Genomic DNA, 144,179 nt, shown 5'->3' with positions numbered 1-144,179 from the left:
CGCTACAATGAAATATTTTCCAGCATTATTACAAGATACATAGACCTAACAATTCAAAACGATCTTTCATAGGTTTTAGATCAACTAGATACGCTCGCTACAATGAAATATTTTCCAGCATTATTACAAGATACATAGACCTAACAATTCAAAACGATCTTTCATCGGTTTTAGATCAACTAGATACGCTCGCTACAATGAAATATTTTCCAGCATTATTACAAGATACATAGACCTAACAATTCAAAACGATCTTTCATCGGTTTTAGATCAACTAGATACGCTCGCTACAATGAAATATTTTCCAGCATTATTACAAGATACATAGACCTAACAATTCAAAACGATCTTTCATCGGTTTTAGATCAACTAGATACGCTCGCTACAATGAAATATTTTCCAGCATTATTACAAGATACATAGACCTAACAATTCAAAACGATCTTTCATCGGTTTTAGATCAACTAGATACGCTCGCTACAATGAAATATTTTCCAGCATTATTACAAGATACATAGACCTAACAATTCAAAACGATCTTTCATCGGTTTTAGATCAACTAGATACGCTCGCTACAATGAAACATTTTTCAGCATTACATCAGAAAATTATCTGTTTTTTTAATGTACCCATATCCTGGAAACGCTTGATTTTTCAAACTAGGACAGATAGTGGTTTTTTACGTGTTTCAAGCGGATGTGTCATACTAAGTCCTGACGAGAATCGCCCTATCTGTTTCATATTATTTTTAAATGCCCATTGCTTAATTTGCATAGAGATGTCGTGGTAAAATCGTGTATTTTCCGAAATCCCAACACCAGACAAAACCTAATTTTTAAAATTTCGCACCTCTCTGAATATCAAATTGAAAAACTGTTTTACTTTTTTAATGATATCGTGACTATTCCTGAATGTTTTAAATTGAAGTGTATGTGTGTGTATGTGTTCTATGTCCTACGACTGGTATTCTAATGATTTGTAATTTATTACTTGTATATTTTATTACCTGTATATTTTATTACTTGTATGCCATCCTTGCATGGGTCTGGCCCCATAAGCAAATAAATTATTATTATTACGGTAGTTTGCACAATCGCTGTACTGCCCATTTTACTGAATTCTTCCCAAACAATCTTTTCGATTACTTTTATTAGTATCTTTATTTATTTTTTCATTCAGCCACTTAATCTTTGAAATATGAAGCTTTTGCAATTGCTTATGAGATAACTTCCACTGCGAATATTTCTCTCAGATCCCTTTCAGCTGAATCACGTACGTTAACTTTTATTGGGTTGATTGAAAGCCAACTCGAGACAGATAATTTCAATTACCATCTGAACTTTCTAATATTTTTTAATCACCTTTTTGTTTGCATTTCAATACAACTGCAACATAAAAACACGGGAAGCAAAAAAACTCCTAATATAAAATGTTTGTTTCAAGTTATTATTATTTTGAATGCTAATATATCAAAAGACAATAACTACTTACCAACTATTTCTTAGATTTTATCCATTTCTTTGCACTTTCTTTTCTTTTTCTTCTCTTTCCACTTTTTATCCCTGCTCAAACTTTTAATTCTGCAAAAATTCCTTATCGTAGAATCAATGTAGATAGCTTGTCGGCATATATCAGGGAACTCTTTCGTGAGTCTCTTTCAGCTCTTTAATAACACCTTTTCTGCAGTTGAATGTCTCGCGCTTACCATGAAGAGATTTAAAAACTCTTTCGAAGCTATCAACCGTTCTTCATGTCTCTGACGGCAGTGTTAATCCACAAAAGGATAAAGTATTTAACCAAGAGAAATTTTTCCGAGAATTGTTCTTGCATGTTGCAATCGCACAACAACTCACATTTGTTTGTCACTTATTTACACAAGAATATCACAAAAAATATTGTGAACTCCGCCCGCGCATATCAGTGACATTAAAACAACACCGTGAACGATATAGATGCCTCACTGAAAAACAAAAAAATAAGCTACTAAAGTTTTAAATAATTCCACTTACAAAATGTACTGTATTGAAGAGATGTCGTCCGCGAGAAAAAAGTAGCAGGCCCGTGATGTCACACACGCCCACGATTAGACCACGCCCACTAATCCAAGTGCGTAAGTGCGACATCAAAGAGATGAAATCGCCCTTACTGTATAGCCCTGCTACAGTGCACGCCGCTTAATATGATTGAATTTGACTCGGTTCCCCGACACATGCTCTAAGATAAAGCCAACAATAAAACCATCTTGTCTGTGGGCTCGTTATTGCCGAAATGAGATGGTTTTAAGGACGCGAGATTTTTCATTCGCGCATCAAGTTAGACGAGATTTTTCGTCATTGCCGCTGTAAGGGTTAAATATTGTGGCCACCTCGCTGGTTTATAGGGAAAGTTATAATTTTTTATATGTACATATTTAACCTCTTTACGCATAATAATACGTACAAATTCTAGTGGAATAAATTCACACAAGTTCTCTGTGTTTTCTTTCCTCTCTCTCCCCCATCGCGAAGCTACTATATAGTAACCTTATTATCGATCAAAAGAGAACACATTGGGTGAGGGTGGAAAGAGGGCTCTAAAAACTTTCTTATCAGCCTTATCTATTATACTCGTTTTCCTTCCCCCCCCCCTTTCTTTTCCTAACGTGCGATTAGGTTAAGCCAAGGTTACCATATTTATCGCCGATTCGTTACGGCATACAGATAATCCAAATTTTTTGCCAAACACTTGTACGTCAAGTGGTTAAAGAAAGTGTAGGGATTATGGAATAGTCAGGTAATATTGAACACGTACTTGAGTTTTCTTCACCTTCAGGTATGGCCGTCAAATGGAACAGTGATAAACAACTTAGAAATGTCCCCTGGATGCTATAGAGTCAGCGTCCTGGGGCTGGATTCTTCCCTTGTCCTTAAGAAACGCTCGTCCATTCCTTGTCCTTCACGGAGGAGCTGCTCTGTGGATGGTGTGGAGGACAAATTCCGAAGTGGCATTCTCCCCTTGTCCTTAACCGTTGTCTTTACGATCACGTGACGAGTCGCGAAGCTAAAAACCTGTCTGTCGAGAGTAGCGAAAAGCTACGATGAGCTACACATAGTTTGACCAATGAACGTGCTGCAAAACGTTGACAACAACTACTATGAATAAAAAAATTGATATTTCTTTTAAGTGGCAACACTAGCGTTTCTTTGCACGTGCAAATTTTTTTTTCTCATTCCTGCTAGTGGTGTTTATTTCAGCTTGCGCTAAAATTTGTTAAATTTCTTTTTGTTACAATTTCTTTTACTTTAGTTTTTTTTTTATACTTGTTGACTATTATTTTTTAAGATTCTTTTATATTTATTACATTCTACATATTTTTATCGCGATTACTTTCTACGATGGAAAAGAAAAGATCAAGTAAAACAAAACAAGCGCAATATGAGGTAATGGTGGATTTCTTGACGAAAAATCGAGAAAAGATCGATGGGAAATTTTCCAATTCCCTTACGATCATCGAAAAACGTGCCACGTGGGAGCGGTTGGCCCTCCGATTACATGCGTTTGGCCCCAAGAGATCGGCGAATGACTGGAAAAAAGTGAGTATTTCGTAAATTTTTACATTTCCATGAACCCGTTTGAACACCGTGACTTCAGTGAACTCATTGTTGTTATTTTTGTGCAGGCATGGACGTACTACAAAAGTGATGTGAAGCGGAAGGCTGCTGATCGGCGGAAGGAAGCAATGAAGACCGAGGGTGGCCCATCACTGGCAGTTCCCTTAACTCGTCTGGAGGAGAAGGTGATAGCTTTGATGGGCGACACAGCTGTGTACGGTTATGGCATTGTGCAGGAGCATGTGATACGTAGGCAGCAGGTTAGTATGGTCATCTTTGTTTTGCGATTGTCCACCACCTTTCTGCTCGTAACATCAACTGAGGGAAAATATATTGCTTAAGTACACGCAGGACCTGTTTCGTGCATGCCAATAACTGTCTGCCTTTAGTTATAGAAGAACCTCTGTTTCATAAAACACTGTTAAGGGCCCCGAAAAAAATCATATTTGACCCCCCGAACTATGGAGAAGCAGACCCTGCGTGTACATCTCAACCTGTAATGCTGTGTCTAAATGTTTCATAACCATTTTTCGCTTCATGTCCAGGTAGACAACATATTGCACTCTATTACTTTTTAACTCAATTTTTAACATTGCTGTAATGAAACAGTACGAGTAAACGAATGAGTGCTTAACGAGACCTTGCAGTGATAGACCAGTGTTACCAATGTATTCAAAGGGTTAGACCATAGTCTCCCAAACTTTTTGTTCTGTGGCCCCCTTCATCAGAAATTTTTTCCTCTCATCGCCCCCCAACTCAAGTAAACCCATAGGATCCAATGTTAAATCAGTAGGTTCTATGGCCCCCTTGGACCATTCCATCGCCCACTTTGGGAAACACTGGGTTAGACCATGCAGGAGAGAGATTTTGTTGGGCACTGATGCTTTCAGTGCAGCAAATGATAATTTTAGAATTCTTTTTCCCTATATCCCAGGCATACTTTAATGGTCATTTTGAACTTGTCAAACTAGGATATACAGTTTTGTGTTCAGTACCACTGTTACTGTTTCATATTGCTCCTATGATGTTGTTAGAATTTTTTCCCTTTAATTATTTTAACTGGCAAATCAGTGATCAGAGTATATACAGTCACCAATTGTTTCGATAATCGATGCTGTACTGCATTAACAAATTTGTCGGAAATACCTTGGACTTGAAAGAGGGATTGCTGATAAAATAACCTTAAAACTGCTGAGGCTTAATGGGTGAGGATAAACAGTGTTAAATTACTTTAAATAACATTCTGTTGGTTTGCAGGCCTGCGGTTTCAATACATAATGATGCATTACATTACAAGAGTAATTGAAATTGCTGCAAGGTTAATAGACCCAATATTAGTGCAAGCTTATGACTGCAGTAAAAAAACCCTGTGTCCTTTGCTAGAACTTTTCTGGTAATCTGAGTTGCTTATTTCCAGCTTCCTCCGCCGTCAGCACCAACCACCGCTGCAGGCTTGCCACCAGGTCCAAGCTGTCTGCCTTCCGCATCGACAGCGGGAAATTCTTTACCAGCTACTCCGCAGCCAAGCTGGCAATGCAGTCAGACGAGTACAGCAGGAGCTGTCATAACTACATTTGTTGCTGACACTCAGGCTGAAGGCGCGTCAACACCACAGCGAAGCTGTCGACCTTCGTCATCTGCAGTGATGGGAGCATTTGTTCCTAGCTCCGCCTCAGCAGCAGACGTCCTTAGCAGCCTAAATGTGTTCGAGACCGTCCTGGATTTGTCAACCACACTGACAGCAAATGATTTTGGTAAGAGAACTTTGTCTTCTGATGCTCTGAGCATGCCACATGATAGAACTTCAGAAATTTCAGGGGGAACTAAAAAAGCGAAATTGTCTCGGAACCAATACCCATTGTTTTTTTCTTTTCTTTCAGATGATATTCGTTCCTATTCAGATGAATCTGACATACAGGAAGAGGAACATATTCTTCCCACACAGCCTGACGGTCCCCCCATGCAGTGTGACAGCACCCCCACGCAACAGCGAGAGGACAGAAAAGCCGGCCTCCTACTAAAAAAGAAGCCATTTCCTACTTAATTTGAGGTGCTGAATATGAATGACAAAAAAAAGGCTGAATTGGCAAGTTTTTGTTTTCCAAAATGTGTACACATTGGTGAGAAAAAGTAGGTATGTAAGTATTATACTGCTGTACAGAAAAATTTAAGTGACTGTGCATTATAGATAAAGATAGTAAATCGTTGGGAAATATATTAAACCCCCAAGAAACTGAAGAAAAAAAAAAGCTGCTCAAACCTATATTTTGACCTTTCCTCGAATCCATGACCAGATTGCAAAAATTGTTTTAAGTATAACTAGTCACATAACATGAGAAGTTGGAAAAAAGGCTATTAATTTCACGTGTCTTCGTATTTGATATAAATTCACCATAAATTCATTCACGCACTCAAAATACTTTATGGATATGATTACTTTCATTGATAACGCAGCTTACATGAGCTGTGTATAATACCACCACTGAAATTTTCAATTTCATCTCAAAAAATTAGATCAAATCTGAGATTCTCGTGACATTCATATTCATATTAGGCTGCTTTGGTTTTTGAAGCTTTTTGCCTGCAATTATAGCCTAGAAACAGTAATTTATTCATTCGTGTACTGAATAGTGTCGGCTTGCACATGAACATGTCCAAAAAGTCTAGAAACTTCGGCATGAATTTCACTGCTAGAAAACCAGATTAACTTTAAACTGAGCTTTGTCCCACTTTCCTGGGTTCCAGAAAGCAATTTCTCATACCATCATATGAATAAGTAGTAATTAGTCTAGTAACCAGAACGAATGATATGTCACTTGTGTACATTTTTTTTTATTACGAAAAGCACTTATTGGTACAGAAAAATTTTCAAGACAAACAATTACAGACATTGCAGAAACATTACCTGCACATACACGCGGTGGCACATTTACAAAGGGAAATTAATTACAAGGAGCATATATACAGTCCAATCCTGTTGTAACGAACTCCAAGAGACCGGAGAAATCACTTCGCTGTAATGAAATTTCGTTATAAAGGAATTCAAGATTTATGCATTGTTAAGTATGTAAGCTACTATGTAAGCTTATCTGGGGGATCGCAAAAGTGTTTGTTAAAACGAGAGTTTCGCTACATTGGAATTCGTTAAAATGGGATTAGACTGTATATATATTGCTAAAAATAAACCTGCAAGACATACACGCTCATGGAAATTGCAGAAACATCCACTTGTACATATGCTCAATTGCTCATTACACTAGCATAATGTGGGAATTTTTAGGAACTACCACCAAAGGATGATTAAATCAGTATTGTTGGACTTTCAACTTTCTGTTTTAAAATCTTGAGTTTCAGAATTTTTTTTCCAAATCTCATTTAATTTATGGAAGAATAACAATGTGTTAACAATTAAGCTACATCATGCAACAAGGAAACACATTCACCACTCGTCCAAGAAACAATCTTGTCGATGGAATTTGTTTCATTTAGTGGATGCTGAATGGCCCTTTCAGCACTCTCATTGTAATGGGGGACCTCATTAATAACAGCACTTCCCTTCACAAGAATGAACCCATATTAACTTCACGAGTTAGCAATCTGATCTATCATATTTCAAAAACACAGATTTCAGGTTTCCACTTTTTTTGATTGTGGTTCGTTTGCAGTTAATTCATTATTGCTTAATTGAATTTTAGCTATTAGGAGGAAAAATCAGTAAGGTGATATGGAAATATTAATTCTTAAATTGATTACCAAGATTTGTTTTAATCAATAAGCAGGCGGTTAATGTTAAGCAAAACGAAAACCTATGTAAATCAAAGAAATCTGATTTAAAGGAAAAATGTTGATTTCTTCGTACTGGAAATTGTATAAATCTGCCTCAGACTAGTAGGGTCTGTCGAGCAAAAAGTTGGGTTTGTTTTCCGGAATGTTCAGAAAATTCCACATCGGAGAAGCAGAGCATCGACGAAATGGAAAATAATGTTAACACAGATTCAGCATTTTAATTTTTTTGTCGTAGATTAAATGGATTATTTCGTGCCCTACAAAATTACTCTTCTTTAACAAAGTTAATTTCCATTTCCACATACACGTGCCCATTTACAAAAACTCCGGTCAGACCTCTGCGCTCCGTATGTACTTCCCAGCGGCTCAATAAGCAAAAGGTATCTGGCTTTCGATTAAAAAAAAAAAACAGTTACGTAGAGCATGTACACAAGTGTGAATGATGGAACGTAACTCAGTCAAGTTTCAAGGTGTATAACCACTACCCCAGAGGTTGCGAATGCATACGCTGTAGGGAAATCATTCGGTCATTAATATAAGAACTTGTAAATGTGATGTAAGGAGTGATTTCAGTGACAAAGAAACCTGTTTTAATGAAAAAACAGTGACGTGAAGCACAATGGAACGATCAAAAACCAGCATTGAAACAACAGTCACTATGTCTATTTTTAGGATTTCTTGGAATTTAATTCTTTTGAGTCGGTATCCAAAACGAGTGAAAATTACTTCAAAAATATGTGATTCCTTCAGTAGATTCACTGATGTCTAGGACATTGGTCTGCCTTTCATTCGTACCATGGTTTACCTAATTGGAAATTCTAATTAACTGTGTGGTCCGTCTACAGTTTGTGGACCTAGTGACTTTTGTTTGAACAGTGGTGATACGCAAATGACAAAAGCAGTATGAAATAGTAGGCAAGGAAATTAGACTAGAATGAGATAAGGCCAGCAAAATTTGTGTTGCCCACAGGCAGCAAAACTATAAATGTGTCTCTGCATATGCTTGGTGTGGCATGACCTTGCGTAAAAAATGTCGAGGCTTCACAAAAACATCGCAAACTTCGGATCATTCTCGATTGAGAAGAGTGCTTCTGGAAAATCTGCATTGGAATAAACCATAATCAGATGCATTAAATATAATATAATAGCTGTGCAGGGCACAAAATGCAAAGAATTCTTAACACAAACCCACGTTTCAAGTATGAAATTGGCGTATATAGACCACAACGTAATTGAGCAAGATATACCATGATATATACGTAATTATTAAAAAATGAAAAACTTACTGCTCCTGGCTAACTGAAGGCCTCGCTGATTAGTTTTTCCCTGATCTTTTCAGCGTTTCTCCTCTGTGGCCGAGAACAGCTTTTTCCACTCTTCCACATGGTGCAATCAGGCCATCAAATTCGTATTCTGGATCCCTCAGCATGTGTGAATTTTCTTCAATGCACATGTTGTGCAAAACAACACATGCATTTGTGATTTTTGAGGCGATCGAGGGCTTGTACTTCAGTGTCCTGAACCTTGACTTCAGGACACCGTTACATCTTTCTACAACAGATCTTGCTGAGGAGAAGGCAGTGTTATATGCCTTCTCCGCAGCAGTCTGTGGTTTCAGTACCGGTGTCATTAGCCAAGGTTCAAGTGGATAACCACTGTCACCTAAAAAAGCAAAGTAGCTTATTAGAATATTTTTAATGTCTGAAAAACTTGCTATTTTGACTTCTGCCAAACTACTTGTGGTAAAAACTATGAAATGGGCATACACCTACCAATAAGCCACCCAGATGGACCCGAGCCAGAGTATTCGTCTTCCAGACAAGTCCTGACGTTGTTACTCTTCCATATGAAGGAGTCATGCGTCCTTCCAGGGTACCGGCTGTTGACATTCATTATTCGCAAATCTGAGTCCCATATCTGGAAAAACATGTACAAAACTCTATGGTTAGTTTGATTTAATTTGCAGATTTGTCAATGTGAGGATACTCATTGTGAAAGGTAAACCATTTTACTCACCAACTGCGTGTTTATAGAATGGTACATCTTCCTGTTGACATAGTAGGCCTCTGGGTAAGTAGGGTCAAATTTAGAGGGTGCCTCAATAGCGATATGTGTGAAGTCAACAGCACTGATAACCCCTGGAAGCTTGTAGCGTTCATAGAACTTAGTCTGAAGACGTAAATACTCTGACTCCTCAGGAAACACCACATACTTGTCGAGAAGAAGGTCATTTATAGCCTCTGTTACGTCGACGACACAACGACTCACTGTGGCCTGGCTCACAGCTAAATACAGGTCTCGGCCTATGCTTCTCTAATATGCACCGCTAGCATAAAACCGCAGTGCACACAGAACCTGGAGGAAAGGAAATATGCTAATGAGATAACAGATATTTAACCGCACGCTGCTGCAGAGAACCATTAATTAGGGAAGAAATGTGCAGTGTCATTATCTCAGGTGAACTAGTAGGGAACGACTATCACTTCAAAATCTCATGCTTGAGGAATTTGTAACAGAACGCACACACATTGCCAAAGTGTTCTCTAACATTGGTAACATTTAGCATCAATCATTGGCAGCAATAGAATTATGACCTCACGAAACCGACAAAATTTCTCAGGCTCAAGGGGTTTCACACCCTTTGAATTCTCATACATTATAATTTTCTTATTACCCTGTACAAAACATAGACCTTTTCCACATGACCTAATGAAAACCGCATACTAAACTTCAACCCAAAACGCTGGTTATGGTCGTGAGAGGCCACTTATTGTGCGAAATGGTTCATTATCATGTGTATTTAATGTATCGCTTGCGGGGAACTGAGAATTTTGACATTTTTTTGCCGATAACTGCTATGTAGCGATGTGAACCGGGTATCCCCCACTTTGACGGCGAACTCCGATCTCAGTCCTACCTCGTCTGATTTGGAATTTAAAACTCTTTCTTCAGCTGCTTGAATTCAACGCATGGATTAATGTGGGCTATGGCTTTCACCTTTCGTGTAGTTTCTCAAAACTGCAATTTTCAACCATGCAGGCATGACAGCGCAAAGAAATAATGCATGAAAAACAGCTCTGTACATAATGATTGGCTACTGAAAAATAAAATCCTTTTTTTTAAATTTTAAATTAAATATCGAGTAATGCAATTACAATCGTTCAATTCATTTCATGAAATGAATTGTCATTTTAATTTTAATATTGCACAGTTACATTGAAGTCATCTCATCATTATCGTGAGCTGTTTCGGATGTAGTATTTTGAAATTTTTCAAAGAATTTGGTCTTGAAAATATGTGAAAATTTACAGTGGCATATTTAATCGAAAACATGTATGTGTCAAATCATTAAAATAAATCAATAGTTAACCCATGTTTGGCTGATCTTGCTGATGAAAAAAATTCAAAAACTTTCAATTCACATTTTTTCATGAGATTAACATTTGTTGGAAGTAAAAGGTCCGACGAGTGTCGTGGTATTTTTTAAATGAAACTTTACAATGAAATTTCACTTCTCACGATTTTTCAAAAATGAAAATTTCAATTATCTATCTACAATTTTTTTTTCCTGCCCATGCAAATAAATACATTTTTTACAAATACATGTAATACATTTTTTACAAATACATGTAATACATTTTTTACAAATACATGTAATACATTTTTTACAAATACATGTAATACATTTTTTACAAATACATGTAATACATTTTTTACAAATACATGTAATACATTTTTTACAAATACATGTAATGCATTTTTTACAAATACATGTAATACATTTTTTACAAATACATGTAATACATTTTTTACAAATACATGTAATACATTTTTTACAAATACATGTAATACATTTTTTACAAATACATGTAATACATTTTTTACAAATACATGTAATACATTTTTTACAAATACATGTAATACATTTTTTACAAATACATGTAAGTAAGGTGGTAGGGTTTCCAAAATTATAATTATTAATCATTTTGATTTAACTGAGACAGATAAATCAGATTTATTAGAAAGTTAAGTAATTGGAAATTCATATCAATTACCGAGAACGTATCCTACGCTAAATTGATGTTAAATTTTTTGAAACTGTTATTTAGGTACTCAGTCAGCATACACAAAAAAAATGTGCGATTTCATCACGAATTTTCACAGCATCAAAAATGAGTTGAATAACATTTTCAATGGTATTCTGACAATATAACAACAAAATTTTTTTTACTAAATCTTCACTAACCTTCCGCTCAACAGTGAGTGCTGTCTTCACCTCGGACTTGGGTTGCAACACTGGCCGCAATTCTTCGCATAACAGCTTGGCCGTTTTCTTCGTTAACCTAAATAAGTTCACGAATTCTTTTTCGGTTATTTCAAATGGATCGGTGGTACATATATGGCGTGGAATATCCCGAGAATAATCTTTTATTCTGAAGACATCTTCAATCAAGTACATCATGGACGCCGCCATTACGGAAAATGCGGTTGTTCTCGAGCTCAAGGAGTGGGTCTCCTTACTCCTTCACTAGCGCCACCTTTGTCCTTAACTAAGGAAGTAAAGTTTTCCTTATTAGGAAAAGCGAGCGGAGAATACGGAATTTTTTCCCCTTTCCTTTATTAAGGACAAACAGCAGGCTTAAGGAGAAAAACCTCGCTAAGGACAAGGGGAGAATCCAGCCCCAGCTGTTGTTACCGTCACCATGGCTACTATGGGAGAAACAAGATTTGTTTCAACATCAAGAAATTTACTCATGCAAGTTTTCAAAATTGTTTATTAATTACTGGAAATGTGCCTAATAATCTGAAGCTACGCGCAATGTATCACAAGTGTTGTATTTTATTGCGCTACGTTTTTTCACATAAATGGTGAGATAGAATACAGTGCGAGACATGATTGTAAGACACTAATTTTAGTGACAGTACAAAAAGGAGACACAAAAGTTTTACGATGGTGCAAAATAACTTTATACGAAATATTGTGGACTTAAAAAAGAAATTCAGATTATTTTGTGGAAAAACGGCCCGGCACTGACTGAAGGCAGAACGTTTCTGAGAGCACTTGAGCATATAATCAAAAGAATCATTTTACCCGAAACTATAGAAAATATCCACAACGTCATATGGACAAATAACAAGTTATTATAAAAATGACTTGTATGAAATATATTATAAGAAAATATGAAGTTGTGGATATATTCTATACTTGGGCATATAGCCTATCGAATCACAAGGAGTGAAGTAAAAAATATCAAAAATTTCAAGCTGTTTTATGACGGTGCAAAATAACTTTACAACAAAAATATTGGGAATTTAAAAGAAGATTTTCACATTATTTTATAAAAACATAAAATATAGTATACAGACAAAATTATAAGACACCTGATTTTTGAGGGAAAAGTGAAATGAAATTCAAACAAATTACATATAAATTTGCCGAAATACAAAATTATCATTTTGTACAATCGCCTCTGTTGCTAATAAAAGCAAAAATGCGATTTGGCATGGATTCAACCAAATCAATCAGAGTTTCACTAGAGGCATCATTCCAAGCCAGTGATATGGAGGCTTTTAGATGTTCGATATAAGAAAAAATTGTCTCCTACCTGCGTATGCTGATCTGCAAAGGGTGTCCCACAACTTTTCCATGGGGAACGAGTCGGCCACTTTTTTAATAGGGTTGGTAATAAATGGAATAGCTTACCCCCCCCCCCCAGGTAGCAAATTCTAACACAATTGACATGTTTAAAACGAAATACGATAAAGATATTGCAGTAAATCGAGAAGCTATCCATTCTTAGAGAGATAAGACAATCATAAATATTATTTATCGCCATTGTATAATATTTTATCATGTATGTATAGTTCTTAGTTTTTATGGTTGCATTTTTAATTGGGTTGCTGTATTTTAGAAATATATGGCATCCATATTTGTTAAGGGCATCTTTTTCTCAGCCACCTCGTTGGGCATTATTCCCGTTGCGGCCTTGTATTTGTATTGTAAAAAAACATTGATGTTTTCTTGCTTGAACCACTGCTTTGTGTCACCTGATACGTGAATTGATGAATTATCTTGTTGGAATATGCAATTTTCGCCATACTTCTTTATACATAGCAAGTTGCTCCTGCAAAAGTTCTGCATATCTTTTGAGTTCATCCTTCAGAATAGAAAAACTAAATCAGTCTTTCCTTGAGCAGAAAAGCTCCCCAAACCATCACTGAGCCACCACCTGTTTGAAGGCTCATTAATTGCTGCGTTGCAGTCCTCAAACCATGCTCATATAAATGGAACCATCTGGACTATATCAAGATTTTTTTTTTTATCAGAGAATGTAACAGAATATCACTTATGAGTTCACAACGTATGGTACGTTTTGTGAAATTCAGACGATCCTGTTTGCATTTCAAAGTTAAATGTGGTTTTTTTTTTCTTTATTTTCATGAATGTGAAGTTACTTGAAGAACTTAAGTCTTGAAATTGTTTGCAGTGGTTTTCAACCAGGAGCCATATGGTTCCCTTGTGGTCCTGGGATATTCCAAGAGGGCCATGGGAAAAAATTAGATGAAAGCAGGGGAGTCGGAGCCGGGGCTGCTGTGGGTACTCGAGCACCCACGGAAGTTTGTAAAACAGGTTCGAGCATCCACGGAATTGATTCAGAAATCGAAATTTCCTACATGGAACTCAAGACGAGCACCCACAGGTTCGAAACACTTCCGACGCCCCTGGATGAAAGGGGGATGTTCCAGTTACACTCAGGCAGTCGAGAGATGTGCCTTACTTGTTACTGAGGCCTCAACTAAAGTATATGGACATGAAGCTAGAGAGATAGCCACATCAGATCTACGCTGTCATCAAAATTAGTCATGCCTCGAAATCAGTCGTGGCTGCTCTCTCCCAAAAGTCAGACTTCAAACGTGTATACTTGGAAAAGAAACAGTAGAAGAAACTGAATCTGCTAGTCAATTGCGGCAACTATTTGGAAATATAAAATATAATGTAAATTACTCACACACACACACCTACTTTGAATGGTTTATTGGGCAGGGTGTGAGTGGAACTCGACGTGCAGCTACTTCCTTGTGATGTATTCTGGATCGTTTTGTTCTGACAAAACGGGTGAAGAACTGCACTCGTCCACTCATTCACCCGCGCACGGACTTGGTAGCTCGCTCGCCCGCCCACTCGCACGTTCAGTCACTCGCCCACCAACTCGTCCGTTAACTCACTCGCCCACCAACTCGTCCGTTAACTCACTCGCCCACCAACTCGTCCGTTAACTCACTCGTCCACTCATTCGCTCCCGAACGGCGGACTCAGTAGTTCGCTCGCCCGCCTACTCGCACGTTCAATCACTCGCCCACTCATTCGCTCGCCCGCCTACTCGCACGTTCAATCACTCGCCCACTCATTCGCTCGCCCGCCTACTCGCACGTTCAATCACTCGCCCACTCAGTAACTCACTCGCTCGCCCAGTCAGCCATTCGCTCACGTGCTCAGTAGCTCACTCGCCCACATATTCGTCCATTAACTCACTCGCTCACTCACTCGTCCACTCACTCACCCGCGCACGGATTCAGTAGCTCGCTCGCCCGCCCACTCGCCCGTTCACTCACTCGCTGACTTACCCACTCGCCCGTTCACTCACTCGCTGACTTACCCACTCGCTTCCTCACTCGACCGTTCGCGGACTCAATAGCTCACTCACTTACTATTTCACTCGCTCACGAACTCGTAGCTTCGTGTCGAACTGTCGGTGAATTGTTGGCGATGAATTTCTCGGACACGGTTTTCTTTCCCCTCTTATGTACATGTATACATTACAACATATTTAGCCTTAGAATAGAAAATTTTCCTCCTCATCAAGAAGATGAAAAGAACTACTTTTTTAAAGGTTTGCGACAAAGTTTTGTGATGATGAGGAGAGAGGAAAGAAAACAGATAGACTTGTTTGAATTTGTTCCACTGTCGTTTGGACGCAATATTACGTCCTTGATCGTAAAGTGGTTAAATCCAGATATTCCAACAGTTTTTACTGTCACTTCCACAATCCTTTTGGGACCTGGTCATTTTAACACGTAAAAAGTCCAAAAATGAATAATTTAGATCATCAATATATTTTGCCAATTTTGTTTTTCAAATGTTACGAGATAAATTTATTTTGCTATGACAGAAGCGTGCAATTTGCTAGCAATTGATATTTTCCGGATTTAGGGGGGAGCGTATACAGTTTTTAGTTCTTATATTCCCCCCAATTATCATTTAACTGGAGTGAAAGTGTAACAACTCAATTTTCTTATGTGTGTGTTTTTACATTTTTTTTTCATACTTTAATTTGAAATGCAAGGATATAAATCATATGGGAGAGAACAGCATAAAGGAGGGATTGTATTTTTCAGTTTATGTCCTGTCCCAACTTTTCCCCGTTTTTGAATTCAAATACCTGAGCGAATACGGCACTTAGAAAGATGTACGTTTTTCTGTTGGTCTCAGAAAGACAGGGCAACAACTCTTTAGTTGGAAGTTAGATGACAGGAAGTTAGTATAAAAATATACAATCCTTTGTGACACACTATATTTTAAATATCAAAATTGGTACAGGGTGATTTTTCAATAAATTTTGAGTATTTTTTTTTAAATTAAAAGCATCAACCGTACCTCTACGAGGAACGGTCGATGAGATAAAACCCGACTTACAGGTTTCCTTGCTTAGAATAATAATACTGCATAAAATAACATCATAAAATACAAACACTTAAGGCTGCTTAAATATGCAAAGCATACATGGCCAGCGTAAAATGCACCCCTGCCCCTTCTAATAAAAACTCGGCATTGGCCTTATACATTCTTTTAGATTTCCGCATTAGTAAATTTTGATTTAGAATTTATTTTGTAACCAATTTCTCATTTTCCAATGAGTTATGCTTGCGATAAGTCTGCTTTCATTTAGCATTTATATAACAATAAACTTTCGGAATTTCGGCTTCTTTTGTTGATTTAATGTTATATAACAAGAGAATTGCAACAACAAAAAACAAAGAGAAATAAGTAAATACGTTAATACGTCTCCATGGGAAACCCAATGTATTGGCTAAAAAAGGGAGGTTGATTGTTGGTTTCGACAAACGGTTATTTCAGTGAATCAGGCGGTGATCATGCATAACCACTGATTTACCACTTTTCCCGTAACATTTACGGGTAAAAAATAGTTTGGAGTGAAATATTCCAAAAAAACATTCGACAGAGAGAGTCTAGTGATAAAAAAAATGCTTAACAATATGATGTGAACACAGCTGCGATATAACTTCTATCTACTTAAAGAATGGGAATAAAAGAAAGTAGGGTGGAAAGAAAACACAAAAGAAATTTTTAAGAAGAGGCTTAGTTGTGCGTAAATGTCCCCAAATTACACTTGTGCGGATCTGTCACCAAACCCTCCCTACATAGGGAATGTAACCTTCGATTCTAAAAAACGAATGAATTCATGATAGCGATCCGAGACATGTCAACTGTATTACCACACAAGTGCATACCAAAGTATCAAGATCTACAACATCGATCCATACGAAGTGCCGACGCTGTGTAGCATGGCAGATTCAATGCATCACAGGGGATGCAAAGTGATCACAGAAAGGAATTGCACAACAATTCAGCTAAGATAATACACCGAGAGTTATTGAGGATACACGAGAGCAATAGGAGCTATTACGCGTTCCTACAAGTGCCAGTCGCCAGTTAAACTGAATTCTGAATTCAATCAACGCCGAAGATATATTGTGATCGAATGGTCTGTACAGATATAATGTGAAACAACAAGTTGGCTTTACCGTCATCAAATGTGCGTACTTGATAGATATAGTATGAGAGCAACCAGCCTTAAAATTACATATAGCTAAATAAAAGTATGCAGATCGATGACATAAAATTATGTGTACTTAAAAAAAAGAAACAAACAAACAAATAAAAAAATAAAGAGATGTAAATAAAAAAAAACACACCACATGTAGAAAATCATAATAGTTCTCGTGGTCAGAAAGAAAAGTGTCTCGTATTGAAATTACATTTTTTCCTCTCTGAATCAGCCTTAAAAGTGTTCATCCCAACTACCGTATAGGTGAAAAAATACCTATGTGCTCTTCGTAAATATGAAATGTTATTTTTTTCATTTATTTACTCTATGCTACGAAAATTTATATGTAAAAAAAGATTTTATTCATCATAAATTGCAGAATGCATAAAGTCAGTTCATTTCTCGATGAGCTTAACGCTTAAAAAAAAAAGTCCATCGAGGTGTTTGATAAGTACCTTTTTGGTGAAACTCAGAAAAAATTTGAATTCATCAAATCATATATATAGCTGAAAGGGTCTACACACAGAAGAAAAGTTATTGCTGCGCATTTTACTGAGCTTTTGTCGAATTTTCTCACCGCTGCTTCTAGATTTTTGAATGATATCTTATTTGCATGAAGTCAAAAAAAAAACAATCCGAGATGAATTCCCTTTTCATAAAGAACTTACTCTTCTATCAAAGGAAAAAAATTTTTTTAAATTGGATTCAAATTTAGGGAGCCGCAGAAGAAAGTACGGTCAGCACGTTTCCGAATATATTAGCATAATGCGAAGAATTTCTTTCTTTCATCGAGTTTTTGATACGAGTCACAAATTTAGAAAATATGGCAGTGATTGCCTAAAAGAATGGAATAAAATCTAAAAGAGCAAATATAAAAAAGTAGACAAAAAAACCAGGAAAAAATTTCCTTAAAATGAAGTGTAAAAGAAAAAGATGTTTCGAATAAAAGTTGCAGCGTTTCGAAGCGCAACGTGAAATTCCCATAGGTATTTAAAGACATTTTCACAGCGTTACACATTTCTCAAAAAAACGGGTAAGAAATTACAAAAGCGACGACAAAGCTTTCGTCTTAATAACAGTCTTGAAACCCCCTACAGCGAAAAACAGAATTCCCGCCGAAAAACAGGTAGTCCCCGGAGTAATCAATTTAATTTTAAATTATTTTTCGCTCAAGCCGAGCGAAACTTATAAATCAGTTAGCGAAAGTAATGAAATCGCTGAAAAGATTTAAATTTTGAACTGGCTGTTTGGCAAGGTTAGGTGGCAAGGGAAAGGCGAAAAGATGGGAGGAAGCAATGATGCTTGGCTGCGAAGAACGACAACGAAGAGCAAGAAAATAAGAAGCAAGTGCAAACTCAAAGCCAAAAAAGTAAAGCAGTCAACGTCGTTGTAAAATTATCCACAAGAGAAAGATAAAAGGAGAAAAGAGAAACGCAGAGCAAAATGCGGCAAGAGCAAATTTTCTTCTGTATAAAATGTTATTTACGCCATTACTTAACATCAAGCCGTTCCCTGAGGCCGGTGTCTGTTGGGAGTCCTTCACGAGGCTCTCTTCAGTAATGCAATACAATGCCCGAGCCCGTAAATTTCATGTTAATGGATTTTTTATTGTGAACTAGTAAAAGAAGTGCGAAATGCATTGCAACTCAGTAATTTAAGTTTTCTATACAATAATTATTTGGACTGAAGCGTGCTTTTTCTAATAAATCTATTATTACTTTTGTGTATTCGCAAGAGGCATTTCACCCCAGAGCTCTCTTTGCTTACCTTCCCACCATCTTTATAAGGTAAATTCTTATTTTATTTCGTATTATCTCTCTTACTTTCTTTTTCTCTCTCTCAGGCATTTCACCCAATTTTTTCGCAGCGATCAACCTTTTTCTTCAGCAACGCGTATAAATTAGTCAAACGCGTATATTAAGTAATATTTTGTCGAGAGCGATTTCACTGTGTATGTTATCGTATTCAAATATTCTCGTTTCCAGTCCAATAATGTATTCATAGGATTTAATTCATCTGAGCTCCCATATCGAATTTGTAAAAGAAATGTCAGTTTGCTTACACTACGCCATCATGCGTTTTCACTTATTTTATGTTTAACTTGATTCTCGATCAATATTTTTATGTGTTGGAAATTTAACACTTTGGAGCAGTAGGTTGCCCTCGCCTTTAAACACAACTATAATATTTTTCTACTTCATTTGACACACACATTCGCCATAATTTCTCACATTCGCTTATTCAATGTAACAAAGAAAAACAACATAAAAAAATTCGAGCTCTCTTTATCTTTAGTCAGTTTTCTGGAGCACAATTGAAAAATCACACACACACATAGACAAATGCAGTATGCAGGATGAAAATTGAGTCCGTTTCAGCTCAAATAATCGTTGGCCATAGAAACATGCTTTCTGTTAGACAAAGTATTTAAATACGTGCGTATTTTAGATATGTTATTCACACATTTTTCCAAAGACCGTTTCTGTACCGAGATACAGAATTTATTTTTTTTATACCACCCCCAACAAAAAAAAATACTCTCTCTTGAGCCCAACAAAAAAAATTCCATTTTCAAAAGCAAAATATTAGCTGAGATATTTGAATTCAAAAATTGTTTAAAATGAGGGGAAGAACAGTATATAAACAGAATAGAACAAGCTTCCCCTTTATAACTTACATGTTGGCATTCCCTTCATTTTAAACTCAAATATCTCAGCTAATATTGCACTTGGAACCATAGAATTTTCTGTAGGGCACAGGAGAGACAAGGCAACAACTTTCTAATTGAAAGTAAGAAGGACCGTATAAAAAATAATTTTTGTACCTCCGTAGATTGACACCGAGGCTACTTGGCATAACGAGCAAGTTGACATACAGCTTCTCTTTTCTTCCGTAGTAAGCACTGAGTGCTAGTATTGCCACTGTCAAACCGCCTGAAGGTGTTACATCATCTATTGTAGCTTTAGTGTGATGGGAGCTTCCAGAAAGAAAGAATAGCAAGTTTCCTGATTTCCTGCCAGGAAAGTATTATTTTTTCACTCAAAAGTTGTTTTTATTCTGCGTAGCCCATGAATATGTTGAGACGTTTTCAACACTTGAGATGGGTAGAGTGGTCAATAACGTTTTGTATTTAAGTGATGGAATGCTTCACGGAACTTTTGCGAAACTTCGAGGCAGCCCTCTTGTGTAAAGAGTCATGTTGGGGAAAGTTGGCATCCCAGATGAGGGGATGCTGACATGGAACACGTGTCAAATGCTAACTTACCGATTTGTTGTAACCGCAGCAAAATTGAGCGAAAATTACAACCACCAGTTCAAGTGAGCGCTCGATCTGCCTTGTAGGTGCACATGAAGCTCTGAATGATGACTTCTTCGTTCTTTTTTTGGTTTTATGTAACTTGTCTCTTTACATTCGTTTTCTTCTTCAAAACCTTTGTGACTGCGTAATAATAATTTTTTCTGAAATTTTGTATTGAAATTGAAGTTTTGTAGTTACTAACTTACGTTTATTCCTCCGATCGTATTAACAATCATGCTATGCCAATTTACCCCAGAGGTTGTGCCAACTTGTCGCACATTTGTGGTAAGTTCGCATGGTTTCTTTAACAATTTTTTAATCACATTTGACGAAATGCACATAAAATTTTAAGGAATATTTTCATTATTAATTTGTAGCCAAGGAGTGCCGCTATCCTCAGCATCGGTCACATTTGCTATAAGTATTATGGGAAAAAATAGAAAAATGAAAAAGTAAAATCTATACCAACTAACCCCGCTCCCCCATACATATACGGTCCTTACTAAAACAAATGATAATATTATCTCTTCATTTGTTTTACGTTACATCGCAATTTATTTTTCCTCTTAACTGTAGAATGTTTCGGAAAAAAACATAAAAAACGGAATTCTTTTTTCCCTGTTTAATGTCGTGCATTATATCAAAAAAAAAGATAGACGAACTCAATTTGGTCTTCAAGGTGAAAGACACACCAAATTTTCTCTTGAAAAAAATAAAAAGAAACACGTCATTCACAATCACAAACATTGTACTTTTCAGTTGTCCGAACCCAGTTCGACTGACACAGGTAAGGGCTTAATGGTAAGCGAAACGGTATACTTGGCAGTTCTGAAAGCCAGGGGGATAACACCTTCAACATATTTAGTGCGCGTCGTCCTCTTTCTTCCATTCACACCGCCATCAAATTACGCATAAAAGTATTTTCACGATTGGCTGTCAAAAGACATATGCATATTTAATTTTAGTCACACTTCTTGAATATTTGGAATAAAAAAAATACACACCGTATCGTTATTTGGATACAGTGTGGAAGCTTTACAAACACATTTTCATTAATGACCGACAGTTATTCAAGTAGGCATCACGTTTGTTTGTACCAATCATTAAATATATTGTCTTCTCAATTGTGACGTCTGACCTGAAAATATCATAGTTTTCGTCCATTTTAATCAGAGGTACTTATAACCCAAAATCACAACACAACGTAGCGACCCATTGGTATGAATTAGTGGAACCAATCCATGGAGCCATAACAAGTGGGCCAACAGGGCCTGATTGCAAAGATTCAATCAAACAGGGAGCCTCAAATTATTGAAAGTTTCTAATTGTGAAATTATTTCTCTCATAAATTCTGAATTTTCATTCATTCTGGAATTATTTCTTTTATCAATTCTGGAGTTATTTTTTCCATAAATTCTAAATTTTATATTAGTTCTGAAATTAACTTTTTTCCATTGGTTATAGAAATATTTTTCACTAATTTTGAAATTATGCTTTTCTTCCATTAATTTCAGTCTCATCACATCTTAATTTTAATCATTGTAAAACGGTCTACCAGCATTTAATGCTGTTTTTTTTCTCAACATTCCTGCATTTTTCAAATTCGAATATCTCAGTGAATCGCACTTAGAAACGCGGAATATTATTTGTTGGCATCAAGAGAGACGGGGAAACAATTTTTCGATCACCCTCAAGTTATCAGTTATTGGTGTATGGAGGAAGTAAGTGTAAGGTGTAGGGAGAGGAAAACTGTGTTGCCGATTAAGATTTTTTTAAGATTAATTAATGCATTTTGAAAATCGTTAGTATTATGAGTGACATATATTTCTGATCAGAGCTAGTTGAGAATATATCACACCAGTAACTGATAAATTCAGGATGACCACCAAATAAAGACATTCTTCACTACCACAGAACTAAGCCTACACACATGGTACACATAGTGCGAGACACAATTATAAGACACCATGAATATTCACGAAAAAAACGGAAAGAATATTTCCACAATAATGAAACTCGAATATATGTATGAATCATGTCGAATACGATATCAATAATACAGTAGCATATAATACAATAATCAATACAATTGCGAGTGAAATTAAAAGGACATTCGAGTAAAAGTTTTCGATATTTTGCTATTTTTGCGAATTCCAGTAAGAAATTAGAAGGACAGAAATAAAGGTCTCTACCATTTCTCCACCATTTTACAGTAGTGTGTACACTGCATTACTTTATGCAAATCATTTTTTTTATCTCATAGGATAACAAAACAATAAAAATTTTCCTTCTTTACAACTACCCCTCATCAGTATAAAAAATGCCACGGGGTACAGAGCTGCATAAAAGTGAAATTCGCAAAATTTGGCTATTGCATTGCGCCGGCGTTTCTAAAACTTATATAGCAAATAAAATTGAAGTTCTCGATGTGCCGTTACAAATTTTTTAAACCGTGGAATACGTGGCTTCGTAAAAAAAAACAATCTCTGAGTGCACCCTATGCTTGTCTGCCCGATCATAGCGCAATGTTTGTGCTCTAGCAGTAAGGAGGAAAATGACATCCAGAAATATAAAATCTGCCTTACAACATCAGTGCTCACAGCGAACAATTTCAAGAAATTTATGTTTTACAAGTAGCATCAAATTCATGAAAATGAAGAAAACACCACATTTAACTTTGAAAAACAAACAGGATCGTTTGACTTTCACAAAACGTGCCATGCCTTGGACTCATTAGTGATATTCTGTTACGTTCTCTGATGAAATAAAAATAATCTTGATGGTCCGAATGGTTTCACTTCCGTGCCTACCCTGGGCTTTGGCTGAGTTCTGCGAGCTTCCTTCTTGGGGAGGGGGGAATTTATTCATGGACGTCTCAATATCATGAGTCCCTGGGCAAAGTAACGTTTTGGGGTCCCATTCTTAGCTGGAAGCTTACAAAATAACATCCGAAAATCATAGTACCAGATCTCATCACGTTGCCTTCCCTTCCTTGCGCATATGAGGCCCAGGGACATGTTCACGTGCACTCGTGAGTTAAGATGTCCCTAATTCTAGAGATAGCTCTGCTGGATTCTGAGAGTATTAGTATTTTCTTCCACCTTATTTCACAACTGCAATGCTCACAGCGAACAATTTGAAGAGTTTCAATTTCTTCAAGTAACCATTTAACTTCGAAACAGGATCGTTTGACTCTCGCACTGCGTCAATTCACATGTCAGGTGACACAAAGCAGTGGTTCAAGCAAGAAATCATCAATGTTCTTTCATGGAAAGCTCGTTCCCCTGATCTCAACCCTATGGAAAATTTGTGGGGGCATCTGCAACTTTGCAGATCCGTATACGCAAGTAGCTTATCTATCAGATTGCAGGTAGGCGATTTTCTTCCATCGAGCATTTAAAACCGCCATATCACAGGCTTCGGATGATTGTGACGCTCTCATTGATTTGGTTGAATCCATGCCAAATTGCATTTTTGCTTTTATTAGCGACAGAGGCGATTGTACAAAATGATGATTTTGATTTTGGCAAATTTATATGTAATTTATTTGAATTTTATTTCACTTTTCCCTCAAAAATCAGTAGGTGTCTTATAATTTTGTCTATACTATATTTTATGTTTTTCCATAAAATAATATGTGAAAATCTTTTTTAAATTCCTAATATTTTTGATGTAAAGTTATTTTGTACCGTCATAAATAAAACAGCTTGAAATTTTTGATATTTTTTACTTCACTCCTTGTGATTTCACTAAAATTTAAGAGTGTCTTATAATTATGCCTCGCATGTACTTTCACCTTCTGTATCTACATTATTAGTATTTTATATTATGACTGTATATTTTGCTCGTATTATTTCTGGACAACATTTCTATGGCTTTAAATATTCTATATTCATTTGAATTCCTATGATTATGGACTTTCATGGTACAATAGTAGAACGTCGGGTTTTGAGTGCTTCGATAGGCTATATGCCCAAGTATAGAATATATCCACAACTTCATATTTTCTTATAATATATTTCATACAAGTCATTATTATAATAACTTGTTATTTGTCCATATCACGTTGTGGATATTTTCTATAGTTTCGGGCAAAATGATTCTTTTGATTATATGCTCAAGTGCTCTCAGAAACGTTCTGCCTTCAGCCAGTGTCGGCCATTTCCCCCCGATGAGAACCTAGACATTGGCTTTGATAATTTTCAATTTTCATATTCTGCAAAAATTTCATTGCTTCACTGTTTTGCATTCAAATTCTATATCTTTTCATCATTAATTTTGCTATCATTTTTTTCTTAAATTCATATTATGACATCATTAATTTTGTTATCAACTTCATTCAAATTCACAAATTTATTTCAGATTTCAACACAAAACAAATACACAAATTGCAATAAATATAAATAAATAACAATTTATGTATACGAAGGTTTTTTAACAGCTTTCTGATGCGAAGATGTATTTAGGAAAGAAAAAAAGTTCAACTGCCCCCTTGCGGGGAATCCAACACACGCCTTCTTACTCTGAGTTAGGTCCGACCGTCCATGTACGTTCCCGTTCAGAGCACACGAACTCCGAGGAAATAGAGGCATGCGTGGACTTTGTCTTTTCTTTGACTTGTGTACGTCAGTGATACCTATCGGCTGCTTTTTGAGTTTTTTTCCCAGTGTTAAAAAATTCCTGTGACCCAGCGATGCTAACCCTGCAAACCGTTTTTTATTTCGGTTATTTTTCCGGTTTTTATGAATTTTTAAGGTTTCTGCGCACTTTTTGCCCACCCTGTATATTATTAGTACACGTATAGAGTAACGAGCGAATGATTTTCTAATGGGTGTGGGGAGGGGGGGGGTTCAACTTTTATTTTCTTCCCAGCTGGGGGGGGTCAAAAATTCATTTTTTACTGCAAAGTCAGAGTCCCCCATCGAGGGGTTAGCGCACCAATCTCTCGATGAGTATAAAAAATAAGCCTGGCGTTCGGAATCGTCGATAAATTGCAGGTCCGGTCTAATTAGCCCTGGTGTGCAGAAAATGAACCAGGTGCGACAAAAATGATAAAATCCCCCCCCCCCCTTTGTGCACGTCAATGTACATACATAATTTGATATTGAATTTATTATTGTGTACGTATGTGTGTACGTGGAGAGTCCACGATTCTCAAGGGATATTATGTATTAGCTTCATAAGCTTTCTATCAGAAATCGCAGCTGCTTCTCCAGATGGTCTACAATTAGGCGTGGAATACACATGTGCTACTAAATAGCACGAAAGCATGCCACTTTCGAGCACATGCAGCCAATGAGCTTATTGGTAAAGTTTTCCCGAATGCAACCATTACATTTGCTCGAAATGGGCGTGCTTTCATGCTACTTAGTATTCCAGGAATTAATGAGAATCGTCAACTTTTAACAACTGAATTTGCAAATAATGAAACAGCAAAGGTCTTCCTAACTTCTTAATCGTTTTGACCGCTGAATGAGCTCCTTCTGTCGGAAAAAAGATAAGACGTAGATGCATTCAGGATAGTTCTCATAACCTGACCGGTTCCAGAAACAAATGATTCATTGGTTTTTTTAAATGCAAACATATACCAAATATTTTTTTTTCAGTAGCTATTTTACTTTTTGAACATATTTTGTACAATATGCATATGCTTTCGTACTAATTGAAAGACGATCTGCGGGCACTACGTTTTTTCGACAAGGTGAAGCGGTCGTTAAGACATCCACATAATATACGTTTCCGGTAAATCTATCGACATTCATTCATTCATTCATTCATTCAAACCGAGCACAACTCCGGTCTATCGCCATAGGTAATTTACTACCGATTGAGTTGTGCCGGAAGTATGAGTGTCTGTCCCCCCAAATCCCCCGGGAAATCCATGGACAGAAAATTCAGCAACAGTTCACTGTGACGCGCATGCGTATCTTTTTCTACACGATAATTATCATAATTCTCCTTGGAAAATTCATGGGCTTCTATAGTTTCAAGAGTACGTATAGGCTAATTCAAAGCTGCGGCAGTAACATGTTTTTCTCCTTGAATTTTCCCCCATTGTTTTATATCGGCGAACTGTTACAAGGCCAGAAGAATATTAACAGTTGGCAGATATAACGCTCATAGCCACGCTTTGCTCTCACGGTTCCGTTTTTGAAGCTCGGTATTTTGTCGGATATGTGTCAGTAACTAGGAATAGTCGAGAGAAACCGTTCTAAAATTTTAAATAACACGATGGAGTACCGAAAATTTATCTCCGTGAGTTTGTTACGAGTTTTAAATATTCTATTTAATATGGTGGGAGCTATTTTGTTTAGTCGAGAAGACATTGCCATTTGCTATAATTATTTGTACTTTTGAAAGACCTTCCCCCCCCCCAATATTTTTTATGTATAATAAATATAGTATATAATAATACACACTGTGAAAATCCTATATTTCAGTGAGTTTCAATCGCTGGGCCCTCCTTGACACCGGTCACACCGGGTCGTGAGTGATTCGAAGCGTTATTTAAAATTTAAATTTCCGTTAATTCTGTGGAATGATTGCTAATACGCTTCCAGATGTGTTATTCGCGCATCAAAATTGAATTTTACTCCTCCAAATTTCATTCAGGAGTGAAAATACTCCTTCAAATTTTAGGTTTTAAGTTTAAGTTTTTTCAACATAGTTATTTCTCTGTACTAAATAAAAATACCCCTTGAAATTTTGGAGAGGAATGGCTGTAGCTGTACCTAAGGACAGTTGTTTCTACGGACATTTCATTTTGAAATTCGAAAATGGGGGGGGGGGGAGGGTGGAATGTAGGGAGGCTGTTCCTAGCGGATGTAAACTAAGGATAGGCAGTTGCTCAGATAAAACTAGCTCGTGAAAGACCCAAGGTAAGTAAATATGATATTTTACTCTTTTTTGAAGGTGAAAGTAAAAAAAATCAATCTCTCAACTTTATTTTCTTTCTCTCCCTCTAATTTTTTTATGATTATTTGTCATAGTCATAGTTTATTATCAAGGTTTTGTTGACTTGAAGCCATCGAAATCTTACGTACCTGTTGCTATCTCCCTTTAGGGAACAAAACAGCTCAAGTTGTACTTTTGCACTCTCTAAGTTGATGTACCTTCGGACAAAATCGTTTTTGTTCGCAGGTGCATCGGCCATTTTTCGATAATTTGTTTGTTAAATTAATAAATCATTATATTTGGTTTGTCTTTGAATTTCTCTACAAAATAATGCTTTATTTTTGTTTTTTGTAAAAACTACAGTCAACTCTGGGGTGACTGCCCAGTTTTGAAAAAAATGTTTTTGGCGATGCAAAACACTTATTTGGTTGATCGTTTGTGGTGCTGCAGCCGTCAAGACATTCACTTTACGTGCAAATGAGATGACCTGAAGTTTGGGAGCGTTTCTTGATTAGTGATATTGCCAATAAACCGGTTTTTCGACGAGATTCAGTATCAAGGAAAATTTGAAGACCTCATTCATTTTTACAGCCTCTTTATAAAAGGTGAGTCCCATCACTTGTTATTACCATTAGTAGATGTAATGAATATTGTAAAGCAATTGAAGTTTTTGGTTTCGCACCGTACTTGAAGATTTATATTTTAGTGGGTAATGTCACCCCAGGTTCTTTCTCTCTCTCCGTAGGAGATTGGGGTCACTTTGCTCACTTTCTAATTGTCATTTTGGTGAACATCATTTGTTCATCTCATGAAATTTCTATCGGAGCCATTTAACCTGTAGCTTTTACTGCGTGCGTGCGTGCATGTGTGAAGTCGTACCGTAAAATGGGATGAGTAGAAACAGTGGGGTGAATAGAAACAAAGCTTCATAAGCATATACAGCTGTGAATGCATATGAAATTACTGGGAAATAATTTCAACTATTATTTTTTTCTATGTTGGCAACACTTCATACCAATAGGAAAATAATGTTTTGTTCCGGTGGCAACATTGTCTGTTGGTGTTTCCTTCACTGAATTCTTCACGAGTTTTGTCCAAATTTTTCACCTACTATGAGAAAATCTGTCTGGTAAGTAAAACTCTATACTATATATAAAAGTAAATGACAATGTAAAGACTATCTTTAACATCAATATGAAAGTTTAAGGACTGATTATGGTTTAAATTTCAATACAAAGCTATGGGAATTTAAAATTTTTTAATATTATGTTTTCATAATGTGTGGGGGAATAGAAACGCAACATTTCAGGTGGTTCTATACACCCCACAACCCAATTTTTTTTTTGTCTTTGTGTGCCATACCGGTGTACTCTGATACTATATAAAAACCTATTTCTGATTTATTTATTTTATAACTAACAAAGCTGTGTTTTTTCAGGGTTGCTCATAGGCGGAATAGACTTGGAAGTCTGGGGGGGGGGCATGGTCATTATTGCTAGGAGGCACGATGTTGATGATGTTAGTTTATATATACATTAGATCAGTCGACTCCACCTTTGACGTTGGGGGGGGGGGACAATGCCCCCCACGCCCCCCGTATCTCCACCCATGGGGTTGCTGTTAATATATCAAGGAAATACAACCCTGTTGTTGGAGGATATAAAAACATAGTCCATTGATAATAGTTTCACAGAGCTCCTTCAGAGTCAAAGACAAGACAAAACAGGACTAAAGTTAACGTTATCCCCGGCCAAAGTGTATGTGGTGAGGACTTCGGGGCTGAAGATACGGATCCCCAAACGTCAGATCCCAATGACCCAAACCCTTGTGGCTCCAAACAACCCAAGCCTTGGACAAAGAAAAATCCAAGAAAAATAAAAAAACCAATTGATTCGTCATCAGAGAATGGTGGTGCCTATTCAGTGCAGGACAGAGATGAATTAATTTTGTCCTCTTCAGAGGAGAACATGTTTATTGATAAAGAAGTTGAAAAAAAATCCTTCAGATACAAATACGTCCATCATCCCGGGTGGCTATATGGTATTCAAAGCATATGGAAAAATAAAACTTTTTTAGTAAGTTACCTTGAGGACGATGGTTTTGTTGGAACATTTTTAAAAAAATTCGCACTGACCAAAGAAGATTCTTTTGGCTCCAGAGAAGAAGTCATCAAAAAAACTGTCCTCGCCAATTTTGAGTACAAGTTCAGGTTTCAAACATATGCTACTTTTTAAAGAGAATGTAACTGATATTGTAGTTTATTAATGATGCCAAGATTATGGTAAAGAGTTGTATTATATAGCCTGCATTATAGCTAGTACTGAGACATTTTTGTTTATTTTTCGTACTTTTTATGTTATTTAAACCATTTTCTTCAGAGAAATCACTGTTTACTATTACATTTCTTATAGAACCACATATATTTTCATGTTTCTACTTTATTTCCACTGGTTTGAAAAGAAACAACGATGTATTTAAATGTCTGTTTATTATTATTATTATTGTTATTGTTATTATTATTATTGTTATTATTATTATTATTATTGTTATTATTATTATTGAATTGAAATAAAAATACCGCGCAAAAATATCATAAATTGGTAAGGACAATACAGACCTAGGTTTTGGGTAAGAATTTGTAATTTTTTTATTTGAGTTGAGTAGGGAAATTTGCAATCCAACTTTAAAAAGTGTTTCTAATCACCCCATTTTACGGTATGCTTTCTTTCGATAATATTTCGATTTTTTTTCCAACTCTTTCAATATTACTGTAGATATAACGTATTTTCTAAAAATAATACGTGCTTGGAGCTTTGAACAACTTTAAGTTGTTTTCTGTGTATATCGTTAACCCAAAAATAATAAAAAAAATCGGCCGAATCATTGGCAATATGCGGGGTGATTATAAAAAAACTATCCCGACATATGGGCCCCTAACTATCATACCATTCACAGAAACTGAATGAAATTTTGGCATAAGGTATTTTGAGGTATGCGCTCAAGAATGATATGGAAAACAACAGTGTCACTGTAACAGTTACGGTTACAGTGAGAAAATTTCGAAAATATCAAATGGCAACACCAAGTTTTTTTGTATTGAATGCGATCTCCATACTGAAAAACACTAAATAGCGTTGGAATGGCACCTGTAGCACGAAAATCACCGGAGCTAGGCAAGGAAAAAGTAAAAAGGACTTTGCCGTGCACCAGAGCATTAATGTTCGTTTCATTCGTCACACCGTTTGTTCGGCTGAGATCCCAGCCTGATTAGTCCTCCACAAGGAAAATTTGTGAAACACAATAAAATGCTTTATTCTATGCTGCTTCTCTGTCCTTATTGGTTGTCCTCACTTTTAGCCTATCTACCGCCGGTGATTTTCGTGCTACAGGTGCCATTCCAACGCTATTTAGTGTTTTTCAGTATGGAGATCGCATTCAATACAAAAAAACTTGGTGTTGCCATTTGATATTTTCGAAATTTTCTCACTGTAACCGTAACTGTTAGAGTGACACTGTTGTTTTCCATATCATTCTTGAGCGCATACATCAAAATACCTTATGCCAAAATTTCATTCAGTTTCTGTGAATGGTATGATAGTTAGGGGCCCATATGTCGGGATAGTTTTTTTATAATCACCCTGTATGTTGATATACACAGAAAACAACTTAAAGTAGTTCAATGGCGATAGACCGGACTTGTACTCGGTTTGAAAGAAAGAAAATATATAACATTAAATAAATACGCATTTGTGCAACAGAAATCATAAATATTCACTGGCACGGTTCGAATATTCTATCATTAGTTCTCATGACTTACACATTTGCGTGAAAATCACATTTTAAATTAATGAAGTCTGAAAATTTGAATGCAAACTAATTATCTGTGTATACGAAATAAGTATATCCCTCATGTATACGACATTTTCCAAATATAATTTGCAGTTGATGATCATTCTCTTTAATAATGACCGAATGTATGTTTTTTTTTATTATTAACATACCCGAACGGTCCTGTCAACCTACGTATATATAAACTTGAATAAATTCATAAAACAGTCATTTCAAAGACTTTTGTCTGTACCAGATCATTAACTTTTAACAAACTATCAAATAGTTCAGGACAAGAATCATTTGATCATTTTTGTCGCACCACGGTCATTTTCTGCTACAATTTATTGCCGATTCCGAACGGCAGGCTTGTTTTTCATACTCATCGAGAGGTTGGTGCGCTAACACCTCGATGGGGGACTCCCTGCGGTAGCAATTTTTGCTGCGGTCAAGTCGCCTTTTTTTGTTGTACCCCTGTGTCAGGAAAGTTTTCTGACAAGGACGAACTGGGTATCGAACTCGCGACACCTCTAAACATCCTTTGGTACTTTAGGCGAGCATCTTATCGCCCGGGCTACCGCGCCCCATTACTTCAAAATGAGTGAGTGGGTGAGTCAGGGATTTGCACATTGTAGCACACGTTCATGAGTGCGTAATGTTTAGACGATTTCTTTAACAAAATTGATGTCTTAAAGACACCAAAAGCATGTACGTCGGACACCGAAATTTCAAATACAGTACAATATTTGAATTGTATTTTTATCAGCAAGCACCACAATGGAAAAGAACTTTTTTTTACTTTATTTTTTCTTTCACATATAATTAAAATTAAATGGTGCGTGTTTTCATATAGCTCTCGACATTCACTCAGCAATTTACTCTCCATTTTTCCATCGACTAGTTAAAAACATCTATATATTATCATTAAGTTCAGAAAATATTTGAATTAAAATTCAATTCAATGAAGCGTTATTCAAGTGAAAAATTGTATTTGTAGTTGTTGGATTTTAACTTTTTTTTCCCAATTCTTTTTTAAATATTTTATTTTATACGAAAACTAACGTTTTTATCGCATCAGCTACAAGCTTCAAAGTAATGTTTCGGAAAACATAAGCGTTTATTCCGAGAAAAATTATAATGCACGATGTCAGACCTGAAGTAACGTATGACCTTAACTCATTTATTAAAGTAGAAAATCAAAAAAGACAACTAAAATTATAACAATTGTGAAAAAAACAATAAAGAATTATGGCTACTTTTTTTTTAATAAGTGAAAATATTTCTATTCAGGAAAGAATGGCTAAATTTATACTTACAGTTAGGAAAATTCTCGTCAGGACTTAGTATGACACATCCGCTAGGAACACGTAAAAACCCGCTATCCGTCTTAATTTGAAAAATCAAGCGTTTCCAGGATATGGGTATATTAAAAAACAAATAACTTTCTGATGTAATACTGAAAAATATTTCATTATAGCGAGCGTATCTAGTTGATCTCAAAATCGATGAAATATCGTTTTGAGTTGTTAGGTCTATGTATCTTGTAATAATGCTGGAAAATATATATTTCTTGAGCACCGCCGGTGCGACCTGCAGATCTCAAACGAACGGGAGTCCAATTGTATATACCAAATTCAAAATATCAAAATCCCAGTTGCGGCCATTATGCAGTGAGGAGCGTTTTAAAAGGGCATTGTAACAGATCTTGGGGAGTCGTTTATCTGGGAGCATCAAAATTTTATACCATAAAAAGAGGGTATTTTTTAGAAGAAAAATTGATATTGTGTGTGTGGACGCAGGGCCGGACTTAGGGGGGTGCGAAAGGTGCGGTCGCATCGGGCCGCAAAATTTCAAGGGCCGCAATTCTTCCAAAAGAAACCCTTTTTTTTCTCAGCAGTTGTTTTGGAAATTTTTGATTAAAACTTAATTTTTTTTCCCCTCAAACTATTATTGATTGTGAAAGGAGGCTTTCAGTTAGAAGCCCTCCTGTAATATTATTTTTTGTGTTATTAGGTATATATACTAGCTTATTTCAAACAGGAAAAGAGTGTCTGCAGGTGGTCACATTTTTCGAAATTTCTTAACACCACCATCTGAGAATCATTCTCTCATACATTCCGGAAGGCGGATATACAATGTATTAATTGAATTTTTGAATTTCAAGTTTGAATATTCAAATATTGAGATTACAATCTTGGATATTATTTGTGGCTTTTTCAAAAACTCGTCATAAAAAACGTTGTAGGCAGGAAAATGCTCTAAACGGGAAATTTTATGTGTTAGTAAAAGGTAGAATTACGAAAATAAAAGTCGTACTTACAGCGAGAACTTTCCAAGTGGGAACATTAAACGGAATACACTTTATTTCTGTGAATACCAGTGAATCCCAGTACTCTTTATTCCTTTACTACTATTATATACATTGTATACTATTATATACTGTAGTTCAGCAAAAACAACAATAAAAGATTCGAAAAATGATCAAAGTTATCGAATTGTAACATATCTTTGCTAAAGATGATGCAACGCTTTAAAAGTATGTCAGAAATGTATGTCTGTTCAATATGATTCGAGCCACGAAGAAGTGTAAGCAAGTGGACCACGCCAATTATTATTAGTCATTTATAAATTTCGTCAAATTAATTAAAACGCGATTTACATTCAATATATTGTGTTTGATTACGATCTCAACTATCAATGCGTTCCTGAAATAATTAAAAAATAAGTGTAATAAAATGAGTTCTTTTCTTGAACAATTTTTTCCCCTTCAAGATTTATGTTCGTAAGTCTAAAAATTTACAAGTTGGAGAGTGACTGATAAACTTTTTTTTTGGAGGGGCCGCAAAATTTTTTTTTTGCACAGGGCTGCAAAATTCCTAAGCCCGGCCCTGTGTGGACGTCTGGTTGATTCAAGTCTGAGAATATAGCCTGGGCAATATCTGGACGTTGCGAATAATTTACGGAGAAACAAATGTTACACTTTTTCAATGTGTAACCAGCAGGGTTGGCAGATTTTTGACACATGGCAGTTGTTGACGGTTTAAACTGTCACGTCAAAAACCTCAAATATTGCTTTCCAATATAAAAATTCCCATTGGAAATTCCATTAATTCCCATTAATTGCATGTAATGTTTAAAGTGACTATGTTATACAAAGAATAAATATTTAATATGATTGAAAAATAATTTTCTACCCTCTACAGAATTATTTTGCACAAAAAATATATGGTTTTTCTTATAAAATATACAATTTGAATAAAGCATAGCATAAACACTGAAGGGGAAACTATGGAATGATTTGACATTCTCTGATTCAAATTGAACACAGTTAAGATAAGATTAGATTAATGAGCCATAAAATTATATTTTATATGTTCTAGAGTCTAGACTCTTATGTTGAAAAATTCAAAATTGCAAATTATAATTAACATTTTGTTTTAATTATTGTAATAAATTAATGTTTGAAAATAAAACATTGTAATATGCTAAAAAGTAAGTTTTTCATCATGTCATATATCTATTGTGTTCAAAACATTATCAAAAGGCATTCATTTAGGTTTTTGACGGTTTAAAACAATTTTTTGCATGTCAAAAACCCAACCCTTGGTAACCAGTGATACAGTGACCAGATATCAGAGTATCTGAATAACTCCACCCGCAGCCACCTTAGCTTTGGCCACGACACAATTAGTATTTCTCCGGAAAGAACCCGAGCATGAAAAAATAACACCTAAATAGTTATACTCGTTCACGATTTCTAAATTTTCGCCTTCCCACTTAAAATAGTCTCCACGAGCCAGTTTGCTACCCTTTTTGAAAATTATTATTTTAGTTTTGTTCAAATTCGCTCGTAACTTTAGTTTCCCAAAGTACGGAGCAAGTAAGTCAATTTTTTTCCTGAAGAGATGCGGCATTTTTTTTCCAATAACACAATATCATCCGCGTAAAGTAGGCTGTGTAGTTCATTTCAAATGAAATTTTATGGAAAGACCTGAAACTTCGGAACTAAAGATATTATGAAGGTCTGCAATGAACAAGGCAAAAATGAGTGGAGAGCACGGATCCCCCTGAAAAACACCATTAGTTATGTCTACAAGCTCAAAATTACTTAATAATTATGAAAAATGTATTGAATGTTATCGCTTACTATGATAATTTTCTCTTTGTTGCAACTAATGTTTGTATGAAACGTGAAGGATTACGAAAATTATTTCATTCATAAATTTGTAACTTTCTTTTGGATGGTCTTAAAAATTGCACAAAATCTTTAATTTGATTTACAGAATCAAAGATGCGATTTTCGAGCTTCCCCATCCTTATTTTTGCGTAGTTTTTGTAAGTGCTGGAATAGGAAACTCTGTTGCTTTCTTAGATTAGCTCTAGACCTCTTAGTCAGAAAATTCAATGTGACTTAATTCTCTACTTTTTTTTACCAATTTTCACCAAACTGGTAGCAAAATAATCATTGCTTCTAAGAACCAAAACAAAAAAGTTAAGATTTTTTGTATTGTAATTGTTTTTAATGTTCAAATATATATATAGAGAAGCTACGTGTGTGTGTGTGTGTGTGTGTGTGTGTGTGTGTGTGTGTGTGTTATATTCTGCAAAAAAAATCCGTAAACCCCTGAATAAAGGAAAGGATGACTGAAATTAAATTCTAATTATTTAATGAGTAGGGGGAAATCGAATTAAACATGTAAATTCACCATTATAATAAATGGGAAACTCAAGAGGAATTCCCAACAATCAAGTTATCTGAAAATTCAAATTAACCAAGTTCGAATTAGCTAAGTTCCCTGTACATCAGAGCCGCCCGCCTTACGGTAATAGAAGTGGAAAAATTTACATATATTTTTGTAGTAAACAAGGTGTCTGAGCTTCAACCAGAACGGTCTCCCTTTGTAAATATATCTTAATCCTTGCGCAAACAAAAGAATGATTAGTATCACTTTTCAAATTTTATCGTCTGTAAACAAAGCTGCAAATAATTAGCTGCTGAAAACAGAATCAGATGAGGTACCCAGTTCTATATAATAAATACTGGACAAATAATATTTACGAATTCCGAAGTTATTTGGATTTTCATAAACATTTTTACAGTTGACTAGCAGTAATATTATTACAAAAAATTAGCTTTTTTTGTAACATTTGTATCACAGAATCGGGGCTCCTACAGAGCGTGCGGTCACATATGTCGCACACCCCCCCCCCCCCCCAAGCGAGGTTATGGTTGAATATTTTGTTATGTTATCAACATTTTTAAGGATAAAAAAACTGCTTCAAAAGAAACCTTTCTACATTTGAGATACGCAATATACACTTTTTTTCTCTTTTTATTTCCATTCTTTATCACTCATTTAATGTTAATGGTATGTGATACGTGATTATATTTGTTCATAACTGGCATAATTGGAGCAGCATTTTCTATACAAATAACATACACGATTTTTATGGGACTGAACACAACGTATAAAATACCGAGAAAAACACGATAACGATGACACAGAAACTCTATTACCCCCAAAGAACTCTAAAAGTCCTTCCATTGAGCCAATATGAATTTTAATTGAAGCGTTAGTTGGATTAAGCAACAGCCTTGTTTATGAACTGATTGGTTAATATTTTATAAAACCATATAGATATATACATATATATTTTAATTTTCTAACTGAACAAAGAAAACATACAAAAATATATTTAAATGCAATCATAAAATTACACTGTTGGCATACGGAGAATTCAAGTACAATAATATTATTTTCTCATGTATTTTTCATTTGATTATTAACAGGGGAATGGATATATTTTTGAAATTTTCTGAATGCATTGTTGTATTTGTGTTGTTGATTTATATTATTGTTGTATGATCTATGTTGTTTGTATGATCTATTATTGTTGAAATGCGGATTTTATACTAGTGTTTACTGAGAATATAAATATAATTATGATTGGAGACCTTCTGTTATTATGTGTATAATTAATTGCATGAATAGATTCATTATTTTTGGGATGGTATATCTATAACTCTTATGGAATAACGTTTTATTTGTTTACGGCACTTGATACAAGTTATTAAATCTAGATGAGGTTCGATTTTGTTTCGTTTCTAACCATTTATTGTTTGAAAATGAAAAGTTTTACTAGCTAGTTAGTTTGGACATGCTGTTGTATTATTGTTTGCTGTGGTGTTTATTATTCGCGGGATCTTATTTTGTTATACATGTTAAGATACATAATATTAGCCGTTTAAGAAATCCCGAATTTTCATCTTCCGTATCTTTTATAATTATATAATATATATTTCATTTTCAGTCCGCGGTCGTGAGCGGTTCTACCTATCTATATTTCATTTAATATTATATTTATGTATTATATTTTTGCTATATTCGTTTCTTTCAGGTATATATTGTTGTATAGTGTCATCTGCCGGAGAGTAGGTGAACTAAATACGTGATGTGGACGTTAAACAACTGCTGCCATCTAGTGCATATCAAATATCTTACATTTCGTGATGTACTAACATACTTGCCAACTAGTTTTATAAGGATCTCTACCATAAAATACGAAACTACGGCGAATCGTGAAAAACCACGGAAATCTGGTTTCTTTCTAGAAACTTCTGTTGGTCAAAGATTTCTTTTAATTCCATTATCCTACCGAGTACAAAATGAGGTCACGCAAAGACCGCATCTCCAAAGAATAAACATCAAGCCAAGAATAAATGTCAAAGTAATAACAAATCAACCAACTATAAGGTGCACACAGGTGCGGTTTGCACTAACATTACGTATCATTGCCTAGAATTATTTTCGGTGAATAAAAGAAAGTTCAAATTCCACTGACAGCCGGCATCGTAAAACGAAAAAAAACCTGGTAATCTATGTAGGCCTATATGTTACGGTAAAAGCCGGAAGACTCGTAAAACCTAGGTTTTACCAAGGCGAGTTGGTAAAAGCTCGAAATACCCTTATAAAAGTGTTCATTTCGGACTTATATCAAGTCAAAGCCCGTTTTTAACGAAGCGATTAATCATTACGACCTTGTTATAAATGTTTTGAGAAGGAGTAAATTAGTTGTTATCAATAGTTGCTTAATTGGTGTCAGAAACTAATAAATTCATGGCAATTAATGAATTTGTTAATTATAATTACTAAACAATTACACTTAATAATTTAATAATTAATGGCAACAAGTTCATAATGGTTAATTTACTCATTAAAAATGGACTTAGACTTGGTAAAAGTCTGAAATGAAAACATATTTCGGGCTTTTATCATCTCGCCTTGGTGTTTTACCATTTTTCGTGCTCGTACCGTAACGTATATGAAATTGATTTTCTGTGTGTATGTTCGCTATGCAACTCTGCAATTTCATACCAATCTTTGCCAAATTTTGTATGTGTACCAAACAGGCCCCAACTTAAACGATAGGCAACTTTATAAGTTCGTCAGTGCTTGGCAAATGCCTAATTGGGTCTAAAAACTGTCCAGCAACAATGACTTTCGGAATATCTATTTTTGTTATCGTGGTTCCCAAACATTGGTTTGCCACTTTTTTAATGCTCCCAGTATATGAAGAAAATCCGGGGGGTGCCAGGTATTACTGCTAGCTCGATATAGAATGTCAGATTCACAATTTTTTTCTAAAGTTGAAGAAAATTGATTTTTTTATTTAAAGAAAAGTCATAAAAAAAAAACAAATTTCAAAAATTTTTCCCACCTTCGGAGATGAGCATTGCCACTACGGAGAAGCTTAGTTCCAAGGTTGGCATGTATTCGTTCTAACGTAACAAGATTTATATAAATATGTAAGGGTCGGCTTAAGCAAGGGTGCACCCAGGCGGCAGATTGTAAGGGAAGGCAGTGTAGACTTTCTAGTTAAAACTCCAAAAATTTTAAAAATTTGACACAGTAAAAATTCAAATGACATCACGCTTTTGAACCATTACTCGACAACGGAAATGTTGAGAAAACTTGAGGGAATAGACAGGGCTTGGGACTGTAATACCAGAAATAAGAATGTAAGCTATCAGAGGCTGCTCGAAACAAAATTTTTATCCGTGTGGGACTTACTTTTTGCGCCTCTTGCCTATTTCCTTCCCCCCATAGCCCGACATCCTACGTCAGGGCCCTAGGATGGAATCTTTCACGGACCACTAAGCCAGATTTTTCAGAGGGGCCCCTTCTACAGTTAATTTATAGTGTGAAAAAAAAGAAAAAATAATAAGGATAGAGCCCGGGCTGGAACCCTGGCAACCCTATCCTTGTGGGTCATGCCCCACCCTCACAACTTATCCTAACAACATCTACTAAAAAAAAAAAAAATTTCGCCCTTTCATTTTGGATTTGGCGCCCTTCCAGAGTGGACAAAAATCATATTCTTTGATTTTTTAAGTCAATGAAATTTTTCATCCATTCAACTCGGATTTAGCATCCCTCTTGAGCGGTGCTCTGTGCTTCCTCAATGGGTCACGTGGATCAAGAACAGCCCCTGTATTCTATCACGAGGGGCAAGTGTGCATTTTGGTTCCCTCACCTAGTATTTTTTTTTTCCAGAACGGTCAAACGAAAGCAAAGGAAAAATTCTTTTCACTTTTGTCCGGTCCCTGGAGTACTAGAAACAACTCTGAAACAAATTTCTTAATAGAAATAACCTCGTTATATACATCATATTTACAGTATAAAGTGATGATGGCTCACCAAAATAAGTGCTGTTTTAAAGAGAGAGAGAGAGAGAGAGAGAGAGAGAGATTAATTTATCTCGCATAATTAAGAACGTTAAAATAATTGTGAACCAAAAAGCAAAAAATCTGCTCCAAAAGTGGGGTGTCTGGTCACGAGCACTTTGCACGGTAAACGATGGTTTGCAGGTTTCTTCTGAAAAATATCAGGTTTATCTCGAGATCCCCTTGACTGAAGCCCTGTCAATCTCTCGCCAGGGTCGTCTTTAGGGGCGGCTATGAAGCTTCGCACCCGGGTGACAGATAAGCTCGAGCCACCCCTGTAGTTATATCGGAAGTGAAAAATTACAAACTATTATAATAGTTTAAATCTAAAATTATAAACTGTTGTTTAGTAGTTCGTAATATTTGTTACGCATCAAAATTTTAGAAAGGATAGTTTTACATTTTAATGTTATATTTGATTTTAGATTTTGTTCCAAGCTGGTTGATGTGTCACCATAAGTATACAAAAATATAACATATCCTAAACCCTATTGGTTATAAATTTGTTAATCGTAGGTATACGCAAGGATGGGGCGAACCCAGGAAGAAAAAGAAAGGTGACACACCCCCGAGAAAATTCTGCTCGCTAATGTTGGTGACAATTACCGATGGATGGTAGTTGTGGAAACAATAAATTAAAAATAAATTTTTATTGCTTCAATATATACAGTCAAACCTCGTTAGTGCGTCACCCGGTTAACACGTCACTCCGCTTACAGGTCATTTTTTGGAAGCCCCAATTATCCTCAGGCAGGAATTGGCACAGCTATGTCTTACTCCGCTTAACGAGTCACTCCGCTTGCTAAGTCATATTTTTACGCTCCCAAGAGTGACTCATTAACGAGGTTTGACTGTATATATATATATATATATGAAACTATACTAAAATAGTCACTCTCTCTTCTTATAATTTTCAAAATTTCCCGATAACACAAAATGATAATTTGGTGAAAATAGAAATTGTGTGTGCATCAGGTTTTAACCCTTTCAGGGGCGCTTTTTATTTTCTACAATTTTTCATGAAATTACTCGATCAATGTAATGTCCGGGCCTTATGAATGTGAAATATGATGAAACATTTTTGTTTCACCACCACCCCTGTATAACAAAGGATACTTATTTTTTATTTATTTATTTTTTTTAGATGAAATGAGAAAAATCAATTTTTTTTTTATCTTCCTATAGCTAAAGTTTGTTCGCACATATATAGGGTTACCACATTCGAAAACTAAGAAAGGAAGACGCCTGCCCGCACCCCAAATGACGTCACGTATTTCATTTTTCACAATAGATGGCGCCACTATTTGGATCAATAAAACCGGCCTCAACAAAAATTTTTCCCAACTTTAAAACAGGAACTGCTAACAAAAGCAGAGAGAGAAAAAATTCTGGGAATTTCAATGGCTATTCGTGAATGTGTGTGGGGGAAAAAACAAAAACACTCATATCAATGAAGAAATATGTGTTTCAAAGTGGGAAAAAAAATAATTTCGGAAACCTGAAAAAGAGGACAAATGAGCGAATTTTCCGAAACGTAGGAGGAAGCTTGAAATGACATCAAAAAGGAGGACGGTTGGTAACCCTACCATATCAGTCGATATGAATAGCGATTATTTTATGCTGCCATCTAATAGCTTTACTGAATGTTAGAAAACATATTTTTCCAAATCGAATCAACCCAAACCACTTCCCGGCTGAGGAAAAAGTTTGTGAACAGGTGGTTTCGCTATTTTTTTTTTTTTTTCGACTCTCGAGTTACCCACGAGAGGAGACGGTCGCACATTTCGTGCTCCCAATGACCAGTTAATTGGGCCATAATAGCATGATACGTACTCAGTCGTATCGTAAAAACTCCAAATAACATCACAACATGGCGATAACAATAAGAAGATTTAAAGCATGCTACTTTCATGGCACGGCTATGAAGGATCCCAACTGGAAAACCATTAGCCAGATACTACGGCGAGATGAACTTAACCCCCGAGTTCAACTTGAAATGGTTCGAGACTACCTCGAAATGATCTCAACAGAGATGAGGATCTTCATAGCTTGCCACCCACGCAACAGCGGACGTATTCGAAGCAATATATTCTGCGAGGACGACATCACTCTTGAAAACATCTTCGAAAAATGGTCTAAGTTGCCCACGCAGAGGAAAGCCACAGACCCAACGATGACCGAATTTGAATGCATGGCTGACATCCGTACGCTTGCGACCACCTCGCACGCCTGCACATTCAGCACGAGTAACTACCGCTCGACAGCTGACGCCTTCCAATCATCACTCAACGAGATGATATACCAAAAAACGAAACGGATGAAATCAATACCAGCAGAATTGCGGGACGGTTGGGCAAGGCACAACATTATTGCCAAGAAATACTCCCTCCAGTTGCCAGTGGCTAAGTCGCCGCCTGACCCAGCTCCGGAACCCCTGGTTAAGGACCCACAGGAAAACAGGACACTACCTGCTCAGCTGTCCAGTGCACCGAGAACAGCAAAAAAGCGCAGCTGTATTTAACGGTAGACGAACTATCCGCTACCAACTCGGACGACGAATTTTCTGACTGTCCTGACAACATGCAGGGTGAAATCCGCGGCGAAAGCCGGGAAATCTTCGGAGGAACAGCGGAAAAGTTGGGCCAAGGAAAAGGCTTAACTCCAGTTCCGAACCCTGGCACCGAGCCAGAATCTGGAAGTAAGACCGCCCACGGAAGCGGCAACGGGCCAATCGGAACGTAACCCAGTGAAAGTGACACCGCCCACAGCTTTGAGTGACAGCTGCGTGCCTCCGCCGAGTGCTCCAACTACGTATGCCGTGGAAATAGCAGCCTTTGGCGGCTGGTTCGACCTGGCCTACTCCATCCAGGAGAAGTGCACGAACGGACTGAAAGCCAAGCTGATAGACGAAAAATACATTATTTCATTTGAAGACGCAAACGACCACAAAACTGTGATTGAGATTCTTAAACGCGAAAACATCGAAATAACAAAAATCACGCCTCAGACCGAACCCACCACAACTATAGTTCTACGCGGCCTGGACGCGGAGACGCCGACGGCCCAAATACGGGACGAACTCTCGAAATTAGGATTTCAGATTTTTCGCATCACGCAAATTTCATCCAAGAGGCGGCGCTCTAGACGCAAGAAACTCCCTTTGTGGAGGGTCAGCCTGCCGAAAAATGACTTTTCCGACAAAATCTAGGAATTGAAACATCTAAGGTTTATGGCAATTAAAACAGAATTTCCGACGACATGTCAACAGAAAAATTCTCCTAAGATGTCAAAGATGGTCTCATAACACTGAGGACTGTATATTCGAAGAACGGTGCGTCAAATGTCTTGAAAAACATACGGGCCAACCGTGCAAAAAAGTATACGGGACGGACGTCCCACGTCCCGGAATGTGTGAACTGGGGCGAAAAAGGCCACCCGGCGAGCTACAGGAACTGTAAAATCTACCAACAAGAGTTCCAAAAAATAACAATGGACAAACGGAACTGCCAGAAACAAGCCACCCAAAAAATCAGACGGTGATAAAATCAACGGTGACTCGAGGTCACGTAAAAATTACGGCAACACAAGCGTGTGGGCGAAGTTCAAGGAAAATGCTGACAAATCTCGCACTCCCCGAGAAAATATAGGCCCAGAAACAGAAAAACTGGGCAAAGAATTGCCTCAGTGCAACAGCACATGTCCCGGAACCGCCCAGGCGACGATCAAGAACACCGCAAGTCCCCGACCTGGCCTGCCGCAGCGAAAATCAACGGGCATGGCGAAAAGCTTGGATAATTCTCCGATCTCTTATGAGGAAAGTCCCAACCCTACGGACTTTAGCAACCCCACGTCTACCGACTTTACGGGGAACTTAGAAAAAATCCAAGCTAGCACTCCAAAAAAATACAAGTCCACGATCTACGGACTTGGTGCGACCATCTTCTACCGACTTCATGAAAAACGCCACAAGTCCTAACTCTACGGACTTCATGGAAGCTAAATATACTGACTTCACGGGAAACTTGAAAAAATCGTGTCAGAGCATGAAGCCCGCGTCAGACGACCAGAGTCAAGAAAAGACCCCAAGCCCAGTGCAAGGTTCCCAAAAAGTGACGCGCAGTGCAAAAAAAGGGTAAACAAGCCCAACATTACTGCATCTCGAGATATCGGACATTGAACGGTCGCTTTCAGTCTCGCCGAAGAACGTAACAGATAGTGCCGCTAATGCCAGCTCAACAACCGAGCCGAGCACAAGTTCATCGGACGGCGATTCCGTAGCCAGTTCAAACTCAACTTACGAGATGTTCGAATTCGCCAAAAGCTGTCTCACAGACGTGATGAACCTTAACTCAAAAAAAGATAAGAAAGCGATCTTAGAAAAATTTCTGCTAGAAGCTGGGAACATCCTAGTCAAATAAATTCTAGAAAGCTTCAACCTTTTTGAGGAAACCAAATGGTAAACTCTATCTTTTTCTCCTTTCGCTACCCATCTTTCCTGAAAGAATTCTCAAAAAAGCAAAATAAAAAATACAAAAAAGAGATTATTCCTGGGTGCAGACTCAGAAATAATCTCGTAAAAACCAAATAAAAAACTTTAAAATATTCTTCTCTCTATTTTTTTCCCCTACTTTTAAAACGACTAACATCTTTCTCTTTCCTTTGGAGGATTCTTATTTTTATTATTATTATTGTATATGTGCATGTTCTCTCTCATTTCAGCCAATGTCGTTCGACTCCACTCACCAGCCAATACGGTGAGACTATGGCGAATCTCTGACGTCACCAGCAGACTTCACTTTTCCTGCCGATATTAAAACGACTAACAATCTCGTCCAGACATGTTTAGTTATAATTTCATAGTTAATTTTTATAAATTAACTTAATGGGCTCCCGAATCTGACGAAATTCCAGATTCTGACCAACATACAAGCACCTACACTTTAACACAAAATTAGCTCCCTTGCCTTACCTCTTCACATTGGCCCCCCGCGGGCCTGTTTAGAGGGCAGCCAATACTCGCAAACGAGTAGGTACTGCCAGAAATTGTGGTTCAAGTTCAAACCAGAAGATTTTCTGAACTTCGTCGGCTAAGACACGTCATCGTAACTGTGTTGCCCTTCAAAAAAAGGCCCAGCCTTACTGAGCCCAAAAGGTGCATCAAGTGTCAACGATGGACGCATTCAGTGAAAGAATGCAATTTCCCCCAACGGTGTATAAAGTGCGTAAAATCCCACCCAGACGAGACGTGCGGAAATGTGGCTGGCAAAGATCTGCCAGCGTGTGTAAATTGCGGCAAAAATCATCCGGCCTCCTTTAGGAACTGTGTCGTCTTCAAGGAAGCGGTTAAAGAATTAAGAGCCGATGCCAATAATTCGGCTCTAAAGCGCAAAAAACAAGTGCCCAAGGATTTAGTTCCAAATCGACAAAAAATTATGGCGACACGACGTTTCTCCCCCGCGCGGTTTGGGATGAATTTAACAACTCGCCGCGTACCCCGAGCACCAGTAACAAAAAAGCAGAGTCCAAAAGAAAAATTCCGTCGGAAAAGACTGTGGAACGAGTCGACATCGAGAAAAACTGCGATTGAAATCGCCCGAAAACAGCGGCGAAAAATACCAAGTCCAACTCTACGGACCTCAGCTTTCCGCTATCTACCGACTTGGTGGAAAAAGAAGCGGTCTACTCAACCAGAAAATTTAAAGTCCAACCCTACGGACCCTAGCGCAAAGCCTACCGACTTGCAGCAAAACTCTGACGAAAATCGAGAGCAACGACCCGGGAAATCTTCAAAGTCCCACCCTACGGACTTGCGAACGTCTACGGACTTCTGCTAAAACTTAGCAAATTCTCCGGTCCCAACAGCTTCGAGCAGCCCGTTGCCCGTGAACGCTTCCAAGCAAAACGCCGAGACAACCACGGCCTCTTCCGCAGACAGCAGCGCGGATACATCGGACACGGACTCGTTACATAGTAACAACTCGACATTTGAGATGTTCGAATTTGCTAAAACTTGCTTCGAGGACATTATGAAAATGAATTCTCAAAAAGATAGGAGAGCCATCATTGATAAATTCCTAGTTGAAGCGGGGAATATCTTGGTGAAAGATTAACATCATGTGCTCTCATAATTATTTTATTTCAGGAATTTTCTCAACTTTTCTTCTTTTCTTTTCACCCATCTTTTTCTATAAAAAATTCAAAAAAACCCCTTCTTCAAAAAAACTTAAAAACTTGTGAGAAAAAAAAAAAACTGTAATTTTTGTATTTTTGACTTCTCCTACTATCTTCCGAACTTTGAAAAATAACATACTAATTCTATTTCTGAAATTTCTCTTCTTGTTACTAATCTATATCGATTACAGGTCCAGCCAACCAGGGATCGAGATCGTGCGAGCCAATCCCGTGCGAGCAGAGGCAAAGATACCTTGTCGCTTCCGAGCAAAGCTGCATTAAGAGTGGCGGCTTTCAAGCGGCTTTGCTTCCGAGCTTTCTTCACAGCGAAGCATAATCGTAATAGAACTAACACAAGAAGGTTGCTGCTGGCATTTTGCCTGCAAAAACGTGTTTAAACTTAAATTTAAACTGTACCAGAGACCATTTTTAAATCCCAAATTTGACAACTTTCTAAATACACATGCACTTTTAACATACACATACTCTCTTGTCTTTCCCTTCATACGTGGCCACAATTTGTAAGCCCGCAGATGGTTCGAAAGAGCCAGGCCCGGGAAAATAAATTTCATTCTGGTAGGTGGTTTCGCTGCTTCCATCGAAAAGCAGCAGCAACGCTGGTTTTACCACATCGCATTGTCGCAATTACCATCGCCAAAAAATTGAACGTCTCTTCTTCACAGCTTGAAACTTCGCTATCTCACTCGTCATTTTAACACTAACATCTGAGATTGTGCCGTCACTTTACCTGCAAAAATGTGTGAAAACCTAGAACCATAAGCTCATCGAAAATTTTACTTGCTGGACTTGACAAAAAATATGAAAATATTTAAAAAAAAAAAAGAACCCCTTTCTCGTCACACACATACACTTCACTGCTACACATACATTACACATTTGTCTTTCTCTTCATCAGGGGGACGCGACGGGCCCCCAGCCCTTATGGGGATAGATGGCCCGCACAAGGGCCAGTTAATCTCCGAAAAATTTCTATTCTGGTTCTGGTTTCGCTGCAAAACCACCGCCCCACTCGAAGGGTTAAAATTGGAAATTTTCAGTTATTCTGAGGATGAAATAGATAGGTTGCGCTTGCGTTATCTTCAGAAAAATGCATTAATATATTATTCAAATAACGTTTTAAACCTAAAAACAATTAACGGAAAACTGATTTCGAATAAAAAATACGTCTTAATTAATTCTCGTTGTATGAAGAATCCTTGTATTGACATTTCAAGCTGATCTCAATTGATTTCGATAGACTTTAGAGATGTTTCATTTATACAATGCGACATATTTGTGGACTTGAATCTCAACTTTTTTTGTCTAAACGATGCTCATCTCGATATTTCATTGCAAGAAATAGTGTTGTCAGTATTTTAGGCAAGCCCTTTTTAAATTACAGTTAAAACTTCTGCAATCACTAACAATTATTTTTTTCAAATCGACTCCCAATTATAAAATCACTTTTGATCCCTCTCCTAAGGTGTTAGATTTCAAGTATGAGTTATATAAATTTACCTAAAGCTGAAATAAACGTGTTTTTTTGTGTGTGTGGGGGGGGGGGGAGGATAGAGTATTCGGTAATTTGTGTGGCACGCGTTATCTGAGAGTCCACATTAAGTAACTGAAAATTTCTCGTTTTCAAGGAAGGGAATGAAGGTCAGATATATGAGAGATAAATCTATATTTTATTTTTTTCACAACGTATCAAACCACGTGACGACTATTTCATTGCTGCAATCAATAAATCGAATGGAAACAAACGACGCCAAATCGGGTCAACTGTTAGCTTTTTGATAAGCTCCTCAATACAGCGGAGTTGAACACTGTTATCAATTCAAAGTAAGTGTAAAGTTTTTATTAACATTGAAGTTCACAAGGACTGGATTAAACTAAAATTTTATAATTCCTTTGTAATATTACGATGTATGTATCCTACGAGATGCAATGTATTCAATAATTTGTCCACGGAGGGATATAGCATTATGTGTATAAATAAATGATACATAATAAGTTTTTGTGAACAAAAAATGTTTCCCTCCAATTGAGAAAGAATTGGAAATTAAATTATATTCAGGATCACGCAAAAGAAGCCAATGAAAATCGATACTATCTCACGGCACGTTTACAGCACAAAAGACTTAAACTTTTACTACATTGTGTGCTGTGTTTGATTCATATTTTCTAATGAGAATAAAAAAATGTAATTATTTTTTTAAATTTCTTTCGTTTTTCTATTCTACATGCCAATAATATTTCCCGAATTTTCGGCGATTTTCGAGTTGTTGGTGTTTTAGACAGACGAAGATTCCCTAATAATTTACAAAGACTGAATTTTGTTTATCAGCTAATCACTTGAAATTTTTTGTGGCGAATTACTACTCAAAAACAGCATTATTTTGTGGTATTAACAACACCAACTTGGAAAAGATGCAAAAAGTAGCACATATTTGATGGCACGTGATAATAATGTTGCCTTTCGATATAACGATAATCCCTCTACGATATTTTTTCGTAGTCCAGTATCGTTAAGAATATCGAGGTTTCCCTGTACTTTATGCAGAACTTGAAATACCAGATCATCCGATCAATCCCTTAATTTGTATTATCAGAGATCTATCTGTTCATCCCTTAAAGCAGGTACTCTGCACGTGTATTTCTCCACATTTCATTTATATCGCATTTCTTTTCTCAACTCCCTCAATGCTGTTTTACTCAATCTCTGCGTGCTAAAAGTTGAAGAAAGTACCCACAAATAGTGCCGTCTTAACGCATGGGCCCAAGAGAATGCGGGCCTCACAAAAATGAGAACCAGTTAAAATTTTCTAGAATTTGCCAGGTAGGGTCTCAGAAAAATCACTTGGCCCGAGGGCCCATGATGCTGTAAAGACGGCCCTGTCCACAAAAGCCAGAATCTTCACTTCCTTTACCTATTCGGTAAAGATCATGGGTTATTTGTCTTGTTTTCCCTGCCAACCGGGGTGAAAATTTTTAAACTGTCTTATGAGCTGCTGTAGGAAACTGCGTACAGCATTTTGTCTTTCTCTCATACTATTTACAAACGTTTTCAACCTGATGGTGTAACTCCTGAACACAAAAACCGATCGATCCGAAAAGGTATCGATGCTGAGGTATAAAGATTATAAGGTCATATAAGAGCTTTCTGAACTTTGATCACCCACCAAGGCTGTAGCGAGGGGGGGACTTGGGGGGGGGGTCTGGTTCCCCCCTGAAATGTGAGAAAATGACCGAAAAAAGGGGAAAAGATGGCTAAATCTATTGTTCTATCACTTTGGTCCTCCCCCGAAATGAAAGCGGTCCCCCTCCGAACGAAATTTCTGGTTTCGTTCGGAGGGTTTACGACGGGCCTGTCACCCACTTTTTTTTTTTTCAAAATTTAGCAATTGCGCTCTGTTACTTTTCCTAATTTGACGAAAGGGATCTTTTGGCGCAAAAAAAAAAATTTCTAAGTCATTTCATTGATCTTTTAGGAAAACTTCTACCTAGAACTACCGAGTGGTCATTTTCACTGTGTTCGAAATTTCGAACTTTACTCTCAGCATTTGCATAGTTGTTACAGTTTTGTGGATACAATGTATGGTTTTTTTCAAAACTTTAATATATAAGTTTACTGAAAATATACAATAGAATCGTGTTCAATCTTGCCCCTTTTTAAAATCAAGGAAACATAAGTTTTCAGATGGTTCGGCGCATCGCTATATTTCGTAAGCATTCTCACCAAGTTTTTGAAGCTAAGGACCCCCTCGTCTCAAAAGAATATAAATGGGGAAAGGGGATAAAATTCATTTATAATTTATACTTGAGGGGACTTCCTTCAATATTGTCATCCATAGGCCGGGAAACGTCTATGCTACTATTACAGCTTACGATTATATACATTCATTTATACGTCAAAAAAGCGTGTGTTTACATGTCATCGTGAGACAGTATTTTTTGTATTCTGTATGCGTTTTCAGTATGTGCAGAAGAACGTTCAGCTGGAGAGACCACGTGGAAGGTGTCTTTCTGTGCACAATGAAATTGTATAAAAAGTAATAAAGTGGTAGAGGTGGCTAAAGCGAAGGTGCAAGGGGTGCGGTGCACTCAGGTGGCATGTTGTAAGGGGCGGTAGCCTAAGCTTTTGTTTAGAAATATGTTTTTATATTTTGGAATAACAAAAAGTCACGACACCACACGCTATCACTCTTTTGAGCCATACTAGACTACGAAAATGTTGAGAAAACTACAGAGAACAGGCAGGGCATGGGGTCCTAATACAAGAAATAAGAATGGATTCTATCACATATAGGACATTTTTGACATTTTGTTTCCCCCACCCAAAGGCGGATTTACGATTTTGCCCCCTGTGGACTATACGACTTTTGCTGCCCTTGTAGTCTAATGAGAAAACAATTGTCTAATTTCTTTTGTCCACTCATTCATCCAATTAGATGCTCTGCTCACCCCACCCCTGTAAATACTCCTATGTCTCTAAGTTAGTCTTTTTGTCACTCCCATTGTCACTGACTCTCTAGTTCTCCCTTTTTTCTCTCACTGACCAAGTCCCCTCACCCTCTACAGAGGCGGGTTTGTAGTTTTACAACCTGTGGACTGTACAAATTTTGCCGCCCTTCTCTCATTCTACTAATTTTCTAACCACTCATTCCTCAAATTTGCCATCCTGGCCAATTTAGGCTGATAAGACCCCCATGCAAATATACTCCCTGCCCCCACTCAGTAATTTTGCGGGAGCGGTCAAATAAAGACAAAGAAAGAATTTGGGTTCTCACTTGCCCAGAACCTGCACCCTTCGCACTCCACTAGTTCCCACCCTGGGAACATTGGAATAGGTATTTTGGTGCTAGGAAGGTTCAATTCTATTAAAAAATTTAATTAATTAAAAGATTTAATCCTAAAAGAAACTAAAAGAAAGGGAAATGTGATGGCTCATCAATAAGAATTGTGATATAAAGAAGTGGGCGCGGTAGCCCAGGTCGGTAAGATACTCGCCTAAAGTACCAAAGGATGTTTAGAGGTGTCGCGAGTTCGATACCCGGTTCGTCCTTGTCAGAAAACTTTCCTGACACAGGGGTACAACAAAAAAACGGCGACTTGACCGCAGAAAAAAATTTGCTACCGCAGGGAGTAAAAGTGTACCCCCTATAATACCCCCCATCGAGTGGTTAGCGCACCAACTTCTCGACGAGTATAAAAAACAAGCCTGCCGTTCGGAATCGGCAATAAATTGTAGGTCCCGGTCTAATTAGCCCTCGTGTGCAGAAAATGACCGTGGTGCGACGAAAATGACAAAATGATATAAAAAAGTTATCTGGCATAATTAAGAACGGTGAAATAATTCTAGACTGAAAACGGACAGTTTCTTTGAAAGCGGGATTTTAGGCTGAGAAATGGTGCGTGGTTTCGGATGGGTAAAAACTCTGATTCCCCTTGGCTAGATTTCACCAGAGTCGTCTTTAGGGGCGGCAATTGTAGTAGAGTCGCCCCTGAAAGTGGTTGCCGATGGTTCAACAGTTCTTCCACGCTAATCACTGTGTTTTGACATGGGACACCACGTCTCTTCGTTTTCTCAACTTGTTTACAATGCAAACATTTTTCTGAGCCTCAATCTTGGTGTGAAAAGCGAGTTGTGAATTTCCGGAGAAATCGAATGCCAACAAATCCTTGAAATTCTTAATAAATATATAGGAAGACGTCTCTGATGTAGGAAGATACAGAAGAGCAAAATGCAGAAAACAGCGAAGATGAATTCATTATACAAGATCAAGGCGACTCTTCTTCCGACAAACTCGTAGCCACTAGAGGGCGTTTCACTTTGAATACCTATTGTAAACATGTAAATAAATTTATATGACGTCACGCACAACAGCTGTTATAAAACCTAGAAACATTCGCGGGGATCTTGTTTCTCAATGTGTTTGCTGCTCACAATGACGACAAATTTACAAGAGCGGCTGCTCCATGGTTTAACTGATTAGTTGCTGGTTAATTTTCGGACTTAGAAAAGTTTTCATTTTTTTTGTTTATTTCGTGGACTTAACGCGGAATATAACTACAGCAGTAGTTATACTGTACAATTGCATCATATATTTGAATATTACACAGCTATGCAGTACTGCATAGGTGTACGCAGAATTTCTTCGGGGGGTTTGCAGATTTTTTTTCCTTCGGAGGGGGGTGTTTTTACTTTTTTCCCTGCAAAATAACACTATAATCTTGGCTCGGGGGAGGGGGGGGGGGTGTTGGAACCCCAAACCCTCCCCCCTTTGCATACGCCAATGCAGTACTGTATATATTTCGTATAACTGCAAAATGTGTACAACTATAAAAATTATGCATTTCTGAATATTTAATATGAATATGCATTTTTTTGGCATTTCGAATATTTTATATATATTGTCCCCCCCCCACCCCCCCTTCAAAGTCTTGCTCTAAAATTTGGCTAGTTCAGCTCCTCAACGTAAAATTGAAATGGTGCTTCTCGAATACATCAATCCGTTGGTAGTTTACCAATTTTAATAATATAATGCCCAGATGAAAATGTATGTCCATTTTCTCGTTTCCCAGATTTTTTTTCAGCACACAAATCTCAGATACGAGGCAGTATGATTTAAAATATATATATAACTGGAATGTTTGGGCTGTTTAACTTTGCCTCCTGCAAATAATGAAAACATAAGACATGTTGTTTGTAGGGTAAAAACACTGTACTCTGAAAAGAATATTTAAAAATCAAAATTGTCACTTTTTTCCAGCAATTTTGAAGAAATCAGTCTATCAAATTTTCAAAACTAAAATTGATATTTATTGTACTCATAAGAATAACATAGGATAAGCAAAAGCGCAATTTTTCATAAGCAATTCTCGTTAGATGATTATAACCCTTGCTGATTCATTTAAGTTGCTTCTGTTGAAGGTGGAAAGCACCCATTTCCTCAAGAGTGGTGACTGTAGAATGCTTGCTTCACAGGTTTAATTGATTTGATCAAATTCTGTAATGAGGTACAGTATCAAGAAATTAATGCGTGTCAAGGAAACTTTTCATAGATAAATTACATTTCATGCTCCTCAGAAATTTTACTTTACATATGAAACAATGAACGTGAAAAAAATAATATAAATCATAATTGTTACAGCCTACTTCAAATTCAAAACCAATAAAGATGCCAATAAGAAATAATCTAATACCCATAAAGTAACTACACGAAGGAAAATTTAGTCACCAATAACAATTTTATAGACGAAATGATGACCTGGCGCCTGGGATTTGTGTTTGGGATGCTGATTGAGTTGATTTAATAACGCATATCTGACTCCACTCTGATTATAAGACGATTTGTCAACAATCACAACATTAATTTATTTACAAAAATTCACACTCACGAAAAGACATCAACATGTTATATATATACACTGACTCTCGCGCACGCGTACAACTGTATATTTTTTTTCTTCTTCCGGTCGCTTGGCGCGCTTAATCTGCGGAGTCACTTTTAATGCCAAGCGTTGGTGAAACTCCGCTGCACAACTCCCCGCCAGTCTTAGGCCGAACACATACTGGGGATGTGAGCGGAGAGGTACGAAATAGCGGCGAAAACAAATGTACTGTTTTGTTCTGCGCCTCACATACTCGGGCAGCGAGACGAGGAGGAGAAAGAGGCGGCTCAAGAGGTACGCGATTCTTTCAAGCCGGTTTGTTTTCATCGCGAGGTAAAATCAGACGCTATTTGGGGATTGGCCAGTTTTCTCCCCCTTTTTTTTTCCTCACTCTCTTGGAAAAAAAAGAGAACTTCTGAGGGGGGATCATCATCATCATCACACCATTTGGTTTGGGGGGAGTGCTTCGGATTTTTTTTCACTTTTGGCGCTCTCTCTTCTTTTCGATTCCCATTTTTTGTGCTTAATTTAAATCCTAATTAATTTTGTCCTTAATTTTGATCCTTAATTTTGTATCCTAATTTAAAAGTTTGACGATTGTTGTGGTAGCATTTTACAGATTAATTCCCCCCGTCATTTTTTTAGACGTGAATATTTTTCAAAATTTTACTGGGACTAACGAGATAGATATTTCTCAAATTTCCGCCCATCCCATTGCGCTTTTTGCATGGAAAACTACACTATGTGCAAGAGAACTAACTTCCTTCTGATGAACGGACAGTGCTGCAACTAGGGGGTGGGGTTGGTCTGGTTTCCTGGGCGTAGTATCAGGAGGGGCGCAAATTCCATCCTTCAAATTTCATCTTTTCAATTGTCTCTGAATAGCTTTTAATAAGACCCGGGTGGGTCATGCCCACATAGACCCAAGGGTTAAGATGCCCCTGGTTCTATGGACGGATCTGATGAATTCTGAAAGTAGTAATATTTTTCAACCATGTTTCACTTTTAAAGCGTTTCTCTTCACAGCTCTCTTCCCTTCACCACCTGTCGTGGATCACCTTTCTTCTGATTTTTTCTCGTGGCCCCTAGAATATCCCAGGACCGCAAGGGGCCCATATGGCCCCAGGTTAAGAACCACTGCTCTACACCAAACAGTTATGTTTTTGTTTTGATTAGACCAAAAATAATGGCTATTGATTAATTGCTTAGTGGCCTTGATGCCAGCATGATATAAGCCATGCACCTGTTCGAAAACTTCTTTTCTTAATGTTTGAGGGGCATAAAATCTATTTACCCCAGTAGAATTATCACAATAGAGGTGAATATCGGAATCAGGCATCCTCAGTTTTGTTAATTCTACACTACATTCAATATTACCCTCCAGGATATTTTTCATTTCCTCATCTCTAGATTGCATTTTACCCCATAACTGCATGTCTGCCAATGAGGAAAATTGGATTTCACAAATGCGGGATAAACTATCCGCTACAATATTACTTTTACCTGGTAAATACTGAATATATGTGGTAAACTTTGAAATGAAGCCAAGCTGCCTAAGCCTACGGGGTGAACATTTATCCTGTTTTTGCTGAAACGCAAATATGAGAGGTCTATGGTTCACAAATAAAGTGAAGGGCCTAGCCTCTAACACAGACAGACAGACATGATCGCTGACCGCCCAAAGAGATCATCTTGGGATGGTTTGCAGACTCTAACACAGCTGTTCTCAACCTTTTCTGACTCGCGGAGCCCTTTTCAGTGTATAATTTCTATAGCGGAGCCCTGTTTAACTCGAGGAGCCCTTTTTAGTACATTATTTATATGGCGGTACAATTTGGGCCTCTTTTTTTTGTTTGCTTATCAAATTTATTAAACAAAAAACTTGTCATATTTTTAATGTTTTGGAGATGTTTGCTAATGATTTCCAAATCAAATAAATTTTACACTACACGAAACTCCGGTATGTTATACATAGTATAAAACGTAAGGTTTAAAAAAATTCCATTTAGCTGCCTCCTTAGTGGGGGGAAAGACCTTCAGCTGGATGATTGAAGATAATACATGGCGCTCTAATATAATTTAGCGCAGAACCACTTCATAGTCTCTTCACTATTTTCATGATTAATACCCAAATAACTATCTCTCTCGTGTTGAACTTTCATACGGTGTAAAATATTTTTACAGAACGTGTTTTTTTCACATAAACAAACGAGCAGCTGAAGGAACCCACCCTCAGAATACCGGCTGAATACCTAAAAACATAAAATCATCCAAATAAGATGTAAATAAATTTTCAGCCGGTGTGTAAAATATTTCAGAACTTTTTCTACATGTTCTGAATGCCCTATTCCTACACACACCGCTGTCACGCCAGCTGAATTTGATTTTTGACATTACATCCCTCCGCCAGGTAGCTGGTATTTCGTTCACAGTAATTTTATTCGAGTTTTTCGCCCGCTCTCGTAGTTAGATAGCTGTCCTATAGTTCTTCCATGTAATATATTTAGATTTTAGAGTATATACTGTTTTTTTTCTTCTTCTCTTAGTTTAGATACTTAGTTTTATTTATTTTTTATTTTTCTGAAATGGCATTTTTTGATCTAATCACATGCATGTGCCGACCCCACATCGTTCTCAGATTTAATTAAACTATCCATAATTCATTTTTAGTGCGAGGTTGTATTTAGTTACAAAAGGGACTACTGACATGTCTTTCTCTCCGAGACTAACACTTGACGACCAAGACAGCCCGACGGCCAATTCCTTGGATGATGTCTCTACAGCGGGAAACGACACCACCTTCCCCCACACGCTCGGCACAACAACGAATGAATCTAACAAAACAATGAAATAATTGGTAGACGAAATTAGGGAGATCTGCTCTGGCAACAACAACTCGGGAAGAAGCCACCTGACCAATATTTCTATTGAGGTTCACAAACTGTTAGACAGACTAGAGCAGGGTTTTCCAACTGGTGTTCCGCGGAACTCTAGGGTTCCGTGAGAGCTTTTTTGGGGTTCCGCGGAATCATAAGTGACGGAACCCCAAAAATCCCGGAACCATGATTTTTTCTGAAATTTTTCTTGTTACTGTTTCACCTGAAACAATTTTTTATAAGACCTCCTGGAAATTGGTATTCCCGAAACTCAAGACCTACATGCGGATTTTATGAGGGTCTTTCTGAAAAGACGCGGTACTTTTAAATTGTTTCTTTGCATTCTGTGGCCCCCTGCCTCTTTTCTTTCGGATGTCCAATTGAGCTTCATGATGTCAGATTCTTATCGCTATCTGAATAGCAAATCCTAAATAGCAATCATGAAACAGAAGAAAGGAAAAGCTTCACTTTCTAACTTGCCTAAGGTCTTTTTTTCATTCTACAGATACTTTACTATAAAAGGAACCCCGTTTATGTACGAAAATCAAGAGGCCACGTCAGAACGTTGTATATGAGTGAAAATCGTACAACACTGGAACTTCGCTGAAAATGATCCCTGCCCACCTTATAGACCTCAAAGAAAATATTACAAAAATTCAATTATTTTAATTGCATTTTGTTTGTTATATAATAATCATTCTTTAGAATAATTACTCCCAACATTAAATTTTTCAAAATCATATTATAAATTACTTAAATAACTGTAATTCGCATTACACCACCGTTGCTTAAATCTTCAGTATTCTTACATTGATCTTCTGAATATTTGAAAGATAAAAAACGTAATTTTTTACTTTTTCAAGAAAGATTTTTTTTTGGTTTTGTTTTCCATATCTAAAAGCAATGCAGATAATGAATCGAATCTAGCTCTTTAAAAGTTGAATAAAATAAAAAAACCGAAATATCCTGGACATTAGAGTGTTTCTCAAACCATGCGTCACTTGTGTCGATGCCCCTATCTATCAGGGGCATCGAAAACCTTTGTCAAACACGTCGCAGCTAACTGTCGGCATTGCTGATTGCCTGTTTTTTTAAAAAAAATACCCCTTTAAAGCACTAGAGACTAGACTATTCTGGGCAAGGATGCAACTGGGGGAAGGACTTAGGGGTTCTAACTAGGGGGAGTCTGGTGTCCCGAGCGCCGGACTAGAGGGAGTACGAATTTCACCCTTTAGCCTCTCCTTCAACGTTAAAAGGTATGCCAAAATGAATGCTTGCCCCGGCTGACTAAGTATCGAGTAGCGGCCTTGATACCGTATTTCTGTCAACGATCTGTCAATTAGTCAATCATCAAAGTTTAAGGCTTTTGAGTTGAGGACACGCAATGCAAAACTATTATAACGGCGCATTTTTGTAAATCACAATAATTACATGCATTCAATGTATAGAAATGGTAATTTTCCAAGCATTTAAAGTTCGAGTCGAAATGAAAACGTCGAGTAATTGAAATTTTTTCCACTCATAAATTTCCTGGTGTCTCCTTTTTTGCTCCCCGTCCTCGTCTGTGGGGGACTCGGGTCATTTGAACCACATGAGAATAGCTTCAGAAAGGCATTCACATTGAACTGCATTTTTTTTCCTTCCAATTATTCTTTTGTTGAATGTTGAATAAAAAGCGTAAGGGAAATTTCCCACCTGTGACCATCATTGTATGTGGGTGAATTCACCGAAAATTTCAAGATTCCGCATCCCAGTAACACACATGGCTCGCAATGTTCAATCAGTGCTGGTCATGTAATATCACGTGACAAGTAAACTAGAAACTGACTGTCACTTCATGTTTCATGTTTTTGCTCAAGTTGGATTTTTTCACTCGTCTGAGACCATGATTTAAGTCGGTGTGCTGAAATCTGAATAATTTAATCTTCATATTTACTATAAATGGCGTTGGTTATTGGCGCAATGAAGAGTGGGGAGAGGATTCCCCTTTTCCCTTCCTTTAACCTCTCGTTCTATATTTCGGGTGAGAACGATGTATTCAAAAATTCACACTGAACCGGATGACCAAGTGCAGTGCGTAGTAATTTTTTTCCTTTGTTCTGTATTTTGTTATTAATATCATTTATTTATCATTAAAGACTATTTCATGACAAAATCAACATTTTTACTGAAACGATGAAATAGCCAAATATTGTTATGAAAAATAATTCTGTCCGTTAAAATATGTGTCATATGGTTACACTATGCGTAACACAAATATGTATATGAATTTTTTGACACTTTTTTATCTACTACAAGTTTCGATTCTTATCCCGTAAAGCGAATGCGGACTTTTGGGACACCCTGTATATTGAAGAAATATTCAAAATTTGTTAAGGGTTCCGTGGAATAGGCTCGTAATCATCAAGAATTCCGCGTGAGCTTTCACGTTGGAAAACCCTGGCCTAGAGTCCAGGATCATCAAGCTCGAGCCGACCACAACCGTAACCCTCGCCACAACAACACAAGTGAGAAATACAATGGACAAGGACATCCAGACAGACTCTTTCCTCCATGTCTTCGCCTCTACCAAAACCCCACCCTTCCTCACATCAATCATTGATGATGTTCCAATCTATTCAAACACTTAGTTCATTCAAACACATTTTCATCCGGTACTGATCTTTATTATTGACAATAATTTAAAAAACAGAGTATTGTTATATCAGGGCTATATAATATTTATAGCTCCTGCGAATCCTCCTGTTTTCTTCACATTTTTGGCCTCTCTACTTACAATCGCGAAATATCATGTCATTGTGATGCGAAAGGGAAAGTAAAATTATAATCCAAGAAATCACGAAAAGCAGTAATCTGCCATGTTCTTTCTAAAACGCAATGCTTCTTTTCAGATCTTATCTCGTGTTCATCTGTGATTCCAAAATAGGGTCATAAAATGGAAGAAGAATGGAAAAGAGGGACTTTTTTTTGGCTTTAGGTTCTTTGTATAGTTCTCTCAATATTAGGATTTTATAGTAGCACATGGTTACTTTTAGTTTTTAGAACTAGAAACTGGAAGCCTCCCATGTATATTTCTGTCCTCTATTTTTCTTTTCAAACAATGCTAGAGAGAAGTAATTAGTTTTTCAAAGAATATTTCCCATTATGTTTTGAATTTTTTTTTATATTCCATTGCAAGTATTACTGTGTTGCAACAATATTTTTCCCGGATTCTCGGGAATTTTTCTTGGGATTTCGGGAACACAAAATCGTAAAAAATTCCCGAGAACGGGCTTGCGGGAATTCCTGCCCGGAAAACCTAGGTGAGATGGTCTTCTTCATTGACGTCATGATCTTCGTGCGAGGCTTTTTTCTATAGGTAGTGTTGGTTCAACTCGACATAAAATCCAGAAAATATCTGTTTCTTTGATATATATATATTGAGATGAGAAAAGCCGTCTATCTCTATCTCAATTCCGGCCTTGACTTCTAAAAACTTTCAATCGAATTCACGAAGTCGCATCTCCCTTTCAGACCCAGATAGTGCCAACAGGGGAGGGGGGAGGTTTTCCTCGCTGTAGGTATTCTTTTTAGCCTTAGTGAGTTCAGGCAATATGAGTTAGGCTGCCTGGGCAATAAGAATTTCTCTTTTTATGCCGGGATTACACTATAAAAGTTTGATAAAAGATCTTTCACGAAACTTGAAAAACAACCAATAAGCCTATTGGTTGCATTCGCTAGAATGTAACCGATACACTTATTTGTTACATTTTTCAAGTTTTATAAAAGAATTTTTCGAAAACGTTTATAGTGTAACCCCGGCCTTATACAGAAAAGTCGCTTCTGAAATGACTCACCAGGGAATCCGAGAAGCTTGTTTGTTGAATTCATGGAGCGCGGATAAAATTTTTACATTGGAGTACGCAGGGTGGGGAGGGGGATGTTCTTGCATGGGAGAAATTGATAGTTTGAATTATTTGACTAAAAATATTTTCGTGAACTTATAAATTTCATTATGGAAACATAATACAATGTCATCTCAAGTTTAAAAAATGCATATTTTTTTTATAATCCAGGGGCCGCTGACATACATAAAAACTCTCAGCATGAAAGAAACAACGATAATTATTTTTGCACTTTGTTGCTGCCAATCATATGGTAAATCACTTTCTATATTGATATATTTTTGATAACCATATTCAATTTGAGTTACTTCATACTTTTCTTACAAACTACAAAGATGTACAGTTTTTATAACATATACAGGGTGATTCAGAAAAGGTGGGGAAAACTTTAAGAGGTGGTAGTACACACAAAAACAAACAAAAAAAATAATAATAAATAAATAAATAATAATAATAATAATTTTGTGTGCGTGTGTGTGTGGGTACTATACCTCCTTTTCTGAATCACCCTGTATATTGAAAAATATTATTTATTTGCGCATTAAAAATATTGAAAAAAAAATCCTTGAAAAACAATCGTGAATTCAGCAGCCTAATAGTGTTCTTGGTATATTAAAAATATAAGTAAAATAGGCCTCTCTTTTCTATTCAGTTCCACATTGGACGCAAATTAATGTTCCAATTTCAATTTCCAAAAGAATATAAGTGCTAATTCATGTGTCCAAGAAAACCGAACAGTCTTCATCATACTGCTGAAATAGGATATGATACTTTCTTCAGAAATATATCTGGTTGGATAGGGAGAAGGTGTTTCGATTTGTGCTGCAAATCATAATTGCAGGCCAGAGAGGGTAACATACTGAGTAGTAACATCGAAACTATATGGTTGAGCATGAAAGTAAAAAAGGCCACATACTTATTGTCGGTTTGGGGCCGTTCAAGTATTACGTAAGCAAATTTTTAGCCATTTTTGACCCTCCCCCCCCCCTTGTCAACAAATTTTCGTCATCAGCTCTGCCCATCTGAATCCTAACGCATATTGGTGGGATCAGAGACGTACACGGGGGGGGGGGGAGGGGAAGTTTTGATCAAAAATTTATTTTTTAATGCAAAAAACAAATATTTTTTTTAATTGCAATTTCGGAAAAAATACCTTCATATGTTATTATAATCAATTTCTGTTAATTTTAATGTTATTTGAAGGCTATGAACGCAAAATGTATTTCTAATAAATTTATTGCGACTTACCCTCTAAGCCATACAATGATAAATCGCATAAAAGCCGTTGGCCCGCGGACCAAATATGGCCCCCACAGGGGTTATCTGATGCGGCCTGCCCTCCTCAAACCTAATTTTGTAAAAAAAATGAACTAAGCGGCACATCTACAGATCACTCAAGTGTCCCGTTTTACAATTCCATAACATTTAAGCGGCCCGTGGCACATTTTCAGATCACTTAAATAACTCGGGACACAGTTCCAGAACACTTAAGCAATCCGTGACACATTTAGAGATCCCTTGAGTGACATGTGACGTAGTTTTAGAGCACTTAAGTGGTCCCCAGTGCGGTTCTAAATTACTCAAGTTACCCGCGGAACATTCTCAGATTATGTAAGTCACCCGCGGCATATAATTACGGATCACTTGAATGATGCGTGGCACAGTCCCAGAGCACTTAAGCGGCCCGGACACATGTTCAGATCACTTGGATCCGCGAAACATTTAGAGATCACCAAAGTGGCTCTGTAGGGCACTTATCAATAGCGGGGGGGGGGGGGGGTTGCTACTTCAAGTTCACTTCCCACAAATTATCGAAAGGTTTTTCTCGTTTTTGGCGCACCGAGTAAGATGCTATTAAAAATATTTCTTATTTTCAGAAAGGGCAGTTGTTGATATAAGCATTATCCAAACTCCCCTCCCCCCTTGCCATCAAAAGTCAGAAAATCAGAAACCCTCCCCCCCCCCCCATCGTTGATGACGTAATACTTGAACGGCCCCTATACGAAAAATTCACCGACAACAATTCACCGCTAGGAAAATTCACCGATCAACAATTCACCGCCGGAAAATTCACCGACAACAGTGCGATGCGAGTCAGTAAGCGAGGGAGTGAGCGAGTGAGTGACCGAGCTACTTAATGCGTGAGCGAGTGAGTGACCGAGCTACTTAATCCGTGAGCGAGTGAGTGATCCTAAAGATATGGCGGAAAGTTTTAATAATGACTTTATTAGAAGAAATTTAGATGATACGGAAGAAATTAGAAATTGCTGTTGCACAATACACAAGAGAGTATATTAAATAATTCCGTTAACTCTATGTTTTACTCAGAAACTTCTAAAATGAAACGTTAAAAGGAATAAAACAACATAATTAAAAGATAATGAAGTAAGTAGATACGCGATAAATTAACCCCCTGAAATGCTTAAAATCATCTCCTGTTATCACTTTGATGTTATAAAAAACATTGTTGATCATCAGTAAGCAATGGATTATTTTTCCTGATGAACTAGCTGTTACCCGCGACTTCACTGGTGTGGATTCTGCAATCTCAAATTTACTAAGCGATGATTCCCCCTATACCACTTGAACACCTCATGATCCCCTCCCCATGGATGATGAACTTTCAGAAATCCCGTCTTAGTGCGTATCTATATCTATATACTATATATAAAATAACATGTCCACATACTCATTAAGTCACTCACTGGGTCACTCACTCGCATACTCACTAGGTCAGTCACTCGCATACTCACTAGGTCAGTCACTCGCTCACGGACTGACTTACTCGCTTATTGACTCAGTAACTCTCTCACTCACCCACTCTTTCACTGACTCAGTAACTCAAAATCACACACTCCCTCACATCGAACTGTGGTCGGTGAATTTTCCGGACACGCTTATTGTCGAAGTTAGCTATAACCCCCCGAATAGGGATCAAAACGACATTTCCAAGCGTAAGAGGGTAGTAATCTTAGGGCATTTCGACTATCGGGGTATCGATTAGAAAACCTTTCAGGTAGGGATCAATATGAGTGAGATTTTCTCAAGTTAGGCTTGATAATTTTTTGTATCAGCAGATTTCAGAAGCAATAATGAGTACTTCAATTTCTGATTTAATTGTCACTAGTTCCGAGAACATTGTTGAACATGTTTCTTGTTGGAGACGACTTTTCTTCTAGGAACCGTCTAAGTTTTGTCTTTGTTTATAGCTTCATCATGGGTAAAGCTAATAGCAAAAGAATGTTTTTTTTTCTTTTTCTCGTATATCTAACTAAGTTTTTGAGAGATAAGTTAGCGATAATTTTCAAAGCCGTTGGAATCAGTTAGTGTGGTTAGACAGTGGGAAGAATTTAGGAAAAAAAGTTCCTCTTTTTTGCTTGACGTCATACTCTTTATTCGAAAGAAACGACTTGCTCCTCGTGTCTTCTCTGTTTCACGGACAACGCGTGGAACCATTATATTGATTAGAAAAGAGAATTTAAGGAGTATGAAAATAGAAAAAGTAACTTGTGTCAACATTTACTGAAAAAAGATGGACATTGAAGATGTTATACAAAATAGTAATAAAGAATGTGAATCAACGTTGGCAGATAATAGTGACACTGATCCAAAACCGTTTTTTGAGAGTATGAATAATGGATGTATACTGACCGTTGGTCCCCTTTACACTGAAGGGTCTAGAATAGAGTGCAATAGAAGCATGAGCAGGGCATTCAATGACTTTTTTTTGCATCCATTTTTTGAAAGGGACGGTGATATTTCAAGTAGAGAGGAACCATGCAGTGATGAGATAATCACCGATAGCCGAATGGAAGATGAAGTTTTAAATCTTCTTGAAAATGTATCCGATAACAAAGTACCAGGACCGAATGATATTTTGCCGAGGGTCTTTAGGGAATGGGATAATGAACTATTCATGTCAGTTGCACAGATTTACAGGAGTAGTGTTGCTGAAGGTATCTTTCCACAGGATTGGAAACGCGCTATCATAGTCCCTTTTTTAAAAAAGTTTAGTAAAGAAAACGTATCAAACTACCGCCCAGTGAGTTCGACTAGCTCCCTCTCTATAGGCACCAGAACCTAGGGGCTAAGGTCATTTGAGACACCCCCTAATAAATTTTGCGAAGGGGGGCTGAACCTCCCCCAATAATTAATGAATTGGAATGCACAACACACTTCCTCCTCCTGGGTACGCGTTTGAGTCCCGTACATATGGGACGACTGGCGACTTTCAGTCCCCCCTCCCCCAATGTTTTCTTCATGTTGGTGCCTCTGTCTCTCTCAAAAATACTAGAAATTATCATTAACTGGCAACTGGTTAATGATACTGTCTTCAAAACATAGAAGGCAGGTAGCAGCAGCAGTAGGACACGAAACACGCATAGCTCTGTGGGTGCGGTAGCCCAGGTCGATAAGATACTTATCTAAAGTACTAAAGGATGTTTAGAGGTGTCGCGAGTTCGATGCCTGGTTCGTCCTTGTCAGAAATTTTCCTAACATAGGCGTACAACAGAAACGGCGACAAGGCCACACAAAATGATTGCTACCGCAGGAACTCCCATATTGAAGGTTAGCGCACCAACCTCTCTCGGTAAGTAATAAAAAAAGGCTGATGTTTTCAGAATCGGCAATAAATTGTAGGTCCAAAGCCTCCTAGATACTAATGTACATCTAGAAGTCTTTGGTAGGTCCCGGTTTAATTAGCCCTAGTGTGCAGAAAATGACCGTGATGTGACAAAAATGATCAAATGAGTATTTCAACTCCGTCAACATCATAATTAGGTTAGGGCTCCGCATATATATGCATACAACACGTTCCGGCATGTACTGATTCGTTAGAAATTCATCAGAGTAATTTTTATGAAGGGCATATACACTGCTCAAAACAATTAGGGGAAGCAAGCAAAAAAGTGAAGAAAACCGTGCGAGACAGCCACGTATTGGCATACAATGGATAGTACACGCGTATCAATGCGCAATACAGAAAAAAGACGTAAAAAAATTTGGAATTAAGCTTTAATTCTTTGAAAATATGGAAAAAACATGAAAAGATGATTTAGGGCAACAATTTGGTTACATGTAAACGATAAAAAAAAGTACTGTTTAGACATGATGCATGAGTTTTAATAGGGCGTGTGGTCTCCTCGAACAGCTAAGACTGCTGCACACCTGTTTGCCATGGATGCGATGAGGTTATCGATCAGATATGGGGAATACTGTTCCACTCCTCAAGAAGTGCAATCTGCAAGTCTCGGACAGTAACAGGCAGCCTTGGTCGCGCAGCAATGCGTCTTCCGCAGGAATTCAGGACAGGATTCAGGTCAGGAGAGCACGCTGGCCATTCCATACGCTGTATTGTTTCAGCTTCAAGCATGTTCTCCACCAGACGAGCTCTATGCGGTCGGGCATTATCATCCTGGAAAACAAAGGAATCTCCAATGGCTCCAGCGTAAGGGATGACATGAGGTCGCAGTATCTCGTCTGCATACCTTCGGGCCGTCAAAGTGCCATTCCGAATGATATGCAGGTCCGTACGTCCGCCTATGCTGATTCCACCCCATACCATCCAACCAGCTCGTCTGTATTGTGACCTTTCACAAACGAATGCGGGGTTATTTCGAGTGCCCCTGTCCCTCCATACCAGAACACGTCGGGTGTCACACTCCAGACTGAATCGGGACTCGTCTGTAAACAGCACTTGGCTCCAATCATGTTGCTCCGAATCTCGATGTTCAGCAGCCCATCTTCTTCGGGCCGCACGGTGGCGTGGGGTCAACGGAATGCAGACCATTGGCCAAGAGCAACCGTCTTTGCAGCTGCGTAACATTCTCTGTTCTGTTTCGACGGGATGTTAACCGTATATACCGGTCATCAGTTGCTGTAGTGGCGCGTGGCCGACCTTGCCCTGGTCGACGTCTAACATTTCCTGTTTCTTGGAATCGATTCCACAGCCTTGCAACAACACTTCTGGCGACTCCAACAGCGTCCGCGACACTACGTTGTGTTTGCCCTTATTCCAGTCTGCCTATAACACGCCATGCCATGGGTTCCGGTAAATCACGTTGTTGAGACATCCTCAAGTCACCTTGTCTCAAAAAAAAATACTGCGCAATCGAATTTCACAGTTACGGCAGTAAAACAGACGTTTCTGCAACATCCCGATTTCTGCCCTTATCTCCTTTTTCTGGTTTTTGACGTCATGAACTTTGATTTGCATGTGAAGTTTTCTTCTTCCGTTTCCTGCTAGGCTTTAAATTATGGATGATTCATTTTATGTTACTTATCGGTATACATCTTTGCGTAATTTTGTTAAAACCATGTGCTCCCCTAATTGTTTTGAGCAGTGTATATAGGTTTTAAGTAGTAGCAAAAACTGTCAAATGTTTAATTGGTGGTCCTACAAAAGTATTTATATTCAAGAAATCATATGTGTTTGTGTTTTGTGCCACAGCATCGCATCCATCAAAGGTCTCGCGCGAACCAAAACGTTGTAAAACTCTCTTGTGCTTTATTACATTTGCTAATTTCAATATCTGGGGTTGTTTACATTCTTTAATGCTCTGCAAATTTATACTTGATAGCGTTTGAAGCTTACGAAGCAGATTATGTGGATGGCGATTCAGATTTGGAGGATTATCTCCGAGAAGCAATAGAAAACTTCCGAACTCAAATGACTAAAGGAATTCCTGAAATAAAAATGCCTGTATTGGATCCTCTCATGTTGCGAAATATGGACATAAATCTTAATGAAAATGTAGCAACCATGGATCTGCATATTCAAGAGGTAAGAATCAATGATGAAGTCGATAGAATAAACCAGTTTCAGAAGTGTTTCGATATTCATAACATTAGTGATTCTCAACCTGTGGTAGAAGAGGAAGGAATATAAAAAGGAATTTGAAGAGAGACTCGGGTAAAAAACCGAAAAGCAAAAAACGATAACATTGTTGAAGTCAAAATAAAAAGAAATGCATTCTGATAGAAAAATTGAAATGTTATCCTCATGGATATGTATGGCTAAACGTATAAATAGTGGGATATGTTTCGTATTCAGTTATTTAAAATTCATCAAACTAGCGGTTTCTTCGACCGGTTTTGTAGAGCAAAGCTTTTCATAAGGAGATGAATAGTTGATTAACAATCTAAGTTCTCTCGCTATGTTTAACCCTTTATCTACCACATTATGGAACAAATGAAATAATTATCGTGCAAATATTTTTTGGTAGGTCATTTTAGTTCTAATTACAGCCTAAAAGAAAAAAAAATTCAAGTGGAAGTTTAAGAAAATGGTAGTAGTTAAGTACAGGGTCATTAAAGTTAAAGTTCCCATACTCTCAATAACTACTCAGGGGGGTAAAACGTTTCTGATAATGGTTTAGCCCAAAAAAATGGCACAATTTACTATCCGTTCCCCTGACGTTTTGCGTGACAAACTTTGGAAGTGAAATAACAAAAGAAGCAGCACAATCAAGAAAAATATTAAATTACAGCATAAAAAATACGAGAAAAATTAGAATGACAACTACGCAAAAAGTGAACACTTGAAGTGCTATAACGTACTAGGCTAAAAATAATACTAAATACATTCCCACATTAAAAACGTGTTGCAATTAAAAGTCTTACCTGGAGTTAAATTCTTCAAAAATACATTGGGAATGTCGTGTTCGATCATACGTTTAAAACTAATTATAGCACTAACTTAGCACGTGGGGAATTTTGAATCTCATGGAGGAAGATAAGAAAACTGTTGCCAGTCAATATTTTAGTGAAATCGAAAAAGTTTCTGAAAAATCATTTGCATATTGTTACACGTATTTTTAATTCGAAAAATCACATATTTCCCCCCCCCCCCCCAGAGCTGCCATGAACAGCCCCGCCTAACAGCGTACGATGACGTTTCGGTCACGGGTTCCTATGCAAAATTCTCAATCCTTTTTGATATTCTTTCCCTCACTTTAAAGTTTGTACCTCTATTTATGAGACATCCTGTATATATACAAATACAATGGCCACAACAGACAAATTTCCCATAAAAAATATGAATGTCAAATATAACCAAAGTTAATAACCAACCCAGAATAAAAGCACATATAACCCCAATAAAAAATGTAATAATATATAAAACACTGCCCATAAAAAAGATCATGGTTGCCTTAACCAAATATGCATAGCTTCTCGATTTATCCCACTATGTCTATCGTATTTCTTTTCTAACGTATCAATTGTGTTAGAATTCACAACCCCTGGAAGTAAGCTATTCCATTTATTGACAACCTATAAGAGAAAAATTCCCTGCGACATTATAACTTGCAATTATCACTTATCAAACGATACTGGTGTCTCCATGTCGAAGCAATTGATTGACGGTGTATTAAAACTTATGGTCCATCCTATTCATCCCATTGAAATTTTAAACACTTCTATTATATCTCTCCCTGACACCTGCGTTCTTCCAAAATGTGAGCCAATTCAACAAATTGAGCCTTTCTTCATAGTTAAAGCCTGTGCTAACAATAACACGCGTAGCTCTTCTCTGCACCTCATTCAACCAAGTCTATATCTCTCTCTAGGTATGGTCTCCAAATTTTATGGCATACTCCAGTGCGAGACCAACTAAGCCTTAGAAATATAAACCCAGAAGAGAAATACTCTATTTTATTTATTATTAGCTGTTACCCCGCTGCGCGGATTTATTTCGTAATCTGAAAATTTTCTCTTATGACCCGTTTAGGGGTTGAATTTTGAAAAATGAGTGAGTCTGTACTTTATAAAATTTCCAATTTTCATATTTATAGTTTCAATGTCTTCGGCTCAACGCTGATTTCTTATATGTACTTTGAACTTTCTTATGACACCTTTAGATGTTGAGTTTTGACAAATGCCGTCTTGGTGAGTCTTTTACATCATCAAATAAAACAACTGACCGAATTTCATATTTATAGCCTCAGCGGTTTTGACTCGCCGGCGATGAATCAGTCAGTCAGGATATGTTATTTTATATTGTGTATATAGATAGGTAGTTCATATTTTTTCTCCAACTTAAATTGGAAGGGAAACACAAGTGGAATATTGAGGAAGTAAAAAATCTAATTCGAGCAGCATATCTTTCATTTTCAAAATGTCACAAAGGATTCCACACTGGACAACTTTCTGCAGCTGAAGAATGAGTAATAAATTCCAATCAGATGAGATTGGACTGAGATCTCAGTCCCTCGCTTGCGATGTAACTGAGACCTATATTATGTCTTCAGTGCAGGTAGAACACTAGATACAGGGTAAGAGGCGCATGCGTTCAAAACAAATTTGGAAAGTTTTGTCGTGAGTACTAGAAGATTGAGAAACACTACGAAACATGTGTGTCTGTCTGCCTATCCATGTGCTATGTATCTGTAAAAAGAATCAAATAATTCTTAAAACTTATCGGTAGGGGAGAGCGGGATCATACTGAACACCGTTTCAATCTATGGCGGTCTGATTAGTGTTGCAGCCTGGCGGCGTCCACCGTAAACTCATTCAGTGGACTGTTTCCGAACACTTTGCTCGGAATCACTCCGCTGGTGTTTGGTATTGTGCTTAGTGGTGTGTTATGATAAATGTTTGTGAGTAAATAAGCGTTACTGCTTTATTATCGTTGAAATACGGACTACTTATATTGGGCCTTCGAAATACTACTTTAGAGTATAAATGTTTTATGATGCTTTGGATTAAAATTTAACTCATTACCAATTACACTTTATTAATTTAAGAATTTAGACTGGGGGTGGTCGTAAAGAGAGAGGAACTTTCCAATACCAATGTACCCAGGTTCACTTTAACAAACTTACCATTATAAACTTAGAGTCAAACATATAAACACAATTTATTTATTTTATTTATTTATTTATTTATACAATATTGTTTGGCCGAGGCCTACACAAGAGGATGCGGAATTATATATGGCAAAAGTGTCGATTGATGGTACGAGAAAATTCAGAAATCGTAGTGCAATCTACAATATTTGATGGTAGGTTGTTCCAGTCGATAATAGCTCTTGGGAAAAAGCTAAATTTGTGACAATCTGAAGAGGCAAAGATGGGCTGTAATTTTTTGGAATGATTGAGTCTAACAGAGAAATGTGAAGGTTGGATTAGAATATTGGATGTGTCAATATTAAAAACCCCATGGAGGAGTTTGTAAAGAAAAGTTAAACGAGAGATAAGTCGAAGAGAGGAGAGCGGTTGGATATTGAGTTGTCGCTTGAGTTCCGTTATAGAGACATGTAAAGACCAACAGTTGAAAATGAAACGAATGGACTTATTTTGGATAGATTCTAATTTGTCCATGTTGGTTTGGGTGTGGGGATCCCAGGCTTCACAGGCATAGGAGAGGGCAGGGAGAATATATGTTTGGTAGCACAAGTGACGAACATGACGAGTGGAGTATTTTAGGTTACGGCGAAGGAAAAACAGTTTTTGGAGACATTTATTAAATATATAATCAACGTGAAGGTTCCAGCGGAGATCGGAAGAGATTATAATGCCCAGGTATTTATATTGGGAAACCTCAGAGATCAAAGAGTCGTTTATAGAATAGGGGAATTCGTGAGGGATTCTTTTACGGGTCACTTTCATGATGAATGAATTCATCACAATGAATCAAAGCAAAGGTGAAAATTAAATTATGACACTTTTAATGAACGAAGATATTTTTAAATCGAAAATGGGGGCCCTGTTAGAAATAATACAAATATTTAAATTTAAAACATGGCATTTGATAATAAAAATACGACCTTTAAAGTATGCGGAAAATAATTTAGAGGGTGTCTAAATATTTAGAGGAAACGCGAGAGTCAATTACAAAAGGTATTGGCCTACAGATGTCTGGTTCCCTTCTCTAGATGATCCGACAAAGACTGGGACACTATATGGTCGTTCGACGAGATGTTCAGCCAGCTATAGTCGTAGGCGGAGGTGGCCAGTTGTTCCATCGGTGCCCGAGTGGCATGGTGGTAAGATGCTCGTCTACCATCGTGAAGGTTGTTGTCTGGGTCCCGGGTTCGAACCCAAGGGAGGATATAGATAAGATATTTTCCCTAACGAACTCGAGGCGACCACCGATGGACAGTGCCTTCACTTCCAACCCATCTCACTAATGGCAGTAAATTGCAATATGGCCAAAGTTGGTGTTTGGTGAAGTAGTTGTTCCATCGGAAAGGTCGAGTACCGTGGGAGGTTCAGTTTGGAGGGCGGTCCGGCGAAGAGCGGGTAACTCGCATTGGGGCATAAGGGCAAAATCGGCCCATGATTGCATAAACCACGCACTACTTACCCCTGGATCATGGGTTCAGTAATCCTTTCGTACGCCCTTCCCCTTAGAATAACGGGAAAATGCAGGCTTGGGGAATGAGCCGTGTGTCAACACTTACTCTTTAACCAGCTTTGGTCATCAACCAACAAGAAAAATGATGGTGATCCAGAACAGAAAGCATGTTTGAACATCATATTTTAAAAATCTGGAATTTTCGCTAGATTTTGAATTCCTGCTGAGATATGGGTCGAATGGCCTAAAATTTCAGATTTGAATGCCTCGCATTATTCACCCATCTATGGGTACCATTCATATGGTATAGGAACAGAGTTAAGATGTCGAAAAATATAGAAATTTAATCCTGCACTTCGTCAATCTATTATGGAACCAGTTAAGGTGATTAATGAGTGTTCAGTTATTGATTTTAAGTGTAGGCCACAAGTTTCGATAAGGTTTTTACGTGTGAGCATGTGAATAAGTCACTAATGACATAATAACAAAAAACAACGACACCTTTCAACATCAATGGAATATATCTCACACCGGCAAGAATAACGTCACAACTTAAAAATTCACGCGAATTTGAGTTAACTTCATGTATTCAAAACAACATTTTTTTCTTTACAAGTCAGTAATATTGACATTCCTCTGTCAAAAACTGGCCGCTAAGCAGCAAAAGTTTCGTTCTGGTAGACAGCCTTTTATACTGAAAAAGTGAAGTTTATTTCCGTTATTCTGCAATTTTATGTTTTTTGAGTTGTGACGTTACTCTTGCCGGTGTGCGATATAATTATAACAAAAACAATAATGACACTTTTTTACAACTTCACCCATATATATAGGTGATTATATCAGAATTTTTTTTCCAGCGCAGCGTGTAGGAGGAAAGAAGATGAGGGAAAAGAAACAAAATGCTGCGGAGGGAAGAATGTGTGTCCAGGAGAGGAGGGGACAAACAGGGTCCGAGGAAGAGTTCGGCATTACCCTACTCTTCGCTATGGTTTGCACATTTTAATATGAGTGAAAGTCAGCCGTATAAGACTAATAATGATTTTTATGCTTCTATCAGCTCACTTATTAAATTTAAATCAAATTTTTCAAGTATAATACGTGTATAGAACGTATCGTGTACGGGCACAACTGATAAATGGTTAAATGAGTATAATATGATTTCTTCCATATTTGACAGACTCGCTATTAGGGATTATGCGTAATCGATGGTAAAAGTGGAAAATGTAATGAAATTTAACAAATCGAATTAATTGGTGATTATGTGCATATTCACCAGTTTATCACATTAACCATACATAAAGTTTATTATATAAAGTTTGAAAAAATGTATCATATATGAGAAAAGAGAAGAAAAATTATGAAACATGAGAATGAAAAATCACGAGACAAGCAATTAGTCGATTGACACGAGAGAATCCATCTAATGTCGGTACATTAGATGTAAGAGACTCGTGTCACATCACCCGATCGTGTATGGTGGAAAGGTGTGTCGCTGTGGTCTCGAACACGCTAGTGAAAATAATAAAAAGGCAAAAGCCGAACAAGTTCCCTAAAGAGCGTTAACCCTTTAAACAAGAGTTCTGAGCACGCATAGAGAGTGAACCTAACTTTAGATTCAGATGTTGGATAGTACACAGAATGGACGAAAAGTAATCGTTCATGTGTTACTTGCTAATAGTGCTGATTGGGTACATCCGACCACGAACTTTCTTTGAGTGAATTAGGTCATCATCAAATTTCAATGAGTAACTACTATAATTCGGGAGTTCAGTATCTAAGTTTCTTTGTTACTCTAAAGATTTTTCTTTTTTTTTTCTTTTGTAGATGACGATTTGGGATATGTCGCGATTCTCGATCCACGAGCTAAAGCCAAATTTGGAAGAACTTTATTTGAAAGCACATTTATCTCTTCCAATAATTCGAGCAAACGGATTGTATAAAATTAACGGAAAACTTATGAAGATATTTCCGATTTATGGACATGGAAATTTTTCCATAAATGTAAGTGACGCTAGTATTTTAGGTGAAGGTAAGTTAGACTTTTGTAACGATACGCTGCAGCTGACAAAGTTGAATCTTCAGCTGAAATGGGAGAACCTCGACGTAAATCTGGAGAATTTTCTTGGAGGAGGGCAGTTCTCGAGTACGTTACAAAAGGTTTTACCGAAAATTGGTAAAGGCATATTTGAACATTTTAAACCAAAAGTCATGTCGTTGATGAACAAAGCGCTGAAGAAAGAAATCAATAAAGAATTACAAAAACCCGAAGTCAAAAAGATAGTAGACGGAATTTTGCCCAAGTTCTACTGATGGACGGCTATTGAATGAATGCATTGTTCTCTCACAAAATAGCGCAAGTTTATGATACACAATTTTTTTAATTGACTTTACTTCACCATATGTTTAACACAGCATTCAATGCAGGTTTTAAATTCCATGCAGCTCACGCTGCAAAAGTAATCGATGAGGGAAGAATAACAATTTGTATTTAACCTTTATTTTCACTTTAGGCTCATTTTTATTTCAGTCACGTGTAATAAATTTCGATACTTGAAATAATGTTTTCTGTCGTTATTTTATTTAACTTCTTGATGTATGTATAAAATATTTGCTTTCATTGAAAAAGCAAATGAACTTTCACCACAAATGATACAAAAGTTGTTTATTTTTTAATCAGATTGGACATTCAATGCTCCTAAGCAAGTAATAAGTACAATTTGAACTATGCAGTTTGCAAGACGCTGAGAATAAGTGTTCCCTGCTCAGGTTAATATCAAATAAGTGCATAGATGTATGAAGTCGTAAATCAGCACTTTCACCAAGAGGTTGTCGGCCTGGGGGGTTACGGGTCCCTCCAAAGAGCGCAAGCACAGAGGGTCACGTGTCCAAATCATGGTAAATGAAGTCTACGCAGAAGCTCAGACAGTCGCAAACAGCTGTGAAGACAACAGACGCGAATAAAAAATACAGCAGAAAGAGAATCATAGAAAAAACTAATAGTAGTTAAAATATAAAAATTTAAAAAAAAACGTTTAATTATGCATTTTGAAATTTCATAGTAGGGGAAGGGGAATGTGGGCAAATTCTATGAAACATACGTTTTTAATGTACTGGTACTAGGGCCAAACTTGGGCAGGTGCGAAGGATCCATGTACATCGACCAACAAAATATTAAGGACCGTAAAACGGGATCAAAATGCTTTGACTACGTACGTCATTTTGATTTTTAAAGCCAATGCTTTAAATTCTTATTTTATAGGCATATCATACGAAAAATATGGTTTCTTACGCCTTTACTCACGCCGACATTGACCCCTTGCCTTAACAGAGATCTAGTTTAGAATTCTGTCAGTGAATTAATCGGTACGTCATATCAATAATATAAAATTTTACGCTTCATCGTCAAATACCTACTTACAGACAGCTTTCCCTCCTTGCACATTCCAACACTGCCTCAAAACAGGACTTTCAAAGGATTAAAATCCTTGCCCTCACACACCGTTCTTCTATTGTCCGTTTCAGGTTAACTTTGCAGTGAAGAGGAAGCTACGAGGGAACCTCATCACTCGTTGCTATGGCAACAAAAGCCTCTTAACCAATGTATCGATGCGCGGTCTCTGTAAGGTATGGACGATTTCTAGGATACCGCGAAAATGTCGTTGTGGTTGCTATAGATTTTTGGATAATGGTAACCAATATTTTTTCTAATTTAAAAATTTCAAACGAGGAAACATCGGTTCAAAACGATATTTTTCCTTTTTTTCACAAAATCATTAAAAAAATTGAAATATTCTGTATAAATGATCATCATAAAACTCCGATTTATGGGAACTTTATTTTGCGGCGAAGGAGTACACTCTCTACCTTTCTCTCCACTGCAAAGTTAACCTGAAACGAACTATAGTGCATTTAGCGTACAAAATATTGACATTTTTTAAAATGTTATAAGGTTGTTCTCGGGTCACTAGGTTTTACCTAAGATCAAAGGTTACCGAGGTCTTACCTCGGGTTACCAAGTCCGCCAGTCTTTTAGTTGGGGGAATGCATGTAGATATTTTTTCTTTCAAACTGAGCACAACACCGGTCTATCGCCATGGCCGATTTACTAACGAGTGAGTTATGTCGGAAGTGTGAGTGTGTGTGTAACTAACAGTCTGAGTGTTGCATCTGATTTTCAGTGCTGCCATCTATATTTCAGAAGTGAAGTGTAGTTATTGAATATTTGTACCATTCTGGGCCTGTTGCGTGACGAGACTTTCTAATAGGGAGATCTACTCACATTCACGCCTCGAAGTTGGGAACCACAGAAAACCAACTTCAGCCTACCACCACCGTAGCGACGGTGGGGTTAGAACAACATATAGATATTGTAAAGAACCTAAAAATGTCTAAACCCAGCCATGATGGGTCCTATATGAGAAAGATAATGGAGGGAACGTCTAAAATGGTCCCTAATTTGATTGATAAAAGTCAGTTATCACAGAGTTTGAAGTTCCACTAACGAATATGAAATTTCGTGCGCATCCTCCTCTAATATATCCTGCTCCCTTTAAGCTGAGCGGGCGTGCGTGACCGCGCTCGGTTAGAATGTTTCTACGTCCGCAACATTACGAAATACACTATACGTGGATATGGCATGTTGCCACTTCACGCGCAAAAGAAACAGGTGCACGCTTATAAAATAATCAGAAGAAACGTTGCTAATACATTAAAAAATTCTTGATATTTTCTAATGATAAAAATAACTTAATTTTTTCTTTGTGTTTTCTGCACGTTTATCTGCCTTGAAATATGAAAAACTGATTTATTAATAATGTGAAGGGGAATTCAAATGACCTACTACTTCACCAAACACCAACTCTGGCCATATCGCTATACTGCAATTTACTGCCATTAGTGAGATGGGTTGGAAGTGAAGGCACTGTCTATCGGTGGTCGCCTCGAGTTCGTTAGGGAAAATATCTTATCGATATCCTCCCTTGGGTTCGAACCCAGGACCCTGACAACAACCTCCACGATGGTAGACGAGCATCTTACCACCATGCCACTCGGGCACTCAAATGACCTACTGACACATATATAGTACACATATGTATGTACACATATATAGGGTTTTTCATGAACCGAAATTCTATATCATTGATTCTAAAACTAAACTAATTTATGAAAAGTGGTTCCCAACTTCGAGGCGCAAATGCGAGCCCATCCCCATTAAAAAGTCTCGCCACAGAGAGCGCATGGCCTCCAACGATAAATTATTCAATCATTAAACTTCACTCATAGTTAGAAAAACTGGTGGCAGATGGCAGCACTACACATAACAAGCATTACACAGAAACAAACTTCACGTCAGGTTTCACTACACGTACACACACATATACAAATATACAAATACAACGCCACAACAGGCAAATTGCCCAACGAGGTGGCTGACTTAAGAACATCATGGATCCCCGAGCCATTTTTTGGAGGCCCTACCTACTACTGCTACACCACACATGCACCCCCCACCGCGGAACCCCCAACGAATCGGTACATGCGGGAATGTGCGTGTACGTGTAGTGAAACCTGACGTAAAGTTTTTTTTGTTTCTCTGTAATGCTTGTTATGTGTAGTGCTGCCATCTGCCACCAGTTTTTCCTCGCATGTACCAATTCGTTAGAGGTTCCGCAGAGGAATATGGACGAGGTGCATGTGTGGTTTAGTAGTAGTAGCTGAAATATAATCATAATCATCAAAAAAAAAAAGGGAAAAACCAAGAGTTTCAGTTATCAGCATCTTGATGAATTTTCATTTTAATGGTATAGGTTAATTTGTTTCGGTATCGAAAGAGAGGAAAAATTTTTATTTCTAGGCGCTTTTTAATTAAGGAACGTATAAAGCAATTTGTTTTCAATTTGTTTATTTCTGTTAAATTATCATTCTAAAATGATGGAAATATCACTACAACTACATATTGTCTGCTCTTTTGACACTGATTTTTTTTTTCAAATTTCGCTGCAATTTTAGAATCGACACAGCAGAATTTTCATTTTCTTTTCACTTATTTAGTGTGCGCGCACGCGTCATGGGAAAATACATGTCGCAATATGTATACGTCAGTTTTTCATAATATTGTATTATTGTATACTGTATACGTGTGTATATTATGCCGGAAAAAGTTTCAACGGGTCGTTTCATGAAGATTTTTGTAGTATTTTTTTTCTTTTATCTTAATCCATACCTCATCATTTTCACCATTCCAATGCTAAATGAAAATTACTTTTAAATTGACGTACAGTCCGTTCTTCTTGTACGTTTGGTATTTACAAATTAAGAATACACATCATAAATATTACCATATGCTGTAATATATCTGTTAAACATAATTATTTTTCTTCCAGTGTGCAGTGCGAGGACTGTCATCATTCATTCTACACCACATAAATCCTGACTTAGAAAATTTCTACTTACAAATAAACTTTACTTTTCCTGTTCTGAATGTAGACGGAATATATGACATGAAAGGAAGGATATACAAGGTATTCCCGATGGATGGCAATGGGGAATACAAAGTGAATGCAAGTAATATTTACATGGGTGGTGCTGGAAAACTTGGTTTTGTCAACGATTCTCTCCAGGTGGAGTTATTGGAGTTTGATTTGACATGGGACAAAACACATATCAATTTTGAAAACTTTCTTGGAAACGGGAGTTTCTCAGAAGTTATGCAAAGACTGATCCCAGATGTTGGACGAGAGGTTTACATGCGGTATAAGTCTTCAATCCTGAGGCCCTTGGAAAATTCTTTGAAGAAACAAATTAATAAAGAGCTACAAAAGCCCGCTGTGAAAGATATCATAAAAGGTATATTGCCTATAGCTAAATAGAATATAAATGATCGAAATTTATAGACAGAAAAATTATGTACAAAAAAATTATTTACCTTTAACTCAATGAAGTAGATTCTGCATAACGAAGATTGACCCAATTCGAAATAGTGGGGTAGTTTTTTTGCTAGTTTTTCATTCGCAACTCTCAGCCAACAGAAAATGAAATTCAACCTGAATGGATGAGGGGGTTCACATCATATTTTGGTTACTGTACCGATTGACAAACGTTTGGGTAAATTTCGTCGAAAATCAGGACTTTCAATTTTAGTATCAATGCTCCATTTCAATTTTGCGCTTTTCAATGTCTTTTTTTTTTTTTTCAAATTCATACTTGTGATCTAGATACGTACAGTAGGGTCTCGATAATACGAGGTGAACGGGACATAGACCACTTCGGATTACTGAAAATGCTAATTATTCGAAAATTAATAGAAAATGACGTTTCAAGTGGGGAAGGGGATACCTACGCTTACCTGTTTTGCGCTCAGTCGAACAGCTTAATTCATTACACAACTGCCCAAACTTCACCAGGATGGTCTCTTTATAGGGAAGGCTGACGTGGGCTCCGGCTCCGGGAGCTTGATAAAAAAGAGGGTGGTCCAGAAGTCCTGACATGATTTTGAAAATGCAATTAAAAAAAGCTATTAAAGATAGAGACAAACGGTTTAAAGTATTTGAAGAAAAAGTTTTCAAAGATTTTTTCCCTGTTTACTATAAAATTTCTGCATGTGCGCCTTTAGTAACGCAGAGGATTTCAAGGCTATATAGCATTTCTTCTATGTTAGTATATTTCTTTACATGGATGTTATAAAGAATTTAGGTAAAATGAATAGAAATAAAAAAAAAAAAAACTTATTTTTTTTTTCATAATCCATTGATATTATTTCTACGTTGTTGTCACTAAACTTTTCAAGTGAATCTGTGTTTTTTTCATTTTTTCATATCTGTACTTGCACAAAATTCTGAGTAATCCAGAAGTTCTGACCTGTTTTGAAAAATAATATTTAAAGAAACTGTTAATGAGATAGAGATAAACAAATTAAAGCATTTAAAAGAGAAAGTTTGAAAGTTTTTGTTTTTACTTTCATTTATTTTAGTATCATCCTTATTTCCATTCTTTGTAACACTCATGTTATAAATAACATAACAAGAAATGTTACATAGACATGAAATCCTCCGCGTCACTAAAAGTGCGCATGTAGAAATTTTCTAGTGAATAGAAAAAAACTTTTCCTTTCAAATGCTTTATAACCCTTTGTCTCTATCTTTAATAGCTTTTTTTAATGAATTTTTCAAATCATGCCAGGACTTCTGGAGCACCCTGTATGAGGGTCAGTATATGGATCTTGGCGGAAAAAAGATTTAAAAAGAGTAGAAATTACGAAAAATTCCATCACTTCAGATTATCTGGAACCTCGAAGTTTCGAGACTCTACTGTAACCCCCTTTTAATCAAGTCTTTTCCCTAATGTCTTCAACTGTATCTATTTATTCATGTCATCTGCAATTTCATCCCCAAACACATAGATATGTTGGTGTAAGTTTTATACATATATATGTAAATATTATATATATGTAATACTCGGGGAGTCGTAATTTAGAATGACAAGTAATATAAATATTTACATGTTCCAAATTTGTTATAAAAAAGACTAACTACTTGGTTTACTGTATTTAATAAATTGTTGTTGGTTTTAGATTGTATACTTGCTGAATTTTTGACCGAAATTTGAATGAATGCATGCTCACATTTATTTAGAGAAATCTGTAATTTCATTTTTTTAGAATTTTTTTAGACACACTAATTAATTTTTGCTACTGAAAAAAGAATGAGTGTGACATAATCTTTAATCTGAACATTCTTTTCAATTTTCAAACCTCTCTTTTACGTGTCAATGCACATTCCACTTTTTTCTTTGCATTTTATCACTGTTGCTGTGTTCATTTTGTGATGCTCTGTCATTTTCTAATATCCACTATGTTATGTGTTCAGGTATTGTCACCAACATTCCAAACTAAAAGTGAGAAATTGGTATTTCATGATTAATTTCCTGAAAAAAAAGGTAATGTTGTAAGGGCTCTTACTCGTTTCCAAGAAAGTGTTTGGTAGTGGAAGAAGAGAAAAAATTAAAAACGATACAACATATACTTATGGCTGTTTCAAAATTGTGAGTAATATGACTCAAGACAAAAAGATATTCACTAAACATGCTTCATCTTGCAAGTGAATTTTCGGATTACTAGCTTTTGAAACGTATAAATAGAAGTTCATTCACACGTAAAAGCCTTTTTTGTAGGCAAAACTACTTTTATGCAGTAGAGAGATCATGTTGTATTTTATATGCTATTAACTTTTATGCAAGTAAATATTGTATTGTAACTATTAATATTGTAGGGGATCGAGGCCGCTACTAGAACTAAAAATCTATTTTGTCGCAAAGGTCAATCATTCATTTTGGCGCTTCTTACTCACAATTTTTTAACGAACAAAGAGTGTACGGCACCGGACCCACTTGCCTTAACCCAGTTGCAGCCCTGATGGGGATATGGAACGAATTGAACAGATATTCAGCATTTTAAATGACAAAGTTTGCTTTGAGATTGAGTTTTCACGATACCAATAACTTTAAGGAACTCTTAACTCGAAGTATCACTGTGTACGAATTCGAACGCGTGTGGCGTTCGAAGTTCTTCAGACTTCAAAAAGAACAATAACACATTAGAAATACAGTATCAAATTTTGTCAGAGTTTCCCAGACTTTTTACCATCCACTTCTTCAAAAATGTATTTGTTCTGATCACCCCCCCCCCTCCCACAACTTAAGTACACCCATAGGATTCTATGTCATATCCATAGCATCTATCGCTCTTCTTCTATCTAGACCTTCCATCGTTCCCATTTTACGATATTGCCCACTTTGGCAAACGCTGATATAGACTTTACACAATATTGTATAAATTATGCAGTTTCATTATTGAGAAATGAAATTTCTAATACGAATCAACAAAAAACGTGAGCCTTGCGGGAAAAAATTCGCTCAATAGAAGTTCGTTGTATGGAAAATGGGCTGTATATATAGGCTACTGTCACGAAGGTGTAGTAAACTAGTGATTTGATGTCATATTTTTTTCTTTTCTAAAGAAAAGCATTTATAATGTCCGTATCCCCCTTCTCTCCATCCTTTGGTTAATTCTTATCCACATTACAAAGAGCTCGTACGCATCTGTTTAGAAGTATTTTGAGTCGGTTTTTATTCTGTTAATCTCAAACTTGATAAATATATCAACAAATAATATTTTAAACTTGGTGAACTATGTATATTTATGAGTATCTCTTCAGTATAATGCGAATAAGCTACCCAGGGTGATTTTAAATTCATGGGATAAATTTTAACTTCGCTTCGAAAGGTATACATATATGTAACTTCATTTCTGATGGGTTTTAATGATTCTTTTTTCAAGTTAAGACTTGACGTATGCGTAAGGGTAACTAACTCAAATGGTTCAAGAAAAGATATCGACACAATTAATTAATTTAATTTTTTTTTCTTTTTAAAGGACATTTTGACATACAATAAACACAAATCAATCGAAAAAAACATTTTTAAGGATTAGTTTTGGCTCAGGTTTGAAGAAGTTAAGATGTGATATAAGACATCTAAACAAGAATTTGCACTCATAGAGTGTGTGGTCAGATCGCAAAAGATGTAAAGGATGTTTTTAGACAGTGCACAACAGCATTTCACCAAAAACAAATGCGTATCATATTTTCCCAACGGATTTGCTCTGATATGAGCTATCAATCATTCCAGGGTGCAAGGGGTTGCAATGTGATGGGTCTCCTAATGGTGCAAGCCAGGTAACGCAAAATTTACTACAAGTGAATGGTGAAATGGTTAAATGGTTTAAATCAAACTATTACACTAGACGACAAGCTGTCATAATAGAGAAAAAAATTAGCAATTTTCAGGAAGTAAAAAAAGGCGTTCCACAAGGGTCGGTCTTGGGACCGATACTGCTTCTAATTTACATAAATGAAGTAAGTATATCTTTTGCAGATGACACAGTTTTATATGTTGAAGATACAGAAATAAATACTTTGGTTAAAAGTACAGAGAAGGATCTAACAAAAATAAATCACTGGCTAATTAAACGTAAATAAGCAAAAAACTAAATTTATGTGCCCGAAAACAAGAATATAAATGACAGTACAGAAATCCACGTAAAATTACACACTCGCTGCCAATCTCAAACTATATCAGTATGTAATTGTGAAGAAATAGATAGGGTGTTTATATTATGAATACTTAGGAATAGTTATACAAGATAACCTAAAATGGAACATACATAGTGAAAAAAAACTGAGAATGTACTCAGGAGTTCTATATACACTTAAATACACAGTTGACAATAACTTTTTGAAAGATATCTTCTATGCATGGGTTTATTCAAATATAAATTATGGAATATGTGTCTGGGGAGGAGGAATGTGTGAGGTGCATATTATACTAACATAAATAAATTAGATGATATATGTAATAAAATCAGATTCACAATAAAAACTAATCCCACTAACCAAAACAAAACTGAGTGCCATGCATTATCCATAAGAAAAAACTATATATACAGAATAATACAATTTGTTATAGCAAATGAAGAATGGTTAATAAAGAATCGAAACAGATCTTCAAATAGATTAAGTATGGAATATCAAGTGCCAAAAAAAAAAATAAAACTCTATTCAAAAAAAGTTTTAGTTACACTGCTCCAAAGGTATTAAATAAATACCAAACTGCTAATCATACTAATAAAAGATTGAATTATAATATTTTTGATTTTGCAAAGAGCATTGTGTTTGAAACGCTAATACAATAGAAATATTTACATTGAAAAATATTTTTTTCTAACATTTACAATACATGTGTTTAATTTTTGTGCATAGAGATATCTATCATAAATATCTATATTTTCATTAATTTGCATGAACACTAATCAAAATTCGAAGAGATAGTACTATGAACAAGATATAATTATTGTTTTAATTTGAAATTTTTTTCAACATATTTTTGTGACGTTATAAAAATCCAATTATTGTGCGTGCACACGAGAATAAATTATTACTGTTTATTGTTTATGATAATAGAACAATAATGAAGGTTGCTTGAAAAATAGAAATTTAGTATTACGAATTATTCGACCTTCTGGAAGGACAAGTAGTCCCTTGAGGGTCACAGAGTGGGTGTATACGTATGTCCGTTTTTGTTTATTTTTTATGCATTTTCGTTTATTTATTATGTATTTTTGTCTTGTCATCTGTCTTTCTTTTGTATTTTGTAACGTGTTCTGTTTTGTCCAATTAAAAAAAAAATAGTATTACGAAAACATACGCAACTTAGACAATCTGTATAATAAATTAAGAGAACTAATAAATTCCCTAATAATAAAAGAATACAGTGCCACATATTCACACTGAGACAGAATTACATGTACAGAATTTATAAATTTATCATCAAAAACGAAGAATGGTTAATATAAAAATTGAAAATAGAACATATCGAATAGGTATAGAAACATTTATCCTTAAAAACATAAAAACCATAAAAACATTAAGTGCCTAAAAGTAACAAAACATCATTTCAAAAAAGTTTTTGTTACACCTCACCAAAAATAATGAACTTTATCTACTCTAGTAATTACGCAAATAGTAAAATTAATAGAAAAATAAATTATATATATATATATTTATATTATATATATGTATATGTTGTATTTCTACGTAGAAAGAAACGTTCCCTCATGTACTAGGTGCTGGTGTACCCCCCATGTTTTCGGATTCTTGGAATGTGCTTGAGAATAGTAATGTAAATATAGGTCATGCTGTCTGGGGGTCACGCTGTCTGCGTGGGAGTGTATAGAAGAAGCCCATGTACTCGCATCAGTTGAGGTTTGTCTTTTGCAAAGGGTGGCAGCAGCTCTCATCTGCTCTCACCACTTTAAATAAATTCTCATTATTCTTGATGTTATGGAATTGCTCTGCTGAGTGTCTACGTGTCTATATCTTAATATAAATACACTACGCATTTTTTTTTTAAATACCACAAATAAGTCGGTAGGATATTAACTCAGTGGAATTCTAAGATATCAAGCAAAAAGATACCAAGAAGAAGAAGATCTCAACCTCTGCCATCGTCATCATCATTTTCATTCCCTATGCCATCCGTTCCTGTATCAAATCCACCACTATCGCTTAAATTCAAACCACCTATATTCGATGAAAACTCGACCATGACAGTGGAGGATTATTTGAAACTCTACTCATCGATGGGTCAGATTATCGGACTTGAAGACGCGGCACTGGTAATTCTTCTTCCTCAGTTTCTTGGAGGTCGCGTGCTGGATTCTTTCTTGACTCAATATGACGTTCCTATGTCATGGTCCACAGCATCTGAAAATTTGAAGAGCATCATCCCCACAAAACCATTGAAGTATTTCACACTCTTCAATGAGACCAAGGTGTTCGACCTTCCTGATGGACTTGACAACTACTATGCTACCAAGTGCAAATACGGGAAACTTGCGAAACTAGAAGATGAGCAAATCATAGAAGGACTCACCCAAGGATTACCTCCTAATATTCAACGACTAGTTATGGTTAATGAACCGAGTACAACCGAAGAGTGGTATCAAATTGTTTACAAATTGATAAATGTTGCGGAAAAGATGCACTCGTCTCCATCACACACATCAGATCCAAAACCCGGAATTCAAACGAGAGTCAAGATGCCTTTTCATGTACCTTCTCCTGAGCGGCAAATGTTAATTTCATCAAAAATGCCTAAAGAACCTTGTCCAAGACATCTAAAGCAGAAAAATCAGCGTCATTATCATTGGCTGTCCGATTGCCATCTTCCAAGGGACCAGTATCGCAAGAATAATCCACATAACAATAATATGGCGTGCTCATCACAAGCTACCCATGGATGTCAGCCAAGCCAACCGAATAAGTGCAACTGCGACAGGGGAGAGAGCACGAAACCAAAGCAAGGATTCTGACAGCTATTGATCGAAGGTATATCAAGGGATCAAGAGACTATACCAATTTTTCCAGACACAGGTGCCAGCATAAATGTCATTCCTCTGCACTTACTAGCGAACTTTCACAACTGTCCCGATATCAACGGCAAGGACAATGTAACTGTTTCTACATTCGGTGGCGACATTAATAGTATCGGTTCCGTCAATTTGCTGATCAGAATTGGAACTATTTCAAGGTATCTGAAATTTTTTGTCTTAGACGTTCCTCAAAATTTTGCGTTATTATCTTTAAAGGAATTTCGGAAATTTTTCTTAAAAATTGATTTTGTAAATTTCTGTGTTTTGCAGTTATTTCTATTTCAAATAGTAATCATAATATCGGTGTCGATAGAATATTTATCTATATATCTCCTATGATTCCTATTTCTACTAGAGTTGAAAAGAAGGACTGCTCTAAATTAGAAGCAAAGGAACAACACATTGAGTCATTGGTTAAACAATATCATAATATCTTTGCAAAATCAAAATATGATGTTCCACCTTTAAATATTGATCCCCCTAGATTAATTTTGAAAGACAAAACACCGATTCACCTTCACCCTTATAGACCGACCTTTTCTGATTCATCAGAAATTAGGAAACAAATTTCGGACTTGGTGAAAAATCAAATCATTGAGCCTTGTGCATCACCGTGGGCTTTCCCAGTTTCTCTGGTAAAGAAAAAAGATGATGAAACTACGTCTAAAACAAGATTAGTATGTGATTTTAGAAAACTTAATATCGTCATGAGATCTGAACATCATCATAGACGATGTATTAGATAAATTGGTATGCGCAAAAATATTTTCATCAATTGATATCGCTTCGGCTTTTTGGCATATCCCTCTCCATCCTAAAGATCAAGAAATAGTATCTATTGTCACCCAAGAAGGGCAGTACAAATGGAAAAGGTTGCCCTTTGGTTTAGCAAATTCCCCCTCAATATTTGAGAGAGTATTAAATGCAATCTTGCAAAATTATGAACTTCCTTCAAGAATAAGGAGAATTTATTTAAAGTGGTGAGAGCAGATGAGAGCTGCTTGCCACCCTTTGCAAAAGACAAAACCTCAACTGATGCGAGTACATGGGCTTCTTCTATACACTCCCACGCAGACAGCGTGACCCCCCAGACAGCATGACCTATATTTACATTACCGTTCTCAAGCACATTCCAAGAATCCGAAAACATGGGGGGTACACCAGCACCTAGTACATGAGGGAACGTTTCTTTCTACGTAGAAATACAACATATATATATATATACAGGGTGAAAAACTATCTATAAAAAAACTATCCCGACATATGGGCCCCTAACTATCATACCATTCACAGAAACTGAATGAAATTTTGGCGTAAGGTATTTTGAGGTATGCGCTCAAGAATGATATGGAAAACAACAGTGTCACTCTAACAGTTACGGTTACAGTGAGAAAATTTCGAAAATATCAAATGGCAACACCAAGTTTTTTGTATTGGAATGTGATCTCCATTGTGAAAAACCCTAAATAGCGTTCGAACGGCAACTGTAGCATGAAAATCACCGGCGGTAGATAGGCTAAAAGTGAGGACAACCAATAAGGACAGAGAAGCAGCATAAAATAAAGCATTTTATTGTGTTTCACAAATTTTCCACATGACCTTGTGGAGGACTAATCAGGCTGGGACCTCAGCCGAAGAAACGGTGTGACGAATGAAACGAACATTAATGCTCTGGTACACGGCAAAGTCCTTTTTACTTTTTCCTTGCCTAGCTCCGTTGATTTTCGTGCTACAGGTGCCATTCCAACGCTATTTAGTGTTTTTCAGTATGGAGATCGCATTCCAATACAAAAAACTTGATGTTGCCATTTGGTATTTTCGAAATTTTCTCACTGTAACCGTAACTGTTAGAGTGACACTTGTTTTCCATATCATTCTTGAGCGCATACCTCAAAATACCTTATGCCAAAATTTCATTCAGTTTCTGTGAATGGTATGATAGTTAGGGGCCCATATGTCGGGATAGTTTTTTTATAATCACCCCGTATATACACTAAGATGCATCTAATGAAGAAAAGAACTGTTGCTGAAGAAGAAAACCAAATAATAAAAATCATATAGGCCTGCTGGAAGGATCATACAGTGCATACTTAGTGCATGTAATATATGTGTGTGTTTTGTGTCGATGTCTTTGTGTAACTTGAAAATGTTTGTATTTGTATATTATATTATATATTTGTACATTTGTATCTTGTAATTTGTTGTTTGTTCGTTTTTTGAAGTCATTATACCGCTTGTCATTGTTTGGCGTTGCATGACCTTGATTATCCTCACATCGATAAAAACCAAACTCCAATCTGATCCTAAGGTGCATATGCTCATCAAATAGTTGATAACACATATCGTAGTAAATCCGTCGGGTAAATATATTTGTTTTAGGTGAAGTGCTGTTGTACACTCTCTAAAAACACCCTCTATCGCCTTTGCTATTGCGATTCAATCTTACATTCTATGACCAAAAATGCTTGTTTAGGTGTCTTATATCACCTTTGAAAGTTTCTCATATGAATTTGGAATCTCCCTGTAGAATCGTAGTGATGAAAAAATTATAAAAATACGTTACGTGTGTCAGAAAATATACACGAGGTCACCAGATATCAACGAATGCTGAAATCGGTGTGATTTGCGCCGGTCGAAAGCATGATATACGAAAAAATTTTCTTAGACATTTTCATTGGCATTATTCTGAGTTGAGTGAACTTTTTTTATTTGATGCGTCAAAAAGAATATGCAAACAAGTAGCAAAATATTTGTCTGATATCTGTGGGTATTGATTGAGATTTCAATATCATAATATAATTTTCTATTCAGCCTCAAATAGAGAAGAAAATAGCATCTCTGAGTTTTAAATATCATCTGAAGAGAAAGTTGTTTTTACACTACTTGTCTGCCAATAGTAATCTCTATTGGTTCACAGGAAAGACAGTGTTAGAAAAACGAATATATTCATTTAGTACGTTAAATTAACGATAAACTGGTGTAGAGCTAGATATCTGTATTCAAACAGATCCGAATCGCAACAAACGCAATCTTCTTGGCCTCTCCCTTTTGCCTTTTATAATATTCCATAGCCCAGGTCCATAAGATACTGCCCTACAGCAGTGGTTCTCAACCTTTTTTTGCCCATGGCCACTTTTAAACCATTTCTCATTCCTGTGGCCCCCTTGCGACCATGATTTATTTCCTACCTCTCCCCCCCCCCCCGTTTTCCGTTAAAAGACAATTGTTCAAATATTATTTGAAGTATAAATATGTGTTTGAATTTAATTAATTTTTAATTTATGAAAATTATTAAAAAGCAAAATAAACATAATACAACACAGCAAAAAAAATATATAAATTATTTTCAATCATTGTAAACTTTGCGTTTGAAGACGGCACAATGTCATCAAGTTACTGTACAGGATGAAGTTTGAATTATTTACAAATTAGTTTTTCTTGGGAAAATATGAATTTGGGTAAATCAGAATTTCAAACTAATCAGAAATTATAAATAATCAGATTTCAAATAAAAGAATTTATTGCTTTATTGATTATAATTTCGATACGGTGAGATTCATATTCATCGTGAAAATTGAATGTCTCGGTGGATGACAAGCTATCTCCAAGTGGCTTTTCGGTTCATAATGTGGCCTCTCTCTCGCAGGCGAACGAAACAATGTGTGAGTTAGCTTAAACATAACACAATATTTCACATAACAGACACTACTATATATAATGTACAGGATGCATAGGTAACAAGACATATTTTACTGACAAACCGTTCACCCTACAGGAATACTGCCAATTAGAAAAATTATCCAAATAACGTGTAGTACTCAGATACGCTATTCATGTTACAAGGGGCTGTATAGTCAGTAAAATAAAAATGTTAACTTTTTATATGGACACCGTGTACTCAAAAACCCAATTACAAAGTTGTTGCCCTATCTCTTCTGATGCCAACAAAACCGTTGCACCGTTGCGTTATTTTTCGATTGATTGTCTTCAAATAAATGTTACTGTCAATCAATGTCAATAAAGTGACACTGTATATATAAATACATCTCGAAATATTATAATTATTGATAACACAAGCTTATGACAAAGGCTCTGATTTTTATGAGAAATTGGGTGAACACACATACACAAAAAAAAAATCATTATGCTTGTTTTCGTGAAACTCTTAAAGTTTTTGATACTTCAAGTGCTAAATTTCATCTTTCAACTACTCAGATCCTTATGCTCGGCGTTGAAATATCCTGCCAACCAATCAAAAATCAATCAATTAAATCTTTATGTTAATGTTACTTAAATAGGGGAAAATTTCGAAAAAAATATTCTATGCATTTTGTTTGAAATTAAATTTTTTTGGTCACTCTTGTAATAAATTTATTATTCGCAATTTATTATTCTTATCGGCACCCCAACGCTCCTTGCCACAAGAAATGCAAATTCCGACAGAAAGCACGAAGTGCGGCTTATGCGGTGAAATTTAATTTTCCAATTCGACTCTGTTGTGATTATGAACGGAACCACCTCCCAACACCGTCTATAGTAGAAAGCCTCCGCGCGAAGCTCATGACGTCACTAAAGTCTTCCATTTCACCTATAGTCATTGAAAAAAAGGTAAACTTTTCGCAAACGTCGGCCTGCTATATCCAATGGCTACAGGTGAAATGGACCACTTCAGTGACGTCAAAGCTTCTCGCGGAGGCTATCTACTATAGAAGGTGTTTTCTCGCCAGACAGCTGTCGACCTGCATTTATGAGAATCAGAGCCGCCCTTAAGGGTGTGGGACAAGTGCAGTCTCACCGGGCTCTCCATTTTGGAGAACCGTTTTTACGGTAGCTGTAGTTTCTTTCATAAATTCTGGAAATCTGCATTTTCATTTAGAAAGAAATAATTCTGAATTTCCGCCCTATTCTGGAATTGTTTTCTTATAACTCCTGAATTTATATCAATTCTGGAATTCTGAATTTTCATCAGTTCTAGAATTACAATGAAACCTCGATATAACGATATTCTGCGAACCTGGGAAAAATATCGCGCTGTAGAGGGATTATTAAAATATCTAGAGGCAGCACTTTAACATTCTAATATAGACATTTCTGAGCAAGACATGAAAAAATATCGTTGTATCAAGTAACGCTGTAACGAGGTTTCACTTTATTTCTATTATTTTATATTTTCACCAATTCTGAAAAAAAAAAATTTCCTTGCATTTATTTCGAATTTTCATGATTTGCATTTTCTGAATTTTCGATTCCTCTCTCTCACAGAAGGGGAAAAAAAATCGGGGCTAAGGGACCCAGCGCTAATTATTTTTGCGACGGGCCCCATGCAGGGTAAAGGCGGCTCTGTATGGGATGCATGCACATTCTTATCGAACACTTTACTGCAACGATTAATGCAGTCATTTCTTCCTTCTTCCTCATCAAGGTCATCCGGGCGCGGTAGAACAGGTTGATAAGATACTCGCCTAAAGTACCAAAGGATGTTTAGAGGTGTCAGGAGTTCGATACCCGGTTCGTCCTTGTCAGAAAACTTTCCTGACACAGAGCTACAACAAAAACGGCGACATGACCGCAGAAAATATTGCTACCGCAGGGAGTCCCCCATCGAGGGGTTAGCGCACCAACCTCTCGATGAGTATAAAAAACAAGCCTGTCATTCGGAATCGGCAATAAATTGTAGGTCCCCGTCTAATTATCCCTCGTGTGCAGAAAATGACCGTGGTACGACCAAAATGATCAAGGTCATCCAAAAAGACGTCTCACTTCCATGGGTGTTGGAAAAAAACCGATTTTTCAAAAAGTCAAAACAGATATCACGACCAACCCACACATTGACTTCACTTCGACTGATGGTGTAAAGGCTGAAACACACTACACTGACGTGACGTGAATTCCAGAGACGTAGTAAATTCTGATTCGTGGAAACGTCACAGAATTTCCACGAATAAGATTTCACAAATTCGTCATCATCTCTTAAAACACCAGACCAGTGTACACACCATATAATGTCTGATATGATCCCATGCCATCTGATGTGGCGTACTTACACGTCACATCAGTGTACTGTGTTTCCGCCTTTAATGCATCTCTTAAAACATCAGACCAGTGTGCACACCGTATAATGTCTGACATGATCCCGCACCATCTGACGTGACGTGTAAGCACGTCATATTTACTACTATACTATCGTTCTGAGAACTTGTTTTGAGTTTTTGAAAAACTGTGTTTTTTTTCAACACCCATGGATGCGAGACGTGTTTTGGATGGCTTTGATGAGGAAGAGGAAGAAATGACTGCATTAATCGTTGCAGTACAGTGTTCGAGAAGAATGACGTAGTTATACGTCACGTAATACTAGTGTGTTTCAGCCTTTATACACCTGTCTTATTCGTAAGACCTCTGGGTCCTCAAAGTAAAAGGCCAAGAATAGAATCGGCGGTGAAAACGCACCAGTTGGATATCCGAAACATAGCAGCCACAATTATCCGTGAAGGCATGAATGACTGAACGCCAGAACTTTGCCACTGGACTTATCACGCTGCCGAGATCTCTTCCAGCCCAGCTTCGTGGCAGAGTCTGGAACACTTTATTTTGTGTCAAAAAAAAACATACAAAATTTTTACAACATATTTTCCCCAGACAATTGGGTACTGTCGCGATTAACAAATTTTATGGTGATTACAGACGAGATGTGGGATTGGGAGTTGGAGAAAAGTTTCGGGGTTTAGTTAAGACGGATGAAAATGTACACATATTAGGATGGAGGTATGTTTTAAAAGCAATTGAGCCACCCCCCCCCCCATGCCATCTCATCTGTTATCTTACACTAGCGAGTGAAATAAAAAAAATATATATATATATATCCACGTGGAGGTAATAATTTCAACTTTTTTTTGGGTTGGTGCGATTACAAAATTAAATGTAAATCGACTCGAATAATCCGAGTGAAAATTTTCATTGAATATTTGCGAATCGACTCGATTTATTTGACAAAACCAATGAGATCTATTGAGTTATGTTCCTATAAATAACGTTTTAGTCAATTGATTATATTTATTAAATACGGGACATTTTAACAATGCACAATTTGTGTTAAATAACGATATATCACTCATTAAAAATATTTAAAGTTTTAGAAAACGACAAAACGAGCAATTTCTTCACAACGGAGACCGTCCAGCCGAACAATATGAAAAAAAAAATTCTATGCCTCATAAAATATGGGTAATATTGTAAAACAATTTCTGTTTCCAAGTACTTGCACACAGATAAATACTTAACCCGTTTGCGTATGGACATTTGGCAACAGACTTTGGAGGTTAAAGTGCTAGTGATATATCTCGGAAACTGATAAAAGAGAAACTTTGTTAAGAGATGAGTGAAGCAGGCTTTATATTTTCGCTCCCAGCCACCCTATTAACAGTTATATGATGGTGTCACGACAGTTCAGCGCCGATAATTCAGAGTAAATGACTCAGCGCCGCAACAATTCAGCAAGAGAAAATTTCAGTGCAATGACTGTGGTTTGTGAATAACAATTCCATTTCCACTTTTTCCGGGCTTAGGACTGGTACACTTTCAAAATGCTTTAAAATGATTTTAAAAATAAGGCGTGGTTAGAATCGTCGTTTTTTTTTTTTTTTTTTTGACGTAAATATGTCGTCGTCATGAGAAATGTATTATCATGTCATAAAAAGTAGTTAAAAACGCTTGCAGCTGAAAATTATGTGCTAGTCCTCGTAGAAATTCATCTGATATTCGATTCTCGTAATTTTGAACAATTTCAAAAAAAAAATTCAGTGCCCATGAATGGTATATAGCTGTTGAAATAATCGTGGTGCAGATTTGAAAGTCCCATCAGAAAACCAGTGTTCGCTATCTTTCAGAACATTCATGCTCCTCTAAATGAATAATTCATGTTATGTGCTCTTCCAGGAATATATTCTGGAACATCTCCACCCCTACATTTGCAAAAACAGTTTCTATAATTGATGCTGTGATATTAATGAGCCGTAAAGTAGTTGCTTCCTGAAACTATCAATATTTTTGGAAAAGTAGGCTTTTCTACGAGAGGAATCAGTGCAAGGGTTGAATTTCCAAGTTATATGCAAGACTTACAAAATTGCGTGCAAGCTGTTTTCCGTGATCACAGTGCTGAGGATTACACAACCATATACGACAATGTTCGAGCTAAACCTGATAATAATAACTGACAGATATTGGCACTCTCCTTGGTCATATCGCCATATATATGTGATGTACTGTACTCGTAATGTTAAAGTACTGTAAATACATCTGAATTTTTAATAAATAATGTAACAAGTGATAAATATTTAGTAATTACAGTATAAGAAAAATAATGTACATTTTATTTATTTTTAAATTATTTACTTTATATTCAATTAATTTATTTCAATTACATACGAAATCGTTGTATAATTTTACACATTATGTCAATTGAACCTTTATTAAGCGGAAACCTGTGTTCAACGGAAAAAAATCTCTGTTCGTTGCGATTCCGTTAAAGACAGGTTTTATTGTATTAATCATATTATTTTTTCTGTCATTATTATTTTTTGAATAACTGGACATGTGATAGCACTGAACTGTGTGTGCTGAATCGTTTTCACTACTAACCTTCTTATGCTTACGCATATCGGAAATCTCATTATGAAGCATGGAGATGTAATTCGGATCGTTATTCGGGAGTTATAGCTCTTTGACAATAATCTTGTGAAGTTTCAGTGTCGCTTAAGAAAGGCATTACTTTGAATTCTTGCAGCTAATAGAGGGTTTACGTAAAAAGTTACGTCCTCTTACACCTTATTTGCCAACTCATACTGACAGGACCCTTTAGCCAGAAAAAAAGAAAAAAAAAGTTGCTTCTAGGATCTATTGGCTAGAGCCGTGTCAGAAACTCCATTGGGAGGAGGGCGTGCATACAATTAAGTATTGCAGAAGACTTAAAAAAATTCACATCGGGTGACAAAATGCCTACTGATATTGCTCACAATTACTGTAAACCCGGTTGGACGCAATATCTGTATAGCCGAGATTATTTTAACTCATTTGGAGAAACAATTCCAGAGAAATACTTGTAAATATGTAATTCATATCAAGGCTCAAAGTCGATAAGAAGTAAGTTGAAGTGATGTGTATAGTACAACATCACCTGCGTTTATTCTCGAACTTATCAATATTTTATCTCTTTTCGAAAGATAGAAACTTGGCAACTACACTTTTATTCTGCAAAAAATGTTTTCAATACAGTGAAATTTCTGATATATTGAGATTTTAAATATATATTTTGACGTGATTAAAAAAATATCTTTGGTGAGTGATTTTTACCACGTTTTTTTCCTATCTTGAGATATACATATTAAATTTGTATTTTTAAATCACACAACGCCTGCAGGGGGAAATAATCCCTTTGTCATTAATAAATGTTTATCTGCGAATAATAGCAATTCAAGCGCATACACTATACCGACAAGCAATGTTTCTTCTAAGATGAGAGGGTGCGCGACTGCGCAGAGTATAGCAATCGGTCGGAGATTTTCTCTAAAGAACACTCCAGACACATTGTTCCTTCCACACACAATAAACATGCGCATTGAAACATTTGCCGACACTAAGTAAATTTTATATTTGATGGTGTTTTTCTTTTGTTGTTGTTGTTTTTCTATGCTTCTTCATAAAATATTATGCGCATTGTCATAAAGAAATGGGTAAAGAACACTAAAGTCAAAAAGGATCCCCCCAGAAGAGATAATTATGGTTAAAATCAAACACACCTCGTTAAGAGATCACTCTTGGGAAAGCAAAAATAAGACCCCGTAAGTGGAGTGACGCGATAAGCAGAGTAAGCCATGGCCTTACAACTTCCTATATAGTAGGAACAATAAATCGAATGAAATTTATTCATTTTCACACATACAGAAAGATTTGGAATTAATTTTTGTAAAACATATTTACCATCCACAGACTATGATGCCTGTACGGATGATCGAAAACTTGCAAGATAAATAAGAAATAGTATAAAAAATTGGATAAAAAAGAATCGTGCACATACATAGACAACAACAAAAGAATAATTTTTGTTTTAATTAAAAAAATATACATAAATAATTAAAGTGGCAAAGCTATAGTTGATAAATATTATTGCTCCTCCTGAAGGTCAAAATAAGAGTCTGCATCGTCTATTGAAATTAATAATTTAAAAAATATTTTTTTTAATGCCGCGTGTGGGGATATATTCTGTATTTCTAGTGGTAATGAATTATACAATTTCGGAGCTAAATAATAAAAATGTTTACGAAAAATTTCTTTCTTAAAAGCACAAATACTGTAAATCATATGAGGTCTCCGGTCGCATACAGTCTTTTAAATTGCTTAAACCTTTATTATGGTTTAAGAAAAGAATGATACGGAAAAGAGCATTATATGGCGCAAAGGAAGTAGATTAAGATTTCTAAAAATTCTTGAAGAATGAGACTGATCCTGACTCACAATTTTGAAAATCCTTTTTTGGATTGCAAAATCAAAGCAATAAATTAGTTTCATAATCACCACCCCATATAATTGTACCGTAATTTGTAAGTGAATAAAAACATGCATAGTACAGGTCTCATGAAAAATTAGCGGAACTTCCCCTTACTAATATAATAAAAATATTATTCGAAATAAAACGAAGTCTTTTAAGTTATTCATAAACATGGGATTATCATTTAAAATTGCTGTCTACATTTATACCCACGTATTTAGTATTATTTGCTTCTTGAATTGACTCGCAGTGACAAATCACAAGCAAGGGTTTGAAATTTAACATCAAGATTTAAATCAGTTTGCAAAAGATTAAAATTAACGTATTTTGTGTTTTGAAATTTTAAATCATTAGCATAGAACCATTTTTGAATTAATATCAAATCGTGGTTAGTATGATTCATAAGATTGTCAAGATCATCATATGAATACATTAATACAAAACCATCGCCATAAGTGATGACTGAACCGTAAAATTCCAAATTACATAGATCATTAATGAATATCAGAAAAAGCAAAGGACCCAATATAGATTCTTGTGGGACTCCTATTTTATTTGGACATAATTACTCAAATTATCCTGTATTTTTACTCTCCGTTCTCTATTTGATAAATATGAGGTGAACCAATTTAATATATGATCACGAATACCAACTGACTTACGCTTTTGAATGAGAATATAATGGTTTACATTGTCACACAAAAGCCTTCAAAAGGTCTAAAAAATATTGCAACAGTAAATTTGCTCTTGTCAATGCTATTATAAATAAATTTCGTAAAGGCCGAAAGGGCATTTTGAGCACCTCGTCCTTTTACAAAACCAAATTGGTTTTCAGCAAAAAAGTTATATATTCCGATTGAAAGAATTGTTTTCAATAATTTTAGAAAAAAAACCGGTACAATTGAAATAGGCCTATAATTCAGCAGAGAATTTTTATCGCCAGCTTTAAAAACAAGAGTAATTGTGGCCCGTTTCAATGACTCAAGAAATACAGCAAGTTGAAACGAGGTATTTATGAACTTTGTGATAAATGAAACATTATTTACAGAAAACTCTCTAATTAAATACATATTAATTCCATTGTAATCGTGGGAATTACTCTTAGAAAAAGAATCTGTAGTACCTCAGGATCCGACTACATCAAAAAAAGGGAAAGGAATTTATGGTTAACGAAAAGCATTTTTTAAAATCATTTTTATCAAATAAAGCTGTATTGTGGTTTACATGAACAAAGTAGGTGTTGAATTGATTTGTAAGTTCTAGAGTAGTGATGGGCACACTACGGCCCGCCAAGGGATTCAACGAAAAACTATATATTCTAGTCTGACTATAAAAATACGGGAAACAAAAATCGGGATCCATACAGGATATCACAAATTATCGCAAAAAAAAATTGTCAAATGCAAGTTAAGTTGCCAACTATCAATAAAATTGCAGAAAAATTACCAATGGCGGGAGGTAGGATGCTTCTACAAGACACAATGGGTAAAATTTGTAATTCACCAAACAAAACGTATATGTTTGACAAATATGTGAGATGAATATGTTTATGACATGATAGTTTTGACTAAGTCATGAAAAAACAAGCATTCTTGATTCCAAAAGTTCAAGCAAACCTCATTGAAAATAACAGAGAAAACGAAAAATTTTATAAAAAGGTTGGAACGTCCAAAATTACGAAAATGTCCCGTAAAATACAGGTCATACGGTCACGCTATATACACAAGTTTCTGACCCGCGAGCGACAGAAATACGTGTATCTGACCCACGGACTGAAAAGTTTGCCCACCACTGTTCTGGAGTCTCAGCTGAATCTGGCTGAACAATACCTTACCCTGGTTTTTGACAATACTATCACTAAACTCTCATTTCTTTTTGTTAGTATTGCATTTCATAAAATGTTGCTTGTAATATTCATTTTTAACTAATTTAATACGCGTTTTAAGCTAATTAGCTGTGCAATGGTATGCTGTTCCGTAGATTCTGTCAAAAGGATGTTTCCGCATTTGTTTATACCAGGGGCGTCGGAAGTGTTTCGAACCTGTGGGTGCCCGTCTTGAGATTCATGTAGGAAATTTCGATTTTTGAATCAATGCTGTGGGTGCTCGGACCCGTTCTACAAACTTCCGTGGGTGCTCGAGCACCCACAGCAATCCCGGCTCCGACGCCACTGGTTTATACAATTTTTCTTTCCTACGAACCATTCATAGCAATTCATTTGTCATGCAATTATTATTAAATGTATGTGTTTTCTTAGTGAGATGTTTGATAGTAGATTTCAATACTTATAAAACATTTGATCTTGCATATCGATATCAATGTTATTTTCCAATGGTATTTATAATTACTTAGATAATTAGAAAGCATATTTTTCTCGATTACTGTAAAAGTCTTGTAATCAGAGTTTTTGAGATTGGAATTGTTTCATGACTCAATTTCATAACAATACGAAAATGATCCGTTACATTAATAATAAATATCCCAGAAGAAATAGCTGATGGGTTATTTTGTGATTTAAAATATATGATCGATACATGTTGATGTATACACTGTTATAGGTTTATTTATAAGGCACTTAAAATCATATTGCTTAGGCAGTTCGAGTAATCATGCACGTCAGTACTCGTGTTTGTTAAAATTGCTAAATTTAAATCCCCAATAATAATAAATATTACAAAATCCAGACTTGAAAGAATTTCACAATTTTGTTCAGGTTCAATTATTACATCAGTTACGAAGGTAAGTCATTTTCATAGTTTATTCGTAAAACTCTGGATGGTTCATTCTTTCGTAAGAAAATTTTGCCGTCACGTACCCAACCAAACGTAGTCATATTCATCTTTGAATTTCTGTACGAGGAAGAACAACTTCTGCAGTTCAAGAGTTAAATGCTCATTGAAATATATCGAGGTAGTAGGGAATCGAGAGTTGATTTGTGATGCACCTTACTTTTCTATCTTTCGGTTTCTTCAACATCTGATCATGCAACAGCTTGGACGAGAATTGAACTATAATCAGTTTAGGTTTTCCTTTATTCATACTAGGCACACGGTGGGTGACCACTATGTTGTTGATCATATCACATTCAGCCAAATATTCGGTTTTAAATAGGATCTGGGACAGATTCTTGTTTTCTGATTTCGGGACATTTGTAATCTCCGTGTTAGTGCGTCTTGAATGTTGCTTCAACTCTGTAATGTCATATTGCAGTTTCCTCATTTCGGATTTAATACCCATATTTTCGGTTGCAAGATCTTCATTTCTAGATTGCAATTCTTCATTTTTGTCCTCTAGCTCAGTGGTTCTGAACCGGGGGCCCTAGGATATTCCAGGGGGCCACGAAGAAGTTTGTGAAATTAAATTTTTTTAGTCACTGACTAAAAAAATTTAATTTCAAACAAAATGCATAGAATATCTTTTTCGCAATTTTTCCCTATTCAAGTAACATTAACATGAGGAAGGAAATAAAAAAAGTAGTTCATGTGTAATTCCTGTGATTTTACGATTTTGGGGTGACAGTAGGCCCTGACACAAACTATAGAAGAGGTTTAAGCAAAATGGAGTAACTGTAAAGATAGATAATTGTGTGTGTTCGAAGACATTTAATTCAAAGAGGGCTGCCATAAAGAAAGCAGATAAAGATTTGTTGACCATTCATTGACATTCTTTTGCGTGCTGGTAGTAAATGTAATACAAGAAGTAGATGGGTGAAAAATGAAAGCTTGTAAAAAAAACCCATCCTTTTCATGCAATTACAGACGGATAGCCATCTAGTTTAGCACAAAGCCATCTTCAGTCGGCACTGAGTGGTCTGAAGGGGTATATATATTCATAAAAATCGAATAAAAAGAGAATGATTGCTCTGGGGTATTTTTTATGAATTTTGAGGGGGGTGCCAATCCATTGTCTCTGCTGAAAAGAAATAAAGTCGAATTCAGTTATAACGAACTCCAAGAGACCAAATCATACATGAGCAAAAATACCCGCGAAATTTAATTTTTTAAAACTACATTGCTGTATAACTTAAGAAACTGTAATTGCATAAAATTACGGTTGTTTCAATCACAAGTGTTCATATGCCATTCCTTTCAATTTAACAGAAATAAGTAATTTTAAATATATTTAAGACGGTCTTAACGTCATTTGGTTTGCTAATTGGTTTCTATAAGCAATCCAAGCAGATAATGTATTGGGACTTTCTAAGATTGACACCACATCTTTAACGTTTTTTTAATCGATACTATAATGATTCCTATCAACTGCCCTACTACTTAAGCCTGCTGCTGGCTTATTACTGGCCTGCAACATCCCAAATAATTTCAATGCAATTTTCCTATCCTGCAAGAACAATGTTGTGGACATTAGAAAAAAAATTCTAAAAGGGCGTATAACCACATTTAAAGCAATTTAAATCTGTTTATTTGAGACTCACTGCGTCTGCTGATTTCTCAGAAAAGTGCAATAAATTCTCACGTAAGTCTTCACTTTGACATGTCCATAACCGGCTCAATGTGTCTCTTTGTATCCGTCAACCTAAAATTTATGGTTTTTAGTGTTGATAATATGCATGCAAAACCAATTCAGCGACGCGTTTTCACAATCTGCAAAAACTGCGTGGATTTGATAGTTGGAAATGATGTCTAAATACCAAAGATTTGGAGTTCGAATCAAAATGAAAATGTCAAATAATTGAAATTGTGCTTCGTATAAATGAACTATTTTAATATTGAAAGCTATATATAGAGATTAATGGTGATCGCGTAGTCAAACTTCTAATAAATGTGAAATTTTGTCATAAAATTCTGAGAGTGAGGCGTGAATCCCCTTGCGCACAAGTGGAATTTCGAGGCATTTATGCACAACCGAACCCCTCTTGGCTATTTTTCTTTTTTTCTTCCCACCCTTTCTTCCTTTTGTTTCCTTCCTAAATTTATAAAAGTGAAAAAGGATATAATCATTATAAAAGCACTGTTTTCAGATCAAATTGCAGAAATTCACTTACTTTAGTACAAAAATGTCAGATTTTTTGGGAGGGAATACAATCAAACCCCATTATAATCCGGAGAAGGATCCCAAGAAACCGGAGAAATCACTTCGTAATAACGAAATTTCGTTACAAAGGAATTCCAGATTTTTATATTGTTCCTATGTAAACTTTTTCCGTTATAACGGTATTCGTTAAAACGAGAGCCGACTGTATTTCGTCTCAAACTATTTTTTTACGTGTATATGCAGGCTGCATGGGTAACAGGGCGTATGGCACTTTGTTGGCGAGCCGTTAGTCTTAGAGACATGCCCAACTAGAAAAAGTATCCAAATCACGTGTTCAACTCAGATATATCATTCATGTTGTAAGGGGTTGTATAGTTATGAAATAAAATAAAAAAAGCTTTTTATACCATCCCCGTGTGCCAAAGAACCCTATTAAGAACTTGTTGCTCTGTCTTTAGGATGCCAACTAAAATAATTTCACGTTTTTAAGTGCAATATTCAGCGAGATATGCGAATTCAAAAAATTGAGGAAATTTGGGAAAACAGCATTAAATGCGGGTAAAATGGTTTCCCCGCAATTAATGCTGTTTTTTTTTTTTTTAACTTTCTTCGAATATCTCAGTGAATATTGCACTTAGAAACGTTGAATTTTTTTGTTGGAGACCGGAAAACAACTTTCCTTTTGGGTTTTGGGGCACAGGGTGTCCGCATGAAAAGTTTACATTTTTATTTTAATAACTATATGTTACTCCTGTCACATGAATCAAATATCTGAGTACTACATAATTGTTCTGGTACTTTTTACAACTGGAAGTATGCCTCTAGGACCTATGGCTCACTAGTTGCCATATGCCCCGTTACCTATGCGCCCTGTATATTAAATATAGTACGGACTGTTATGTGGAATATTGTGTTGTGTTTAAGCCAACTCGCACGTTGCTTCGTTCGCCTGCGAGAGAGCAGCCACATTATGAACCAAAAATTCACTTGAATGTAGCTTGTCATCCAACGAAATATCAGATTTTCACCGCATCGAAATTGAAGACAACAAACTGATAATTTTCTATTTGAAAATCTGATCATTTATATTTTCCGATGGGCTTGAAATCCTGATAACGAATCATTATCATGTTCGCATGAACAGTTTTGTCACTGCGTACATAATTTTTCTGGAATGAATGGTTCAAACATATATTTTAAAAATTTTCACACGTATTTTCAGCTCATTTTTTTTTAATTCATAGTATGGCTACAACATGAACCTATATCCTTGGCACATATATTATTGTTTAAAACGATGTGAAAGGTTGAACTTTTCAATTGTGATTCATTTGTGTGGCTACTCCTTCATTACTACTTTTATCCGCATGAAGAGAATAAAATTAATAAAACTGCTTGCTACCACTTTTTGCGATTTTTATCATTATAATAATGCGTATTTTGGAAGCTGCAACTGACGTTTCTCAATGAAACCATAATCATTTACACAAAAAAAAAACTAATTTGGAAATACATAATACAAATTTCATCCAGTACAGTAACTTGACAACATTGTCTTCAAGCGCAGAGTTTACATTGATTGAAAATAATTTATTCTATTTTTTTACTGTATTCTATTATGTTTATTTTGCTTTTTCGTTATTTTCATAAATTAAAAATTAATGAAATTAAATTCAAACATATTTATACTTCAGACAATTTTTGAATAATTATCTTCTAATGGGAAAACGGGGGGGGGGGATAGAAAATTATTCATGTTCGCAAGGGGGTCACAGGAATGAGAAAGGTTTGAAAGGGGGCCATGCATGGACAAAAAAGTTTTAGAACCACTGCTCTACCTAAACTATAGAGTCCTTCAGATCTTTTTTGACAGCATTATTGAAATCAATCACTTGTTTTAATTCTTCCAGCTTGTTGGTTACGAAGTCCTTGAGTTCGGTGTTTTGTTGCATAATCTTCTCCACGAAATCCGAAATGTTCGTGGAATTACTGCTGCCAGCGTAAGGACCCTTGGAAGAGGACGTACACGTTACACAAGTCCATTTCTTCTGCTTAGCCAGTGAACATTTTCACATGGCCTTACCGCTGAAGTCGACACGCGTGAAATTAAAACTTCGTTGACACACGTTGCATTTGAGTGATTCGGAAACCTCAACTGGATCCAAGCACGTGTCACTCTTCAACACGATTATAATTAAATGAATGGAACTTAGATACTTACATAAATCAACTCATTGATAATTATTTGAGCCTATTAATAAAAAATGAGCCACCAAACACACTACTTAATTAATAAAACTTATGAAACATCACGGAATGATAAGTAAACGACTTGGTTCACTGTTGCCACTCAAATGTAGTGTGAAAAATCTAGAGATATTGTAAGGTTCAGGAGAAAATAGGTGGAATAATGCTGAGGAGAAAAGAGAAAAAAAGAGGAGGGACACAGATTCGAAAAAGTGGGGGGGGGGGAGTGTGGGAAGGTTTTGTACCCGAGAAACATGACGGCTTTGTTGGGGAATCTACTCTATAATATAAAATCACAAACTCGAAAAGGGCCTGTTTCTTTGCAACCGAAATTAGTGACAATTTTATGTAACGGAAGTCGGTGACGTTTTTTGAGTGATGAAAATCTGTTACGTTTTTTGAGTGATGAAAATCTGTTACGTTTTTTGAGTGATGAAAATCTGTTACGTTTTTTGAGTGATGAAAATCTGTTACGTTTTTTGAGTGATGAAAATCTGTTACGTTTTTTGAGTGATGAAAATCTGTTACGTTTTTTGAGTGATGAAAATCTGTTACGTTTTTTGAGTGATGAAAATCTGTTACGTTTTTTGAGTGATGAAAATCTGTTACGTTTTTTGAGTGATGAAAATCTGTTACGTTTTTTGAGTGATGAAAATCTGTTACGTTTTTGTGTTACGGAAGTCGGTTACGATTTAGGTCAAGTTTTCATTTTACTCTTGCATATATATCGGGACCCATTTGACCCATCGGGACCAAGTTATGTGCATGTACCGAGAGACTCCCACATCCTACAGCAGGGCCCCTAGGCTGGAATAGATGGCGAGCCCCCAAATCAGCTTTTCACGGGCCCCTCTGTGTGAAAAATCAAAAAGTGATAAGAATCGTTCCGGCCCCTGTCAGCCCTGCCCTTGTGGGAGTCATGCCGAGAGGTACATATGTATATATGCATATAATATACATATATCACCAGTGCTCCCAGCACTCAGGGTCGGGGTACCCGGGGAATTGCACATATACCTTAATGGGGAAGTTAAAAGGTTTCATTTCCAGAAAGTGGTGGGTGCAATATTAAACATGTGTATTTTTAAGATATAGTTGAGCTTGGTTAATTCGAAGCTCATCGGACAGCAAAAAAATTCGAATTATCTAAAATTCCAATTATCCAATTCTATATAAGATAACTAGACTTTCACAAAAATTCTTAATAATTATATAGAAATGTATTGAAATGCTGCTATCTATCACTTATTTTATCAATTTCCTTTTTTTTTTGCAACTCGTGTTCGTATAAAACGTAAACGGTCACGAAAACTCCATTTGTTTTCTTCTGATTGCTTTTAAATATTGTACGAAATCTTCAGGTTGATTTAGAGAATGAAAGATGTGATTTTCGAACTTCAACAGCCTTTTTTTTCCTAACAATGTCCGTATCTTGTGAAAGTGCTGCAATAGGGACCTCTGTTGCTTTCTTAGATTCGTTTTCGTCCTTTTCCCGAGAAGATTCAACGTGTCCTTATTTTGTACTTTCTAACCGCATCCGCCAATCATCCACCACTTTTCTTCTATAAAGTTGAACAACCGTATGGATGTCGTTTGAAACATAGTGAAAAATGTTGTTAAGCTACATTGATGTTACCACACACACACACATTCCCTGAGTAATAGCATAGGCATCCGCCATTGACAGGTGGTAATGAAATAATCCAAGATCCGGTAAACACCAGCACCCCGCGGATAGACAAAAGCCAGTGTGTGTGCGTAGAACTGGTAACGAAATTGTTTCCTTCTTGGAGTCGTAACAAAAAAAATTGGATTTTATTGATTTTAGTTTTTAATATCGGCTGCATGTTATATTCTGGAAAAGATCAGTAAGCCACGGAATAAAGAAAAGAATAACTGAAAGTTAAAGGAATTCACCAGGAATTTTAAGAAAAGAGACATTTTGCATGTGGAATACCTGAATCAAACTTAAATTTAAATTAAATAATGTATTGTCGGATAATCAGCATGGGTTTAGGAAATGGGAAGTCATGTGTAACTAACCTCCTTTGCTTCTATGATCACGTGACTAATGCTTTGGGTAAGAGCAAAAATGTAGATGTTCTTTACCTTGATTTCCAGAAGACATTCGATCAGGTCCAACATGGTAAACTCTTGAAGCGTTTGCACGAGATTGGAATTGGGGGCAACTTGCTGAATTGGATAGAATCGTGGTTAAGTGATAGGTCGCAACGAGTTATGGTGAACGGGGAATTCTCTGGTTGGACAGGCGTCACAAGTGGAGTTCCTCAAGGAAGTGTCCTGGACCTCATACTTTTTTCACTTTTTATCGATAAACTTGATCAGGGTATCGATGGGATTACTAGCAAATTCGCAGATGATGTGAAGCTAATGGGGGTAATCGGGAATCAAAGCGATAGGGAGTTGCTCCAGACCAACTTAAACAGGATTGCAGCATGGGCAAATGAATGGAGCATGACGTTTAGCGTTGATAAGTGCATGGTCCCTCATTTTGGTTCGAACAACCCACGGTTCTCTTACGAGTTGAATGGTGTCACTATCCCGCATGCAACTAGGGTCACCGATTTGGGAATTCTCACTGACGAGCGGCTTAGCTTTTCTAAACATTGTTCAGCGGTGGTCAAAAAATCGAATAGAATGCTTGGTCTCATTTTCAAAAAGGTCTCGTCGCGTTCTCCTAAAGTCATTCTTCCGCTTTTTCGAGGCTTAGTTCGTCCTGGACTGGAGTATGCTGTAAGGTTTTGGAGACCATACCTACAGAGGGACATAGACTTGGTTGAAGGGGTGCAGAGAAGAGCTTCGCGGGGTCCTTATTGTCACACGGGGCTTGAATTATGAAGAGAGACTTCATTTTTTGAATATATTTACATTGGATGAACGCAGGTGTCGAGGAGATATTTTTTAGAATAGAATAGAATTTATCAACACAAACCATACAAAACGGGGGGGGGAGACAAAACATATTACAGTGGGATGGGGGAGGGGAATCAAAAGCAAATATCCATAATAGACCCAAGAGATCTATATATGATCTACCCAGGGTCAAACCACAAATAATTTTATCGATTGGCAAACAGGCTATTGAAACACAATACACACAGCATCATAAATATACATAAATAATACAAGTTGATCAAACAGTAGGCCGCAGTACGAGGTATGGTTATTATTTTCACCAGTAATGTTTCATTTCACAAAATAAAATACAGTTAAACACATGGCAGATATTGGTGTGATATTCTTAGATTGAGTTAACAGGAGTTAATGTAGTCTACAAGCAATTTTTTGAAGCGGTTTATGTTTCTTTCGAATTTTATATCATTACTTAATGTGTTATAAGATCTTGGTGCTAAATATAAAATTTGCTTCTGAATAAGTGTCATTTTAGGTTTTATGACCTCATATAGATATCCATATTGTCTGTTTGTATAGGAGTGTGTCGCAATGTGAACCATGTTTGGTTTTTTTGTAGAAACAGGGAAACTCGATATAAATAAAGTTTATGTATATCAAATCTATAATCGGAACTGTAATCAATATTTGATGAATAAGAATATTGACTGGATATTACATTGATGGTTTTCCTTAAATTATTTTTTATTAGTTCTAAATTAGATCTGTAGTCACCGCCCCAGATACATATACCGTATTGTAAAATAGAGAAAACCCATGCAAAATAAAGCGTATGGAGAAATTCACTTGAAATTATGATTTTCAGATGTTAAAATCTTATATTGATATACTCATCTTATATACTTCCATCTTATATGATTTCCATTTAAGATTTCTATTTAACGTTATTCCCAGATATTTCATTTCATCAACCTCAGAAATCGGGGGGCATACACAATGATGAAAAGGACAGCCTGATTTGTGACACTGCAATTTCAATTGTTCTCTATTATCATTATAAAAATGAAAGTTGATATATGTAGTTTTATTAAGATTCAGGACTAGTTTATTACTATTCAGCCAAATATTTATTTTACACAGATCTGCTTCTGCATGGTTTTTCAGAATATCATAATTTTCTGCTGCTATGGTTATGGCTGTGTCATCAGCATAGCTAATTAAATGTCCATTTAGTTGAAGATACTTTAAATCATTAACAAAAATTAAAAACAATATGGGCCCAAGAACTGATCCTTGAGGATTACCCGTGTTAATATATTTATAACCGCTAACCACATTCCCAATTTTCACAGCTTGCATTCTATTTACAAGATAACTTTCTAGCCAATTATACACAGCGCCTCTCAAACCAGCACGATAAATTTTATTCAGAAGAATTTTATGATCAACGCTATCGAAAGCTTTCTTTAAATCTAAGAATATGGTCAGTGTTTTGTTATCTTCATTTATATTTTTATGGATATTTTCCATTAGTTTTAAAATTGTCATTTCCGTATTTTTATCTCGTAGAAAACCAAACTAAGAGTCCGAAAAATACGAATTTGTATTTAGGAAATCCATGATTTTCATTTTAATCACACTTTCAACAACTTTAGACATTATTGGAAGAATTGAAATCGGGTTATAATTATTTAAGTCATTTTTGTTTCCATTTTTATAAACAGGGATAACAAGAGCTTTTTTTAGTTTTTCAAAAAAAACACCTTCTGTAAGAGGTCTATTGATAAGATATGTAATAAAACGAGCATGATATTTGCAAACAATTTTGAGCATTTTGGCGGAGATACCGTCATATCCAACTGCTTTGTTGTATTTTAATCCAAATATTATTCGTTTTACTGTAGATTCCTCAACGGGAATTATAGCCATAGAATTTTGTGAATTAGGTATATATTGTTGTTCAGGAGGTATGTCAGTATTACGGTAATTACAAACATTTATAAAAAAAAAAGGTTAAAATCATCTACAAGGCTATGAGTATCACTATTTGTTGGAATAACAAAATTCTTGGTTTTTTTATTGACAATATAATTTACAATTTTCCACTGTTTTTTGGAATTTGTACCACAGAGGATAAATTTAGTACTTGTATGATAATAATCTTGTTTAGTTTTTTTTATTTTATATTTCAACATTTTGTTGTAAGTTTTATAGGCTAATTCGTAACAATTATTTGAAGGGTTTTGTTTATGATTTTTGTACAATTTTTCTTGATAATCAATCATTTTTTTAATTCCAGTTGTAATCCATTCGCTTTTGAGTTTTTTACTGTTATTTCACGATGATTGCTGTTCCCAAAATTTTTTATGTTTGAAAATAATATCAAGAAAATTCTCATACAAAAAATTTACATCTTGTTCATTATAAAAATTTTTATCTAATTTGTAGCTTCTAATACAAGTTTCAAATTTGCAATAATCAATTAAATGGTAATTTTTTAAATGTGTTTCATTACTATCCAAGTGTTCAATATTATCAGAAAATTTACATTTTATGATTAATGGCCAGTGATCAATAATTTTGAGTTCAATTATCGCAGTACTAAAATTCCAATCAGATTTACAATTTCTGACAAAAACATGATCATGACAAGCATATAAGCGAGTTGGTTTATATATATGACTGAAACCCATATTCAGCCATTAGACCTGTGTATTCATCTGATTCATTATTTATCTTCAGTATGTCTATATTTATATCACCTACATACACTCATTGCCATAAAAATTTGCGCACCCAGAAGAAGTCGTCAAAATGAAACGAAATTTTACACATGTAAGTACTACGTTGATATAAGTAAGTGATTAGAAAATCCAAGAAAAAGGATCATTTATTGCAGAAAAAAGTAACAGATGAACAGAAGTTTTAGTACTCTGTTGGACCCCCCTCTAGCGCGAATGCACGATGCGATACGAGCGGGCATTGAGGCATACAAGTTCCGTATGATGTCCTGAGACATCTCGTTCCACAGTTGCTGTCAATGCGCCTCTAGTTCGACCAACCTCGTAGGGTGTCCAACTTGCCGTCCCAAATGATCCCAGATATGCTCGATTGGTGACAAATCTGGGGATAGAGCAGGCCAGGGAAGGGTGGTAATGTGGCGGAGGCAGTCTTGCGACATCCTTGCTGGGTGTGGCCTAGCATTGTCTTGTTGAAAAATGGCTCCTGGGAGCCCTGCCATGAGTGGCAACACGTGTGGCTGAAGGATGTTATGGACGTACCGCTGGGCTGTCATTGTGCCATGGATCAATATTAAGGGTGACCTTGTATCGTAAGCAATGACACCCCATACCATGACACCAGCTGTGGGAGCGGTGTGTCGCTGTAAAGCGAAGGCAGGATTGAAGCGTTCACCACGGGGCCTCCACACACGAACACGATTGTCATCACTGCTCAAGTTGAATCTCTATTCGTCGCTGAAGACGACCTGGTTCCATTCCGTTGCAGTCCAATCCCGTTGTGCTCGACACCACTCCAAACGGAGGCGTTGGTGGGTGGGTGTCATCGGCAGCACACGTAATGGGCGCCGCGATACCAGATGTCCTTCAGCCAGACGCCTTGCGATGGTTCGAGAAGACACAGGGGCCTGTAGTGAAGCTGCTGCCTGTGTCTGGATAGCGGCCAATGAGGCAGTTGGCTCTACGCGTGCGTTTCGGATGATGTGACGGTCTTCTCGACGACTGGTCTGTCGAGGGCGTCCTGAACCTGGTCGCCGTGTAAATGACGTCTCTTCTGTCCACTGGTCCCAACACCTCCTCACAGTAAAATCAGAACGGCCTAGTTGACGAGCTACTCGCCGAGCTGACCACCCAGCTTCCATCATCCCGATGATTCTTCCCCTATCGAACTCTGACAACTGCTCATATGGTCTTCGACGGCGGCGTAACGGCATGTCTACCTCAGCATTTCCTTTGCAAACGATTAAATACACTCCAGCAAGCTCTGTTTACCTGTTTTATACTCCAAGGAGAACGAAGTTCAACGCCCTCTACTGGCATTACGCAATACGCAATCACGCTGCATTTCTAATCATTTGCATATCTGCCCGACATGTACCTTCAGGCCAACTTTCGTTTCGATCCCACAATTATTTCTTGGTGCGCAAATTTTTATGGCAATGAGTGTATATGACATTTTTATACTTTATAGTATTTACGATTGATCGAGACAGTAAAATCAAAAGATCGATATAAAAGAATTACACAAACATCAAAATGATCATGATATAAATATAATGCTTCTGCAGTAATCATATTAATTTGTAATTTTCGAAATGCACTCAAATGGTCCTTTGTGAATGCTATAATACCTCCCGATCTATTTCGGGGACGACATTGGTAAAAGCTATAGTAACCGGAGATATTATAAAGGTCTATTTCATTATTTTTTACCCAAATTTCTGATAATAATATCAGGTCAAACGAAAGGGCCAATCTATTTAAATATACTAATAATTGATCAAAATTTTATCGCATACTTCTTATCTTTAAATGAAATATGTTCAGATTACCTGCAAGTTCCATGAATTGCGATATCGCAGAGAGAGAGAGAGTTAAGGTAAGGCGAGGAAATATCTATTTGTATATCGCCTTGAAAATCCAGCATTTTCAAGTCCAGCGATGTGCAATTTTCACCCTCCTTTTTACGAAGCAATATTTTACCGTTCTTGATCCAGGCAAATTTGAAATTGTTCGTTTTTTTAAATATGATCGAAGTGTTCAAAATTTTCAATGGGATGGATAGGATGGACCATGAACTTTTAGTACACCGCCAATCGACTGCTTTTACAAGGGGACACCAGTATCGATTGGTGAGGGACAATGCAAGGTTATGGTGTCGCAGGGAATTTTTCTCTAATAGGGTTGTTAATAAATGGAATAGCTTACCCCCGGAGGTAGTAAATTGTAATACAATTGACACGTTTAAAAAGAAATACGATTAACATGTTGGGGTAAATAGAGAAGCTATCCATACTTAGAATAAGACAACCATAATTATTCTTTATGGGCATTGTATAATTTTTATCACGTGTATATATATTGTTTATAATTTTTATTAATTTCATTTTTAATTGGGTTGCTGTATTTTTGAAATATATGACATCCATATTTTTATGGGCATCTTTTTCTCAGCCACCTCGTTGGGCATTTTGAATGTTGTGGCGTTATATTTGTATTTTAAAAAACGGGACATTTCAATGAACGGATAATTCGATAAACGACTAACTCAAGACTAATTTCAAAGTTCTTAGCATTCTTGACAAAATTAGCTGTTTCACCAAGATGACGAACTAGCGGAATACCACGGAAAAAATAATAATTCTAGCCTGGGAAATGCGGGATGTATTTTTCAATTTATGCAGAAGATTTCTCAGTTTCACAGTATCAAATTTAGCAACACTGCGTCCGAGCAGCTCCATTGTAAGGTAAACTAAAAAGCGTCTAGCGAGTTATTTGGCGAACCAAAAGGTCTGCCCCTCGTGACGTCTTTTCATCTTTCTTGCTCATAGTAAGGCGACTGGAATAAGGAATATATCTATATAGTCCGTTTCAGATAAACTTTGCAGTGAAGGGGAAGCTACGAGGGAACCACATCACTCGTTACTATGGGAACCAAAGCCTCTTAACCAATATATCGATGCGCGGCCTTGTTATGGTATGGCTGATTCTCGCCAATCTCACTGAGAAAAATCTTTTTTCACGTGTAACATAATGCGTGTAAAAAAATTGTACAGTGAGTTAGTAATAATTATAGAATTCAAAAAAATAACTGTCTACACTTGCAGAAATTAAAGCGAGGTTTTTGAAATCATTTGTTTTGTTTTTTTGATTAGAAATAGTTTGAAAATGTAGAAAACATAATTATCTTTTATATCAGCGTGTCACTTACTCTTCATTGATGTGCCGTAAGTAATACTAAAAATTTCGAAAACATCGTAATATTTTTCTGCAATATTTCCCTTCTCTCTCAGCTGAAATTTATTTATAAAAAAAATTCCAAACAATGAATATGAAAGCAACGTATAATTATAAAATACTGAATATTAACCACGACTCTCAAAAACTTGGGGGATTTTCAACTTTTTTTTCAATTTATGCGGAAAAAATTAACGTTAAATAAAATTTTTTGAGCCAATCAAAAAAAAATTAATTAAGAACAAGCAGATTAACTCTGTTTTCACGTGTAAATGCAGGAACAGCACCAAATAATAATGATACGGAAAAGTCGATGCCACTTGTTTTCACGACAGTTTCAGTGTTTTGTTACGGATGATGCGCTGCTCATGGTTATTACGGATGATTCTTATCGAGTTTTGTTTACAGCGAGTATTCAAAAACCCAAAAATATAGTATTCAAGAAGGGAAGAGCAGAGAACTTTTTAGCGCGTGGCTATCTCCGGTGAAAAGAAAGATACAACTGTCACATAAAAGATGCAAACCTAAACCCCCGTGAGCCCCTCTCTCGCTTATTTTATCTGAAGAGACACTGAAGGGGCATCTGAAGAAACAGGTGGCCCCTGCTGTGAGTGGACGATAACGTTCGTGTGGCGCAAGACGCCACCCGGGTCAACACTCTTCTTGACTATCGACTATAGGGATTCGGGGGGAAACTACTACTATCCCATGAACATGGCAAGAAATAAATAGTTAGAAAAAGTAGGGCCTAAAACCAAAACTTCTGCACCCATAAAGAGCCTCTCACAATGGTATCGGCGCTCTAGTGGAAGAGGAACACTTCCTGTAATCTATGAGTGAATATCTGAATTCACTTAAGTCTATTTTCGAAAGAAAAAAAATCTGATTGAATATTCGTATTGATGTAATCCTATAACTGCATGTAAAACTGAACGAAAAATTGTATCATTATGGAAAATTCAACCAAATAACGATATAAAATATATATATATACATACAGTATATAATTATGTAACGAAAAAAGCGCGACAGCGATATTGGAGGTGAAAATTTCTAGGATATCGCTCCAGAATGTTGTTGTCGTTGCTATGGATTTTTGATATAATGGTATCCAATATTTTTTTCTAATTTAAAAATTTTAAACGAACAAACATCGCTTCAAAACGATATTTTTTTTTTCAAAATCATAGAAAAAATTGAAATATTCTGTATAAAGGGTCATCGTAAACCTCCGATATATGGGAATTATATTTTGTGGCGAAGGAATACTCTCTGCCTTTCTCTTCACTGTAAAGTTAACCTGAAACAGACTATAGTGGCTATAGCTCGTAGTAACCATTCACCTGCGTTCCAATGCCTCTTGTGTTACTAAGAATGTAGGGACTGTAATTACGCGCCCTGGGCACCAGACCCTCCTGCTCCCCCGTGTCCGAAAAATTCACCACTAGGGAAATTCATCGCCGGAAAATTCACGGACTAACTATTCACCGACAACAGTTCGATGCGAGTCAATTAGTAAGGGAGTGAGTGAGTTTACTGAGTCAATAAGCGAGTATAAGTCCGTGAGCGAGTGAGTGAGTGACCTAGTGAGTATGTGACCGAGTGAGTGAGTGAGGGAATTAGTTAGTTAATTTTAAACCTAGTAGTGTCACAAATGATTAAAAAAAATTCGGTTGTTCTATATTACTTATATTGTCTATATTACAATATTAACCTAATGTCATAATTTAGCTTCAGCGGTTTCGGCTCGTCGTGATTCCAACGCATGACCCGCTCCATTATTGACCCCCCCCCCCCTTATGACCCCCTTAGGGGTCAAATATGGAAAAACCTTTCTTAGTGAGTGTTTACGTCGTGAAACAAAACTATTCACAAATTTGATATTTATAGCTTCAGAGATTTTGGCTCGGCAATGATGAATCAGTCAGGACACGTTATTTTATATATAGTATATACAGGGTGATCAGCGAATAAGCCCTTATTTCAAAATTAAATATCTCTACAACAAATATCAATAGAATTATGCGGTAAACGGTACGTTTATTAGCAAAACTGTAAGAATGTTGTACAGAAATTTCGAAAATTTAGTTTTTTTTTTAATTTTTAAAATTTAAAAAAAAAAAAAAAACTGGAGATTTTGGGGTTCCGAAAATCCTCATTTGTGTGAAGAGAAACCACTGCATTCGCTTAAAGTTACTGCATGGGCTGCGGTATGTTCCAGAGGCATTATCGGCCCCTTCTTCGTGCGAGAAACGATTACTAATGAACGTTACGTTACAATTTTGGAACAATTTGTCAGCACACATTGCTCTTACCGCAGCCCATGCAGTAACTTTAGACGAATGCAGTGGTTTCTCTTCACACAAATTAGGATTTTCGGAACCCCAAAATCTCCAGTTTTCTTTTTTTTTAAATTTTAAAAAATTAAAAAAAAAACTAAATTTTCGAAATTTCTGTACAACATTCTTACAGTTTTGCTAATAAACGTACCGTTTACCGCATAATTCTATTGATCTTTGTTGTAGAGATATTTAATTTTGAAATAAGGGCTTATTCGCTGATCACCCTGTAGATATAGATACGTACTCTCTATAGACGAGATTTCTGAAGGTTCATCATCCATGGGGATCATGAAGTGTGCAAGTGGTATGGGGGGGGGGGGGGAAATCATCGCTGAGTAAATTTGAGATTGCAGAATCCACACCAGTGAAGTCGCTTGTAACAACAGTTCATCATAAAAAAAATCCATTGGTTATTGATGTTCAACAATGTTCATTATAACATCAAAGTGGTAACAAGAGATGATTTTAAGCATTTCAGGGGGTTAATTTATCGCGCATCCACTTACTTCATTATCTTTTAATTTTGTTGTTTTATTCCTTTTAACTTTTCATTTTAGAAGTTTCTGAGTAAAACATAGAGTTAATGGAATTATTGAATATACTCTCTTGTATTGTGCAAAAGCAATTTGTAATTTCTTCCTTATCATGTAAATTTCTTCTAATAAAGTCATTATTAAAACTTTCCGCCATATCTTTAGGATCACTCACTAGGTCACTCACTTACTCACTAAATCACTCATCCCCTCAGTAGCTCACTCACTCATCCCCTCAGTAGCTCACTCACTCACGGATTCAGTAGCTCGGTCACTCACGGATTCAGTAGCTCGGTCACTCACGGATTCAGTAGCTCGGTCACTCACGGATTCAGTAGCTCGGTCACTCACTCAGTGTAGCTCACTCACTCAGTGTAGCTCACTCACTCCCTCACTTACTGACTCAGTAACTCAATCGCTAACTCTCTCGCTTACTGACTCGCATCGAACTGTTGTTCGTGAATTTTCCTAGCTGTGAAATTTCCGGCGGTGAATTGTTGATCGGTGAATTTTCCGTAAACCCTTCTCACTCCCCCCCCCCCCTCTAGTTGCAGCCCTGGCTGCAGCGATACGATCGCAACCGATTTGTGCGAAAGAAGAGAAGAAAAGCAAAATTCAAGAGTATTTATTTACCATATCATTTCTAGAAAAATTCAAGAACGCGTATGTAGATGTGTAGAATGTTGGAGGGACTGCCGTGTGCTGTGGTGAGATTTTTTCAATAAGAACCAGCTGGTGTTGCGCCTATAAGGTTAAGAAACTGTAGAAAATTAATTTTGGTTTGTTAATGCTGTGCGGTGGTAGAATCGAACGCTAAATACAATTATTTGCTGATATACTCTTTGAAATTTCAGCAATCGAGAGAAACTGGTCCAGTGGGAGAGGCGTAGGCAAAAAATGACGGTTCATGGCTCTTTCCTCACCTTGTTTTAATTTTTTTTCAAGAGTAGCTATCAACGTATGGAAGTATGAGATTATGAAAACTTTTATAAAACCAAATGTTGATCGTTAAAAATACATATAGTTGACTAACACTGATACTACAGTAATTTCCAGACTAGTGTAAATTCCAGATGGATATGTAATCGTAGTAATATACAGGTGGCAACTCAAGTTCGCACGTTCTAGTTCAAATAACTCATGAAACCGTTGGTTATAGAAACATAATTTTAACTAGTAAATTATTTAAATAACGTGCCCATTTTAGATATGTCGTTTATTTTATTAGTAACAGTATATGTACCGAGATACAATTTTTCAATTCTTATACAGTCCCTCTGCATGACCCTCACATCCTGCTGTGGGGCCTCCTAGGCTGGAATCTTTGATGGGGCTTCAGGCCAAACTTTATATGGGTCCCTCTATAGTGAACTTATAGAGTTAAAAAACAAAAAATGACAAGAATCGTCTCGGGTCCACCCAGCGTCACCATCGTCGGGTGGTGTCCGCCCCCCCCCCCCCAGCGTCAAAGGTGGAGTCGACTGATCTAATGTATATATGTATATATGAGCTGACATCATCATCATCGTGCCCCCCCCCCCAGACTTCCAAGTCAATTCCGCCTATGGTGGTGTCGATGTCTTCTAACTTCCAATTGAGAAGTTGTTCCTCTGTCTCTCTCCTGAGCCTAACAAAAAAATATATATTTTCAAGTGCAACAGTAGCTGGGATATTTGTATTTAAAACCTCTTGAAATGATGGAAAGAACAGCGCGTACGAACAGCATAGAACTAACTAGCTTGTCCCTTAATACTGTACATTGGTGTTTACCAACCTTTTTGATGTCACAGACCCCGTGTAGCAAAATTCAATGCTCCGCGTAGCGTCAGAAGGTTAATTTCAACGCCACTCTATAAAATCAAAAAATGTTTGTTTTTAAAATTTGCATACCATAACAACTGAAGAAATTACAATTTCGCAGTACAAAATGTGCCATTCATGCAATGGTAGCAAATGAAAAATAATCTCGCGGACCCCTTACATAGTACTCACATATCTCCGGTAGTCCGTGGACCAAAGGTTGAAAAATACCACTGCACATGCTATTCTTTTCCTCATTTTCAGCGATTTTGGAATTCAAATATCTCATGTTAGACAACAGGGGACCATGCATATAAAAAATTAAGTTTTGTAACTCCGAACATATGCAGCCCCTTAGTAAAATGAACGATATATTTAAAATGTGTGTGTGTGGGTGCGTTATTTCAATACCTTTTCTAATTGAAAATATGTTTCTACTTGTATGACCAACAGTTGGAAATCAGAAAGTATTTGCTATAACGTCAAAAAAAAAATAATTTGGAAACGCTTATTTATCTTCTTCTTTCTTCAAGATTTTAACTAAGGATGACGTTTGTTATCGCTCATGCTTCTCGTAAGCATTACTTTGAAGTACTTCTAACAAAGAATGGACACATAAATGCCAATTGTTTTTCCCCCATCGATTTTTAGGTTTTCCCACTATACGCATGGGATGTGTGAAGGCTTTTTGCTCTCCCATTGACAAAAGGACTCCGGTCTCGTAATTACATTGCTTTAACGAAGATAGCAAGACGTCACAAGGGGCGAAGCTTTTGCCGAACCTGCCAAATAACTTGCTAGCCAATTTTTTGTTAACGCTACGGTGGTATTGCTTGAATGCGCGTATTAATAGAAAAATGTGTATAAATTACATAAATGTTAATAAATTCTTTACTATAATAAATGTTTATACGTTAAAAGAAATCTGAATTTCTCTTGATGCAAACTAAATACCATTTGCTATTTATCTGCAGGTTAGTTTTCACCAAGAGATTGGAAGAGAAATATTTAAAAAATTAAGTTAATAAAAAATAATTATCAATGATTTCTAAATAACAAAAAAATAATCAAATTCTAGTGGAAAAAATACCTTTTTGTTTATAAAAACATGACCAAAAACTCCTTCCATTCCCTAAAATTTCATTGCTGTTGAATGATTTTTGCATATGTGGATTATATGATGAACATGTGTTTTCAAAGTGGTGAAATTCGTATCTCCGAATGTTATACCACCGCGTATTATTTGCAGAAAATTATGTTTTCTAGTAAAATTTAGTTATATAACTGTCAGCGCTGACCACGTGAATAGCAGCTGAAAAAAAACCAAGAAATAGTTTTGAGAGAAAAAAAAATTGGGAAATTCTTTTTTCAAAGAAAATAGCTTTTTTTAATATCAAAATACTTTTAAATATTGCCTGATAAACTCTCAAAAAAGTATCACTTCGGTCAGTTTCGAAAGTACTTTTTTGTTCCAAAAAATTACGATGAAGAAAAATAAACCAAAGATCTTCAAAAACGGAGATGGAACGGAGGAAAAAAAGTTACTGGAACGGGATACGAACTAGTAACGTGCTCTGCTTGCACAGCAGATATCGGATCTTGGTTGTAATTTAACTAAAAAAGCACACCATTAAACTTTGCCAAATAAAATTTCACCAAGTTATTTCCTATAAGTGACGTATTGGTTTATTGCGACCAATCACGAGACGCTTCTACCTAGTTACATGTAAGAATGTAATGTTTGTTTATAAGCACCCCGGTCACAGTCAGGGCTGTAATTTTTTACAGTCAGGGCTGTAAACGTTTCTGGACATCTGAGCAACTCTCATACTAAAAAAAAAAACGCGCGATTAGTAGAAAAATTTTTAAGAGTCCATACAGCAATGGAAGTGAGCAGTGATGCAACAATTGAGAATTTCAACTGTTCAGTTTGTCGGCTAAATCGCATTTATCAACGAAATTCTACATAAAAACCTTTTAGAGAATCAATTGCTATGAGACCAAAAATAAATTTCATGACTGGAGTTCATTCGCTAATAACATTGGGGAACATTTGTTTTTTCGTTTTCTGTTGCATTTTTCAACTGATTTAAGTTATTTCCTTATGCTGATTTCAAATCTGAAATCGATTTCTCTCTGCAAGCTCTAGTTTTTATGCAGTTTGATATTATACACTGATACATGGCCGAAGATCCACCGGGATATCGACTAACAACTTGTATTAACTTAGTTGTTGCAGTTTAGTTGTACTACTATATAGATTCACTAGTGTGTCAATTTATCAGTCTGTAGCATCAGTTTTATAAATTTACTCCAGTTGCTACTAGAGAGCAGCACTTTTCTAGCATGTAGGGTGTGGCGTCAGGAAGATGGCTACAGTACACTTCAGTTGCAGATGCGATAAAGAAATGCCGTATTCTTCTTTCTGCTTAGTGTTATTTTTGGATTCAGTTTTAAACTGAGTAGACAAGTGCATTTTGAGGAGTTCGTTTCAGATCTGATTCAGGGCTTCTTCAAGTAGATGGAAATGTTCAAATAGAGTCCTAATGCTTTCAGTTACGCATGTGGTTGCTGCGTACTTGTTCGTAAAAGGCGTAATATTTCATTGTTTGTGAAGCGTGTTTATAGAGCCTATTTTGAAATTACGGGGACTTGGTGACCAAGACAAGAAATGAGCCCCTCATATTGTGTGTCATAATTGCAAGGAAATGCTTCGTGACAGGTCTAAAGGAAAACGAAACGGTGTGCCTTTTGGAATTCCCATGGTTTGGCGGAAACCCACAGATCATATAACTAATTGCTATTTTTGCCTAGTCAATACACAGGGCAAGAAAAATCAAATCAGCATAGAATCTCCTACCCTGATATTGCATCCACTATTCGACCGATTCCACACTCTGAGCAACTCCCAATTCCTGTGTTTAATGGTTTTGGTTCATCAGAAAAAAACTAAGAAGGCTATTTTGAAAAAAATCTAGAGGTTGCAGGGCGAAAGTGAATTGAGATTTGAAATCAGCATACTCGAATTAGGTAAGATCAAGTGCTTGTATAAATGCAACAAAAATTTTGTTCCCCAGTGTAATAGAACAAAATGATCTAAAAGACGTTTTAATGCAGATAAAGCAACAAAATTTTAAACAATTTATAACCTAATAGAGCAAAAAAATTGAAATTCTTTTATTTTCTTTGTATTTGTATATTTGTATTACAAGAAATTGGTTATGACGATAGCGTTCCTCTTGATTGCGAGCTGTTGCTATAACAGACGTTTACTGTATACTATCATTTTTACAAGTTACACACGAATTGACAAAATTTTGGTTCAAAAAAAAGAGAAGAAATACTACGTAAGTAACAGCTAATTTCACCAACAAACGATTGAGTTCGCAAATAGCAAGATCGTCTCAAAAACTGTTTTGTTCCCTTTGATGTTCACAAATGAATCAAACCAAGGAAATACACATATCAATTAGTATTTTCAAAATTAATCTTACTTATGTCTATGCTAAATTGTAATGTTGTGGAACAATTTATTGCATTTATCTCAGTGCATTTCCTTTGGGATGATATACTACTTTAATTTCGAATTTTCTTTATAAAATTACTGTTTAGCTGCCCTGAATACCCGAAATGGAAGGAAATAAAGTATTTTTGGCCATCACCATCGTTCTATCATTTCTATTTTTCGGTAAGAACTAACAAGACGTTTGATCTCACTCATAAATTGTTTTGCTTTTGATTTTAAATTCCTAGAAATAATTTATTTTACACGGCTGTTCTCGAACTATTTCGTTGTCTATATCATTTCACTATATTTTTAACTGCAGAAAGTTTTTTTTCTCATATGGCAGTTTCATATGCATATGCAAACGGGGGGAAGGCTATTCTATTTGTTTTCAAATAAATTGAATATCTTATGAAATGAAACTAATCAAAATAAGTTATTTTAATACGTCATCCAAATGGGAGGAGCAAATAAGTCCCGTGTGACTCTTTGGATCGTGAAAATTGAATTGCAAGGCGGTGTTCATTAATCATTCAGCCAGTTCAAAACGTTCATTACTGCAGCCAGTTTGAAGATAAAAGTTCAGAATTGTCTTTACACATAAGGTTAGGTCATATTCTTTCTGTTTTATACTTTGAATTTGCTGGTAGATGTCCCAATTAACGACAACAACTCTGTTTCTTGCAGAGCATGTGTGGCTGTGATTTCATTAATTTGTTAAGATGCTTTATTTATATTTCTTTTTTTTTTACCTTGAACTTTGCAATCCAATTTTTTTTCCTTACTTTAGTTTAAATCGCAAAAAAGATAGTTATATATTTGGGTAGTAATTTATCATTTCAATACATTCATTTTACGGAAGAGTAGATGACTTTGCCTAATAATACTCAAAAAATCGTCAACGAATAAGGCAAAAAATTCCTTGTGTTGTAAAAAATTTGTGTTGAAAATGTATTTCAACATAAAATGGGTGAAACTCGCTAACCGAGTTTCCCACTTGGATTGAGTACCAAAACTTTTTCGGTTGCACCAGCGGAACGAAAAAACAATATGTCTGTTCAAGTCATACGTCGTAGCAAGAATGAAGCGAAGTGCCTGCGTGTAAGTCTTGCAACAACCTGATTGGCTAATTGCGACATGGAGCTATCCGATTGGTCTATTCGAATTTTTTTTTTTTAAGTCCCGCTCGTAATGAATTTAAGCCATGGCGATGTGATCGGTGGTGTTGATTTACTGTCGTTTACTAATTTATTTTTGAAGGCCCGAATGTATGTGCCTTCTTAAAAGTATAAATCGGCCGTGGATTTCACTTTGTGAAAAACTCTCGCTTCCTGAAATTTGAATCTATGGCCCTTGTTAAGACCGCCAAGCTGCGACATGCGCCTAAACCCTCCCACTGCGTGGGAGTAGAAGAGAGTTGCTGCCTTAGCACGAGAGAAAGAGCACGGGCTTTCCGTCGCTCTCTTGAGTGATGTTGTTTATATCATAAGAATAAAGTTGTTTAAGTTTTCAAAACCTTGTTGAGATACAGTCCACTTGCTAGAGCAGAGTAAAAACATTTTGGTCAACATCTTCTCCGGAGAAATTAAAATTAAGATGGACCAGACAACACTCAACCGCACTCGCGGTGCGATCAAAAGAAGAATTACACGAGTCCAATCGGTATTACAAAACATCGATGAATCGAGTGAAGAAACTGATGTTGTGCTCTTACACCAATTAGTGAAAATTGAGGACATTCGAACGAGCATCGATGAACTCTTAGAGGGATACGCCGCCTTGCACACGGACGCACAACAACTAGATGATGCTGTTACTGTCCACTTTTATTGTATCATCGAGAACATAACATGTTGAATCAGCGTTATCTTCAGGTCTGTCTAGTCACAAAAAATTCTCTCGCGCAGTCCCCGCACTTGGCGACCGTTGGCCACAGTCTTTGGTGAGCCGCCGCACACTCCCCCCCCCCCAGTAGCGAACTTACGGTTCGAAACGGTCCGGGAAATGGACAGTTCGTCCGGAACGTGTTTTTCTTGTCTGAGGAACGGGAGGCGTAGGTAAGGTAATTCTTGTTGGTGACGGACTGGAATCGTTCACGTCTGAAGCCAGGAAGGCGGATTTCAGTCTGTCCAGAGAAACTGTTCTTTTTTTTCCACGGACATCGATGTCGAATGTCTTTTCACGTCGTTGAATCACTTGAAATGGTCCGTCATATGGAGCTTGAAGCGGCTTTCGCACTCCATCGTGCCGAATGAATACGTGTGAGCAGTCTTTCAAATGAGGGTGGACGAAAATACTTTGTGGTGCATGACAAGATGTTGGTCGCGGTCGTAATTTTGTAAAATGTTCTTTGATAGTCTCAATAAGTTCTTTTGATGATGTTTCCCTCGGAGTGGGATCGAATATTTCTCCGGGAAGTCTGAGACTAGTGCCGTATACCAATTCCGCGGTGGTAGCTTTCAGATCTTCTTTGAAGACGCTACGGAAACCGAGTAATATAGTGGGCAAAGCAGTACACTAGTGTTCTGTGTTATAGGCTTTGATGGCAGCTTTGAGGGGTCTGTGTAGCTCCTCTACGAGGCCATTTGCTTGCGGGTGATATGGTGAGGACCGTATTCGTTGAATTCCTAGTACTCTTGCCAGTGCTAGGAAGAGGGAGCTCTCGAATTGACGGCCTTGATCTGTTGTGATTTTGGATGGCACCCCAAAGCGAGATATCCATGTTGCGTAGAATGTGCGAGCTACAGTCTCGGCGCTGATGTCTGGAATCGGGACCGCCTCCGGCCAACGTGTGAACCTGTCGATCATAGTTAGACAATAGGCATTGCCACCAGAAGGAGGAAGAGGACCAATGATATCAAGATGGATGTGATCAAATCGCTCAGTTTGGTCAGGAAATAAACCTAATGGGGTTTTCGTATGTCGTGTTATTTTGGACTTTTGACAAGGTATACATTGTCTGGACCAGTTATTACAATCTTTATTTAATGAAGACCAAATGAAACGAGTCCGAATCAATTTAGTTGTAGCTTTAATTCCTGGATGGGAAATATTATGAATGGTCTCGAAAACCTGCTTACGAAACTGTTCTGGTATGTATGGTCTAGCTGTGCCAGTGGAGAGATCACAAAATAGTGAAGTATTTGAGTCTGGCAATGTCACTTTTTTGAGCTGTATTTCTCATGGATTTTGTAAAACATCAGTTAAAGTTTTGACAAGTTCTTGTGCTTTTCAAATTTCGTTATAGTCAATAGGATTGGGCATTGAAATTGATGTTATGCGGGAAAGTGCATCTGCGGATATGTTTTCGCTACCTTTTATATAGTGTATGTCAGTAGTGAATTGGGCAATAAAATCTAATTGCCTGCATTGACGAGGGGAAGCCTTGTCTAATTTTTGCTTGAAGGCATATGTTAGTGGTCTATGGTCCGTGAGTAAATAAAAGTCCCTAGCTTCTAACATATGCCGAAACTGCTTTATAGAAGCATATGCAGCCAGCAATTCACGATCGTACGCGCTGTAGTTGCATTCCGCGGGAGATAATTTCCTAGAAAAAAATGCAAGAGGCTGAAGCTCGTTGTCAACCACCTGAAACAGTGCGCCGCCAATGGCAAAATCGGATGCATCTACCTGAAGTACGAGTTTGGCATCGGGTTTCGGATGTGCTAAAAGGGTTGCGTTGGACAATAGTGTTTTGGAATTTTGAAATTCCTTATTTGCTATGTCAGTCCAAGCAATTTCTCTGTTGTCGTTTTTTTTTTTTGACCCTTTCAAATAATTATTCAGTGTAGTTTGTGTATGTGCTGCGTGTGGTAAAAATCTACGAAAAAAATTGAGTAGTCCAAGGAAACGTCGTAGTTCTTTAATTGTTCTTGGTCTTGGATAATTGAGAATCGGCTCAACTTTTTCTGGCAAGGGTTTGGTGCCTTGTTTGGAAATGGAGTGGCCTAAGAATGATATCTCCGCAACACCGAAGACACATTTGGAAACATTAATTGTGAGGCCATAGTTATTGAGCCGTTGCAAAACAGTGCGTAAGTGAACCTTATGTTCAATTTCACTGTCACTGAAAATCAAAATGTCATCTAAATAGACATAACAAAATTTCAGATCACCAAGAATCTCATTCATAAATCGTTGGAAAGATTGGGCAGCATTACACAAGCCAAAATTCAGGTAAGGAAATTCAAATAAGCCGAAAGGTGTGCAAACAGCTGTTTTCGGAATGTGGTCGGAATGAACAGGAATGTGAAAATACGCGCGCACAATGTCAAGTTTTGAAAAACAACTTTTACCGTGTAATGCATTTGAAAAGTCCTGAATGTGAGGAATGGGGTACCTATCTGGGACCGTGCAGGCATTGAGTTTGCGGTAGTCACCCACTGGACGAATACTGCCTGAACTTTTTGATACGACATGTAATGGTGATGACCAGGGCGATTTAGAAGGCCTACATATTCCTTGATTCATCATAAATTGGAATTCCTCCTTAACAGCATCATAGAGCTTGGGATTTAATCGCCTGGGTTTGCTATGTATAGGCGGGCCGGTGGTTTCGATGTCATGTAGTGTTATGCTGAACAGGCTTCACTTTGTGCGACACTTTTGTCAGTTCAGGAAATTCTGCCAAGATTTTGTGATATTCCGAAGTTTCGGATATTACCTTAATGGAATAGTTTTCAGAGTTATATTCAATTTTTCCAATTTGCGAAAGTTTCGTGACACTGTCCATTAATCTGCGGTGTTTGAGATCAATTAAAAGTCCAAAGTTGAGAAGAAAATCCGCGCCTATGATCGGTATTGGTACGCTTGTAATGAGAAACTTCAACTCAAAACAACGTCTTAATCCAAAGTCAACATTGAGAACTTTGGTGCCGTAAGTGTGTATCTTAGAGTTATTGGCAGCAAACAATTCAAATGAATCAAGAACTATTTTTGTGTAATGTTTTGTGAGTGGAATGCAAGAGACGTCAGATCCTGAATCAATTAAAAATCTCAAATGGGATCTTTTATCAAATACATAAAGGCGACAAGTTTTCATGGCCATCGGTGTTGACGTCGCCGATATATTATAGTCGACGGCCGTGTTTAGTTTCCCTGTTCCTTGGTTTGAAAAGAGCACGGTTGTTGACATCTGAAGGCGTTGTTGCCGAATCTAGCATGGTAATAGCAATAGCCGGTTGTTTGTGATGAGGGAGTGAAACGACGATAAGGAGATCTGAACCTCCGTCTCGTATAGTTTGTTTCTCTCTCTCTAGACAAGCGGTCGAGTTTTTTGCTAAGAGAAGCTATCTCCGCTCTCATGGCACTCATTTCTGTCAGAGGGGAGGGATTATCGGGTTCAACGTTGTTGACATGTAGCTGCGGGGTCCCTGTGCGTTCCGCTCTCCCCATGGCATAGATGCTGTTGTTGTATGTGTCTTTACTAACTTCTATTATTTTGTCGGCCATTTTCGCTAATGTCTCTAAGCTCTCTGAGCTAACTGATAGGATGGCCTGTGTTTCTGACGGCATACGTTGGAACCATAGAGTTTTTAGAAAATCGTCGCTTACAGATTTGCCGGCTAAATCTCTCATTTCCCTTAATAGGTGTGAAGGTTTTTTGTCCCCCAACTGTAGTTCGGACAACAACTTGCGTACTTGACAAGTGTTAGAATCAGAGAATTCTTCGATTATCCGTTGTTTAAGAGTCTCATACTTGTTTGTTTCGGGTGGGTTCAATAAAATATCTGAAACGGAAGCGAGCGTTTCTGGATCTATAACCGCAATCACGTTATTGTATTTGGTAGCGTCGTTAGTTATGGCGGATATTGAAAAACAACTTTCCACTTGAATGAACCATAACTTTATATTTTGCCGCCATATGGGCGGGAGTTTCAAGGCAACGCGACAAATTTGTAAGTTTTCTGGTGATGGGTCAGGTGGCGAAGGGTTAGGAGAGTTATCGTTAGGCATTTTTGGATACAGACTTTTATGCGAATCTAGTTATATAATTGCGAAAATAAAAATAAGAACATTTGTTATCCTGACCAAACAAAATAGAGCGATCACAAAAAGGTCCTACCCTGATCTTAATGGCATCGGCGGTGCTGCACACATTGGGCTTCGGCTGAGTAGATTCGTCATCTTTATGTCATCAGAAGGTTGCTTCGGTCTAGGTCACCACTGTTACTGTCCACTTTTATTGTATCATCGAGAACATAACATGTTGAATCAGCGTTATCTTCAGGTCTGTCTAGTCACCAGAGTTGCCAGGTCCTTAAAAAATTTCCAGCCAAAATCCTCTTCAAAAGTAGCCAAAAAGTAGCCCAAAATATTTGAACTTGTGCTGCCATCTATGAAGTAACAAGCGAGCTACAGTTTGACGATATTCTATCCTGCAAAAGTGGCTTATAACTCTTTTCCTGTCACTAACTCCCCCCACTTTTCACTTTTTCGTGAAAAAATATGTTTTTTTTAGAATTTTGCGAAAGTCAGGGCTATACATTCTCTCTCCTGGAAAAACGGCCCAGATGTGGCCTCAAGTGTAGGCCGTCTTAAAAGCATCATGGGGCCCCCGGACAAATTGATTCTGCTCAGCCCTCTATTCAGACTGCAAATTCCAACTTACCAATTCACATGCTTAATCTCGCAAATCTTAACCATATATCATTTTTTATCCCCCCCCCCCCGCTCTTCATTCAAGGCCTCCGTGACGTGCCCGGGTTGGCCCATGCGTCAAGACGACACTGCCTCAAATTGTGCATAGGTGCCTACGAAATTTGGTACAATGATTTTAAAAATTAGGTATGGGTCCCAGACCAGATTTTTCACGGTCTAGTAAACAAAAAATTTAAGAACTCTTCTGGGTTCCTGGCAGGGCCGTTTTAAGAGCATCATGGGCCCGAGAGCCAAGTGATTTTTCTTATTCCCTACATGGAAAATCCCCGAAAAATACAACTACCTCTCGTTTTTCTGAGCCCCCCCCCCTCTTCTCTTGAGGCCCCGGGCCATGCTCGGGTGAGCCTATGCGTTAAGACAGAACTGGTTCCCGGGCTTGAGCCCTGCCAGCTCCACGCTTGTGGAGGCTACGGTTTCTTTCACAGGCTTCTGTGGTCTAGATACTGTTTCCCATCCGTCAGGCCAGAGCAACACCTTCTATAGCTGAAGGCCTCCGCGCGAAGCTCGTGACGTCACTGAAGTCTCCCTTATAGTGTTGGATATATTATAACCGATTGGCCGCGGTATCATGAAGGTTGGTTTTCAAACTTTGATCTAGAGCCTAGGACAGTTCCAAAGTTTTTGTTTTACGGTACCTTCAATCATTGGGTGGCAAAGACATTATGGTTGAAAGTTCTGGCTTTCCATAGTTGGGTGAGATGTTCCCACCCCTTCTGCCTTGTCAGGAAGAAAACACAACATGAGGTGGGGACTAAAGTGAAAAAAAGAAAAACTTCTTTGCTCGCAAGCAAAGAAAAATAGGGAGAAATTCGCCATGAACACAATTTTGGAAAAATCGCCCAAAAAACCGCCACCCGCCAAAGCCAAAAATTTCCCGCCGAACCGTTTTCAAACCAGCCCAATTTGGCGGGAAAACCGCCAATCTGGCAACTCTACTAGTCACAAAAAATTCTCTCGCGCAGTCCCCGCACTTGGCGACCGTTGGCCACAGTCTTTGGTGAGCCGCCGCAATGCCTTCGACCGAATAGAGGAGATGCAGGCGAACGTAGACGCACTAGAGGTACGTTCAAAATGCTTAGTTTCAAAACTAAAAATCAAATCGGTAGATAACCAGGTCGCTCAACCTGATTCCTTCGCCGAGTTTTTCGGGAGATCCGGAAGAGTGGAGCTCATTCAAATCGGAGTTCAAATCTTTAATTATAGACAATGAATCATTGAATGAAGCTCATAAACTTCACTACCTTCGAGCCTCGTTAAGAGGGGAAGCGAAACTTGTCGAAACGGTCGACGATACCTTCGACTCGCTTTTCGGAGAATTAGAGAAGCGATTTGAGAACAAAAGATTCATCACTGACACACATATCAACGCTATTCTTAACCTTGAGAAAATACATCATGAATCAGCTAAAGAGCTTCGAAAAATGGTGAATACTATCCTGAGACATCTCAGAGGGCTCAAACTTGTAAACCTTGAGATGAATAAGCTAACTGAGATTCTGCTTGTTAATGCTATTTTGCCTAAGCTAGACCGTGAGTCACGCAAGCAGTACGAAATGTCGCTGAAAAACACGGAATTTCCCGAATGGGAAGAATTTGTTGACTTTTTGCAAAGAAGGAGTTACGTGCTTGAAAATACTCAACGAGTTTCCTAAGCGAAATCTAAATTCGATGCATTTTCAAAACCTAAAAGTCTGATAGCCAAAGCGAATGCAAAGCAAAATTCCTGCCCCATTTGCGGAGAGAATCATCTGATTTATAAGTGTAGAACTTTTCATAGCCTTTCTATTGAAGAGAGAATATACGAAGTAAAAAATAAACAACTGTGTTTTTTTTAACTGTCTGGAATCCCGTAGAGTAGTCGAGTGCGGCAGCGATAAGAGATGCCGTATGTGTGGGAAGAAGCATCATTAATTCGTTAATCCGTAGAGAGAATGCACAACCACAAAAACCAAAACAAAATGAGTCCTCCACTGAGAAAAAAGAAATCGGGGACCAAAAAAGAAAAAACGACAGACTCGTGTGTTGCATCTTCCTCCGGTGTTGGCAATTGCTTACATTCGAGCGAGAAAAGGGGATGCGTTCTGTTGTCAACAGCAATAGTTTACATTCAGAGGCCAGCTGGTGGGATGTTTCCAATACGTGCTTTACTCGATGCCGGCTCTCAAGTCAGTTTTGTCAGCAATGAGGTGGCAGACTCTTTACGACTTCGGAGAGACACTATAAACGTTCCTATTGCAGGACTGAATGACTCTCTTCTGAACATAAAGAAAAAGTAACAGCGCTAATCGCTAACCGCGAAGGGGACTATAGTAAAAAACTTGATCTTTAATTAGTTGTTCCCAAGATAACAGATTTAACGACGTAAAAGCGCTTGGATTTGACCTGCGTTGAACTTCCTAGAAACTTAAGTTACGCGGATCCCAACTTCAATATTCCGCAAAAAATAGACGCATTGCTAGGTGCAGAAATATTTTACGAGTTATTGGAGAACAATCAAATAAAATTGAAGAATGAGCCTATGATACTTCAAGCATCTGTGTTTGGTTGGATAGTAACAGGGACATTCGAGAATGCGGTAACCTACAACAATCTCCATTGCCATTTAACGAGTTATCGGGATGGGGTTGAAAAAGGTTTGGCAAAGTTCTGGGAACTGAAGTCAATCGGGATAATGGACGATCCTAAATTCAAGGAAACCGACGAGGCCAAACAGTTGTTTGGCAAAACAGTCTATTTCAAAGACGGGCGATATGAAGTTAGCCTACCATAGAAGAGAGATTGGATAGAGCTAAATGATAACTTTAATGTCGCAGAGAAGCGATTACAGAGCCTTCTCAAGAGAATGCGGTACGATCCGACTTTGTTTGCTAAGTACCGTGAAGTACTAGACAATTACTTGGATCAAGGGATTATAGAGAAAGTACCAGACGCGGAGAACACTGATGGAAAACCAGTATACTATTTGCCACATCCAGCAATATTTCGAGCAGAAAGCGTCACGACAAAAATGAGAATTGTATTCGATGCAAGCTCTCACAAACCAGGTGAACTGTCCTTAAATGGCTGCCTTTGGACAGGTGTTAACTTACACCCGAACATTTCTTATTTGTTGACGTACTTTCGTCTCAACAAAATCGCATTTCTTGCGGATGTCGAGAAAGCATTTCTACAGATTTCTTTTGCGGAAAAAGAAAGAGATGCAGTGAGGTTTCTATTCACCAATGCAAGGTGCATCAGCGATCATGCCAACGTGCAAGAGTTTCGATTCAAAAGAGTATTATTCGGCGTCAATGCCAGCCCATTCTTACTTGCTGCTACGATCAAAACACACATAGAAAAACAACGCGATAATTATCCAACTGCAACTGAAGTGCTCGACACCTGTGTTTATGGCGATGATCTAGTGGCTGGAGAAGACAGCGTGGCAGAAGCATTGCGAGTCTCTCGTGAAACTAGAGAGATCATGAGAGGTACCAACATGAATCTTCGTAAATGGATTCGTTCCTAGGCTGATTCATCTATAGAAGGAAGTGGGATTTGACGTCCATCCTCAGCATACGGACGGCATAAACATGCATAAACAAAGTTTTGGGAATGTCATGGGATGCTTCTCGCGATTATCTAGCCATGGATATTATGGATCTTGTGAAGTTCCTGAAACAAAACAAAAATACGAAACGCTTCTTATTGCAAACAGTAGGTAGAATTTTCGACCCCATTGGACTTCTTAGCCCCTACACGATTAGGCTGAAGTGTCTATTCCAAGAACTGTGGCTTCGAAAATTGCTATGGGACGATGAGCTTCCAGCGGATGTCAAGGAGAAATGGATTCAATGGTGTTCGGAACTTCCCCGCCTATCCGAACTACAAGTGCCGAGGGTCATTCTCGATCTTTCTGAAGATGACTCGAATGAAATAGAGATTCACAGTTTTTCAGATGCCAGTCAAAGAGCATACGGAGCAGGGACCATATTTCCGTGAACCTTATTGCTTCCAAAAGCAGAGTTGCGCCACTGAAGAACCTTTCTCTACCGAGGTTGGAGTTACTCGGAGCACTGCTCACGGCAAGATTGACCTGCGAGATTGAGAAAGTCGTGAGAAGGAAAAGACCATGTAAGACCTACTTCTATTCCGATTCGCAGATCGTATTGCTGTGGATAAAGGGTTCAGTAAAAAGATGGAAACCATTCATCGCAAACCGTGTGAACGAAATCCAAACTTTGACAGAAAAATGCTGTTGGTTCCACTGCCCTGGGAAGGACAACCCAGCCGATTTGGTTACCAGAGGCATCAGCGCTGACACTCTTTTGCACAATGATAGATGGTGGACCGGACCGAGATTCTTGATGGGAGAAGAGCTGGCTTATGAGGACTCACCACCTGTGGTTACCGAATTGTTTGAAAGTGAGTACTCCAAAGAACTCAAAAATATTCGAACAGTAATTTTGAGGACACTAACTTGTCTTTGACTTTAACTACCAAGGGTTCTCTCATTGAATATGTCTTAAAAATTCACAGTGGTTACGTCACAATATTACGTATATTGAGTTTTGTATTAAGATTTGCCTATAATTTGAGATCTTGTGAAAAACGAGCAGGTAACTTAATGAGACAGGAAATAAATTTTCTGAAAATCTCCTGATAAAAATCATTCAAGGGTCGGAGTTTAAGGAAGAAATTGAAATGCTTAAGAGGGGAGAGACTCTAAAGGATAACTCCAGGTTAGCTTCCTTGAACTGTTTCTTGGATGATGATGGTATTTTGAGAGCTGGTGAAAGACTTCAGAATTCCAATCTAAATGCCAACAGTAAATTTCCCATGTTATTGCCATCTAACTATCCTCTCACCATGATCATATTGAGATACTACCATTTAAAGTATTTGCACATTGTTGCACAGTCGTTATTATATCATGTGAGACAAAAGTTTTGGCCAATCAATGGTAAAAATCTTTGTAGGAAATTAGCAGGAGGCTAATATGAGTCCTTCAAAAACAAACCTGTACTGCAAAGTCAACTTATGACAATTTACCAAGCACTCAATGGAGTACTGCCAGGATCACCGAAGTGTTCCATGGTAACAATGGAAAGATAAAAGTTGTAAATATACGTTTGCCCAGTGGCAAAATTTTGAAAAGAAGTGTGAGAAATATTTGTGTTTTACCTATGTCGAGTAAGAATTATTTTTGCATTTGTGTATAACATGTTCTAATGTATTTGTATTGTATATTCATTTCATTCACTTATTCAGGACATTAATTTTTATTGCGTTATTCATTCTATTTCGAAAATTTTGTAATTGAAGATGTATTGTATAATTGAAATTATGTAATTTCAATCGGCGGAAGTGTTAAGACCGCCAAGTTGCATGCGCCAAAACCCTCCCACTGCGTGCGAGTAGAGGAGAGTTGCTGCCTTAGCACGAGAGAAAGAGCACGGGCCTTCCGTCGCTCTCTTGAGTGATGTTGTTTATAGCATAAGAATAAACTTGTTTAAGTTTCAAAACCTTGTTGAGATACAGTCCACTTGCTAGAGCAAAGTAAAAACAGCCCTCTTGCCAGCAGTGAGCGGCGATGGTCGATTTTTTAAATTGTTGATTTTTAACACAGTGAGCATATTCATTTAATCTAGTTTTTATGGGTCTCCGTGTTTGTCCTATGTAGTCAAGCGGGCAATCACCACATGGAATATAATAAAAATGTCCCTAATCTTTTATGTGAATATAAAATTCACATAAAATTCGTTCAGGATACGACGGAACGAGTTTGACCAATGTAATTCTCGTGCAAATTAACCATGAAACTTAACCCGCAATTTTTTTGTCTTTTTAATCATTGAAGATATTCGAAATATGCCGATCCGTGTAATATTCAACCGAATATTATATCCGAAATATTCAACCCATAAAACAAACCACCTTTCCTAGCGTATTTCTCGAAATTTGGCCAGTACGCTAAATGGTCAATTTCGTTCTTTGGCATTAACATATACAGGGGTGACCAAAAAGTCCGCACGCGTAGAAACTTAAAAAATTCATAAAAACCGGAAAAATAACCAAAATAAAAAGCGGTTTACAGGGTTAGCATCGCTAGGTCACGGGAATTTTTTTAAGAAAGGAAAAAAAACTAAAAAAACAGCCGATAGGTGACGCTGACGTACACAAGTCAAGGAAAAAATACGCAAATAACGAACAAAATGCCTCCAAATCGTTTATTACAGCAGTATGGGTTCCACGTGACCACCACCACAGGGGATAACACATTGCAGGCGAGTCACAAATCTAGCAACGGCAGAGTACAGCAGGTCCACATATGGTGAACAGATTGTGGATTAGAAGCGCAAGTTCTTATAACCGTCTCATTTGCATATTTCCACCGAAGTCACTCGTACCAGCTCCACCAGTGCGGCCGATTCGCGAAATGGCCGAGAGGTTTAGCCAAAGTCTGATTTTCAGAAATGATTCGGGCTTTGGCCGGCCACTTCATGAAAGAGATCCCTGGCTGAAGTTCGATGGGCTGATGTGAGACAGGCGCTAAATCCATTTTTTTCATCGCCTACGTGTAATACATGGCTATATACACGGTGTTCTGTTAATGGACCGACAAACACAGTGGGTTGTTATACATCAAGAGGAGCAAAAATTGCAATGGAACGTGGTGTCGCAAACCACGTTGAGAGGGTGAAAACCACAAAAAACGCATGCAGGTTTCGACGTGACGCTGAGTACAATAATAACTACAAAAAGATTTATTTGATTAATTATTAGAAGAGTTGTTGGAAGTGGCGACCACTGACGTCATTGCACAGTCTACAACGACGTAAAAACGATTCCCGGACGCGCTCGAAGATACCAGGTATGCTTTTGATGTCTGCCGCATTGGCGACAATCCGCGCTACGAGATCCTCTGGTGTGTCCACAGGCGTCGCATAAACGAGTGATTTAAGGTGATCCCATAAGAAAAAGTCACTCGGATTGAGATCCGGCGAACATTGAGGCCAAGCCACGGGTCCCGCGCGTCCAATCCACTTCCTTGGGTATGTAACATCGATTTGCGTTTTTCGCGATTTTCACCCTCTCAACGTGGTTTGCAACCCCATGTTCCAATGCAATTTTTATTCCTCTTGATTAGAAGAGGGCCTTCCTAACAACCTTCTGAGTTTGTCGATTCATTAACAGAACACCCTGAAATTGGATAGAAAAAACTATTGTAATAATATAGACATGGTTTTCCGTCGAATTTTGAACAAAAAGTGATTACCGCATCGTGACTGCGGTTTGATGGATTGCCATAGCTGATGTGGACATAGTTATCCCAATAAAATACACCAACTTGGCGATGACCCCAAATCATGCCTTTTGTTATCAGACTTTGGCCGGGTATCTGCAGCCATTTCGTGAACGTGTTGGCTGAAGCCCGAAATTCGGACCTTGGCCGGATCAATATTCAACGAAATTGGCCAGTTGGCAAACTGTCCAATTTCAGGCTTTGGCAATCGCATATACGTATATGGAAACACGTTGCTTTGTGGGTCTGAGGACAAAGAAAAATAATCGGGATTTTTGTCAGCACATGTACAAACACAAAAAATCAGTCAATAACTTCTATAGAAAAAATTGTTTCTTCCAGTCTGCCCCCCCCCCCACCTTAGAGATATTGCCCTTATCGGAAAGGCATTTCTGGTTACGGCTTTGTGGAAAGTCATGTGTCTAGTTTTCTGACTCTATTGAGTGCTTGCGAATGACGGGAAATTACCAAATAGTGCACACCTAATTTTTCAGTCACGTCCTTACAGTTTAGCAAGGATCAGGCTCTGCTGTATTTGCAATTGGTTGTTGTTGATAACCAGTGCTCATTTTCCACATGCTAAAATTTAAAGAGATATTTCCAGATCGTAACTTCAAGAACAAAATCTGAATGGTTCATTCATTTATTTTGCAATTCCCAAATTCTTTGGTAATGTTTCTGGCTGCCCCTGCTGCGATGTGGTCAAGTTTGAAATCATAAGGAAAATGTATCAGTAGCTTACTTCCACATAGGGTCTTATAACGATTACTACTACAACTTACTTCCCCAAGCTACTACTTTCTTTTTTTCTTTCAAACCAAGCACAACTCAGGTCTATCACCATCTATGGGCAATTTACTACCTAGTGAGTTGTGCCGGAAGTGTAACTGTGTGTGTACCTAACAGTCTGAGTGCGTATGTAGTGTTGTGTTTGATTTTTTTCAGTGTCGTCATCTATATTTCAGAAGTGAAGTGAGTGATGTGTTATGATTGAATTACATTTGTACTGTTTGTAGGTCTGTTGCTGTCTGTGGCGAGCCAAACTACTACTAAAACCTAGCACTCGTATGATTCTTCGCTCATTTACAGGGTAGTCTCAACCATCACTACTCAAAACACTAGTACCGTTTGGGTCGTTCACTACTCCAAATATTACTCCATCCCGAAATCCAACATTTCACATTGAACCTGACGTTATTAAGAATGATTATAGATAATTTTGTATGAAATCAAACAAAATGTGTTTATGATCACAAGATAAATATACACATGTGTATGTCTGTATTCTAGGTTCATTCTTTGAATGTTACAGTATGATAAATTTCAGTTACAGTATTCCCCTTTATATACTTCAAAATAATTCTCACAACGATACTTTTTTTTTCACAGCTGAAGCATCACAAGAAGCAGATGAATATTTTGATTCCGTTTTACGTAACAGATTGCCATTCGTTGCTATTGAAGAAGATTCAGTTATAATATCCTTACCAGAGTTCTCGCAACCATTCCAAAACAGATCTAATGATGGTAGCATTACAAACGGAAGAATTCATTACTCTCATGGAAATCTTACCGGCTTGACAAAGGTTACACGGCACGGCAGTTGTGGAAATTTCTTATGGGTTTATTCAAACAGGACAACTGGATGTTCAATCACGTTTCCAAAACTTCTAGTCGAATACAAAGCTAGTATAAAATATGAAAGTACTGTTTTGCAGAGAACAATTTTTGTACAAGCCAATATCACAAACGTTGTCGCTGATGCTACAGTCACATCATCCATGCAGTTTAATGTACCTCATTTGAATGACTTGAACCTCGTTGATACTGGAGAAATTGAAGTAGAGTACAAAAATATCATTAAACTACACTACGAGTCATTAGCGTTACACTTCCGTGAGAATTTTCATGCTATATTTGATCAAATTTTTCATGAAATTTTTAAACCGCTTCTATCGCGGTCCGTAAGTATGGAGCCATTTCCTTTAGAAAACGTGTAATTTTTGAAATTAAAATATTTCCACGTAGAAAAATCGGTGTAATTTTTCTTCCTTTTAATTTTGACTTAGTTCTGCAAACTTAGTTCTTGATACACCCATAGTCATAAGTCAATTTTCACTTTAATAAAATAAAAATGTGCAGTATAATAAAAAAACAACATGCTGGGTAGGTTCGATTCACATCGGATAATGAGTTTTGTTTTGTTCGAATCTGAGATATTCTCATGCTTTAAGACAAATATTTACGAAGTTATTTGAATTTTTGTGACGTGTCAGTTTTGTAGCGGTCAGTTACGTGCCAAGCACCCAACGAAAGTAAATGTTTTCCCCAGCAGCCGGTTGCCGCCTTTTTAAAATTAACTGAACTATTCGATCACGTTAGAAGCCAAGTTCGATCGTCTTCTTTCACGATTGGCGCTTCTCCTTTTCGTGTAGAATGATATAATAACCTTGTTATTACGTAATAAGTTCACCCACTATATTAGCAAATTTATCACCAGATTTGTAAAGTGTTAGCCAAACAAGATCTATTTGAAAATTTGTGTTCTCAAAATTAACACTTTTAGCCAAAATGTGGTAATTTTCTCTCCTTCACCGTTAAACCAAATTTTTTGAAAAAAAGTGCATACAGTGCATAGTGTTTACTGCACGAACGTTTTTTTTACCTGTGTTTGAATTAGATCACGTGTTGGTAAAAAAAAAACAGGCCAATATTTTTTGAGTTATTTTAAATTTTCATCGAAGCTGTTACGCGTAAAAAGCTTCAACGAAAGATGCAAAAATGGTAGCTTGATGAAGATGGCTGGTGGGAACAGCAAAATAATAATAGCAACGATTCAATCAGGAACTTTTAATCAAACTAGTCATTTTATGAATTGGCGTATTCAAAACAATTAGTGGTTTCAGATTTTTTCTATTGATTATTCAACGAGTCACATTTTCATAATGTGAATGTATAATTCTACATGTTGCAATGAAGATTTTTTATGTAATAAATTTACTTTACCTTTTTACATGAATGATTTTGACGACGTCGAAATTTATTCCAGCCTACATGATTCACGCATAACTTGGTTATTTTTTAGATAGTTTCATTCAGAGGCGTATTTATAAGGGGGCTGTTGCCTCGGGCCTCTCTTAGCTGAGACTGACTTCAGGCTCTCGCCGCCCTAAGCACTACTAATTTTGCCGCCCAATTTGATATAATCTTACATTTCGTTTCTTAATTTTTCCCCCCGAAAAATCATGCGCTCCTCTCTTAGCTCTCAATTTTCAAAATGAAAGCCGCCTCTTTACTGTTTGTTTTTCTAAATATGGCTTTTAATATTGTTTCATACACACACTCATAACAAATGAGATGCCGTAAAAATTTTAACTGTAAGTGTTGGATTTCATCATGACCATTTGTAACTGTGATCGATTTCATTCAACAAGATTATTGTGTTAATCAAGCTAATTGTGTTGCAGAATTATAATCAAAATCTGTGATGTTAAAATTTCTGAATTGGAACTGGAAAAAATCGCATCACAAAGTTGTTAGTGATACTCAATTCGTTTAAACGAAACAAATCAAATGAACGCAAACGTTGAACAAAGCAAAAACATTTTCATTTGTGGGTATAACAACTACGTTTATTTATACCCAACGTTCAATGAATTTGGGAAGATTATGGAGTGATGTAATCAATTTTTAAAGCGTTATAACTGTATAGGTATTAGTCAAATCAAAAAACGACAGAAACCCTTGCCCATATTAATTTTCACAAGAAATCACGTGTGCAATTATTACGCGGTCGATAACATCCACCCTGTATATGACCAAAACACGAAAACTCCCAAAAAAAAAACGAGATTTATTTATCAGAGAAAAAAAGTTCATTTAGTGACGTCGTTTCTCAAGACATTTGATATTCACACTAATTAAAGATTAATTTTGCTGAAAAAACTTGCACGGATATTTCAACACACATAACTTCATATTCAAAAACACCCAATTAAGTTCAAAAATATTTATTTAACCGTACACAAGAAGTTCCATGACTGTAAATTAGAAAAAAAACTGCGACGGTAGCAGGAGAAAAACTATTTTTGATTAGCATATGTATAAACAGTGAAGCCTCTCTACAACGATACTCATGTAACAAATACAAAGGCTACAACAGGCAAATTGCCCAGCAAGGTGGCTGAATAAAGATACCCATAAAAATATGGATGTAAAATATGTTTAACCAAAATGCAGCAACCCAATATAAACGAATATATCACGACAGAAAAAAAACTGACAACACTAGTCAACAAAATAAAACTATTTTTCTGTATCTGCTTAGGGGCAAATAGGTGGGTTCATCTAATTTTGGGGTACTGAATTCAGAGTAAAAAATCTGGTTTTTTTTTTTCTGTATCACGTCACAGTTGGGATACACAACTATCACAACAATACAAAAATACAATATCGGCTGATATTGACTGTGGTTTTAATTAAATTAACAAAAAAACCTCTCAGAGTTTACTGATGTTTTCCGGTTAATGTTTCTGCAAGAGTGTTTAAATTAAAAATATATTTCAGAAGAGTTTCAGGTGCATTTGATTTGAAAAATTGAGATGAGACTGATGATGTACTTCATATAAAAGGAAAAGCAATCTTCTCTGATTAAAAACCACAGTTATACCGTCACTGATGGGTTCCAATGTCTCTGATTATAATTTAAAATTATAACTTTTGCCGATGATACGGTTTTAATTTATTCAGCAAAAGATTGCCAATCACTAATTAAAATTATTAACAATGATCTACACTCATGTCCATAAATTAAGGATAATGCCAGTTCCGGCAAATAAAGGTTCAGAAACAAAACAAACGTTACTTATTCATAAAGCCCATTTATTAAACAAAAGATAAAGGACAAAAACGATGGTGTATGTATGATACCATTCATAAAAACTACGATTTTTGCTACCTGGAGCAATTGTAAAAAATATCTCCTTTACAAAAACTTTCTATTACATGGTTGGTATGATGGTTAATACATTGTATGTCTCCCATGCGATGAAATACAGTCCGTACAACGCCTAGGCATGCTGAGTATCAAATTATCGATCTGATCTTGGGAAAGATCACTCCACTCAGCAAGCAATGCTCTCCGAAGTTCCGGTACACATGTAGGAGGTGGTTGACGGGCTGCAACTCGTCGGCCAAGCATGTCCTACACATGCTCTATCGGATTCAAGTCAGGTGAGAATGCTGGCCATTCCATACGGGTTATATCCTCAGATTCAAGGCATTCGTTTACGATGTTTGCTCGGTGAGGACGGGCGTTGTCATCCATAAACACAAATTCTGCGCCCATGGCACCCCTAAACAAACGTACATGTTGTTTCAGAATGATGCCCGATGAATTTGGGCTTTCATGGTTCCGGTTTGAACATGCAGATCTGTTCTGGAACCCAGTATAATTACACCCCAAACGAGCAATGCTGCACCACCGTAACGGTGTCGTTCAATGATGTTGTCTTGGTGGTAACGGGTACCTGGCGTTCTCCATATGAAAGTCCGACGTGAATCAGACTGCAAGCTAAACCTGGACTCGTCGGAAAACATCACACAAGCCCACTGTGACGATGTCCACATTGCATGTTCTCTACTCCAGGCTAATCGCTGCCGATAGTGAGTTGCCGTGAGCGGAACACATCTGACAGGCCTGCGAGCATATAGACCAATATCTCCCAAACGTCTGTACACGGTGTGCCTTGAAACTGTGGTACCCGTGGCTGCAGATAGCTGACGAGACAGGTCGGATGCTGTGCTCCGTCTGCTTTTTTTGGCAGTTACTGCCAAATACCGGTCTTTATTCAGCGTTGTAACTCGGGGGCGACCTGTACTGTAACGTCTACTGACATTTCCGTTATCTTGGAATCGTTACCAAAGCCTAGAGATGACACTTTGGGCAATTGCAAGTTCCTCGGATACTTCCATCTAAGTACGCCCACATTCCAGGCGGCCGGTAATTCTACCACATAAAAAATTATCCACATGCGTCCTCTGTGTCATAACTATTCGCTTATGGCACTGAGCGCCTTACAGAACTCTTGTGAACAATTTTACTTCTTTGCCACCATTCCTTAAATACCCCCCTCTTACACTCTCGTCATTGTGACGTACTATCGGTATCATATGGTGGCTTCCTGAAATTTGCATATCATTCTTTCAGATGTGTGTGATAATTCTACGGGTGAAATTTTTACTTTAGATTTCGATTTCCGTGTGATTCCGAATTATCCTTAATTTATGGACATGAGTGTAATAAAAATTAGAAATTAGTTTTCTGCCAACTGTCTTAAACTATAAATGTTACTAAAACTAAATTCATTAATTTTTCCTTGCAATCTGATCTCTCTCTCTTCAACAAAGTATTATCTTTCACAATTTTGACTGCGCCGGTGCTCCCTGTAACTGCGCTCATCTCGAAAGGGTTAATACCATCAAATATACTTGGGAGTTTGTATAGATTCAAATCTTAAAATGGAAAACAAATGTAAACTATATTCCAGTGGCAGCTCGTGGTTTGGGGCGCAGATTTCCAAAAATATACTGCCATCTATCGGTGATGATATGTAGTCAAGTATATGCAGGGCCGTAACTAGGATTTTTGCCGCTCAGGGCAATGATTCTGCCGGCCGTTCCCCCCCCCCACCAATTTAAAATTCGATAATTTTATATATAATGGTGTTCTTTGTTTCCCCTAAAACTTGCTACCTCCTAAATTTTTCCGCCCGGGGCAATAGCCCTCTCTGCCCCCTCTAGTTCCAGCCCTGAGTACATGTACTATATTTACAATCAGTAAAGTATTGCACTGCATTGAAAACTTTTATTTTTGTTCATCAAATTATTTTTCACATTATCTGTATACCTAAGCAGTACAAAAATAATAATGCTCGATCAACGCTACATTTACGTAAACAGTTTGCGCAGTGAGCTTCATCGATGTCTCGACAACGTTGAATACCGTCATTCAAGTTTAGCAGTTCCCATCTGCAATGGTTTTCGCAAATTGTGAAAATTCATACTCTTCCTCCAACATCAGAGGTTGGCGCCCAGCCAAAATTTGGGCCCGTTTTAAGGACCCTTCACAAAGTTCCAGACCTGAAAAACGAACCTTCACAAAATAAAAATTAATGAAACCATAAATTTGGAATTTCATTTCTTTTGTGTAGATTAACCAGATTACTTCGCTTCCCACAAAATTACTTATTTTTTAGAAAATTAACGATTCTTTTCACAAAAATAAGGGAAATTTTCACAAAAACTGAACCCTACAAAAATGATCTGGACATGCGCTAACTTAAAAGGTGTATGAATTTCTATGATAAAGTGATAAAATATATCAATTTTTTATTCAAATATAATTCTAACTTAGAAGATACAACAGATTTAAAAGGTAGTAGATTTAAAAGAAAGTAGATAGCATGAGTTTCCGTAGCGTTTTTTTGCGCGTCCAAAATGAGCATAACCTAAGCTAACCATCTCCCCCTTTCTCCCTCCTCCGGTTTTTATACTACCAAAAGGTCTCATACGCCGTGCGACGGAAAGTGGCCAAAGAGGAAAGGAGAATACTCTCCATGGAAAGCGCTGCCGAACCTTCACCATATGACCCGTATTTTACAGGACTTTTTTTATCAATGTTTCCGAAAACATTTCTTTTCTAATTTATCAAATTCATTTCAAAAAAAAATTCAATGGTAAGTTGCTATCGAATTCATTTAAAGAATTAAATTAATGACGTAATTTTCAGGGGGGGCGGCGCACCTACGCACCTCCTTCACGAGCCGCCCCTGCCATATTCACTCTAAACTCCGATATACAATGCACAGACTTTACTATCTCAAACCTTATATCAGCTCATCGTTTCTGTTGGTCTTGTATTACTTATTTTTCCATTCTCATCTGCTATATGGGTTATCAGTTTCGGGTTCCGACTATATTACAAAATTATACACATTGATTTTCTTTCAAAAAAATGATAATCAGATCAACCACTAATGAGAGACTATAAGTCATCAATTCAGTTTTTCAGTTCATGCTTTACAGTTCACATTCTTTATTGCTAAAAGCACCTAAAATTTTTGAAAAAGATCAGAGTTAAAGTGATTGTGCAGTGACATCTTGGATCCCAAATCATTTTCAAAAACTTGTTTGCGAAATGCTAGGGGAACAAATATTTGCAGGACTTTTGCGAATGATCAGCATAGAGGTTCAGTCTGTAATCGGGAAGAAACGTTCGTTGAATTTTTAGTGAATTTTGATGCCTTGTCGAACTGGAGTCGAGAAGTTTGGCAAGTTCTGGATCGGTCGGTTGGGCGAGCGTAGTCGATTTCGTCGAGATGGAGTGTGTCAGCTTGTAACTGAGACAGGGCGTCTGCTGGGGTGTTGAGAATGCCAGGCAGATATCGGATGTCGGTGGTATACTCGCTGACTACACAATTGTCGTTAGGCGATCGGAGACGCTGACTCGAGTTTCTAGTGGAATGCATGAGAAATTGATTTATGATCAGTCACGATGGTAAGGTGACGACCTTGCAACTGATGGCGAAAATATTTTACTGCTAGGTAAATAGACAGTAGTTCGCGTTCGTAAGTGCTCCTAGATTTCTGAGTAGAATTGAATGAGGTACTGAAGAAAGCTAAGGGTTTCAAGCGATCAAGTCGACGGGATCCTTATTTGAGGTGGTTGCGCTTGTGAGCTGCCGAGATGAGCCTTGCCGTTTGGCGACGAGCGTGGACAGCGGCCGGTCGTGTGTAGAGCAGTCTATCGAGGATCCGGAGGACGCGTTGGTAGGATTGTCATGAGCCGGAGGAACATCTGAAGAAAGTTCGCAGAAGGCGGCCGCAGCATGTGTACCACTGGCATCGGTAAGCAGAAAAAGTCGAGAGTTCGGAAGCGGATGAGCAAGTAGAGTTGCGTCGGCGAGCGCTTGCTTGATGTCGGTGAAAACTTTCAGCTGGTCGTCCGTGAAATCGTGCGCACGTTTTGGTTTATACAGCATTTACCGATGACAGCGACTTTGTCAGTGAGCGGCTTGAGCACGAGACCATGTGTGTCAAGATGTCGGAAAACTTCTTCCAGGTGACGTTTGTGGTCGTCGGGTGAGGCATCGTACACCAAGATGTTGTCGAGATAGCAAATTCGTATTTGCCTAAGGGGCACACAATTGCAGTTTTGTGTTGATGAGGGCCGTATATCAAGTTTTGAAATTACACCCGAGTCACATCCAATTTAGCAAAAATTGTGCAGCCGGCTATCTGGTTCTTCACGTCCTGAATGTGCGGTACGGGGTACAGTTGTGGTGTCGTGTTGCAATTCAGCATGCGATAGCCACAGGTGAGACGAAAAAAGTAGTTATCTTTCTTTTCCGCAACATAGATCGGTGACGCATACTGCGAGTTGCTGGGTCGAATGATACCAAGATCGAGCCATGTGGCCAACTCGTTTTTGACGAACGCGTACTGTTCAGGAGTGAGCCGTCGGGACTTGCATTACACAAGTGGATTTTCCTGAGTGTCGATGTAATGAAGGACGTCGTGTTTGGGTGGATCGACTTTCCGGTTGAACGGTCGGGTAAGCGACTGGAATTTTTTCAAAAGCGAATGAAATTCGGAATTCCCGGACACGGACAAGACAGGCGAGATTTGTAATTCGACGTTCTTACCTTTTGTTGACAGTCCCGTCATCAACTGATTGTTGCCGATATCCACCCTCAGCTTGTAGTGGTTCAGGAAATCCTCACCGATAATGGCTTGCCACGTTTTGGCGAAGATGAAACGCCAGCTGAAATCGAGGGTTAGCGAAACGAC

The 144,179-nt window shown here is 37.1% G+C and overlaps 1 protein-coding gene across 2 annotated transcripts; it reads left to right on the top strand.

Moving 5' to 3' along the window:
• The first annotated feature begins 47,839 nt into the window (after window positions 1–47,839).
• On the top strand, window positions 47,840–137,343 carry LOC149080300 (uncharacterized). 2 transcript variants are annotated; one of them, XM_089239426.1, is made up of 6 exons: window positions 47,840–47,982; window positions 60,467–60,548; window positions 66,877–67,079; window positions 77,977–78,439; window positions 120,493–120,568; window positions 135,720–135,857. In XM_089239426.1, the coding sequence occupies exons 2-5, from the start codon at window positions 60,497–60,499 to the stop codon at window positions 120,522–120,524; spliced, it is 750 nt and encodes a 249-aa protein (XP_089095552.1). In that variant the 5' UTR covers window positions 47,840–47,982; window positions 60,467–60,496; the 3' UTR covers window positions 120,525–120,568; window positions 135,720–135,857. The 2 variants fall into 2 exon arrangements, with proteins under 2 accessions (XP_089095552.1, XP_089095551.1); XM_089239425.1 differs by lacking the exon at window positions 120,493–120,568 and having other exon boundaries at window positions 135,720–137,343.
• Window positions 137,344–144,179: the final 6,836 nt, after the last annotated feature.

The sequence above is a fragment of the Pholcus phalangioides genome, unplaced genomic scaffold (assembly GCF_987345545.1).
Source record: "Pholcus phalangioides strain wild (caught in Gottingen) unplaced genomic scaffold, Ppha-v1.0 ptg000011l_1, whole genome shotgun sequence".
NCBI classification, from domain to species: Eukaryota; Metazoa; Arthropoda; class Arachnida; order Araneae; family Pholcidae; genus Pholcus; species Pholcus phalangioides.
Note: the sequence above shows the minus strand (reverse complement) of the source record. Positions and strands in the feature narration are given on the sequence as shown.

Excerpts from the sequence above, each read along its gene's own strand:
- LOC149080300 (XM_089239425.1), top strand. The coding sequence starts at position 60,497 with ATGAAAGAAACAACGATAATTATTTTTGCACTTTGTTGCTGCCAATCA. Across the intron at positions 60,549-66,876 it reads TTGTTGCTGCCAATCATATG|CGTTTGAAGCTTACGAAGCA; the intron begins GTAAATCACTTT and ends TATACTTGATAG. Across the intron at positions 67,080-77,976 it reads TGGATCTGCATATTCAAGAG|TGTGCAGTGCGAGGACTGTC; the intron begins GTAAGAATCAAT and ends TTTTTCTTCCAG.